Raw genomic sequence first — 107,813 nt, forward strand, 5'->3', positions numbered from 1 at the left:
GTTTAGGAGATCTTTAAATATTTTTGTAATTAAAGACCATAGGAAATAGAACATGGTTGCAGAAAATGCTGACATTATCATTTGGATTTTGAACCACGCTTTCTGCAGTTATCTGGATGCTAGGAAATGAGAATATTTTGTATACTAAGATCAGAATGAGGATTGGTGTAGTTTCACTGAAGTCAATGACATTGAAGCATTAAGAGAGAATCTGATCCTGCAAAGTTTTCACTAAAACCATAGGCTGTGCCTGCCAGCTAGTGGGAAATCAACTGAGATATAAAGAAGTGGGATCCCAGCATTAATGGCTGGATCTAGCACATAGCTCTGGAGTCTTTTGCAGCTACTCTCTTACATAATAGGCTTCTCTCCATGTCCTTTTTAAGAATGACTTCCTCAGTAAAAAGTGTCTTGCAGTGATATTAAGTTAGAGATGTTTCAATACATATTGACAACAGCTTTGGCACTCAGTGAATATAAGCAGTTAGATTTAGAGGTACAGCTAGTATCTTTTTCAAAGTCAACCCATGTAAATGGGAGGCATGTAATGCATGTAATAATCACACTTATTTTTACAACAAAGCACTGGTATCTAATCTTTCCAAGGAGAAAACTAGTATCCTACCTGTGATAATGCCACTGTCAGTCTGCAGTCTATTTTTCTTATTTTAGTTACTGCCTTACCGACGAATTTGGCATGGCTTTTTACCTCCTCCTCTATATGAGAAATAAAAATAGAGAAAAAGAATTACTGTAAACTACATAGCTCTACAGACCAACAGCGCACTTCACAATAAAGAAAATATGCTTGAAAAATATGGGATAATGACGAAAAACTGGAGTGAAGACAATGAACTTCCTCTTCAGAAGGTGGAAAGGTGTGCAGTTCAGTGCACACTCCAGGCAAAAAACCCACAGAAAATGTAACAGAATCATAGAAGAATAGGGCTTGCAAGGGATTTCTGGGATGATCTAGTCCAGCACCCCTGTGCAGGATCATGGAATCACAGAATGTTAGAGGTTGGAAGGGACCTCCAGAGATCACCAAGTCTAACTTCCCTGCCAAAACCAGGATCATCTAGGGTAGTCCACACAGGACTGCATCCAGGTGGGTTTTGAGTGTGTCCAGAGAAGGAGACTCCACAACCCCTCTGGGCAGCCTGTTCTGGGCTCTGTCACCCTCACTGTAAAGAAGTTTCTCCTCATGTTGAGGTGAAACCTTCTATGTTCAAGTTTGTATCCATTGTTCCTTGTCTTATTACCGGACACCACCAAAAAGAGATTGGCTCCCTCCACTTGACACCTACCCCTCAGGTATTTACAGACATTGATACAGTACATCACACAGGAACAAGTCCAGGTGAGTTTTGAACATCTCCAGAGACGGGAAATTCACAACCTCTCCTGCGCAGCCTGCTCCAGGGCTCTGCCACCCTCAAGGTGAAGATGTTTTCCTTATGTTTACGTGGATCCTCCAGGTCGTGTCCATTGCTCCCTTGTCCCGTCACTAGACAGCACTGGGAAGAGTCTGGCTCCACACGTGAAAATTAGGACCTTGCTGAGTAACACGAGAACAAAAATGATCTTAAACACCTTTAACAAAGTAATTAATTAATAGCGCGCTACAACGGCTTGAAGTGGGAAGGCGGGGAATGAGGAGCTTGGTTTCTCCTCTTACCTCTACCATACGCCGGCCGGGTTATCCTTTTGCCAGGCCACTCCCGTTCCCAACCTCTCCTCGCTGCCCTCGCCGGGAAGTTACGTTCCTCAAGGGCACCTGCGGCTCCTGGCCATCCCTCTCGGGTGCCACCGGGCACAGGAGAGCAGAGAACGGGCGCAGCGAGGCGACGGGGTGGAAGCGCTGCTCCGTTCCGCGCCGCTCCTCCTCTCCTCTCTCCTCCCCGGCCCGCCCGCCTCAGCCAGCGGCGCCTCCGGGCGGCGGCTCCTCCCCCGCCGCTCGCCGTGCCGCGCCTGTGGCAGCCGGGCAGCATGGCGGCGGTGGAGACTCGCGTCTGCGAGACGGCCGGCTGCAGTAGCGAGGCCAAACTGCAGTGTCCGACCTGCCTCAAGCTGGGTATCCAGGGTTCCTACTTCTGCTCTCAGGTGAGGCCCGACAACCGCCTCCTCGCTGCTGCCCAGCGCCTCGGCGCCTCTTCCCTTCCCCGCTTCCAGCGGCACGTTGCGGGCCGGGTTTTCTCTAGTAGTGCCGGCGTATCGCTGCTCTTTCGTAGAGAGGAAATATAGGAGGGGTGGCGTGCGAGCCGTAACGAGGTTTCCAGTCAGCAGATGGTACCGGTGTTTAAGTGCGGGGTTCCGCTGGACGAGCCAGCTCCCTTCGCCTGCTCCCGGCCGCTTGGGCCCGGCCCTTTGCTCCCGGGTTTACTACCCAGCCCGGCGAGATCCCTGCGAGCTTGGGCGAAATAGGGTTCGCTGTTTGTCCTCACAGAAAGTTCGCCTGCGCAGGGTGTGCGACGAAGGGGGAGTTGGAGCCTGAGGGGTGCCAGGCCTGTGGCCACAAGGCAGGGCGGGAGCCCCTCTGCTCCTCGTGGCTAGAGGTAACGCGGGAGGCTTCAGCGCTGAGGAGCGGCCGTCGCCTTCGTGAGAGGGTGCACGTTTTTCTCTCTGCCGGAAGGTTTAGAGGTCCGCTCTCCGCCTCCCCCCCGCCACCTTAAAAATAAGGGCTTAGTGGGACTTAGTGAGACGTGCTCATCAAATTCCAGCGTGTGCGTTTCAGTGTCTGCATCAGCTCTGCCTCGGGAGTTGCATGGGTTTGGCAAATGCCAGGAGACTTGTTGCTCTGAAAACAGATTTTCTGTTTCCTTTAAATACAAGCTTGTGGGCAAATAATTTGGGGCTATTATATATATATATATATTAGTATTTTCCGATATAGATGCATAGAATGGCTTTCTTACGTATCACTCTATCTTTAGACGTTTTAATTGAAAGGTACCAAACAGGAAGATTCAGGCTGGGCCAGTTGTCATGCACCCCTCAACTCCTGTCAAACACATTTTGTAGGCCTTGCCTATCCTCACTTAGCACCACAGTGGTAAGTAACATAGATTGGTCCTTAAACAGGAAGGACTGTCTGATAGCTGTCAATAGCCTAATCCTTTGAATCTTTTGTAGGTATAATTTCTGTCAGCATCGGTGAGGAAGTACCTGTTTAATTCTGAGGTTATCCTAGAATTTAATTGTGAGAATTATAATCCACGGTAAAATCAGTTCTGTAGACAGAATCATTCAGTCACATCAGTTAGATTAATTTACTGATCAAACAGTGGTGTTTTTTCTGCACCAGAAAGTAAATTGGTAGTTACAGTTCAAATAGGACTAGGGGAAGGCTTTCAACACACTCACTACACGGTTTCTGGTACTTTCCTGTCAAGTCTCTGGTGCCAGATGCAGGGAGTCAGTGCAAAATTAGATTGACTGCAACTCAAAATTGTTTTGACAATTCTGTATCCCCAGTTTCCATGTGGTGCTTACAGCTGGTTTGTAGGATTGACTGAATTTTATTACCCATTTTGGCACGTCTATTATAAAACTCACCATAAATGAGTTCAGCATCTACAAATATGAGTTGGTGATGATCAGTTTGGTTAACAGACCAAAAATGTTTATGTGAGGAGTTCTAGTAACATCTTCACTCTCCTCTGTCTGTCCTCAATTCAACTAGTTTTATATAGGATAGAGATTCTTGTTATTTATATATTAGGCTTAATTATTTTGAAACATATGCTACTCTTGTAAGGTAAAAGGGGGATTACTAGAAATACTAATTAGCCTGTCAAAATAGGCTGCTGGGTAACTGACTACATGCTTGTAAGCTGTCCTGTCTAGAAAATAAAATACTGAACTGGGAATCCTAGTCATCTTCCTTCTGAGTGACCTTGGATCTATTGTTCTTCCTCACTGTGCCTCGTGTCCTCTACAGTAGGTAAGTATAGTTATTCCCCATATGAAAGGTGCTTTCAAGGCTTTGGGGCACATGTATTAAAGAAAAGGAAATTAACAGCTGCCTGTTCTCAAGACCTGCAAAAAACAGTGAGAGAACAGTCCCTGTGTTCAGCCTGCAGTGAGGACCTTCAGCTGCCCTTAGTACCTTCTGTGGGGCCCAGCACAGGCTGCCCTGAGGTTCCAGATCTCTCCATCATCAGGTGTGTGCAGTGGAGGAGACTTGCTGCAGTGCATCACTGGTATCTTGCAAGCCTGGTCAGGAGTGTAGGTGAGGTGCCCCCGACAACCTGATTGTATTCAGATAGGCACAATGTAGACAACGTCTTAAAAGCCAGGGAATTTTCCCTGAACTTGAGCAAGTTTCAGCTGTCAGTACTGGACTGGTTAGCATTTGTGAAACTTTGCCCAAATTTTGGTGATTTGGATACTGTTGTGGTATTACACTCAAAAAAAACCTGTTAGATAAGCTAGTGGACCCTAGGATGTTATGCCACTTCACAGCACAACCTGCATTACAGCTGGCACAGTCTTATTCCTTCCCTTCAAGGATGAAGGTTTCTACCCCTTCCATTAAGCTCTCCTTGGTAAGTCACTTCTGCAGTTTTAGGGTTTTCTTTTAATGGAGGAAAAGTGCTTGTGTTGCATTTTCTGCTAGTTGTTTTCCCCAAAAGCTGTGGGCTGCAGGATCAGAACACAGTGCTTCAGGAGCACGTGGCCAAAGAGCACTTGCCTGTTGTGGCCCAGTTTGGTAAAGCCATAAAGTCAGCCTGTCCTTGCTGAGCACAGCAGTGTTAGCTGTGGGTATGGAGGCACCAGCCTGAGTGCCGGATGGGAGTGACGAGCTGCCTGGTGTCTCTTTGAGGGGTAAGAGCATTTGTACAGACATGCGTTCTAGGTTAATGAATTTGTTTGGAAGCATATAATGACTTGTTCATACAGCCAAAACTTCAATCAAAAATAAACCCAGATTTCTCCAATGCTAAGAATAAACAGTAGAAAAGTGTGAACTCCTGTAGAAGGGTAACCAGTATGGAGTAATGTGTTTGGATTGTAATAGTAACATGAGATTCTTTGAGAAATATTAATGCAGGCAGTACAGGACTGAGAATCTCAGTGTAGTGAGGAGATTGATTAAACACTGTTTTTTGTCATTGCACATGGGGAACTGAACTTTTCAAGTAGATCGTATCAAGACAGCGTTTTTCCTGGTGGATTTATTGTTTGTATTTCTCCTTCCCTTGAGAAAAGGTGGTGTTATTCTGGTAATTTCTTCCCCCCCTCCCCCCTGCTTTCTGCAGCACAAAGAGTATGTCTCAAGAACATGGCCTGAAAATGCTTACTCTGAAGTAATTTGACATCCTTTGAAATTCCTTTGAGCCAACCCTGTTTAATTTCTGGGTGTTGTGCACCTTGGACATTGGGTGCAGCTGCCATTGAGTAACAGTTGTGCTTGTGGATCATCTGTAAAAATGGAGCTAAGGCAGAGCAGTTCTGGCCTAGCAGGAAGGTTTTGAACTAATAATGGAGATGGAATAAGGATGGCTATAAGTGGTGAAAGAGCTCTGAGGTGGTGTGTTGACTTCCACCCTGCCCCAGCACTTTTTTTTTAATTATTATTCCTTTCATTCCAAGGTGTAATGAGAGGGGAATATTCTGTTAGAGGTTCTGTCTGCTTTTGCCTTAAATAATATATTAATTTAGGCAAGTAAATCAGATAACTGTCACTGCCAACTACCTTCTTCAACTGTCTCACTTTTTCTTTTTTAGAGGCTTCCTACAGTGTTATGTATGTTTATCATCTTAAACCAAATTGCTGTATTTCATGTTGTCTTGTGAATGTGGAAATAACACAGATGCCCAGCATCTCATCTCAAGCACGATGTTCCTCTTAATAAGATGAATTTGCTGTTGTGAAATCTGCCTTTGTAGATACACTTCACTTGTGTGTAAATTGTATGTAGTATACATAAACAGTGTATTTAAATACACAATTTACATTTCTTCTGACTTCTACAAGCTGCTGAATGATGAGCAGAGGGAAAGTAGTAACTGTTGTTGATATTTCCACTTCCCACTTTTATATGAGCCTTCTAATTGTAAATTGATGTCTGTATTAAAAATTTTGTGTTGGTTGCCGGAAAACTTCCTCTCATTTTACTATTTATATCTGTATAAGTGTCTTGGACAAAACAGAGTAGTATATGGTTTTCTGTGGTGTGGGCTGGATACCCCCCTAGTAGTAGGGGCATTGGTTCAGAAGTACCAATTTGTAGCCACATACTGCAAGCATTCGCTTATTATAAAGTCAGTGGCCTGGTCTACCTTATTTTCTCTGAAAAGGAGAGGCCACAGTTTGCTATCATAATAGTTGTCCTGACTGACTTGAGGAGAATGGTTTTTCCTTCATGCTTTCTGTACTCATGTGTTATCAGTTCCAAAGAGGGCCAGGTATATGGAATTATCTGATTACAGAGTCAAAAATGAGGATTGTGACATGGTGAGACTGCGACACATGAGCAGTGGTTGAACATGTGTTTTAGGTGTTTGAAGGGAAACCATTTCTCTGAACTGTATAGTAGGCAGCACACATTCTCTTACAATGCTGGATACCCATTGATGAGGCTCTTTCCATTTGAGGGTGGGATAACAACTGCTGCTCTGTTTTCTCAGTGGGTTTGTGTACTGACGTACTCCTTTTTGGGAGGCATATGTTCATTTATACTCAGCCCTGGGGACTTGGCAGCTTTGGATACTCAAGGTCACAGGAATTTCTGAAAAATTGTGATCCTGAAAATAAGTACCCTGTTGGCTTGTTCCCTGCTTTGCTGTTTCCTTTCACCTTCAATGTGTTGGAGGTGTGGAACAAGGAGCAGTGGACCTGGATGAAACTATTTTTTGCCCTCTGTCGTGTCAGGCTGTAGGACATAAGTGCTATGTTTCAATCTTGGTTCACTGTTCTTTGCTGTGCCTAAAATAGGCTAAAAACATACTGCTTGGATCCAACTGCAACACATGAGGGTTTCTCTTGGTATAAATGGCATTCTGCAGATCCTGCCTTCTAGAAGATCTTTTGCCAGGTTCCCTTCACCAGAAAGCTTGCATTTTTAATTGCCTATAAATACTGTAAATACCTGTGTCTGTAGTAAATGCCTGGTTATTGCTGAGCCACAAAATCTGAACCCTTTACTTCCTGAAAGTAAAACTTCGGGTTCCTATAGGCAAGCTTTCTGAGCTAGAGTTCAATATACCGAAAGGATGGTCCAGTTTGAATTTCTCTGGTATGTTGCTCTCTTGCTGCTCTCAGAAATCACTTGTGTATCTTTGTAAATCTAGATAGCTGCAAAATGCAGTCTGTTGCTCAAAGGAAGGGTTCTGTCATCTGGGACTCAGGAATCTGAAGAGAAGGAGAGAAGGAGAAAACCAGTGTTGCTGATACCAAGGTGCTGCATGTAGTTGCTTCCCTTGGGTTTGAATCTGAAAATGCATCTTCAGCTCTTCAGAAGATCTGACTAGTCAGGTATTCTGCTTAGGCTACTTGGGAATTTTGTATTGAGTTTTGCAGGCCAGAGGCTGTCTCTGTGGGCTAGGACAGAGTTCAGCGTGCTAAAAAGGGGCAACTGTTTTATTTCAACATCAAATACATTAACAATTGCATTTCATAACATACTTGTATTTATGGATAAAATGTACAGTTAATTTGTATTGTATTAAATGTATCACTGACAACCTGATATTTTTTCCTAAGCTAAGTGCTGTACTTAAGGGTTTTTAATCTTCTCTTTTGCATGCCTTCAGGATGGTTTGGTTAAAAAAAGTTTTCAGTAAGCAAAACTACCTGATCTCAGATTAACCCCAAGACAATTTTACATTCCAAAGGACGTTTTTATATTTTATGCTCAGAATGTTTTAACTACAGTGTGCTTTTTGGCACCGTTTCCTAGATCTTTGCTTATTACAATTCAGGGTATAATGACATGCAAAGAAACTGCCAGTCTGTCCCCACTGTCTGGATTCCAGCAGTCTTCTTTTTTTCCCCCCTCTTTTTGCTGTAGAATAGGTTTTTTTGGGAATTCATCAGAGTGGCTCTAAATTATGAGCAGGGTGAGTGGGGTAGTTTTATGGAAGTTGGACATGAATTGGAGTTGTTGGTAGCTGTACAGTGGGGTGGTTTTTGTATACCTGCTGATAGGTGTATTTGCAGTGTCGAATGCCAGGTTGTGTAAAGCAGCAGTAGCCAAAAGTGAAGGCAAGCCTGAGGAAGAGTGTCAGCCTTAAGACTGAAAATCGCTGACAGAGAGTTGGCAGAGCTAACTCTAAATGAGCATGCAAAGGCAGTTCAGAAATACAATCAATGAGTATGCCTTGAACTCGGTGTTGTGGTGCCTGCATAGCTTCCTCTACTGGGGCAGGTTATTTAATGCTGCGTGGGCTTATATCTGTGCTATACAGAGGTTTGCAGTGTAGTAATGTCCTAATCGTGGTTGATTTGGCACCCTTTTACTCCTCTAGAATTTGTAGTTGGCTGTGCTTTTCTACCTTTTATTCAGATTGCATGGATAAATGAATCCAAAGAGTAAGAAGCTCCCTGTTATTACTGTAAAGATGAGAATGAATACAGGGGAAAAAATCCTTTGCTAAGTAGCTCATTAACTGTTTTAAAGGGTTTTGTTCTTTCAATGGCAGATTTTTTTAAAAAGGCTAAGATATTTGGTGTTGATCACCGTGTTCATAGCATAAATGCAGTCTGCTGTAAAATAGATTCTGCTGTATTGCATGATTCTGTCAATATTCCAACCTCTAAACAGATGTTGGGCTGAATCCTTAAGGTACAAATCATTTACAGAAATAACAGGGCTTACATGAGGTGACCAGGAGGAATTTTTCCAAAGGCTGATTGTGCCTTTAGTTACTTTTTGATAAATGCAGAGGTTCTGATGAGCACTATGTTGAGCTTGTTTGTAACAGAGGAAGAGTGCAATTGGTTTAGGGCTGGCTTAAGGCCAGAAATGTTGTTAAAGATTTAAATACGTTGATGGCCTCTGTCTAAAAATCACAACTGCTTTTCTTGCTGATAGAGTAGTTGTACCCAAGATTGCTCTAAACAAATTGAGGATTACTCTTCCACCCTCTTTTTTTTCTTTTTTTTTTTTTTTTTTTGGGGGGGGGGGTGGTGTCATACATTTCACCCCTTCTTGTACAGCCCTCTTCATTGTTTCCAAGTCTGTCTTGATGGCTCTTTAAAACCACATGCAATAAAAAGAAAAATGCTTTAGGTGAGAAGGGTAGGGGTATGAATGTCAGACATACTAATGGATAACCTGAAAGTACGTTGTAGAAATGCTAGTACTGGTCTCTTCTCATGGGTTATTAGTGATAGAACAAGAAGAAATGGCCTCAAGCTATGACTGAGTAGGTTTAGACTGGACATTAGGAAAAAATTTTTCACAGAAAGAGTGGTCAGGCATTGCTCAGGGAGGTGGTTGAGTCACCAGCCCTGGCTGTGTTTAAAGGTGGTTTGAATGTGGTGCTTGGGGATATGGTTTAGGGGTGAACCTTGTAGAGTAGGGTTATCGGTTGGACTTCGTGATCCGGAGAGTCTTTTCCAACCTGGATGCTTCTGTGATTACGTAGTGTTTGAAATTAAATCATAGAATCAATCATAGTATGGCTCAGGTTGGAAGGGACCTCAGAATCAGACTGCCCAGGGGGGTTGTGGAGTCTCCTTCTCTGGAGGCTTTCAAAACCCACCTGGATGCATTCCTGTGCAGACTACCCTAAGTGATCCTGCTTTGGCAGGGGGGTTGGACTCAATGATCTCTTGAGGTCCCTTCCAACCTCTGATGTACTGTGATACTGAGATCATCTTCTCCAACCTTCCCTGCCATGGGTACGGATGCCTCTCAACTAGACTTGGTTTTTCAGGGGCTCATCCAGTCTGGCCGTAAACACCACAAGAAAGTCTTCCAAGAAACTTGAACCTAAATTCATATTATTCCTGTGTACTGGAGCTAGTTAAATGTTTTCAAATGTAGCCATGCAAGGTAATGTGTTTCTTTTTTAACTGTATCTGGAAAAAAAAAAAACAACAGCCAAAAAAACCCCAAAACAAAACACCAAAACAAAATCCATTAATTTCTTTGTTTTAATATTAAAAACCTCCCTGGGTAATTTTTCTTGGATTTTGTCTATTTAAGAATAAAAAAAATTCTGTCCTGATCTGTACATGGCATAAAAACATGGAAGAATCGTTAGAGGCAGGAATGATAATAGGAAGATTGAAGTAAATGTCTCGGCAGTAGGCTGAGAATAGAAGGCTCAGTGACAAGCAGAATTTTCTCTGGAAAATTCTCCACAAAGAGGCACAGATGGAGAGAAAGAGTGGCTTTCTCCCATGGCTCATCAGGAAGCATGCCATACAGAAGGTGAAGCTGTTTGCAGTCTGCAGTGGTACATTGGTAGCACTTTGTCACCAGAGCTGATTCTCCAACCTGTGAGATGACAGCTGCTGTGTTTTCCTGTGGAACTGCTGAGGCAGAGATCTGCAGGCACCTGCAGTGAGTTGTGTGTGTGTGTGCACCTGGTGAGTCCAGCGCTTACAGGGAGTGTAGGACTGATCCTACACAAAATACCTGTTATAGGTGGATGTGCAGCATATCCCTTGAGTGCCTTCCAAAAGTTTCAGACTGAGAGATACTAATTGATTGTACACTAGCATGTGCAACAGCCTGTGCTTACTGACACGCTTTGGACTTGCTGTGTGTGCTTGTTGCAGCTCATGGGTGTGCATGTAGCGCACGTGTCTGGGCTTTCTCTCTGTACAGCAGCTCCTCCCAGGCTATGCTGTAGTAGTCCTGATGGACCTGCTGTTCCTCTGGAAATAGGGGGCAAGTAAAATCTGGGAAACTTATTTGGGAAAACTCAGACATGTGGCAGCCTTACGAAGGATCCTCTTAAGTTGTTTACAGCTGCAATAAATAAGAAACCATAATGGAGCCTGTCAGGTTACAATTCTGTCAGCAGTGTGGTGTTTGCCTGGTGTTTTCTGGTTATGGGCTGGCAAAGAAGAAAGACTGCTGGTGTTAGAGAAAGGAATGTCATGGGAGAATACATCCCAAAATTTCATGGGGAAGGAGAAAGTGAGTTACAACCAGTAACTACCACAGTTGATGTTCATCTTCGTTCCCCAAATACTCCTTTATATCCTGAGAATTGTATTCTACGTTTGCAGACTCCATAGCTGCTCCTACTAAGTCCTTAGTTGTGTAATCCTTCTGCATCAGAACAGAGGACTGGTGTTTAAAAGGGAATTAAAGCCACACTGGTGCTTCTAGTGTTCTTGAGATGGGTTTTTTAGCTTTTTTGTATTTTCTTAAAATAAGCCACAATTGACACCCGTTCCTTTTCCCTCAGCTCTAATGATGGTAGAGCACCAAGGTCTGAGTATGCAGTGTGACAGTAAAACCTTCTCTCTGGTAATCTGAAGTGTTGGTTTCAAAGCCTCTCTTTGCCCAGGCCATTACATAGCACCATGGCATGTCAAGTGCCAGTCCAGAGAATGTGACAGTTTCAAGTATAGGGAGTAGGAGAGGACACCAAACAACTGGCTTTGGTATTGAGGGAAATAACATACAACAGGGTGTCTTTAAATGTAGGCATTCTTGTGCACCACTTCACTGTGGGTTTATGCATACAATTTGATAGCTGCTGGTTGCAAGACAAATGAGGAAATGGGAAGAGTGTGACTCTGCAGGAGTGGACAGTTAAGACTGCTCAGTAGCAACCCTGAAGCTGATTTAAACATCTGTTGTCTTGGACTGGTTGGGTGTTGTACACATTAAGTTGAATGAGTCGTTGGCTTTGGATGGTAGTTGTACTATGATGATTCAGCATTAGTATTGTCTGTCCTTGTAAAGGAAAACAGTTTGCTTCCTGCCTCTTTCTTCAGAAACTCAGCTGGTATTGTTAATGATTGGAATTAGCTGTTTACTAATGGTTGTTTTCAGTGCACATAGCCATTTAATTAGACTTTTTGCTACAAAATCAAGTAATTGTGTAATCAGCACCTTAAAGGATCACCTTTAATGCTACCTCCTGCAGCTTTCCTACTCAAATCTCTCCTTTTTTCATGTCTTCCCTTCATCTTTCTTCATCTCCCAGCTGTTTCCTTCTCCCACTTTGTTGATTCATTGTTTGTTGCCTAAGCTGCTCTATTTGTGCTTGGGAAGAGAAAAAGACAAACTCCTTCTTTACGGTCACACTTTTCTTGAGTTCCATTTGAATTTTGATATTTTTTTTTTTTTTTTTAATCCTCATTTCCTATTTCCATTCCATAGCCCCTGTACCCTTTTATTTAATTTGTTCACCTGTGGTTGTGCCAGTTGGTCTCTGTTGCTGTCTTATGCTGGAGGAGGTAGAAAGGACACAGCAGCGGGAGATGGCTTCTTGTAGGAGCTCAGGGAGGACTACCCTGCCCACTGCAATGCTGTAAGATCTAGTATGGAGATAGACTGCACTTCATCCAACCTGGAGCAGCCATGGCATTTAGTTACTCATTAAAATTATAAGGGGACAACATTTATTGGTATTAGATCAGTACGTTTCAATGTGATGGGTGCATCTGGCTATGCTTTCTGTCTCTTCTGGCTCATCAGCTGTTGAATGTGGTGTTTCCCTATTATTAAGACTAGCAGTTACAGCAGCATTTGCTGCGTGTTGCTGCAAGGGTTAATTAAATCAGCCTTTTAGTTTTCTTTTAAAACACAATTGTTATTCTTATCTTGTGGGGATGGCATGTCTGTCCAAGATAATGCTATTTAAATGCTGTTTTGCTTGCGTTTCTAGGAATGCTTTAAGGGAAGCTGGGCCACTCACAAGTTACTACACAAGAAAGCAAGTAAGTACGTTTTTAAAAATCCATTTTAATATTGTTGTGAATTTATTTTGTCCTGTGGAACCAGCTCTAGATGGCCTTGTTTGAGGTGGAGATTGGTTCAGATGACCTCCCAGAGGTCCCTTCCAGCCTCAGCTGTTCTGTGATTTTGTTTCTTTGATTCTGTGATAGAAAACTGGGAGGAGTGGCTGACACACCATCGGGCTATGCTGCCATCCAGCAAGACCTGAACAGCTGGAGAGTTGGGCAGAAGGGAACTAACTCAGTTCAGTCAGGGCAAGTGTAGAGGTCTGCACCTGGGGAGGAATAACTCCATGCAGCAGTACAGGGTGGGGATTGACTTGCTGGAAAGCAGCTCTGCAGAGAGGGACCTGGGAGTCCTGCATGAGCCAGCAGTGTGCTCTTGTGTCCAGAAGGCCAGGGGTCTCCTGGGATGCATCAAGAGGAGTGTGACCAGCAGGTCAAGGGAGGTTTTCTTCCCTCTCTACTCTGCCCTAATGAGACCAGATTTGAAGTATTGTGTCCAGTTCTGGGCTCCCCAGTTAAAAACAGACAGTGAACTACTGGAGAGAGTCCATCAGAGGGCTATAAATATGGTTAGGGGACTGGAGTATCTCTTAGGAGGAGAGGCTGAGAGACTTGGGGCGCTTTAGCCCAGAGAAGACTGAGAAGGAATCTTCTCAGTGCTTGTAAGTATCTAAAGGGCAGGTCTCAGGAGGATGGGGCCATTCTCTTTTTATTGGTGCCCAGTGACAGGACAAAGGATAGTGGATGCAAACCTGAACACAGGAAGTTCCATCTTAACATGAGGAAAAACTTAGTTACTTCAAGGGTATCTGGCGCACTGAAACAGGCTTCCCAGAGAGATTGTGGAGTCTCCTTTTCTGTAGCCTTTCAAAATCCACCTGGATGTGTTCCTGTGTGACCTGTCTTAGGTGATCCTGCTTTGGCAAGGGCATTGGACTTGATCTCCAGAGGTCCCTTCCAACTCCTACCATTCTGTGATTCTGTCTAAGACTGGTATAGATTTTGCCAAGATACCTGGCACTGGATTCCACATATTTGGAACTTCATTCAGTTCCTGGTCATCTAAAGATCTATGTAAAATTTCAGAGGCAGTGGTACAGAATTCTCTGTTTCTGCTCTGTTTTCTGGTTGTGTGGAGTACTCCTTGAGCAACATTGCCAAGTATATGAATGTAGAAAGAGGGATGCTGAAATAAAGGTCAAGAAAAACAATAAGCCATTACTAGAATTATGAGCCTTGCCAGGCTTAGAATCATAGAATAGCAGGGGTTGGGAGGGTCCTCCAGAGGTCACTGAGTCGTGGTGTCTGATGTAATGAAAGGCATTAAAGCAGGAAAGGTTCTTGTGAAGTCCTTGTGATTAGACACTTGTTGGAGTGCAGGTTAGCCAGTCAAGAGTGCAGCTGTTCTGTACATTCGGGTTGTAGTCCTTTGTGGGGGGATAAATCTTTTGTACACTGATGCAGCCTTTGATAGTAGGGTGTATCACAGCTAGGATTTTGCTGAGTTTGGTTGAAGGTAGTGTAAGTATCTGGATGCTTTAGTTACAGCTGGTAGCTCTGGCACAGCTCTCGCAAAAAGGGAGAGCAGACCCAAGAGTTCTGACCCTCGTGCCTTCTCTCTTCGTGCTTCTGTTTATCTTTATCAAGCCCTTCTTAAAAGGGAGGTGGGAACAAAAAGTAAATGGCATGGCAGAAATTCAAGTCCTCAAGTAATTTACCTCCTCCTTTCCTAAAACCTAATAAAATTCCCTTTTCCATGATAAATGTTTCATGGTCAGTTGGTGGGGGTGGCACAGACAGTTGAAAATACTTTTCTCCTTTCTGCCTTCCCAGTGTAAGGGTCTTGCATTCTGTATCCCATTACCTTAGATCTGCATGGGTGTGAAACTAACTTTGTTAGCAGTTAAGTAATCCTCTGGTGCAGTCTTCTAATGCCTTTGTTTATCTGACAGCCAATTTTTTTTTTTATTATTCCACTAAATCCATGATCTTGTTGGCTTCCTGGATAACTGCTTAGCTGGCTTGGTTTTGATAGCCCTCAAGACCTCAATGCAACAAACTACTGAAGCATTTCAAGAGAATCCAAGATACTGCTTTGTTAAAACTTTGGATTTTTAAATCCTTACTTCTCAGTAGTTCACCTGAACTCAGTGTCATGTCAACAGATGGCTCAGATGTCAGCCACGGAGACTTTGAGGAACTCTGCTATGGCAGACCTTTTGCCATCTCTTCAATCTTGTGAGATATAAAAAGAAAAAGCAAACTTAAGTTATCAGCTTATGAGTTAAAGATTAATGCTACTCTGTTGTTTCTTAACCTTTGTATCCTCTTTCCAAGCAAGTGTTTTTCCTTTTGATGTAATGCTTATGATCTACTTGCTTCAATCCTTTATGTAAAACACTTCAAATCTACCCTGTTAGGATGGTGTTATTTGTGAATGAAGTCAGTCACTGGACCACATCAGACATGAATTTCACAAGCTGGGAACCTCCAGCAGATTGGGACCATCTTGTCAGGTGTACACACTGCCTGTCCTGAAGTACACAAATGGCAGTGCTTGTAGTCTCTCCATCAGTTCTGGAAGGTTAGCAGGCTCCATATATTGAAAATTGGATGTATCTTTAAAGTTGGATACCCTCTTTCCCACCTCAGGACTTGTATTTCACTGAGTGCTAAAAGAAATTACAGAAAAGGAACATTCACCTACAGTACAAGAGTATTAATAGAAGGGACAATGAGCGTTTCTGGAGAAAAAAAGCTTTTTCAAAAGCATGAAAACAAACACAGAACTATGTTTTAGAATTACTAATGAAGACCAATTTGAATAATTACCACACTTGATTTGTGCATTCAATATTGCTGTCCTGACATTCCCCAGTTCACTATTAAATAAAGACAGAGTTGGCAGAAAGTGATTTTTGAATGTAAAAAGCTGGAGGGCAATACAAAATGATAACTGCTACTTAACGCTTTGTAGCTAAAACACTAGAAAGAGTTCAAATCTAAACTTACCTTCTCAGTTACTTTCTGGAACCCACAGTTGTTATTCTTATTAGGACAGGTTTTACTGCAGCCATTTAAATTTTTTTTTTACTATTTATTATTATTTTTATTTTTTCTTTTCAGAAGATGAAAAAGCTAAGCGAGAAGCTTCCTCCTTGGCCCTAGAAGGTTATGTTAACACAAATCCCTGGTCTGGTTATCGATATACTGGCAAACTCAGGCCACACTATCCACTGGTAAGCAAGAGGTGACACCCTGTCCTCCAGCACTGCTGCATTCTGTAGCAACTAATGGACCCATTCTGACTTGATTTTAGCTGAGAGAGGGAAGCTTCTCAATCTGAAGCTGATGTACAGGGTCATTACTATAGTTCATTTTGGTTTAACTGGATTTATCTCTTGGTGTCTTTAAGAAAGTGCCTGTGGAGTAGCATGCATCAGTAATAGGTTTAAGCCCTTGCCTTGTGGCTGTATGTTTTGACATTTATTCTGGAAAAAAAGCTGCTTTTAGTTCAGATGATGTTTTCTTCTAGCTGTTGACTGTTCTCACCAATAATCATAGAATCATAGAATTGTTTTGGTTACAGCAGTCTGTTTCAGAAAACCTCAGGTGAATTAATGTATAATTTAGAGTAAATGGATTTATGTTGTTTTATGTAAATGATTTGAAATAACCTGGTAAGTAAGCTGGTGAACAGCTTGGCTGAAGGAATAGAGGCTGTAATAACCTCCAGCACTGGGGTGAGGAACAACTGAGGCCAGTAACATGGTCACATGACAAAGATAGATTTAGAAGACTACCTCAGTAGGGCTGTATTTTTAAATTTGCATTGTATTAACATGTATCTTTTTCTAACTGGCCTGTGCTAGAATGTCCCTGTGGCTTCCTCTATGTAGTCTTCTCCATCTGTTACAGGTCCATCAGAAAATAGACTAACAAAGCCCAAGCCGCCCGTGTTTCTTAGTGTCTTTGCAGAAGGGGTGTTTTGTTATGTCACTGGCCAAGTAATTTAGTGGTGCTATGACTGAACACTTGCTTTTTTGTCTTCTGGCTGCTGTAGGACTGATGCAAATGAAGCTATAATAAAAAGTGCTAATGACTAGGATGATGATTAGAAATAACAATCTTGCTAATAGACACTAATAAGAGAGAGGAAGAATGTATTTGGAACCCAGTGCATTCCCAGTCTGGAGAGCAGCAGAATAAACACTACAATGTAAGAGAGATAATATGTTCTAACACCAGTTTAATTTACTTGACACATAGAAATTTAATTTTTACAAATCCAACAGGCTTTTAGAGGTTGTATAAAATGAGAGCCATCAAGACTAACAGGAAAATCTTGGAGAAATGAAAATTGTTTTGGAGTGTTTGTATACTTCATAACTTTTTGTAAGTGGAATGAGACATACTTCACTGTGTTTAATTTTGCTGCATGAGTTTCTGTTTCTGTAACTATAATAATTATTCTTGCAACCTGACCAGCTTTGACTGTGATTTATTTAGACACCAACAAGACCTGTCCCAAGTTACATTCAGAGACCGGATTATGCTGATCACCCACTAGGTAACTTGAAACAAATCACAATTATGGAGTCTCATGTTTGCATTTTATTTTTCCTTTAATTGAAAAAGCCTTTAAAGCATGAAGAATATGCTGGAGAAAGGAACCTCTTCTTTTATCTGTTCTTGTTGCTCTACCTTTTCTTCACCTGCATTAACTTGCTGATTTTTTTCAGAAGTTATGTGTTTTTTGGAAGAAGCTTGTAATGTGTTACTTTTTAAAGGTGTTCAGGGAGGAAAAGAAAAATAACACACAAGTCCTAGACTTGTGGTTAGCTTCACAGCAAACAGCAGCAAGTTGGCTGTCTCAGGTGAATTCTGCTAAGGGTTCTCCAATATTGGAATGGCCTGTCCAGGGCAGTGGTGGAGTCACCGTCCCTGGACGTGTTTAAGAAGTGTGTGGGCCTGGCACTTAGGGACATAGTTTAGTGTTGACCCTTCAGTGCTGGGTCGAAGGTTGGACTGGATGATCTTTTTGAGGTCTCTTCCAACTGGATGTTGCCTGTGATTCTATGATATCAGTGTATCTGCTGGGTATGTGTTATAAAACAACCCAAACAAAACTGCATTAAGCAACACCCAACAGAAAGCTGATACAGGAGTTCCAGCTGGTTTTGGATGCAGAGGGAATGCGTTCAAAATTACTTTCTTACTGATTATTTTGGTGTTTTTGCCTTTTTATGTCAGTATTGGTGCTTTGCATTTCCCAGAAAAAGCAGCTATAAAGTCTTTTAGAATGATTTTTTTAATTTTCAGCCGTTCTTTTAGTTATTCTTTGGAGAATAGAAATATTTAAACAATACAGAAGTACTGTCTTTTAGGGAGTTGTTCAACTACAAAACTGAATTTGCTCAGGATTTGTTAAGACAAATTTATGTGTTTTCATCAGCAGATTATTGCAGTAGTATAGTCAGAGGTATTTATTCACAAGCTTATATAATCCTTTATGTCTCCTTTGGAATAATTTTTATTAGTATTTATTTCTCCAAAGCATAATGGAAAAAAAAGGAAAGAAAAGAAACAAACAAAACTTTTATATGAATACTATAATTTCCTTGTAAATCTGGTTTTTAAGATTGTGTTTCTGACATGGTGGCTTCATGCAGTGAACAGGCATCCTGAGCACATGTGAGCCTTACAGTATGTGGAGGGCTAATGAATTCAAATTGATCTGGACAATGATGATAATGCTGTGACTTGATGGTCTCATTACTTTAGTTGGGAGCGAGGTAGCAGTGTGTACTTTTATTGCCATTGGTAAGCGAAGCAGGTTCCTTGATTGGACATATGTATGAATCACTCATCAACATAACACACCTTTTCCCTTTCATTTTTTTTTTTTCACCTCTCCCTTGTTTTTTCTTTTCAGGAATGTCTGAATCGGAACAGGCTTTAAAAGGAACCTCTCAAATAAAAATACTCTCATCTGAGGATATAGAGGGGATGCGAGTAGTGTGTAGGGTAAGGGGGGTTTAGTTTCCATTATGATGTGCCTTTATTCTTTTTAAAATAGTGGTTTTGTCAGTTTGTGACAACAGTACAAACTTCCAAACCACTTTTGAGTACTGAAATACAGTTTGGGAAATCTTGTATTTTCTTGATTTTTTTTTTTTCCTTCTTCTTCTTGTTTTTTTTCCTCCTTGTGACTCCCAATTCACAGTAAACTATTTCACAAGATTAAAAGTGACTTCTATCTATTTTTGGATTTTTTTTTGTTACTAGAGAGATAATAATCTGTGGCTGAAATATTGTTACTGTTAATAATATATAGTGCCTAAATTACAACAGACCTTTTTCTTCTCCTAGAGCTAGTACTAAGTGAAAATTAAACCACAAAGCAAAATGGATCTCCATCCCTAACTACTTCTGAAAAAGAGCAGTTCAGTTATAATTGCTTCTTTGTGCAGGAAATCAAACTTAGAAATTTATTTAGGTAGTGTGGTTATGGTATTCAAGGAAATTGTGTTCCACGTCTTAATTAGCTGTTTGATGATTTTGTTTTTTCCAAACCTCACAGAAGTAGCTTAATATTATGACCTGTAGACATCTCAAATTCTTTCTAGGATCCAAGCCTACTGAGCTTTCCTAGCAATCTTGGTGTAGCTGTAGAAAATGGGTTGCTAATCTTCTAGGGCGTAGTCCTGGTCACATTTTAAATCTTTTGTACTAAAACTAGTGCAAATTAATACAAAACCACTAACAAAGGACTTCTATTTCATTTGCAGCTTGCTAGAGAAGTATTGGATGTCGCTGCCATGATGGTGAAAGCAGGTGTAACTACTGAAGAAATTGATCATGCTGTCCATTTAGTAAGATTATTTTCTTGTTCTTCTGGTGGTTATTGATGCTTTCTTCTATCTGTGTTTGAATGATTGTGTGGTTTTCTTTGCTGTTGCATGAATTCAGTTTTATTCATTTTGAACTGTTTCCCAATTGGCTGGTCATGGTAGTGCAGAAGATGTTAGAAAAACATTGCAGCACAGTGTTCAAAAGGAGTAGAAACTCCTGGGCCTTCATCTGTATCAGCTCCTTCCATGATTTCCAGCTTCAGATTGCCTCTGAAGTTTCTTGGCCTGTTTTCTCAGTTACCATCATACAATTTTCTTTCTTTTGAACCCTTTTTGCTCCACAGATACCATTATGTAAAAAACATGATATGGAGGCTGTGGACTTTCTGTGCTCTGTGTTATCGATTAAGACTTAATTAATTGTGAGTGGCAATATGAATTGAGGAGCCTGAGAAAGAACTAAAAAGAGAGGTTTGATGCAATGAGGCAAACTAAAGCCACAGTCCAGCAAGGATTTTGGCCTAGTTAAAGTTTGTTAGCTCTCTGGTTGATGGTCTTTAGATGTACATATGCAGCTGTTGAGCCAAGATGGTATGAAGCTTACTCTGGCTTGATGAGGCCAGAGGTTTCTGATAAACTTCTTTAAATGCTAAAATTATTTGCTTATGCATAATGTCTAATATTAACAAGTAGTAGTTGAAATGGTGTTAACCCTCCTGAGCAGTTTTTGGAAACATTGCATGGCAGATTGTTGATACAGATTTGACCCATATCCCTAATTGTTACTTTGCAGTTCTAAAACAGGTTTGGGGGATTTTTTTAAATTAAAAAGTTAACACACTATTATTTTTCCAGAATTGCTTAGTATGTCACATAGTGTGCCTGGGTATATATATGTAAGTGTATGTAAAATGTGTGTGTCAGTTTTGCAAAAATCCCAACAAGATTATTAGAGTGAGCACAAAAGGAGCAGCTTAAGATTTTAAAGCTAAAGCTGTAAGAGTGGTACTAAGTCTTATTTTGTCTACCTTAAAAAGACTTAAACTAGGTCCTTAAAACCAATCATTGAAAAGGGCTGGGTTTTTAAACTAAATAAATATTACCATGCATTGTTTTACACCTGAACGTTGAACACAGAAGTGAGTAGAAACAAAAATAGCTTTACTTCCTTCCTGCTAAGACATGCAAAGCACAACAAGATACCCCAAGGCCAAAAAATGCTTGAGGAATCTTACTTTCAAGAATCATTGTTTTTTAACCTGTCGTTCTTATTGCAAAACTGTTGTGCATATGGTTTTTTTTTCCTTTGTGCAAAAGATACTAATGTAAACTGTAAATTGTATTTTCTAAATTAGGCCTGTATTGCAAGGAATTGCTATCCTTCCCCTCTGAATTATTATAATTTCCCTAAGTCGTGTTGTACGTCAGTGAATGAAGTGATTTGTCATGGGATTCCTGACAGGAGGCCGTTGCAGGAGGGAGATATTGTTAATGGTAAGTGCTATGAAAATCAACTTTCAACATTTTTACCTTCTATCCAGTTAAACCAGACTGAGGGAGCTGGGTCTCTTTAGTTTGGAGAGGAGGAGACTTGAGGGGTGATCTCATTCATGTTTATAAAGATGTAAAGGGTGAGTGCTAAGAGGATGGAGTCAGGCTCTGCTCAGTGATGCCCAATGACAGGACAAGGGGCAATGGGTGGAAGTTGAGGCATTGGAAGTTCCATGGAAACATGAGGAAAAATTATTTCCCTGTAAGGGTGACAAGGGGAACAGGCTGCCCAGGGGGATTGTGGAGTCTCCCTCTCTGAAGATATTCCAGACCCCCTTGGATATGTTCCTGTGTGATCTGGTATAGGTGTTCCTGGTCTGGCAGAGGGGTTGGAGGTCCCTTCGAGGTCCCTTCTATCCCCTAACATTCTGTGATTCTGTAGTAAGATGAGGTTTCACAAGCAGGCAACATGATCGGAATAGCTTCTCAAGATAAGGTGCAGAACCATGCACTTGCTCTTGTTGAACCTCATGAGGTTCACCTCATGTTTCAATTCTCTCATTTGAAAGAAGAAAAGAAAAAAAATTAAGTCATTTGGTGTAATTTTCTTAGTCAGGAATACTATTGGAAAGCTGCTGTGTATGTTCAAGAAGTTTTACCATTTTACCTGGAGGCAATTGGGTTTGGCATTACAATTTTTGCAAAGTTGTGATTTATTATTCTAAACAAGCATAGACATCACTGAACTTAAATTATGGGTTAAAACATGATTATATACCTTCTAAAAATTAGTTTCTCCCATTAGTGCTGGAATTAATCCTAAGAAAAAATTTTAATGAGGTAAATTGCCATGGGGAAAAGAGCTTCTCTTTCCTTTTTTTTTCGTATTCACCTAGAAAATTAAACATCATCTTGCTGTGTCTGTGTTGTACTGGTGTAGGGTTTTTTAATATTTAATTAAAGCACTGAGCAGTGAAACACTATCATATTAGTTCATGCTATAGAGCCTGCAAGATAAGCATGAGAGAGCTGATTGTACTGCACGAGTTTAGATTTGGAATTCTTCCAAAGGAATCTTCTAACTTTAGAGTTACAATGCTACATTTTTCTGTGTGTGCTTTTGTCTTTGCACAAATCAGGGGACATGAAGTGGGAAACGCAGTGCTAACGTTGCCCTGTGTCTGGTATTCTTTGCAGTGGATATTACTGTCTACCGTAATGGCTACCATGGAGATCTGAACGAGACATTTTATGTCGGAGAAGTTGATGAGGGTGCGAGGAGGCTTGTCCAAACAACTTACGAGTGCCTAATGCAAGCCATCGATGCAGGTGAATGCCTAATGGCTAGGGCCTGAAGCATCATGGGTTTGGCTCTTGAACATGAGGGCTCATATCTGCTCCTATCTGTGTCACCGGCTGATGATGTGTATTGTATAATATAGGGATTCTTCTGTGGGTGGTGGATGGAAGTTTTATTTCAAATCTGGGTTGATAAAGGAAAATGAGATGCTGAGCTCATCCACATATGATGATGTTTACATGAACATGAAGAAGAAGCTGTGTTTCGGGAAACTAAAATATGGTTTCCTACTTTGGTCATTTGTGTGATGTTGCACAATGAACTAATAGGGTGAAACACCGTGTGAAGACAGAAACATGTCTCTTTACCCCTGCAAAATCACTGATGGTTATTTCATAGAGCTAATTATGATTCTTCACGTGCCAAAGAAGACAGGTCTATATCCTTCATGCCCATAGAACTTTAATTATGTTGCTTAGATATAACTCAGGACAAGCATCAATGAGACATACAATGAGATAGGTAGGTAGAGAACGTTGTGTTCAACTTCATTCACAAAGAAATATACTAAGTTGTCATAGAGAAACAGAGAAACCAAAACATCTCCCAAACCCCTGTAAGTATTTTTATTGTCTTTACCTTTTATACCTGACAGCTTCTTAAAGTACTTAATAAAGTACTTTAGAGACTTAGAGTACTTAATAAAGTATTCTAATAGAGTACTGAAATACTAATAGAATACTTTATTAAGTACTCTAAAGACTTTACAGTACTTAATAAAGTACTCTAAAGACTCTAAAGATTGAAGTTTGAGGTGCTATGTATGAGGGCTTTAAACTTTCAGTTACAAAAAATACTGTAATGAACTTTCTTTGGTTAATTTGGAGATAGCCAAGTTGAAAAGGCAAAAATCCATATGGCTGATGCCTTGCACACAAGAAAATGCTGCAGAGCTGAGCTGTGAGGAATATAGGTTGCTTATTTGTGGGATTACTGCTATGAAATGACCACTTTGCTTTTTAGAACTAAATCAGAATGTTTATCTTCGCTGCTGTGCTTTATTTTCATAGTATATATTATGTGTGCTCTCTCATCTTTCCTATTCTGGCTTTGATATATGAACTTTGACAGGAATTCACTTTTGTGTTTGTTGTAATGAAATTTAAATTCTCTATGTAATCTTTTTACTAACGTTTTAGACACTGTAACAGGTTTTAGTGGGTTTTAGACATCCCCTGTTAGCAGGGATTCTGGCAGCTGTTAAAAAGGGTTTTCTCTTCCCTGCTTGAATCACCTTAATTCTTTGGTGTTAGACCTGCAGAGCTCGAACTAGGAGAGTTGTGTGCGAGAAAGCAGCAGAGGGCTTCTAGCTGCATTGAGAGGAGTTGCTTGGTGGAGTTGGCAGGGCCACTGGGAGATGGTCCTGCTTCACAGCTATTTAGCACAAAACCAATACATGTTTTCTGTTTTGTCTTGGGTTTGTTGCTCCCTCCCCCCACCTTGGTCCTTCACGTGTAACAAACTTTCCTCTTTATTTGTGTGCGTTTTTTCACATAGGAGTAGAGAGGTAGGTGTATATTAAATTACAATTCATACATTCACTAAAAGAAGCACTGCAGAAGTTACCTAATGCTTTGGAAGTAATTTGCTGTCTTATTTAAGATTTGAGTATCCTTTTAATATATGAGCACTTTTATCCACAGAAGAAGAAAGTAGTATTCTTGCAAAGGACAGAATTTTTCTTCTCTTTTATATGAGACTGTTTTCTCCCTATCTCGCATTATTCCACTCAACTTTTATACGTGGAAGTTGCATACTGGAACAGGTGGCCATAGAAGCCATGAGTGCTACAGAGATGTTAGCCTGAATGATGTTTGATGATTAGCTATGTTGAAAGCAAGCTTTATACATTTCAGTCTGTGTCTTTAATTTTTGCAGTAAAACCTGGTGTTCGATACAGGGAACTGGGAAACATCATTCAGAAGCATGCTCAAGCAAATGGATTTTCAGTGGTTCGGAGCTACTGTGGCCATGGAATCCATAAACTTTTCCATACAGCTCCTAATGTGCCACACTATGCCAGTGAGTATTCATTCCCTTTAGGTTGTCCTGTAAACAGGAAGTAGTTTGCAGTAAGTGCACCCAATTTACTTCTTGCTTGGGTGTTGCCTGATCTCCATCATGTTAGCACATTTGCACTTGTGAAGTAGATTTTCTGGACCATAGCATGCCTTATGATCCTAAATAAGGTGAATACATGACATACTGAGACAATCCCTAAGACATGCTTGTCTGATATGAATGGACAAACATTTCTGTCCTTAAAAGGTCTAAGCAAAAACTGCCGTTTCCAGATGTTCTCAGCTTCAGTTTTTTGAAATGGCAGTGTCCCCGTGACACTTCTTAGCAGCAGGACTGAAAAACAGCATCCACAAAGGCAAAGGAGAGAAGCTTAAGTGTCAGTGGACATCTAAGGATAGAATAAATGTAATGAAGCAGTGATAAACAGTTCATACCCACTTCAGCTGCAGGGCTCCCTTGATAGAACATTTATTTCCTCAGACCTGGCAGATGCCTCCATCTTCCCTAATGTGTTTTAACACAATCCCTGACTTTTTGTGTCATCATTTTCCTTCATATCATCATTTCTCTGTATTTTCAAAGAAAATCTATTAATCAGAGTAGAAGGTTACCAATTCCTGGTATTTACTTTTTGGTGTGTAAAATTAAGAAAATCTGGATTCTTTGGAGGTGGGGGCTATTTTATACCAATTAAAATGTACCCTGAGAAAAAGGAAATTTCTATCTTTCCTGGCTGTCAGGAGCTTTAATTTTTTTTTTTTCAATTGAGCCAAAATGTTCCCCAAAAGGAAGAGTCTGGTTTTTTATCTTTTTTGTTTATGGTATTTTTAAATATGGATTCACAGGAAAAACAAAGTGGAATGACCTGAGGGATTTTTTGGAAGAAGGAAAAAAAAATAAAGGAAAATAGCCCTTTATTTCAGGCTTACTATGAAGGGATATTTAAAGGCAAAAAGCTCATTTTAGAAGCCTTTAAATTATTTAGCAAAATCATGAAAACTACAGGGAATAAAGGATAACATTTGATCAGATGCAGAAGACCAGAAACTTAAATGTGTTGAGAGCAAGAAATAACAGTAGATGGAGGCAAACCCCTTTAAGTAAGTGTTCTGGTTGCTGTTGTGTCAGCTTAATGCCTTGATTTTTTAAAGCATATATGTGATTTAGACCATTCAATAAATGAGTTAGAACAGATTGGGGGGAGTGGAATCTGTATGAAAGAGGTGAAATAGGGCAGAGGAAAAGAGCTGAAGCCTTTCCTCAGTCAAAACTACACTCCTAGAGACGTGCTGTGCATCAGTTCACGTGCCTCTACATAAACATTTTTGGTGTTATATAGAATCTAAAAGTTCCAGTATTACTGTCCTGGATGCCTTGAAATTCTCAGCTTTTTTTGTTAGCCACAGAAAAGCAGCATTATCTCCCTGACACTGGTGTGACCCCATTAGCCAGAATAGTGAAGGGAACAGCATGTCTTTCATAAGTCAAATCACAGGATTACTTAACTACTTTTGTAGTTTCACCATTTATTGGGGCTTTTGTTTTTTTGATTTATTATTTGTTTATTTTTATTTATTTATTTCACCATTTATTTGGGGATTAGGAAGAAATTCTTTCCAGTGAGGGTGGTGAGACACTGGAACAGGTTGTCTAGGGATGTTGTGGATGCCCTTTCCCTGGAGGTGTTCAAGGCCAGGTTGGATGAGGTCTGAAGCAGCCTGGTCTAGTGGAAGGTGCCCCTGCCCATGGCAGTGGGTTTGAAACTAGATGATCTCTAAGTTCCCTTTCAACCCAAACCATTCTGTGATTCTGTAATAGGTCAGTGAAAAAAAAATTACAAGGTTTCAAGCATTCTCTGACTATCTTAAGTGGTTCTTACTTTAGTTGATGTTTTTCATCAGAGAAGCCTGCAGAAATTCCTATATTATGTTTGTTGAGTGTTTTTATAGAACTAGAATGCTGGAGAGAAAGATGGCAGTTAATTTTAAGCTCCTTGAGTAAATATTGCAGTATTACAGAGGAAGAATAAATAAGGGAGATCGTAATGTAGAATTAAAAACGTGAACAGATCATCTTCAAAGGACTTTTCTGACTAGTATTCCTACCATATTCTTTTAGCACAAGAATTCATTCATTTACTAAGATGGGATCACTTTTGCTAACTTGAGTGTTTATTTTCTTGCAGAAAATAAGGCTGTTGGAGTAATGAAGCCAGGTCATGTATTTACAATTGAACCAATGATCTGTGAAGGTGAGCAGTTTAGCAGTGGAGTGAAATAGTTACTCTTGTTTACAACTCAGCAGTGATGGAACAGGATGTTGGTTCTGTTCTGTACAGTTGATGGATTTTTTTCATTTTGAATTTGGGAATTGACATTTGTTACTGAAAGCCGGTCCAAAAGTCATCATTTCTGTTTTCAGGTGGTTGGCAGGATGAGACGTGGCCTGATGGTTGGACTGCGGTAACAAGAGACGGGAAGCGGTCTGCCCAGTTTGAGCACACACTGCTGGTCACCGATACAGGCTGTGAGATCTTGACCCGGCGGCTGGATAGCATTCGCCCCCATTTCATGACTCAGTGATAGTCAGGACTGAGCAGGTGGACATGAATGATAGATATTTTTATTTTTTTTTGTCTCTGTACTATGCATTTTTTTAAGAGTACAGAATAGAGAGATTCCATCGTTTGCTTTATTCTCAGTGATTGGTAGAGGAATATCTGGAAGAACCTGACCCAGTATCTGGAAAAGCAGAGAAGAATTTAAAGAATTTCCTGCTTTCCTTCTACCTACAGCACTCATGCTATTTTTTTCTTCACTTCTCTCTGTAGCACCTTTCTTTCAATTAGACCCACAATTGCTTCTGTTGCTGCCCTGGTATTAGCTAGAAAAGTTTGGATAACCTTTCCCACTGGGACTTGGTATTTTGGGATCCAGGTTTTTTTCACCACTTCAGTGTGCCCTGTTGCTCTTGGTATGTGAGTGGCACCTGAGATTTTAAGCATTTCTAGTTCCAAAGACTTGCTCCTGCTTCTGCAGATATGGTTCTAATGGGCTGGGCCTTGTTCGTTTATCAGTTGAGAAGGGGGCAGAAGGGAGAAAAGATGTGCATATTGCCAAGAAAAGGCTACCCTTACCTTTAATTCTGTCTCCATCTCTCTGCTGGTGCCCTCTGGTGATGGTGACCATAGGTGACACACTGTATTAATAGCAGGACTTGTTTCTTTTGCTGGAGATTTGATAGCATGGGCTTCCTACAGGGAAAATTAGTAATTTCTGTCTTATATGCAGCTCCCTGGAATAAGCTGTTGTGCAGGCAGTCTCCTGCTCCAAAAGCTTGGTGAAGTTGGTGTATCAGAATTGCCTAGGTAAAGAAATGAGACAAGAACCAAAAAGATCCCATGATTCATGGGATCCCTGCATGTGTTAACTGTGGGACGTTTTTTTAAAGGTACATCCACAGTATCTGTGTGGGGGTTTGGATTTGCAGGACAGATAGAAATAAGTATGTATCTCAAAACAAGTCAGAGTGACAAAACAAAAACACCTGCAGTGCTGTCTGTAACCATTTTGGTAATTTTTACACAGGTAATTTCCTCTCCACCCTCCCCATCAGTTAAGTAAGTTTCATGCTTTTGGAAGGTCTTAGAGGGGTAACTTTGGAAACTGATCTTTTTTACTCAGACTGGGTGTGGAGTGGGCAGAATTAGTATATATAGCCCTTTATTTTCTGTTAATGGGTCATGATAAGCTGGGAACTGTCATGTTAAGGAGCATGGACTGATTAAGCCTCTCTTCTCACTAACCTTTCTTCTCCCATGCCCACTTCCCTTCTATCATCCTTTGGTGTCTCTGCTGAGGGAATTTATTTTTTCTTCTGAACTGTAATGAAAAATTTTTCAGACTCCAGCACAGACTTAGTCTTACATCACTGTAATGCAAGAAACAGGTAAAGCAATGCAGACATTAAATCATACAATCATGGGCACAAAACACACCTTTTACAAGGTGTCTGGTGAATTTGTTGCCACATTGGACCCCAAGCATATGAGGTACTGCATGCCCTTGTCTCCCCTTGGCACTGCAGAATTTAGGTGGGAGAAAGGGGTTAGTGCTTCATAGCACTGAACTCACGTATTACTAAATACCAAATTTGCCAGCAAATGTCTTCTGTGCCCTGAGTGCCTCAGACCTCTGTTGCTCAAAAGAGTATCATTGCAAAGTTTTCATTACCTTTATTATTATTTTTAATTATGCAGTCAAGTGACCTGAAGTGAGCATAGAGAAGCGTGTGTGCGCACATGTACGTGTGTGTGTGTGTGTGTGTGTGTGTGTGTGTAGATTTTAACAAACCAGACTGTAGTCCTGGAGTGGAACTGCCCATGCTGAATGAGATGTAATGTATTGAGGAGATGACTGTCCTGGAGGTTTGCCCACCATATCATTCACTTGAATGGTTACAGCGGTCTTGCCTTTTCTCTATGTGTGTGTATGATTGGGGAGAGGGCTTCATTTTTGGTCTACAAAATAAAAGTTGCAGCTGCTTTTAACAGAAATAACTTTTTTTTTTCCCTTTCCTTTTGTGATCCAAACCCAAACATAGGCTTCTCTCAATTATATTCCGGTTTGCTTGCACTAGTGCAAGCCAATGTAGATGCATGCAGCCAGTTAAAAAAACCAAAATCATCCTTAAACCTGCACATGTGCCACTTGAATACCTCTTTGCCACTGCAGCAATACAACCAAATTTAACACTGCATGCTTTTAATATGGGTGATTAATGATGCTATGCACTTCTGCCTATAAACTGAAATCACAGCATGAAAACTGTTTATACTAAGTTCAACAGTATTTTTAAACCAGTGAAAACCTTAGTCAGGATCTGCACCAGTTCTTTCAACGTGAGATAGCACATCAGCCTGGAAAACCAAACTTATTTAATAAAAATACTGTGAAAGCCTGTTTCTCACCTATCTAGCTGTAAACTTTGCTTGAACATGACAATATGAGACTTGTGCTGACTGGATTTGGGAATTCATCTATTTTTGACTCTTAAAAAAGGTTGCTATCTGCTTAAAAACCCAAACTTGTAGAAACTGTATACACTTTTGCCAAAAACACCGTCCTGAAACAATCCCTTACTTTCCCTTTAGTATCATGTAAGAGTGTGGAAACTTTTCATGCTGTTTCTTCAAATTGACATGAATCCTTAAGGAGAGATTTGATAGCTAATGTTCAATAGAAGTAGTAGCATGAGGGGACAACTGCATCTTTTGGATGACAGCCAGTAGAGTACATACACAGTTCATGTACAGTCATTTGGTGGAATCTTTTTGTCTGTTAAGTCCTTGGTGTTGTCAAGAGGGTACAGTTCCACACACTTACCTTGATTACCAAGAATGGTGTACAAGCTCTTGTGCCTAGAAGTCCCTTTGTTAGCTGAGCAGCTTCACAGACACTGCGTCAAACCTGATCCATTCAAAGGCTCTGCAGGACAGAGCAGTCTGAAAACTGCTACATAATGTCTAGGATATCAATTCTTCCAGCTGGGGAGAAGCTGTCTTTGACCTGAGTTCCCTAGTATTACAAACTGGCTTTCCACAAGGAGCAGATTCTCTAAAGTAATTCTGTTATGCGACAATGTGAGTGGCTTGATCTAGTCTGTGCAACCTAGAGAAACAACTGCCAGATCCAGTGAGAGGGAAGTTTTGGTTAGATGTTGAACTAATTAATGTTTATCTTGTAGTTACACTCTCACTGTAACAGGTGGACAGCAAGTGAAAGTGTTCAGTTAGTGTTTCTGGAGCTACAAGGAACTGAAAATCACTTCACTGCTGTGTTGGAGCACTCACTTTCCTGGTAAAAATTAATTTTGTATTTCTTCCAGATGCTCAAAATGGAATTCTTACGACATTCACAGTCACTCTTTTTGTTTGCTCAGTTTGCTCTGTCTGAAGTGAAGCTAGAAATGCAGCTCTCAGCTATTTTCAGAATGCTCTAGGGATACCTTCCCAATTATAAATGGCAAAATAGTAGGAATCCCAGGTGTACAGCGATGTCATGAGTTAAGGTAGGTGTTAGTGGCAAGGAGGAATTTCTTCTACTGACATTCCTGTTTGCATTCAGAGTCCTCCATAATGGTAGTTTTGACCAGGCTCCCTTAAAAGATGACGTTTCTTTCTTAATCAGTGTCCTTGGTTCATTGGAAAGCACTGACTTTTTATACAGGTAACTTTAACTGAGTAGCCTTTCTGCCTCTGCTCTGGAGTTTATTTTCTGCTGTTTGTGTTCTTCTTGACCTGTGGCATTGCTTCTAAGTTTTACTTCAAATAAACTTCATCCAGTCAGATAATTTCCAACTATATAGTTAAGACAGAACCCTCCATCTCCAAAATTAAGACTTGGGAAAGGCCTCACTCCCCGACAAACAAAAAATCCCACAAAACCCTGAAGACACAGTGATAGGACAAGGAACAATGGGTTTAAACTAGAACATAGAAGATTTCACTTCAACATGAGGAGAAACTTCTTTACAGTGAGGGTGACAGAGCCCTGGAACAGGCTCCCCAAGGGGGTTGTGGAGTCTCCTTCTCTAGAGACTTTCAAAACCCACCTGGATGCATTCCTGTGCAGACTATCCTAGGCGTTGGACCTGATGATCTCTTGAGGTCCCTTCCAACCTCTGATATACTGTGATACTGTGACTTCATCACAAAATGCTCTTTATTGTTATTCCCCTACAACCCTGAAGAGCAGACTCTTGCTCTAATAGTAGAGTTCCTCACTCAGTGGGATGATCCCATTTCTGACTAAATAGGTAACAAGCCCATGCTGTTGATTTTTGCAGTGTTGGTTGCAAAGGCTGCTTCAACTGCCTGTGAGTTTAAGGAAACAGCAAACCTGTGCTACTGAAGTCTTGGATGGCACCACTAGGGCAAGTGACTGGAATAGTCTGCTGTCCTCTTCACAACAGGCCTGCCTCTAGCTACTGTCAAAGAACAAGTAAGGCAGAGCATAGACTTCCCGAGTGAATGTGAGTACACCTGGACACTGGGGTCATACATCCAACAACACTCCGTGCTCTATAGTTGGCTTCAAGGTAGAGCTGGATGGTACATCCTTTGTAGTCCTAGAATAACCTCAGGAACTTGACAGCTGTTGGGAGTTTTTGCCATTCTCTCAGTACAGTTAGAGCACATCAGTGTTGCTTCTCAACTCAGCACTGCTTAGCAAACTGCTGTTGACTCTGAAGAATGCTCTTCCTCGTCATGTACACACATATTGTATAAAGTCACTAGAGGAAAACAGTAAGACAGAGCAGTCATTGTCACAGTGTTAATGCTCAATAATTCCACCACTATTTAGAAATAAGCTTTTATTAAGTAGATTGAGTTAGGCACTATTGAATTGAAGAACAAGTACAGAAATAGAAGTTCCACAAACAGTGCTAAGTATGTAACACTATTCAGTGGTTACTGAATTTTTTGTTATGCAGTATTCAGAATGTTCACCCTAAATCCATCATCTTCTTAGTCCCAGTGAGTTTTCATTTGCTTGATTCTACCTTCTATCAGAAATTCCATTGTAAGAGGACAGTTTCCATGTTGCTGGCCAACTGGAAGGGTCTGCATGTGACTCTAAAGCTTTAGGACAGTTCGAATGCTTAAAATGAGAAAGAAAAAAAACAAAACAAAACCAAAAGAAGTTACCAATAAGTCCATTTTCTCTTGACTCTCACCTCTTCCTTTCATTACTGAAACATAGTTGTAACTTAACTTCCATCTCTTGTAAGAACTAAGTTACACCTATACCCATTTAATAAAGGTTAGTAATGCTTGGTTGTTTCAGTTTCTTCCCCAATAAGATACACTCAAAGCGGAAGCTTTTTCAAATTGCATGGCAAGTTCTTAGTAGTCAGCCAATAATACTGATCAGGAGCATTAATATGTACAATATTCAATCTTTTGACTGCTTGGAGAATTTTCCAGAACTTACATTATTACTTTCATAGGATATGTTCATGCAGGAATAAACCACTGAAATGATACAGAAGTTTGTAACTGGGAAGGAGGATCAACTGCTGTATTTGCAGTGTTTCCAATTGTAAAAAGTACAACTGCAGTTACTGTTAACTGACTTATCCAAAACAGGCATGCAGGAGATAAAGCCACTAATATTTTTTAGAAAGTTCTATGCATCAGTATGGATTATGATCAAAGACTGTGCTGTTTTCTTGAGATAATGCTGGTAACTATCCATCTGCAAATGAACCCAAGTATGGATAAACAGTTGCCTGCATCAGTGGAAATACACAGGAAAAGATGTACTTTACTACCAGAATATGGCTCTTAGTTTTTCTTCTTGTCTACCTGCTGATTCTTCACTTCATCCAAAAAATGTTCTTAAACCGTATATGACCTAGTCTGCTAAGTAAGCTGATTTCTACTTTTAAGAGGCACTGGTATAAATCTTGTTCTGTAAACTCCCTTTCAGTCTCTCTTTGAGGAAGAATGTTTTAGCAATGTTGGAAGCCTGAGACTGACTTGGGCCCTTGATCAGCTTTACCTACTTCTGTGTTTCCTTATACACTGGGAAACACTTTGAACTTAAAAATGCCTTTTTAGAGGCTTTTTACTCTTGCCTGTGTTATGGCACATGCCTAGAAGCTCAGAGAAAGGTTATTGATCTCTGAATGAACATGTGTGGTATATGTCAGCCTTTATCCTCACTGTTTAAAACATAACAGTGGGCAGAGAACCACTGTATTTTGGCAGTGCCTTACCAAGAAATCTCTTCTACAGATCTTTCAGTATTATGAACATTACCTCTTTCCTGTATGCATCAGCTCAAAAGCCTCATTAATTCTGTTAAAGGGCAGGGTGTGAGTCACAAATTCATCAACTTTGATCTTTTTGGACATGTAGTCAGTCACCAGTTTCGGAACACTGTCTACGCTCTTCCAGCCTGAAACACAGAGAGCATGCATTTGGTTTTCCCTTTTCCACCCACCTTGGAAGGCAAACGAAAAAAAATGCAACCCTTACACAGGCACTTGTGTGATAAACAGGAAATGGAACTGAAAGCAGTGGCATATTTGTTTCCTCCTGCTCTGGGCCAGCAGTAAGGAATGCAACAGGACACACTATCCAAACACATGCATGCACTGATGTTGCACTAGGCCTTTCAGCATTCAACATAACAGCAGCCCTCATTTAGGAAAGTATGCACAATACATCTCTTTGAGCCCCTCTATCTATCTTTATAACCTCAGTTTTGTATTGTGTGGAAAAAGAGCAGTGTAATAGCGATGTGAAGTTTGGGTACTTTGGTGAAATTCAGCAATTACTGAATTCCCAAGTTACCTGTAGCTGTAAAAGCCTCAGTGTGATTTGGGTCTGCCAGCAGAAAATGTGCATTGAGCACTTCCGTTTTATTTGAAAGCTCTTCATAGCATGTTCCCATGTTAGCCCCCCAATGTGTAATTAAGCAACACAAACATTTATGTGAGTTCTGATCTCCCCAAAGACTAGGTCCTTTCACTGAACCAAACCCTCACTTGGTGACAAAGCAATCCTTCCATACCATTCCTTCAGCATATAGTTGTGTACTCTTCCAAAACGTGTGAGCTATCATACTGTGTCTATTTGTAGCCTGTCTGTGGGAGTATCTTCTATCTTAAAAGTCAACACAGCATTTATGAATAGTTTGTCAGTAGTACATTCCTTGTACAAGCAAAAGCAAGCTGGTATGTCCTTGCCAGCTTTCACCTGCAGTAAATTATTGTTCTCTCCATACCAAAAGAGAGTTACCTCCAAATGCAGTTCCTTTCCATGTCCGCCCAGTTACCAGCTGGAATGGCCGTGTAGAAATCTCCTGCCCAGCAGCAGCTACTCCAACTATGACGCTGACTCCCCAGCCTTTGTGGCAGGCCTCCAAGGCAGCCCTCTTCAGAGATGGACAGAACAAAGCAGACCATTTATTGCTAATGTTTAGCCTGCCTAGACAGGCACAGGTTGCACTGCCTTTCCCCCACCTACCATGTTAGTGTTTAGGGAACAATAAATACACTAAAAAATACATACTTGTCCATTGACTGTAAAATATTCCTTTTATAGCTCATCTGACTTCTTGAGAAGTCACTCTGAACTCCCACTGGGAAGCTGAGATAAAATGTAATCAGAGACAGTATAGACCATGTTACTGATTTAAATCTTGGAAATCTAGCCTTACATTCAGTAATCCTTCTGCCTTTCCAAAGGTTGATTTCATCATTTGAGGAATTAGGGAAGTACTGAGTGGTCCTTGAGATTTGACTGTTCATTGTACAATGCTTTTTTTTTTTTTTAATTTTTCAACAGTCAGCATATGAAAAGTATTTCAAAGAACTCCCATTACAGGAAAAAGTCTGTAAGTTGTAAGTGCCATTTTCAACCTAAGAAGTAGCATCTACTTTCATTACATAATAAAGATTAGATATAAATTGACCTTTTTGGTCACAGCAATTATCATTACTATTTTAAAAATAAATTAGTATGGTATGCTTTCTGTAATAAGAAAGCAGCTTGTTGTGCTATTTAGCTAAACAACTAAGTGGCAGCTACATATCCCCTCCCTCTAAGTACTCCTGCTATGCAAACACTCACCATGACTCCAACATTACCAATGCACTCAAATGAGTAGTCTACACCACCATCAGTCATCTCAACCAGCACCTCCTGTATGGGCTTCTTGAAGTCTTCAGGGCTAATGCACTCAGTAGCTCCAAACTCTTTGGCTTTGGCATACTTATCCTTGTTAATGTCAACGCCAATGATCCTGGATGCTCCTGCTATTTTACAGCCCATAATAACAGCCAGCCCAACTCCTCCTAAACCAAAGACAGCACATGCAGAGCCAGGCTCCACCTAGGAATAAGAAAAGAGCCATGAGCAACACAGAAAACTCATCCTTCCACATGAGTGGGAAACAGCTTAAGAAGTCTGCAGTGAAGGAAATGTGGAAGAAAAGATAAATGGCTATGAGATTTTTATCCATTGGATAAGAGAAACGATACAGAAATTAAAGCCAAAAACTCTTTAGGTGGTAAGCATTTAATTTGTTCAAAGACTTAACTCCCATAACCTGCCCCAGACTTGTGCACACTCACCTGCCATCTGTCTCATTCTGAGCTTCAAACTACCAGAATGATTTGCAGCAAGATTAAGATGAATTGGAACAGTAATTTATATATAACTGGTATCAGAAGGGATGCAGAATCTTCTATTTGGATTTCCTCTAAAAGGGAGATCAGGTTCTAACCTGATCTGGCTTTTATGAAGAAGTTAGAATTTTTTTAGCTAAACTTCAGCAGTTGTGGAAGAAGCAGCAGAAATTTGGTCAGCACAGTAACAATCCTAAATCTGTCTCTACGTTATCTGTGTACTTTGGCTCAGATAGTAACAGAGAAAAATTCAGAGGCAAACACAGTGTTACCTTAGCAGTGTTAACAGCAGCCCCGTAGCCAGTAGAGATTCCACAACCAAGCAGGCACACTTTATCGAGTGGTGCTGCAGCATCTATCTTGGCTACTGAGATATCAGCCACCACAGTATACTCTGAGAAGGTGCTAGTTCCCATGAAGTGGTAAATCTGCTTTCCTTTGCAGGTGAATCTGCTGGTACCATCAGGCATGAGTCCTTTCCCTTGAGTAATTCTTGAGACAAAGATGGGAAAGTTCAGTTCAGAGTCTTAAGCACTAAATACTCTCACCAGAGAGTATCCATTAAGTAGCACAGAGATGCAGTTGTTGCCTTGCACCATTATTTTTCAATCACTCCAGTAAACCCAGGAGTTCACAGAAACCAGATGCTAAACTCCTAAAACTTCATGCTGGTAATTCCTCCATGAAGATACTGAAAGAAATTGAGTTTATCTAATACTGATGTTCTCAGTTACCACCACCCTGTCTTTACCTCCTTCAGTGCATTTCCCTTGAATAGCAGCTATCAGTTACGTCACTGGGATTTTAGTTTGGGTTTGGGAGAATTATTTTCAGAATGGGAGCTGGAAGTTTAGCTAGGAAGCAGGTGCCAAGGGAAAAACAGCTTGCTGTGATTTTGTACTGCTTGAGAGCTTTGGTGTTGACTCCCAAGAGCTAAATTCCTTGAAGTGTTTCCCTTGAGTAGTAATTAAATACGGGGTTGGAGCATTTATGTTTTCAAAACTATGGACACAAGCTAGCAGTTTACACCTACACATATAAGAAAACAGAAATAGACTTATTTAAAGGCAAAGGGAGGAAGAATTAAAAAGTAGTCTGTAACTGACTCCATAAACCAAGTATTTTCCAAGTCATTAAATGATGCATCTCAAGATTTATTCTGTAAAGATAACTCTTGTTAATTACTTTTGATAACTGGAACAAGTATACATTGAACAAATACCCTGTGTGTTATAAAGAAAACCATACAGACCTTATCTTCTGGCACAGATTTGTTTTAGGGTTCTTACAGAACTTGCACTCTCTGCACTGGGGGATGTATAGAGGGATAACAGTGTCCCCTAAGAGAAAATAAAAAATACTTTGTGGCTTGTTATCAAGTCAAGAAAGGCACTAGGAAAAGAACTAATGTTACTGAAGCCAATTTTCATGGCTTTTATGTGAGCTTCTTTGTATGAAAAACCGTTTATGGTGTAAATCAGCACTGTTTATAGAGAGTGATAGATAAAACACTTTTCTCATGTCTGAGCAGACAACCAATTAGAAGTTCATCATTCCAGAACAAATAAATGTCACTGTAAAACAAACCAACCCCAAAGCAACAGTGAGCAACATAATTAAATATTTTTAAGCCCTTTAATTAAGCCAATAGGTAACAACTATCATTAAAAAAAAAACCAACCAAACAAACAAAAAAAACCCAAAAGCAACAACCAATGTAATTCTACTGATCCATTTTCAAGTGAGAAATTGGTATGCTGGTCTCCTTCAAGCATTAAACCAAGAGCACACTGAACAGATTACTGTTGTACCTCACAGACGTCCCAGAGTAAGGCATTATATCCACTCCTGCAATACAGCATTTCAGTGGCCCCATTTGACAGTTAACCATGTAGTGAAATAACATTTTTAAGGAAGGCAGAAAACGTGTAAAATATTTTTTTTACCTGGCTTTACATTTGTAACTCCTTCCCCAACACTCTCCACAATTCCTGCTCCTTCATGGCCCAAGATCACAGGGAAACATCCTTCAGGATCAGCACCACTCAGAGTATAGGCATCAGTGTGACAGACAGCAGTGGCAACTATCTGTGAAGAAATATAAAATCTGAGGCATGCAGAAGAACGGAATAGTAGCACACATCTCAATATTTCCCTTTGGTCAGACATTTGAAACCGACAAGACAAATTTGCCAAACCTGGCAGTGTTTGTGATATGGCCAACACTCTTTCCAATCCCAGCAAGGCTCATTTTACTACTTTGAAAAAGTGAAATCATGATAGTACGTATTTTCTTATTTCCATCAACTCCATTCTGACACTGAGATGGGTAGAAGATGACATCTGGTTTCCTGAAGCTAGAAATCAGTCCTCTTGGTTATCTCAAAGTTGGTTGGGATCTCAGATTTGAAATAAGTTAGTCTCTCAAAGGTAAAATGATCAGAGAGACCACACAGAATTCTCAGTACTGAGTAAATTAAGGCTTCAGCACCAAGGAGATAAATTTCATCTTGATGTACACTTCTTGGCAGATACAGGCTACTGGAAATTCCTGACCAAATCAGAAGCTTGGATATGGAGAATTCAAGAGACCACAGCTGAGCAGCCAGTAACTTGTGGCCTGACTGAAGTCAAATCCAGCACACATTACACAGCTGCAGCACGTCACAAGCTACTGGCCTTCAAACATGACCAAGGTATTCCTAGCTCAGATGTTTTGAGGGAAGTTTAAGGACTGGAACTGATCCCCAAGACTAGTCATGATAGTTAGACCAGACTGAAGTGAGACCAGTAGAAATCAGTGCTCTTCATAAACAGATGATCTAAATACCAGAGTTTTCTTCTTTGTAAAGCCAGCTAAGATACTAATGAACTAATGCTGTCCATTCAGAAGAAGACTGCTAGTAAACAAACTATTCAGCTTTAATACTGAAGTCTCCCAAAATACAATGCATACAGCTATACAATTGATTTAATTACCTTGATACGAACTTCATGAGCTTTTGGTGGAGCAACCTCCACCTCCTCAAGAGAAAGGGGTTTACCTGCCTCCCAGGCAACAGCAGCCTTGCATTTAATAACCTAAAAGACAACAACAACAAAAAAGAGGACATCTGTTGTATGGTTCATTAAAAATAATTCTTGTTCAGCCAAATGAGAAAATGAGAGAAACACTACTGGCTTTTGGAAGTAATCCCAGATCTGAAATTCATCATTTCAACACAGAGGTTTAATTGCCCTACATTTGCTTTCAGATATAATAAAAGTCATGAGTGCTTAGGAGATAGTCAAATACTGCAGTGAAATGAGCAACAGGAGGGGAAAGATTACAAAACAAAGATGATGGTTTTAAAACAAGAGACAGGCGCTCATCTGAGATGTGTTCCTTCAGCACAGAGTGTTCAAAGTTAACAGCCAGCAAACTGCGTCACATAATGGTCTGAGACCCACATCAAGAGGGAATTTCTTGTTCCTTATCAGGATGGCTTCTGAGTATGATTTTGGCAAGCAGATATGTGTTCTTGCCTGAAGCCCTCCAGTGATGATGCACAGGGACAAGAGAGGTTTTGCTGTATGGTTACTATGTACTGACATTCTGGCAGAGCCTGCATGCATTGCTGTTACTAAGTCTTCATTCACTGCTCTCAGCAGCATGACAAATTCTGCACTGGAACCACACCTATACATCCCAGAAAGTTTTTCAAGGCAAATGGTGCAGAGCCTGGAGAGAGCAGGATTTGTGGAACTGTAAACCCAATCCTATCAACAGGTACATCTGCACAGCTGACTGAGGAAATCAGCTGACATTACAGCCACACAATCCAGAGCAGCTTCAGGTGCTGCAAGGGTAAGCATCTGGAGTAGCCTTCAAGTTCAGTTTTACAAAGCATGGCCTTCAGGATAAACAGATAAGGCATCAAATAATCTGAATTTTGTCTTCTGACAGACACAACAGGTTCCAGCAAAGGTGATACGGCATACCTGCCTGCAGGGCACGCAGATGAGCTGTGATATCAAATTCAAAACCTAATCTACATAAAACCTGACAAGGAATGCTGTCACACACTAGATTGCTTTCAAAGACATCCTTTTGCAATCTGCTCCAGAATAGCAACCATGAATTTTGGTTTATATTTGGGTTATATTCAGTTACACTATAAAAATTAAACTTTTTTTTCTATGCAAACAAGGTCTACGCCACTGCTATGACAGTTGGAGATATAGAGCATTTCACAGCATGCACTATAAACCAATACAAGAAAAAAAATATTTTTTTTTTTTTGCATTCAAAGTATTGGACTTGGCCAGAACCAGCTAACACCATTGCCATACCTGTAACTGCAGACATTCACCTTGGCTTAAACTTGCTAAAATAAATACTGCTGACCCTAAAAGCCTTCAATCTTTCTAACAGGTAACAGGCACCCATTCCTACAGCCAGCAGGGTCCTAGATTGGGCAGAAACACCCTTAACCCAGAACCTCTTGCCTTGGCTTTTATTACCAGGCTAAAGATTATAAAAATGCACTGAATGTAACATACAAACTGACTGTAGTGGCAGTATAGGCATTCAGTCATAATTTCTAAACATACCAAATATTTCGCAAGAAAATGTAAATTCAAGACACAATGTGCAAGTGGAGCTGTCATTTGATAAATCATTTACAGGTTTTCAATCCATCCCTCATCCTCCCATCATGAAGTTACTTGTTCTCTCATAGGAGACTGTGCAGTCATGCAACTTTGATTTCCACAAGCTTAATGAAGCACAGGATTAAAGAGGGGAGAAAAGTCTCCTTGTGGGCTATATTCTAATCTTCCTAAAACTAACATTACACATATTTTGAAATAGTGACTTCTGATTCTGAAGCTTTTAAAGAAGCTGGCTTTTGAAATTGCAGTCAGCTCATAGAGCTACAAACGCCCCTAGAATACTCAGTGGGTATCTGAAAAGCCCATTTTCTGACCTTTCAATATCCAAAGCCTTCTGCTGTTGCTTTGCTTAAGATCCTAAAGCTAACAACTGGGAAAAAAAAAAAAAAACAAAAACAACTTTAACCAGTATTTAACTCTCTATTAACAGATTAACACAAGAACACAACTGTTGTGCTGCTTATTGCTACACACTCGATCAGCCACAGCACTCAAGATGAAATTAAGCAGCAACAGCAGCTGCTCTAAAACTGCTGCTGGACTGGACCAACCTTCAGCGTCTAGGCAAAGTGAGACCACCCAGCCTGCTCGGACCCAGGGCCACTGAACAAATGCCCTGAAACTAAAGCAGTATTAGATAGCTTTGGACTATCTTGATGTTTTGAAAGTGATGCAGCTAACTTGTCATACAATGGTTTTGAGAGCAATCACAGTCCAGCTGTATTGAAAAGTCTGGACAAGGTGCTGGAGAGCAAGCCTCAAGGATCACGCTTGCTGCAGAGGCATCTTCCCAAACATGCACTCATTCTTTCTTCTTGCACCCAAGTCACAGGGAGAAAACGCACAGGGTGAACTGTCCTTGACCATTACCCTCTCCCCACCCATCCCTGCTGACAGCTTCTTACTGCCCTGCGGTAACGCAACATGCACCGAGGAGCGATCACCTTCCCAGCCCTCTGCCCTAGAGCCATCCTTTTGCCCCTTCTTCATGCTTATGAAGTCACATCTGTCCCCAGCCCGTAAGAAACCACGCAAGATCAAGGTCTCCGGCTCGTTCTTCCATCACCATGACTTAAAAGCGGTCTAAGCACACAAACGGAACCTTCAGATTCAGAAAACGTGCGCGGACGGGGGAGCACTGTAAGACACAGCGGGGACCAGCCATGCACGTAGTTTTGTCCCGGCTCCTGCAGACAGATACTTACGGCAGGGCCCGCACGCCCATCAGTGAGGGCGCCGACTCCTGCCGCACGCCATTTCTGCTACCGCCGCGCGCTCCCACCGCAGCGCTCAGGCGGCAGCAAAACAACCAACAGGGGCCCACAAGCCCTGGCTCCGAAATGTCTCCCACCACCTCCCGGCCACCCGGTCCGAGGGACAGCAGGGATCGCCTGCCTCAGCACCTCCAGCCCCACGGACCCCTCGGCGCGCCCCACGGACCCCGCGGAAGGGCCGCGCGTGCTGCGGTGCCTCACCCCGCTCGCCATGGCGCAGGGACAACACTGCCCGCCCCTCCCCGCAGGCGGCCACCGGCGCGTGCGCGCTGCGCCCCCACACAGCGTGGAGCTGCCGTGAAGGGGAGGGGGAGGGGAACGGGAGGCGGGAGGCGGGGAGGGGCTACTTGAGGAACTGTCTCCTGTTCTTCTTCATTACCCACCGGGATGGCGGGGCCGGAGCACCGGCAAGCAGGGGAAAGCGCTATTCTTCCTGCAAAAGCTGGTGCGGGTGAAGATCTGGGATAACGGTGAACAGGTGTCAGCGGTGGATGCTTGAGTGCAGCGGTCTTCTTGTGGGGCACTGCTCTCGCAGACTCACAGAAGGTAGGGGTTGAAAGGGACTTAGGGAGATAATCTGTTCGAACACCCCTGCTGGAACAGGATCGCTTACAGTAAATCACACAAGAACACATTCAGATGGGTTTTGAATGTCTCCAGAGGTGGAGGCTCGGAAACGCCCTCTTGAATTCTGATTTGTTTCCTACATTTTCCTGTGAAGGACTAGAGGATGTTATTACCATAGCATTCGAAATAAGAAATTCCTGTCACGGCCCAAATCAGCCTCAGTTAACTTCTGTAAATTACACCTACAGTTGTCTTAACAATGGAGCACTTTTAAAAGATGAAAGCTAATATAAAAGGTTCAAAGCTGGTTGATATTTCCATGGATAATTCTTAACTAAAATAATTGGGGTTTGTGAATAAAATTGTAAATTTAGAATATTATCTAGTAAGTAAGGAGATGGTTGGTTCTAAAGGAAAAACTTTAGAAATAATTTCCTTAATTAATCCTAGTGTAATACTGAAGTATACCCAAGTAAAATAACTTATCAAAACAAAGGCCCATGTTGATTAGATGTATTCAAAATAAGTACGAAAGTGACTGTCACAGTTTTACTGTAGCATATGGAAATAAGTGATTTGCAGAATTTGGTGGTCAAAGTTCTCAGGTATTTGCTTTCACTAAAAATCAAATAAACCACAAAAAGCTGATCTTTTATCACAGAAACATTCAGGTTGGAAAAGACTTTCAGGATCACTAAGTCCAACCCAGAACCCTACTCTATAAGATTTCACCCCTAAACCATATCCCCAAGCACCACATCCAAACCACCTTTAAACACACGTGATTCAGCCACATCCCTGGGCAGCACATTCCAATCCCTGACCACTCTTGCTGTGAAAGTTTTTTTCCTAATGTCCAGTCTAAACCTACCCTGTTGCAGCTTGAGGCCATTCCCTCTTGCTCTATCACTAATTACCTGTGAGAAGAGACCAGCACCAGTCTCTTTGCAATGTCCTTTCAGGTAGTTGTAGAGAGCAATGAGGTCTCCCCTCAGCCTCATCTTTTTCAAACTAAACAGCCACAGCTTCTTCAGTTGCTTTTCATCAGATTTATTCTCCAGGCCCTTCCCCAGCTTCCTTGCCCTCCTCTGAGCTGGCTCCAGCACCTCCACATCTCTCTTGTATTGAAGTGCCCAAAACTGAACACAATACTTGAGGTGTGGCCTCACCAGAGCTGAGTACAAGAGGACAATCACCTCCCTGCTCCTGCTGGACACAGCATTCCTAATCCAAGCCAGGATGCCATTTGCTTTCTTGGCCACCTAGGCACAGTGTTGGCTCATATTCAGTCACTTGTCCATTAGAACCCCCAGGTCCCTTTCAGCTAGGCAGCTTTCCAACCACACTTCCCCAAGCTGGTTTGAATACATTGATATTAAAGTAACAGTGCAAGGGAAATTTTAAAGATATTAGCAAAGGAAGGGTTATGCTGGAAGCTACTTAGACTTGATAGCATTTTCTTACAGTATCTATGAATATCTTTGCTAGCTTTAAAACAATTGTATTAACATTATGTTTAAAACACAATGTTCTAGGAATCAAGCAGAGTATGAGAAACTCTCTGGCATTTGAAGTCCTGCCCAGTTAGTATTCATCATCAAAGGGGCAGGAGAATCTCCAAGTTTCTGGAAAGCTGGCAGTAACTGTTTGCCAGCTGGAGGAGAGGGCAGCTAAGCAGCATCCTGCTGGCACTCACTGTGTCGTGCCTGGTAGCTGAGTGTAGCACTGAGGTTGCAGAACACTCTGCAGAGTTGGCAGCTGCACATGTTGTCTGCACACATGCAGTGCTGTAGGACACAGAGTCCTGGATGTGCAGAAGCTGTTGTAAATTGGCACACGAGAGAAGTTGTTAACCTTTGGTAGCTCAGTTGTGTGTTTGTGATATGCTGTGTAAATGTTGATTGTGGTGAGGAGGTTCAAAGGGCTATAGACTTGGGTAAGAGCTACCCAGAAGAGGTCAAAAGGCATTACAGTGCTACGAGTCCAGTGTTCTGTACCACAAGAAGAGGGTCTGTTCAGCAGAAGGGCTGGCTCCTGGTGGCAATCCTGTTCTCTGGGGAAGATTATGCACAGTTGTGCTGTAATGTTCTGTGGGACTTGGCGATGGAAATAAGCTAAAAGTACAGCACCATTTGAAAAATGGAACCATATCCATGTCTGTGTGTCTGAGCATTACATGAAGATACATGGAAACATGCCATGGAAGTGCACAGGGTATGAGAAAGAGCTTCTCCTGGCCCTGGGACCTCTGTTGATTGAGTGCACTACATGAGACAAGTTTGACTGAAACCCTTTATTGGTTAAAGCATTTTCTCAGAAGAGGTGTCCCTGTGTGTCTCAGCCAGGCACAGCAGCACTGGCAGTGGCATCAGGGCTAGCGAGTTCCTCATCCTCATCTCCTTGCAGCCCACAAAATGATGTGCTGGGCAAGACAGGCCTGAGCCAGGAGAGTGTCTGCTGCATTGGTGCCTGAACTCAGCCTCCCATGTGGCTGCATCCTTCAGAAGAGCAGGACAGTGCGAACGCTGAAAAGTGGAAAGGAGAGGAGGGGGTTAGAGGTGTTGTGGCTGGGAGTGTTCAGAAGCAGGCAGTGGGGCAGGCAGGTAGACCTCAGGACAGGTCACCTTCTTTCTCATCCAGCCTCTCCCTGACTCAGCTGCATGGGTTGCACAGCAATGGGGCAGGCTCAAAGTCCTGCTGAAGGGAACACCTCGGCAGCTGAGCCTCCCCAAAGCTCGTGTGCTGCTGCTGCTGCTGTAAGAGACATTCTTCCTTCCTTTGGCTTTGATGCTGTTGTTGCCAAGGATACCCCTTACTCCTTGACTCTGTTGCCTGTCCTGTGCTTTCAAACAGTGCCCTGCCGTGTGGTACCTAAGGGCCTGTGCTGCTCTTGGTGCAGTGCTGAGGCTGTGCTCTGCTGAGCTGAAGCATGAGCAGGAGCATTCCCTGTGCCCTGAGTGTGAGCTTTTCCCTCTGGGTTATGGCAGATCCTCCTTACGCAGGGCTCTTGTTCCTGCTTCCTCCCAAGCCTTGGATGCTTTCTGAGAAGGCATGTTGCATGGCCTGCCTTCCAGAGTGTTTGGGCTGTTTGAATTTTAGGTGGAGGTGGCCTTTGCTGTACCTCCCTTGTGCTGGTCAGGGTCTCACCTTTTCCCTGCACGTAACAACTCCAGTCCCTCATTGACTTTAGTGAAGGGCAGCGTGTGGGTGATTAGCACATCTAAGTTGAATTTCTTCTCCAAATAGCTGGAAACTAATCTGGGGACAGAATCTCTCATCTTCCAACCTAGAAATAGGAGAGAGCAGCTAGAGTGAATAACAGGGGAAAGCTGTTTTAGTAAGGTAGTGATGCTGTCAAGGTCAGGACCGATGACCACTTCTGGTGTCTAGTTCTTGCAAGACGTATTCCTCTCCTTGGAATGAGAGTGGGTTAGCACAGACAGGGAGTTGTGTGTTGAACTGTATGAAACAGTAACAGGTTGATTAGCATGCTTCATGCCTGTACAATGGAAATGCCGTGCTGTTATTTGGTTTTCTTTGTCTTGAAAGCCCTCTCAAAGAGACTTTTAGGGACACTGGCAAACTGGAAATATTCTTGGTGTCCCAGAGCTTAGTGAGCAATGACTATGGGGAAAAGTATCTTTTGTGCACGAGTTGAGTTCATAGCTCAGGTGGGCAAACTCGTTTTCCTGGGGGTAGTTATTAATGTGTTCCACAGATATTTGGAAATCAGAGTTTGGAAAGGTAAATGCTGAGATGTCAGAAATGTTTCCCTAAATTTCGTACCTCCAAGCATAGTCCCCTTCCATGCACGCCCACTCAGCAGAAGCATAGGGTCAATTGCAAGCATTGAACCAGCTTTCTGTACTCCAACCATTATGCACGTGCCAGTGCTCACTTTGCAGGAAGTCATGGCAGCAGCCTGATGGGACAGATGGGTGACTTAGAGAAGGTGCCGTTGAATTTGTCAGGAAAGCATTCTTCCTGTGCAGGCATCTGCCCCTTCCATGGCCATCTGACAATGCAGACTCCCTTGTGCAGGTGAGATGGAGAGCTCAGTGCCTGTTTTGCAGCTTGTCTGTTGCTCCCTTTGTGAGCAAAGATGTGCCCAGCAGTGCAGGCAGCAGACAAGGAACGTCCCACTCAGGTGAATTGTGCCCTGATGGGAGCCCGTGAATGTGCTGGCAGGGAGGACACATGCTGTAATGCCACTTACCAAGGTATCTTGCTTCCCAACGGCCTCAAAGGTGTAGTCCGCCCCGTAGCCGGTCATCCCAATGAGCACCTCATGGATGGGCTTCTGGAAGTCTTGAGGGTTGATGCAGTCAGTGGCTCCCAGCTCCTTGGCCTTGGCAAACTTATCCTTGTTGATATCAATGGCAATGATGCGGGAAGCTCCAGCTGCCTTGCAGCCCATGACAACAGAGAGGCCAACTGCTCCGAGGCCAAAGACAGCGCAGGTGGAGCCCGGTTTTACCTGCACAACATGGGGCCCTGTGAGTGTCCAGCATGAGGAGGAGGTTGGTGAGGATTGCACAGGTCTGGTGAGGGTGTGAGTGTGGCTGTGGGGTGATTTTCCTGGTCGTGCCTGAATACCAACCTTGGCAGAGTTGATGGCAGCCCCATATCCTGTGGGAAACCCGCAGGCAAGCAAGCAGACTTTGTCCAGAGGTGCAGCAGCATCAATCTTGGCAACAGCATACTCCGGTACCACAGTGTATTCTGCAAAGGTGCTGACCCAAAAGAAGTGGTGGATCTGCTTCCCTTTGCAAGTGAACCGGGTGGTCTTGTCAGGTAGCACACACTGTGATTCATATAAGCTGTTGGGAGGCAGAAGCCCTGATTTTTCATCCAGTAAAGCACCTGTGGGGATGTCAGATTTGCTGACAGGCAGCTGACCCTATTTAGGTGTAGGAGAGGGCAAAGCAAACTCACTGAGCCTTGAGGCAGAAGTTAGACTCAGGATTCAGGCAGAAGATGCATTTTCCACATTGAGGAACACAGAGGAGAATGACTTTGTCACCTGAAATAATGAACATCCTGTGTTAGGTATCTGTCCCTCAGCAGACCCTGAACAGCTGTTGGAGAGCTGAATCCTGGGTGTGTATTTGTGTGTGATTCTGTTACCTGGTTTCACAGAGGTCACTCCTTCTCCAGTGCTCTCCACAATCCCTGCTCCTTCATGACCTGGGATAACTGGGAAATCTATATTGGCAATGCCACCTTCCCTAAGGATTTCATCTGAGTGACAGATGCCAGTTGCCACCATCTGGATAAGAAAGAGGAGGTGATTTCCGGCCTCTGTTGAACTCACTTTGTGGAAGTAATTTTCACAGGGGTGTTACGATCCCCACCACCATTGGTGCTGCCACCCCATGCCAGCATACCGTGCCCAGGCCAGGCTTTCTGCTTCCACTCACACAGAATGCTTCTAGTGCCCTTCCTCTGCACTGTGCTGTAGGGGCTGAGGATTAGTTTGTGGAGTGTCTCTGGCTCCCAGATTTGTGGGAAAGGAAAGTCCCAGGTGCTTCTGCCTGAAAGAGCCTGGCATGACTTAGCAGGGAGAGCAAACTGTTGTGCTGTGTTCAGGTGTGCCACAGCATTTGGTAATTGTGTGAAGATTGTCCTTTTCTGATGACCTGAGCGGGGTCACTGTTGAGAGTTATGGGATGTTTGGGATGAGCAGTTCAAGGGTGTTACATGGCTGCCGGTGTGCAGCAGCAACGCACTGTGTTAGAGCCCTGCAGTGCTATCCACAGGCTGGAATCCTTTTTTTCTAACAGCAATCCCAAATTTTGGGTGTCAGGGATGATCTGATTTTGGTTTTACCCAGGATCTAGTCTTGTTACTGAAGGATGAGGTTCTCCAGAACTTCCCACTGCCTTGACTTTGATGACATAGTGTAATGAGCAGCTAAATGATGTGTGAGATCAAGAAGCATCATAAGCTATGAGGGTTTACCATGGAGGCCTTCCTTCATATGTTTTGATGGGTAGAGAAAGAGGATTAAAAATATTCTCACTGGTGCTGAGAAACTCTACCTATAGGCATTGGTAACACAGATCCCTGCCAGGTGCATTCAAGGGATAGCCACAAGAAGTAGAATTCCCACAAGGGAGAAAAAAACCCAAGAGTGAAAGAAGTTCTTACCTTGATACGAACTTCACCTGCCTTTGGGGGTGCAACTTCCACCTCCTCCACAGAGAGTGGTTTGCCCACGGCCCAAGCAACAGCAGCTTTGCATCTGATCACCTGGAAGCAACAGAGGGATTACACTGCATGGGATGTGGAGCGTGCTCAGGGACAGTCAGTCACCTAAAAGAGAGCTGCAGGAACTCAGTGGTGCTCATCTGTCCACCAAGCCAAGTGATGTTCAATAAACACTTGCCTGCTTGATGGTCTGAGGAAACACCAGTGGTGCTTTGTCACACAGAGAGTATGAGACATACCCTTAGGGTGTTTTGGGGTTTTAATGGCTGTGGGTTTTTCCTAGTCTCATGCCATGCTAATAGACAGCTTGTGCTGTGATGGGGAGTGTGGAACCTACCTAGTGGAAATGCCTATTAAGAGCTTTGTTGTTGGTCTTGTAAGACAGTGGCCTGAGGTACCCAGGATGGGTTAAGGAATGCTTCCCATCTGGCTGGCTACTGGATGCTTTTTTCCCTTGCCAAAGAAAAATTTGTCTGTGGCAGGACCCAATCCATGATCCCATCAACCCAACGCTGTTTTGACATCCGTAAAATTGTGCTTGAAACTTGAAAAGGGACAAGGAACAAGGAAGAACAGAGGAGATGAGTTGTGCTTCCGTGCCCAAAGCAGGAGCACAGAGCAGGGTTGAGCGGAGGGGGCTCTCCAGAGCAGCAGGGTTTGGAATTTTCATTCCTGAGCTGAGAGGCAGAGCAGGAGAGGAACGCAGTGCCTAAGGCAGGTCCTGGCAGGTGTGATAGTCTGGAAGCTGATGTAATTCAAAGGGGTTCAATCAGTTGGGGAGTGAGGTGAGAGGAAAGCGGGTGCACACAGAGGTGTGCAGGCTGAGTCATTTTCAGAACATTTGCCCAGGAGCAGGGCACCTTAGAAAGGAATATGGGAAATATGTTGTCCTTACTTTTCCAGAAGTGGCCATGTGGTCTCAGCTGTTGGTGCAGCAGGCTGGAGGGAAGCTGCTACTCGTCTGGCTGATGCTCTGAGTTGCAAAACAGCCCAGCTGTGGTGGTTGAGCACTCCTAGGAACCCTTTGGCTACAGCTAAAATACGAGGCCGGGAGCGTGGAGGGAGTCCTGCTGTGGGACTGTGACCAGAGAGCTCAGAGCTGTGTTTAATATCTGTGTTGAGAGTGGGGGAGTAGCAGGTTGAAGTCCATGATGGAGGCTGTCATTGGTGGCTCTGCATTTAAGCCATGCCCTGCCTTCCTTGCATGAAAAGCACAAGATCTTTCCCTGCTGCTTGCTTCTAGCATGTGTGGAAGGAGGAGACTGACATCACAGTGCCCTGCCATGCAGTGTCTGAGGGTCTGTGCTGGCTTCAGTGTAGTGCTGGAGCAGTGGAATCTCTGCTGAGCTGAACATACCTCACAAGCAGCAGTATAATGTAGATTTGATTACTTGATAAGTTCTCTCTTTCTTGCAATAGTAAGACCAAAAGCATCACTCTTGTTTTCTAATAGAAGATTTTTGGACTGGGCAACAGTTACCTTGGAAAGACTACCTCTCAATTTTCATTTCTGAACATGACAATATATGGGACAGAACATCCCTCTGCTGTGGTGAACCATGAGCAGGTGGGTTCCCTGTGCTGAGCTGGGCTCATCCCTCTAGGTTGTGACAGATCCTCCATACACATTGGTCTTGTCCCTGCTTCCCCAAAAGGCCTGGATTAAACTGGGGATAGAGTTTCTCATCTTAGAACCTAGAAAGAGGAAAAAGCACCTGCAGTGAGTTACAGGGGAAATGCTGTTTTGGTAAGGTTGTGTTTCTGGAATCTCAAGACTGAGATGTCCTTGGAGTGAGAGTGGGTTCACATCAATAGTTGTGTGTATGGTATTTGTATGCTACAGTTACAGGCTCAGTAGCATGCTTCATGCCTATGTATACAATGGAAATACAGTGCACTTCCCTGGCTTTGTTTGTCCTGAAAACTCTTTCAAAGAGATTTCCCTGGGATGCTGGCAAACTGCAAGTAATTCTTGGTGACCAGGAGATTAGTAAGTCCCACCACCCTCATAGTAAAGAACTTCTTTCTAAAGTCCAATCTAAATCTCCCCTTCCCCAGTTTAAAACCTTTGTCCTGTGTCTTCTTTCTACATGCTCTTGTAAACAGTCCCTCACCAGATTTCTTGTATTAAAAAGAATTACGAAAGTGACCATGACAGTTTTGCTGTAGAAACACATGACACTGGGATAATGAAATATTTTTAATATTTTATGTATGGACATAAGTCATTCTGTGCATTTTGCAGTTAAAATCCTCAGCTTTCACTGAAAATCAAATAAACCACAAAAAGCTGATCTTTTATGTGCTGATTCAAATATGTTGATATTAGAGTGCAAAGGAAATTTTAAAGACATAAGTTAGGGATTGGTTCTGCTGAAAGCTCCTTGCTTGCGCCTAAGAGAATTTTCTTCTAGTATCTATGAAAGTCTTTGCTAGTCTTTAAAACATAATTATTTGATCAGCTGTGAAAGCAGTGATGTTTCAGGAATTGGGCGGCCAACTGGCCGCCAGAGGGCGCTATTGTCAGTACAGAACTCATTTTCCACACGGCGACTTTGGTGAAGTGTGAGGACAGTTTCTTGAAGGCAGAGTTATTGTACAACAATCGAATTGTCTTTCAGATAGCTTTAGTTTTTTTCATAAACGAATTTTTTTTTTCCAAATCCCACACAAATCTAGTGATGTGTTTAGATTTTGGTGATATCCCATAACAGAACAGCAGTCTATTTGGTTTATGCTTAAAGAGCAGCTAAGAGAAATACCAGTAATGTTCATAGCAGGACACAGAGAGTCAGATGTGCAGAAGCTGTTGTAAATTGGCAGACAAGATAGAAGTTGTTAACCTTTGGTAGCTCAGTTGTGTGTTTGTGATATGCTGTGTAACTCTTGATTGTGATGAGGGGGGTTCCAGAAGTTCAAAGGGCTATAGACTTGGGTAAGAGCTACCCAGAAGAGGTCAAAAGGCATTACAGTGCTACGAGTCCAGTGTTCTGTACCACAAGAAGAGGGTCTGTTCAGCAGAAGGGCTGGCTCCTGGTGGCAATCCTGTTCTCTGGGGAAGATTATGCACAGTTGTGCTGTAATGTTCTGTGGGACTTGGCGATGGAAATAAGCTAAAAGTACAGCACCATTTGAAAAATGGAACCATATCCATGTCTGTGTGTCTGAGCATTACATGAAGATACATGGAAACATGCCATGGAAGTGCACAGGGTATGAGAAAGAGCTTCTCCTGGCCCTGGGACCTCTGTTGATTGAGTGCACTACATGAGACAAGTTTGACTGAAACCCTTTATTGGTTAAAGCATTTTCTCAGAAGAGGTGTCCCTGTGTGTCTCAGCCAGGCACAGCAGCACTGGCAGTGGCATCAGGGCTAGCGAGTTCCTCATCCTCATCTCCTTGCAGCCCACAAAATGATGTGCTGGGCAAGACAGGCCTGAGCCAGGAGAGTGTCTGCTGCATTGGTGCCTGAACTCAGCCTCCCATGTGGCTGCATCCTTCAGAAGAGCAGGACAGTGCGAACGCTGAAAAGTGGAAAGGAGAGGAGGGGGTTAGAGGTGTTGTGGCTGGGAGTGTTCAGAAGCAGGCAGTGGGGCAGGCAGGTAGACCTCAGGACAGGTCACCTTCTTTCTCATCCAGCCTCTCCCTGACTCAGCTGCATGGGTTGCACAGCAATGGGGCAGGCTCAAAGTCCTGCTGAAGGGAACACCTCGGCAGCTGAGCCTCCCCAAAGCTCGTGTGCTGCTGCTGCTGCTGTAAGAGACATTCTTCCTTCCTTTGGCTTTGATGCTGTTGTTGCCAAGGATACCCCTTACTCCTTGACTCTGTTGCCTGTCCTGTGCTTTCAAACAGTGCCCTGCCGTGTGGTACCTAAGGGCCTGTGCTGCTCTTGGTGCAGTGCTGAGGCTGTGCTCTGCTGAGCTGAAGCATGAGCAGGAGCATTCCCTGTGCCCTGAGTGTGAGCTTTTCCCTCTGGGTTATGGCAGATCCTCCTTACGCAGGGCTCTTGTTCCTGCTTCCTCCCAAGCCTTGGATGCTTTCTGAGAAGGCATGTTGCATGGCCTGCCTTCCAGAGTGTTTGGGCTGTTTGAATTTTAGGTGGAGGTGGCCTTTGCTGTACCTCCCTTGTGCTGGTCAGGGTCTCACCTTTTCCCTGCACGTAACAACTCCAGTCCCTCATTGACTTTAGTGAAGGGCAGCGTGTGGGTGATTAGCACATCTAAGTTGAATTTCTTCTCCAAATAGCTGGAAACTAATCTGGGGACAGAATCTCTCATCTTCCAACCTAGAAATAGGAGAGAGCAGCTAGAGTGAATAACAGGGGAAAGCTGTTTTAGTAAGGTAGTGATGCTGTCAAGGTCAGGACCGATGACCACTTCTGGTGTCTAGTTCTTGCAAGACGTATTCCTCTCCTTGGAATGAGAGTGGGTTAGCACAGACAGGGAGTTGTGTGTTGAACTGTATGAAACAGTAACAGGTTGATTAGCATGCTTCATGCCTGTACAATGGAAATGCCGTGCTGTTATTTGGTTTTCTTTGTCTTGAAAGCCCTCTCAAAGAGACTTTTAGGGACACTGGCAAACTGGAAATATTCTTGGTGTCCCAGAGCTTAGTGAGCAATGACTATGGGGAAAAGTATCTTTTGTGCACGAGTTGAGTTCATAGCTCAGGTGGGCAAACTCGTTTTCCTGGGGGTAGTTATTAATGTGTTCCACAGATATTTGGAAATCAGAGTTTGGAAAGGTAAATGCTGAGATGTCAGAAATGTTTCCCTAAATTTCGTACCTCCAAGCATAGTCCCCTTCCATGCACGCCCACTCAGCAGAAGCATAGGGTCAATTGCAAGCATTGAACCAGCTTTCTGTACTCCAACCATTATGCACGTGCCAGTGCTCACTTTGCAGGAAGTCATGGCAGCAGCCTGATGGGACAGATGGGTGACTTAGAGAAGGTGCCGTTGAATTTGTCAGGAAAGCATTCTTCCTGTGCAGGCATCTGCCCCTTCCATGGCCATCTGACAATGCAGACTCCCTTGTGCAGGTGAGATGGAGAGCTCAGTGCCTGTTTTGCAGCTTGTCTGTTGCTCCCTTTGTGAGCAAAGATGTGCCCAGCAGTGCAGGCAGCAGACAAGGAACGTCCCACTCAGGTGAATTGTGCCCTGATGGGAGCCCGTGAATGTGCTGGCAGGGAGGACACATGCTGTAATGCCACTTACCAAGGTATCTTGCTTCCCAACGGCCTCAAAGGTGTAGTCCGCCCCGTAGCCGGTCATCCCAATGAGCACCTCATGGATGGGCTTCTGGAAGTCTTGAGGGTTGATGCAGTCAGTGGCTCCCAGCTCCTTGGCCTTGGCAAACTTATCCTTGTTGATATCAATGGCAATGATGCGGGAAGCTCCAGCTGCCTTGCAGCCCATGACAACAGAGAGGCCAACTGCTCCGAGGCCAAAGACAGCGCAGGTGGAGCCCGGTTTTACCTGCACAACATGGGGCCCTGTGAGTGTCCAGCATGAGGAGGAGGTTGGTGAGGGTTGCACAGGTCTGGTGAGGGTGTGAGTGTGGCTGTGGGGTGATTTTCCTGGTCGTGCCTGAATACCAACCTTGGCAGAGTTGATGGCAGCCCCATATCCTGTGGGAAACCCGCAGGCAAGCAAGCAGACTTTGTCCAGAGGTGCAGCAGCATCAATCTTGGCAACAGCATACTCTGGTACCACAGTGTATTCTGCAAAGGTGCTGACCCACAGGAAGTGGTGGATCTGCTTCCCTTTGCAAGTGAACCGGGTGGTCTTGTCAGGTAGCACACACTGTGATTCATATAAGCTGTTGGGAGGCAGAAGCCCTGATTTTTCATCCAGTAAAGCACCTGTGGGGATGTCAGATTTGCTGACAGGCAGCTGACCCTATTTAGGTGTAGGAGAGGGCAAAGCAAACTCACTGAGCCTTGAGGCAGAAGTTAGACTCAGGATTCAGGCAGAAGATGCATTTTCCACATTGAGGAACACAGAGGAGAATGACTTTGTCACCTGGAATAATGAACATCCTGTGTTAGGTATCTGTCCCTCAGCAGACCCTGAACAGCTGTTGGAGAGCTGAATCCTGGGTGTGTATTTGTGTGTGATTCTGTTACCTGGTTTCACAGAGGTCACTCCTTCTCCAGTGCTCTCCACAATCCCTGCTCCTTCATGACCTGGGATAACTGGGAAATCTGTATTGGCAAAAAGACCTTGCCGAAGGTTTTCATCTGTGCGACAGATGCCAGTTGCCACCATCTGGATAAGAAAGAGGAGGTGATTTCCGGCCTCTGTTGAACTCACTTTGTGGAAGTAATTTTCACAGGGGTGTTACGATCCCCACCACCATTGGTGCTGCCACCCCATGCCAGCATACCGTGCCCAGGCCAGGCTTTCTGCTTCCACTCACACAGAATGCTTCTAGTGCCCTTCCTCTGCACTGTGCTGTAGGGGCTGAGGATTAGTTTGTGGAGTGTCTCTGGCTCCCAGATTTGTGGGAAAGGAAAGTCCCAGGTGCTTCTGCCTGAAAGAGCCTGGCATGACTTAGCAGGGAGAGCAAACTGTTGTGCTGTGTTCAGGTGTGCCACAGCATTTGGTAATTGTGTGAAGATTGTCCTTTTCTGATGACCTGAGCGGGGTCACTGTTGAGAGTTATGGGATGTTTGGGATGAGCAGTTCAAGGGTGTTACATGGCTGCCGGTGTGCAGCAGCAACGCACTGTGTTAGAGCCCTGCAGTGCTATCCACAGGCTGGAATCCTTTTTTTCTAACAGCAATCCCAAATTTTGAGTGTCAGGGATGATCTGATTTTGGTTTTACCTGGGTAAAAGATCTAGTCTTGTTACTGAAGGATGAGGTTCTCCAGAACTTCCCACTGCCTTGACTTTGATGACATAGTGTAATGAGCAGCTAAATGATGTGTGAGATCAAGAAGCATCATAAGCTATGAGCGTTTACCATGGAGGCCTTCCTTCATATGTTTTGATGGGTAGAGAAAGAGGATTAAAAATATTCTCACTGGTGCTGAGAAACTCTACCTATAGGCATTGGTAACACAGATCCCTGCCAGGTGCATTCAAGGGATAGCCACAAGAAGTAGAATTCCCACAAGGGAGAAAAAAACCCAAGAGTGAAAGAAGTTCTTACCTTGATACGAACTTCACCTGCCTTTGGGGGTGCAACTTCCACCTCCTCCACAGAGAGTGGTTTGCCCACGGCCCAAGCAACAGCAGCTTTGCATCTGATCACCTGGAAGCAACAGAGGGATTACACTGCATGGGATGTGGAGCGTGCTCAGGGACAGTCAGTCACCTAAAAGAGAGCTGCAGGAACTCAGTGGTGCTCATCTGTCCACCAAGCCAAGTGATGTTCAATAAACACTTGCCTGCTTGATGGTCTGAGGAAACACCAGTGGTGCTTTGTCACACAGAGAGTATGAGACATACCCTTAGGGTATTTTGGGGTTTTAATGGCTGTGGGTTTTTCCTAGTCTCATGCCATGCTAATAGACAGCTTGTGCTGTGATGGGGAGTGTGGAACCTACCTAGTGGAAATGCCTATTAAGAGCTTTGTTGTTGGTCTTGTAAGACAGTGGCCTGAGGTACCCAGGATGGGTTAAGGAATGCTTCCCATCTGGCTGGCTACTGGATGCTTTTTTCCCTTGCCAAAGAAAAATTTGTCTGTGGCAGGACCCAATCCATGATCCCATCAACCCAACGCTGTTTTGACATCCGTAAAATTGTGCTTGAAACTTGAAAAGGGACAAGGAACAAGGAAGAACAGAGGAGATGAGTTGTGCTTCCGTGCCCAAAGCAGGAGCACAGAGCAGGGTTGAGCGGAGGGGGCTCTCCAGAGCAGCAGGGTTTGGAATTTTCATTCCTGAGCTGAGAGGCAGAGCAGGAGAGGAACGCAGTGCCTAAGGCAGGTCCTGGCAGGTGTGATAGTCTGGAAGCTGATGTAATTCAAAGGGGTTCAATCAGTTGGGGAGTGAGGTGAGAGGAAAGCGGGTGCACACAGAGGTGTGCAGGCTGAGTCATTTTCAGAACATTTGCCCAGGAGCAGGGCACCTTAGAAAGGAATATGGGAAATATGTTGTCCTTACTTTTCCAGAAGTGGCCATGTGGTCTCAGCTGTTGGTGCAGCAGGCTGGAGGGAAGCTGCTACTCGTCTGGCTGATGCTCTGAGTTGCAAAACAGCCCAGCTGTGGTGGTTGAGCACTCCTAGGAACCCTTTGGCTACAGCTAAAATACGAGGCCGGGAGCGTGGAGGGAGTCCTGCTGTGGGACTGTGACCAGAGAGCTCAGAGCTGTGTTTAATATCTGTGTTGAGAGTGGGGGAGTAGCAGGTTGAAGTCCATGATGGAGGCTGTCATTGGTGGCTCTGCATTTAAGCCATGCCCTGCCTTCCCTGCATGAAAAGCACAAGATCTTTCCCTGCTGCTTGCTTCTAGCATGTGTGGAAGGAGGAGACTGACATCACAGTGCCCTGCCATGCAGTGTCTGAGGGTCTGTGCTGGCTTCAGTGTAGTGCTGGAGCAGTGGAATCTCTGCTGAGCTGAACATACCTCACAAGCAGCAGTATAATGTAGATTTGATTACTTGATAAGTTCTCTCTTTCTTGCAATAGTAAGACCAAAAGCATCACTCTTGTTTTCTAATAGAAGATTTTTGGACTGGGCAACAGTTACCTTGGAAAGACTACCTCTCAATTTTCATTTCTGAACATGACAATATATGGGACAGAACATCCCTCTGGTCAATCCAGATCAGCTGTCCCAGCAAGACTCCCATCTAACCCATTGCCCCCCCCACTTGCTTGCTGCAGTGTGAAGAGTGAGAAATGGAGAAGCCTTGATGCTCTGCAAGCACTGCTCAGCAATAGCTAAAACATTGGTGTCTTACCAACACTCTCTTGGCCACATGTGAAGCGCAGCACCATACAGGATCCACCCAAAGCAGGCCTGGTAGAGCTCTGTAGGGCAGGGGATGTATTTCTGTTCTGTATTCAGGGTGCTTAGTGTGATTAGTGCTGGAGAGGGGAAAAAAAAAAAAAAAAAAAGCAGCATTCATCAGTCAGGGATGCATTACTCTGATGACTCATGCTTCAGACAACCAGCTGCACAGTTGATTCACGTGACCTTCTTTGTGCTTGTTATGCTGTCAGTTCACTTGCCAGACTTGGTGGGGTAAAGATGTGGCTCTTTTCCAGGATTAGTTGGTTTCATGTGCTTTGCAATCTTTGCTTCACTTTGATAGTGAACTGCTGTTCAAGCGCTTAGCTGAAGACAAAAATAGCCTTTAAACTGATGAGATACACTCACTTTGCACAGCTTCTGAGCCTTATCATACTTGGGTTTGATTACCATTCGATTGCCTATATTCTGCAAGAGATGGAGAGCAGTTCCAGAGGGCAAATGCTGCATGGCTGGTACCCTGTATGGCTGATAATGTTTGAACTTTAAACCCACAGATTTTTCAAATACTGTTGGGGCAATCCTTGATATGAATACAGGCTGATGACATTGAGAGCAGCCCTGCAGAAAAGGACTTGGGGATATTGGTGGATGAAAAGCTGGACATGAGCCAACAATGTACACATGCAGCCCAGAAGGCAGATCACATCCTGGGCTGCATCAAAAGAAGCATGGCCAGCAGATCAAGAGAGGTGATTTCTGTCCCTCTGCTCTGTTCTGGGGAGAACGCACCTGGAGTACTATGTCCAGCTCTGGGGCCCCCAACACAAGAAGGACATGGACCTGCTGGAGTGGGTCAAGAAGAGGGCCACAAAGATGATTAGAAAGCCAGAGCATCTCTCCTACAAAGATTGGCTGAGTGAATTGTGACTGTTGAGCCTGGAGAAGGCTCTGGGGAGACCTTATAGCTACATTTCAATATCTGAAGGGGACCTAAAGGAAGGCTTGGGAAGGACTGTTTAGAAGGGCTTGTAGCAATACAATGAGGGGCAATGGTTTGAAACTGGTGCAGGGTAGATTTAGGTTGGACATAAAGATGAAGTTCTTCACAGTGGGGTGGTGAAATACTGGAACAGGTTGCCCAGAGGTGTGGTGGAGGTTGCATCCCTGCAGACCTGATAGGTCCCTGAGCAATCTGATGTAGTTGGAGATGTCCCTGCTCACTGCAGAGGGGTTGAACAAGATGATGTTCCAGAGTCCCTTCCAACTAGATGCAGTCTATGATTCTATGTACAAAATTACTTTTCTTCAAAACATCCATGTGAAGCTCTTCTCCATCAAATCTGCAAACCCAACACTGATATGAAGGCCTCACAGATTTCAGAATTGCTGACTGCCCTGCTTGCAGTTTATGAAGTGCAACAGACAGCTGGCGTCTCTGCACAATCTTTGAAGTGCATGTGAATAAGAGAGGGGCGAAGTTCATTCTGAGCTTCTGTTGCTGTGCAGCTTTGTGTGAACCTAATTTTTTTTCTTCTTCAATGAGTAGGATGAAAATAAAATCAAATGTGTATGTCAGTAGGCATTGAATGATTAACCTTTTAATGGCAGATTAAAAAGTTAATCCGTATCTGTATCCAACGTTTGATGTCCTGACATATCAGACAGGATGACCAATCTGACCTATCTGTTAGGTTCAATAACCAATCTGTTAGGTCAGATGTTTGTATAGATAGGCAGAGGCCTCAAGGTTTTTGTCTTCATCCTGACAGTCAGTGTTGTGGCTCCCTTTGTCTGCTATGTTCATTTCCTATCTCTATGAAAGTGGTGGGGAAATGGAAGAAATGTTAGAAATCCCTTTGGGGAGTAGACTCTGAAATGCACTTATCAGGGCTAAGTACCGATCTTATTGTTGCCCCTGCTTCCAGTAGTTCAAACCCTTCAATATTTTTTAATTGTAAGGCAAAGGTAAATATTAATTTTGTTATTAATGCCTCAGCAGAATTTACCCAAGGATAACCTCTTGTAGCAAACACATTGTATTTGTGCCAAGTTACCCTGGAGACCAGCAGCAGCACCTGTCATTTCCTTGATGACCTTTGGTTGAGATTCAAGCCTTCACCCAGATGAGATGGGGGCCAGAGTCAAGTGTGTAAGGTAAGTGAAGGTGAGAAGCAGCAGCAGTGGAGGGGGCAAAGGCAGTTGGTTGCTGCTGAGGCAAGAGGTGTAATGGAAGCGCATGGAGTATGAGAAAGAGCTCCTCCTGCCCCTTGGGGCCTCTATTGATTGAGTGGGACAAGTTTGACTGAAACCCTTTATTGGTTAAAGCATTTTCTCAGAAGAGGTGTCCCTGTGTGTCTCAGCCAGGCACAGGAACACAGTGGCATCAGGGCCAATGAGTTCATTCTTATCTCCTTGCAGCCCACAAAATGATGTGCTGGGCAAGACAGGCCTGAGCCAGGAGAGTGTCTGCTGCATTGGTGCCTGAACTCAGCCTCCCATGTGGCTGCATCCTTCAGAAGAGCAGGACAGTGCGAACGCTGAAAAGTGGAGAGGAGGGGGTTAGAGGTGTTGTGGCTGGGAGTGTTCAGAAGCAGGCAGTGGGGCAGGCAGGTAGACCTCAGGACAGGTCACCTTCTTTCTCATCCAGCCTCTCCCTGACTCAGCTGCATGGGTTATACAGCAGTGGGGCAGACTCAAAGTCCACCTCGGCAGCTGAGGCACCATGTCCCTCCACAAAGCTCATGTGCTGCTATTGTTGCTGCTGCTGTAAGAGACATTCTTCCTTCCTTTGGCTTTGATGCTGTTGTTGCCAAGGATACCCCTTACTCCTTGACTCTGTTGCCTGTCCTGTGCTTTCAAACAGTGCCCTGCCGTGTGGTGCCTAAGGGCCTGTGCTGGCCTTGGTGCAGCGCTGGGGCTAGATTGCTGCCTTATAAAATGTTCCTAGTAAGAATGATTTCATGGCTTTTTTGTTTTGGACCCAAACAACTATCCCAATGAACACAGCAACAGCAGGCATTTACTGTGCTTGGCAGATTACAACAGAAATGGGTTTTGCATGATCCTCAGGAGTACAGAAGCCAGGGAGTTCATTGTACTTTACTCCTTAACTCTATGTGTGGGATTTTTTTGGTTTTTTGTTTGTTTACCCTGAAGACTGCTTTTACATTCTGTATGCAATAGGGTATGCCTTAGACAAAACATGCAGCTGGCATATGGAGGATACTTCACTTCTCTATGCTCCTTCCTTTCCTCAGAAGCTAGGTTTATTCAGGTCTTCTTTGACTTCTGTTTGTGTAATGAGTTACATGTACAATAAACTAGCTTGGCTTCCACAGAAAACAGTTTGTCAGAATAATCTGAGAACAGATATTATGCTTTTGTTTCTGCTAAATCCCTGTTACTACAGATGAGATCAATTACGTGGAATGAAACCCCATCTCCTTCGATCAGCGATCGAACAGCGATCCAGTTCACACTGCGGGTTCACACACAATCTACCTGGAGTGAGATTGGAACTTTCCAACTGAACTATACCTGAAAAGAATTATGATCTAGAAAAAAATTTTGGACTTGATTGCTCAGGTAACCTCACAGAAATAAATTATTTAAGTTTGAGCCTTAATTGCTGTCTAAACTGAGTTTATTATACACATGTTTAAGGATCTTTGTCTGTTAAAGTCTAATCTCATGGTAAATTTGTTCTCAAATCATTAACCTATCTAGGCTGCTCAAGGACACTTTCTGCTGGCACAAAATAAGTAAGTCATCATTACCAGAGTCGTCATCCCTTGCCCCACAGACTCTCCTACCCAGCTACCCTGTGTGCAAGTGCCTGTAAACTCTGATCAGTGCTTTCAAAAGATTTCAGTGCTGACCACATTTGCTAAGACAGAAATAGTCTCTGCTCCTGTTTGTGTTACAAATGCAGAACGCGGTAGATGCTTTATGTTTGATTTCTTGCAAACTGTTGCCCGTGGCCTGTTACTTCCCATGTACTCTGGATTCCCACCTTAAAGTTAAGATACCTCCCCTTTCATGGAAATAAAGAATCGTATTTGATGAATATTCCTATTTCATGACATTGCTTCCCAAGCAGCAGATGCAGTTGTATAAACTGGTCTAAAACCACAGTGATAAAACAACTAAAACATCCCCATGAAAGAGGTACAAGGGTTAAAAAAAACCCCAAACCACAACACAGCAGTATTATATAGAATACTTGGAAGTATTTATTTGGTAAAATATGCAGTGTGTGAGATACTTTCCAGTACCTAGGTCTATGATTTACCTAGCTATCATTGACTGAAATTATTAATTCAAACACATAGTCACCACAAATTGTAATCTCTGCAGTAGCTTCCTTGCATGTCAGGTAATGGAATGCTAAAGTCATTCAAGATGGATACATAATTCTGATAGAGTTTTACTGTGCTGAGCTGCATACACAAGTCTGTTAATCTTAGAAGGCCCAATGAAACAGTTTCCTTCATTTGTCTTCTATTAAAAGACTGCATATTAAAAGCCATTTAAAAAAATCCTAACCTTCCTTAACACCTGTGACAGCAGCAAGTCCTGTAATTCATAACTGGCTACTACAAGAAAACTGCAGCACAACAGAGAATTTAAAGCAAGAATCAAGAGAAAGAGGTAGGAGGAAGAAGGTTATTTCATTTATAAAAACTGTGCTTGAAGTCTTTTATTCAAAGGTAGTGGTGGAAGATCTTTCAGAAATGTCTTGGTTTGTATTTCTTATCAGTTGCACTAGAAGACGATGAAGTTTGTGCAGGTGCTGAGCCATCTGCCGCTTAATGTTGGGGAATCCTAAAACATCAGGACAGTGCGAATACTGCAATAGGGAATGACAAGTTAATGACTGCAGAAAAGCCTCTTGGCTAACATCAGCAAAACACTGCTCTTTTTTTCCTTAAAATTTAGGCTACTGTAGCCAACAAGGGTACTTTCTCCCAGCCCACCCTCAGCCCCTGCTTGCAGCAAAATGACAGAGCCAGCGTCCAAACCTTGCTGCAGATGCAGAGAACAAAATTCATGCAAAATTCATGCAAGACTGTGAAGCCTTCACTCATCAAGCCCAGGACTTCTGGCAGTTAATCACCAAATATAGACGAGGAAGTCCTCGGAAGCAGGCTTGGACACATCTTTCCAGTTACAAATGGCTCTAAGAGTAACCTCTGAAAGGTGCAGCTTATTCTGAGCTGAAACACTGAAGTGTTTCACTTAGTAAAAATGCAGCAAGCCTCTGTCTTCGGGTTGACTGTCAGTATTTTAGCAAAGCTGATGGTGTCTCTGTCCACAACACTTTCTCTGTTCACTAAAATCTAAAATTAACATTTACAGCAAATCTAAAACAAAGACAGTAAAAAATACCAAACCAAAACAACATCAACAAAAAAAGTGCATGTTGGATAGTTAGAACCCAAGAACAAACCTCAGGGGCTACATTTTTCTGTTATGTGCTCTTTATATGTAGAGCAAGTAACACAAAAAATAACTGCTAGCAAACAACGATGGATGTAGTGCTCCAGAGTGTGTATGTTATAATCAGCTATAGCTCTCAAAAAGGGTAGTGCCCACAGATACTAAGATACACAAATGTATTTCTCACTTCCACCAAGGAGAATTTTCAATTACTCCCACCTTGTCAAATATCACCAACAAAAAATACTTCTGATTTCAACACCCCATGAAAAGTCTCTGAGCTGAACTGGCACAATATTTAAGGAATGGACGAGAATTAAATTCTGAGTTTGTGACACAGATATACACCAAGTGCCTTCCATTTTGAAAAGCTCTGAATTTCAAGATAAACTTCTTTTAGGACTAATTGCACTGGGACTCTGTTCCCTAACTCACAGAAGGAATGGTGAGTTGCTCTTCCAGTAAACATTGTCTATTTCTGTGCTACTGCTCCTCGTCCTAGAACATTTCTTGGAATGTTATGTAGCTCATCTCTGCCACCCTACAGCTTGGCATTCCCAGGCTCCCTTAGTCATGTGCTCTTTTCCAATGGGTAGTGTGCAAAGACTTCCCCATTTGTGTGGCCTTTTCTCCCTCTGCCACCCATGGACACACACTGGGTGAGGTTAAGGGGCATAGTGGGGTTGCCTTCTCCCCTCTCTGGCATGAAGTCATATTCTGGGTTACTGTACAGCTCTTTTATGTTACTTATATATAATCTTTACAATTAAACAATGTTTACCTCTTCCCTGTCCTTAGCAGATCAAATCCTTCATTGATTTTGATGAAAGGAAGTGTGTGGGTTATTAATGGACCCAGATCAAATTTTTTCTTCATGTAGTCAGCAACCAATTTAGGAACAGAATCTTTACTCTTCCAGCCTGTAAAACCCCACAGACAATGGATAGTGAAACATTAAATGCTTGCAAAAATAGATAAAGCCCACGGCAACTTACACTTGCAGATGAAGTTTCTCTGGCAGAATAGCACTATGAAATGTTGCAGCATGTCTTTACCTTTGTAACACAGAGTGCCAGCAGGGTAAAGCATAGCTATTCTGCATACAGCAAACCCACTGAATGCTTTACTAGTAGAATACTAGTAAAATTTGCAGTCTTTACAGAATCCAAACTTTCTCCCACACTAAATACTAATTCAACTCATCTGTGGCTATATTGCCCACTAAATCCCACATCACACAAAAGCCAGAGTGCTGCCATCCATGTTGGTAACCAGACACTTGATTCCCTGTCAAAACTGGGGAGAGGCACAGAGGTGGATGTGTTGCTTTTTTCTTATGAGCAATGCTAGACAAAGCTCTGAAATAGTAGGATGCACTCCCAGTGGAATTTAAATTGTCTCTGCTATTTTATTCAGGTGTCTATTGAATACATCAGAGGAACTGGCTTCTTTGTTCTTTTTTTTCCTCCTTATCTGTTTTTATCTCTTCTCCTTCCTTTCCCTCTCTATTGCTTTCTCTCTTCTACCTTTTACTGTCTTTCTCTCCCTTTTAATAATTTCTTTTTCATTTTCCTTCTCTAGTTTTTTTCCTTTTTCTGTATATTTTGGTCTTTTTATCTCTTCATTTCTCTGCCTCTTTTTTTTCTCTCCCTTCTTCCCCACTCCCTCCCTATTCATTTTTTCTCTCTCTCCTTCTCTCACCATTAAGTAACATTTCCCATAATTAATTCCCTTTGTGCTTTGTCAGCAAAATAACTGTCAGCATTAGTTCCAACAGAGCTTAACCATTTAGTTTAGGTATATCTTTACAAGTCCTTACCTCCAAAGACAGACCCCTTCCAGTTGCGACCAGTGAAAAGGAGCATGGGGTCAAAAGTGATCTTCTGTGCTGCAGGGGGCACTCCCACAATCACACTGACTCCGTAATTGTGCTGGCAAGAGGCCAAGGCTGCAGACTGCATTTGAAACAAAGAGCACCCAGAGTCATGCACAGTTTGCTGCTGGGGCACAAAAGTTTGATTGTCTTCTTCTCAGGGCTCAGCTTGCAATTCATTTTTGGCAACTGAAACCACATCAAAGAATTCCCATTATATCTGCTCACACCATTGTATCTGCTGTCATGGGTTAGGTGCGTCCTAGCTTTGCTCTTCTTCCCCATTTTGTCTTAGCAATTGGTGACAAGCCACAGTTGGAAAGCTGACAGTGGCCTATGTGAAATTTAACCATCATGGCTAGACCAGGGGATTACACTGAAGTTCCCTTTCCTCAGTTTTTGAGCATGCTCTGTCCCTGCATTGCACTGGCAGATACCTGGACTTAGGAGGTTTGAAGATAACTTGCCACTTTACCAGTGGCTCTCAGGTACCTCACTCTTGATGCTTAGTGGTTTAGTGAAGAGAGAGCTAAGAAGCTAATGCTTTATTTGACCAAAGCTTTTAGTTGCATACCATGGTTTCAGTACGGCCTATGACCTCAAAGGAGTAGTCCACACCTTGGCCAGTCATTTCAATCAACACCTCATGGATGGGCTTCTTGAAATCTTTAGGGTTGACACAGTCAGTGGCTCCCAGCTCCTTGGCCTTGGGAAACTTGTCACTGTTGATATCAACAGCAATGATGCGGGAAGCTCCAGCTGCCTTGCAGCCCATGACAACAGAGAGGCCAACTCCTCCGAGGCCAAAGACAGCGCAGGTGGAGCCTGGGTCCACCTATAAAACCAGATAAATAGGGCATAGTGTTACAGTCTAAGTAAAGAACAATCTATTTTCTTATTACCAACATGTTTTCACTTCAGCCACTTGTACTTTAAAGAGGAATTCGCACATGTACCTACCAGTGCAATAGCCAAATGTATTGTTGTAATTCTACCCCTGATTAAGAGAAGCTGTCTCTAAAATACATTTCTGAGAGCAGATCTTCATTGCATATCTCATCTCCTGGTTTAGAGACACGTTTTTTTAATGATGCTTTCTATTGCAGTGGTGTTAAGATCTGTGGTGTCACTCTACTGGAGAAAGTGTCAGCTTTGTAAAAGCCACACTCATGTATCTCTACTCATTAGGAATGTTGCAGATATAGGCCTCCGTATATTCCTAGACTTAAGTTACAAAAAAAAAAAAAAAAGAATCAGTGCTGTTTCTAGGAGTGATGAAGTTGAGAGAAAAATAATAGATGGATTTTGAATTGAAGACTTCTGTGTACTTAGAGACACAGAAACTGAAGCAGGCAAAGAAGTGTCTTCTACTCTGAACTCAGCAGAGTCTACACCTCCTGGCTGCCATGATGACAATCAACTTGCAGGCCACACAATCCTGAGCAGACCCTGTAAGACACCAGAAACACCAGCCATAATACTTACCTTGGCAGTCTGCACAGCAGCTCCATAACCAGTTGAAAATCCACAGCCAATTAGACAAACTTTCTCCAGAGGAGCACCAGAATCAATTTTGGCTACAGCACATTCATGCACTACTGTGTATTCAGTGAAGGTACTTGTACCAACAAAATGGTGAACTGTTTTTCCTTTACAGGTGAATCTAGAGGTTCCATCTGGCAGGAATCCAGAAGATGAACCAAGGCTGTTTGAAAGATGACCAGAAATAACAGCAAGTGAAATGTGTTGAAGATGATCAGTTATGCATACATTAAAAGCAAATATGGGTTGTTAGTAAAGAAAACTCACTCAGTTTTACAGCACATATTCCCCTTGGTGTTTAGGCAAGTGCTGCACTCCCCACACTGTGGAATAAAAAGTGGAATAACCTTGTCTCCTAGAGATAAAACAGTGATGACAGGGGATTAAAAGAGGCAAACATGAAGCACGCAGGTAAAAACATGAAGCAAGGGTATTTAATCCCCAGCAAATGTGTATAACAGTACGGTGCTGGTTTTATCTCTTTCTGCTGCCCTTGGAACATGAATCATCTTTCTCTATTATAAAGGACATCATTAGGGCAAAGTTGTGGCAATTCATTTCAAGATACAAAATTCCTGGTGTCTGTCATAGAACTGAGTCTGAACTATGCCATAAAACCATGCTAGGTAAAGGAACTCAGTCAGCACTTTATTACATCTTCTACTTAAAAGGAAAATAGTAATACACAGGTGAAGAAACTGAGATAGCAATTGGCACCCACTAGGACAACAGATTGGAGGATGAAGGTAACAGGGTTAGAAATAGTACATACAAAGAACGGGAAACTATGCAGCAGTTTGACAGGCCGCTTGAGTCTCTTTCCTTATTTGCAGTCCTCTTACTATGGCAATTGAATAAAGGTAAAAGCCTTTGTCAGAGAAGCAGTGAGACAAACTAAGGCAACAACTCTAACTCTCTAGCACAATAATTATGTAATTAAAGTAGCACATAGCTTCCCAGTGAATTATTTTTACTGCTATACAATTTTCCACATCAATAATGTATAGTAAATCTCTAATCTCTAAACATGTAACCCCTAATCCAGATAAATTTGTCATTAGGCAGCTCTAAAATGTGGCTAACCTCTGACACACTAAAAATCAAATGAACTCTTTGATTTCCACTAAAAAACGGAAAAATGCAGGCTTTCTTACTGCACAATTTGTCCTAATAATTTAGCCCATATTAGAATTTGGTCAGTCTCTTAAGTGTGTATAGAAATCCCATCTCATCTTGCAGCAGTGGCAGGAAAATCAGCATCCTTCACTGACTTCCTGGTGTACACTCTGTAGTTCAAAGGGAGTGTAGTGGAGAAGGAGCTGGTCCAGATAAGTGTCCTCAGAGCAACCCAGCCCTCATTATCACTGCTGACTCAGTGCACTGGTGCTGCACATACACAAAGCCTGCAGCAGAGCAGACAGCCAGTCCTACCCAGATACTTTTAAAGCAATCTAACCGAACACAGAGACCTAAATTCTGATCTGCTGAAGTCAAGGGATTATTTAGCTGTTAGGTGCACTACAAGAAGTTGCTTTCAGAAGCTGCCTAGTGTTTTGCTTTGCCTTGTTCTTCAGAAAGATTAGCTGTGTAAACTAGAACCTGATTTCCCATGACCAACAGCAAAGAATCCATAATCCTGTGACAGGAAAAGCACAATGTAGGTGGAAAGCAAGCTGCAGATGTTTTTGTAAAAAAAAAAACAAAAGAAATTGAATGGAAAACCTGAAAATAAATCAGGACTGGGACCACAGAAAGACGTGAGTAGCACGTAGTGCCTTTTAAGACACCCTGGAGAAACCTCAAAGCTGGAACTTCTCCTGTGTGGGACGAGCACTCATGCATGTAATCATCTTTGACTTACACAGGAGCCTGGCAACTCAGCGCAGGGCTTGTGTCCACTGCTGTTTCGTACCTGGTTTGACAGAAGTTACTCCTTGCCCAACGCTCTCCACAATACCAGCTGCTTCATGCCCCAGAATTATGGGAAAAGGCATAACAATTGCACCAGTTATCGCATGGTCATCAGAGCGACAGATCCCTGTGGCCACAATCTGATTTAGAGGAAAGACAGGACTATTTCAGCATGTACCTGATGTCATAGATGGAAGTGAAATGATACCACAGGCTTGGAGAAGTCCCTTGCTTCCTTCCACAGTCACACATGCACACAGTTAAGTCCTCAGGTTAAACACTTTTGCTTGTGTGATTCATGACCTTCATGGATTGTATTAGTCTTTAATCTACAAAAGGAGGCTCCTTTGTGAACGTTTGCCAAGGATTACTGAGCTCTATAGGGAGTCTCACATTATCTGGCAGAACCAATGTTCTAGCAATACAAGTATGTCTGAAGAACAGGATAAAAGAAACAATTCCTTATATTTATACATGAATGTATAACTATGAAAGGGTAAAGTTAGGTAAATATCCATTAACTATCACATATTTCAGATAGCATGGCAGCATTTCTTTGGAAATGTTCAGGTATGTCTTTACAGCTTCTGTTCTGGAGCCCCTATTACAAGAAAGATCTGAATGTGCTGGAACATCTCCAAAGAAGGGCCAGAAGAATGATCAGAGGGGTGGAGCTCCTCTCCTATGGAGACAGACTGAGAGAGTTGGGGCTGTTCAGTCTGGAGAAGAGAAGGCTCTGAGGAGACCTTCTTGTGGCCTTCCAGTATCTGAAGGGGGCCTACAAGAAAGCTGGGGAGGGACTTTTTAGGGTGTCAGGTAGTGATAGGACTGGGGGGAATGGATCCCAAGCTAGAGGAGGGGAGATTTAGATTAGACATTAGGAAGAAGTTCTTCACCATAAGGGTGGTGAGACACTAGAACTGGTTGACCAAAGAGGTGGTGGAAGCCCCATCCCTGGATGGGGCCAGGCTGGATGGGGCTCTAGTGTGAGGTGTCCCTGCCCATGGCAGGGGGATTGGAACTGGATGATCCTTGAGGTCCCTTCCAACCCTGACAATTCTGTAATTCTAAATAGAGTTGAGAGGCATCCCTACCCATAGCAGGGCGGTTGGAGTAGATGATCTCTAAGGTCCCTTCCAACCTAAGGCATTCTGTGATTCTGTGAAACAGAGTTGTCAACCTCATGAGAGGATTCTTCTCACTTATGTAACACTTGAAACTGCTCTAAAATGAAAACAGCTGCTGAATTCCACCAAGAAAATTGCTGAACTGTAACAAAAATGCTCAGTACTAGGTTAACAAAGTAAGCTCCCAGCCCTACTGAGTTATTTCCCTACCACAGATTCAAATAAGTAAAAGAATTTCTTGCTCCAAGCTATAGAAAATTCAGATTTTTGCCTTGTACTGGAATTTTTTTTTTGTGTATTAGAAGGACAGGTAAACACAAAACTCAACCTCAAAAAACTTTTTTTGTTTTGTTTTTTTTTTAAAGAACCTCATGATCAAATTTAGGATTTGAAGCCTATTCCATAGAAGGTTACTGTATAGTAACTACTCACCTAGTGAACGCTTTCTGACTGGATCCTAAACATATATAGAAACAATTTTGGTAAACAGCAAGGTAGAATGCAAGTCATAACAGTTGTTTTAATTATTTTGAGTACCTTTATGCGAACTTCATGTGCTTTCGGTGGGGCAACTTCCACTTCCTCCATAGAAAGTGGTTTATTGGCTTCCCACAGTACTGCTGCTTTGCATTTAATGACCTGCAACCAGAGCAAAGGTAAAGGGATGACACTTGAATTTCCAGTCACCATGCTGACAGACGCTTACATTTTTGCATGGGAAACTCCTGATCATATGTGGGGGAAGAGAAGGAAAACTACAAGGAAAACAAACCCACCCCTTCCTCCAAACAACAAAGAAGACACCACCAAAGCACAGCGTAAGCCCATTTCCAATCCTACCTTCCCAACATGGTGACAGAACACTGGAACAAGCTGCCCAAGGGGGTTGCAGAGCCTCCCTCTCTGGAGATACTCAAAACCTGCCTGGATGCATTCCTGTGTGATCTGGTCTAGGTGATCCTGCTCTGGCCGATCTTTCACAGTCCCTTCCAGCCCCTAACATTCTGTGAAGATCATGGCTGACTGTTCATATTTCTGTGATACGAAGTTTTCAGCAACACGAATAGTCTCCTATGATAACTGGATACCTTACCATCCTCTTTGCTCCTTCTCTGCTTCTAACTTCCTTGGAAGATTATTTTGCTGTATGGGGTCACTGGTGTAGTTTGTGTCTTCCTGGAGATGGCACGCTAAATGGTGCTTTGTATCAGGTTGTGATAAAGTCTGTGTTGCCTAAAGCTGCCTGTGTTGTGAACTGACAAAACTGTTAAGAATGGAATTCAGAGCCTAAGACAACTTTATAAACATTTCATTACAACCCACACTCAGCCATGAGGTGACCACTTGATAGGATATCTGTGTAAACTTTGCAGAGGTAATCTTGAACCAACAGTCCCTTCAGTGCAAGATTATCCCTGCTGAGGTACCTTTCTTCTCAAGAAGGATATTTAACTCAGATGGGGCTACTCCCAATACCCAAAGCAGCTTTTTTGGTCTGTTTGGCTAGTTTGTCCATTGACTCTGAGGCTTTTTTCAGGTGCTCCTCCAAGTCACAGAATGGTAGGTGTCGGAAGGGACCTCCAGAGATCACCTACTCCAAACCCCTTGCTAATGCAGGCATGCCTAGATCGGATTGCATAGGCAGCTTTTGAACATCTCCAGAGGAAGAGACTCCATGATCTCTCTGGGCAGCCTAGTCCAGGGCTCTGACACCCTCAAAGTAAAGTTTTTCCTTAAGTTCAAGTGAAATCTCCTGTGTTCTAGTTTCTACCTGTTGCCTGTTGTCCTGTCACTGGGTACCACTGAAAACAGTCCAGCCTCATCCTCATGTCCTCCAGCCTCTAGGTATTTATATGCACTGGTAAGATTCCCCTCTCAGTCTTCTCCAGGCCTCAGGTCTCTTAGCCTTTCCTTGTAAGAAAGATGTTGCAGTCCCCTAGTAATGTTTGTGGCCCTCCACTGGACTCTCTCCAGTAGTTCCCTGTCTCTCTTGAACTGTGTAGCCCAGAACTGGACACAATAGTCCAGATGACCATGAAAAAAAATAGTCCATCTGGACCATGAAAAAAAAAATGCACTCAAAAGAGAGAGAGAGTTTCAGCTAGGGCTTTGCCTGGGACTTCTGTTAGCTGCTTTGTCTTTTAAGGGCTTCTGGGACCTCTGCTGTTACAGACACTCAGACTCTGTAATGCAAGGCATTACACAACACTGTAATAAAGGACTACTGAGAGGACTTCTGAGATTCTCTTCCCTCTGCATTTCTGGAATTCCATTGCTAGAGCAGTAATGGGGTTCATCCATGCATCACCTAATGGCACCTTGTTATAAGGGGTTTACAACTACGTTCAGCTCCCCCAGATCAGGGGAGCAATAGAGAGCTTTGCACTAAATGTAACAGTCCACAATGTCCCAGTTTGAGCTAGAACTGAATTAATTCTGTTCAGTGATTCTGCCTTTCAGCTCAGTCTCTTCTCAGTGACTGCACTTTCTGAAGTTAATGGCATGTTCTTGCAGACACTCGATGTTTATAGTCACTACCAAGGACTGATAAGCAGAAAAGCTCTTGCTTATACTTGCTTCTTTGGAGACCAAGGTCAGGTCTAAACCTTGTGTACCACGTTGAGTGGTCTAAAGCAAAAATTTGCACCTGAAGGGACTAGTGGACAGGTGACCCTAAACTGACCAAGAAGGTATTTCGTTCCATAGATGTATGTGCTCTATATGTATAGTCAGTATAAAGCTCAGGGATCACAAAGGTTAAGCTTTCTTCCTCGTGGCCACTGGCCCAGGAGAACCTGAAGGAAGGCTCTGTTGGTTCTGCCTTTGATCCTTATCTGTGCATTCCTCAATCCCATTCTTGAATTCAGCTCCTCAATCTGGTTCCTGTCTGCTGCTGAGTCCAGTCTGGAACTTCCCCAGTGCCTGCCCACAGCATCAATGGTGATAGTGATATAATTGCCATCAGGTAGGAAGGAAGGGGATCGAGCTCGATATTGGTTCTGTATATTATTTGTATATGTTTCACTTTATAGATTTTGTTTCATCAGAGCTGTTTTACTTTTCTTTTCCAGTTCTTAAGTTTCTCTCCCTTATTCCCTTTCTCTTCCCCTTTGGGAAGTGAGATCTTAAGAGAGAGCATCTGCCATTCATCTAGTGGCCTGCCCAGCTCTAACCCATGACATTTCAATCTGGAGAAGAGAAGGCTCTAGGGAGACTTTATTGTGGTCTTCCAGTATCTGAAGGGGGCTTGTAAAGAAAGCTTGGGAGGGACGTTTTAGGGTGTCAGGTAGTAGTAGGACTACGGGGAATGGAGCAAAACTAGAAATAGGTAGAATCAGATTGGATGTTAGGAAGAAATTCTTCCCCATGAGGGTGGTGAGACACTGGCACAGGTTGCCCAGGGAGGTGGCAGAAGCCCATCCCTGGAGGTTTTTAAGGCCTGGATGTGGCTCTGAGCAACCTGATCTAGTGTGAGATGTCCCTGCCAGGGGCTGGGAGGGTTGGAACTGGATGATCTTTGAGGTCCCTTCCAACCCTGATAATTCTGTGATTTACGTGCCAAATACAAGCGTGATTAGTAAAAAATTCACAAGTGAGGCCAAAGACCACATTTTACAGGGACATATTTTCTAAGTAACTTCCTTATTTAAAAAAAAAAGGAGTTATGTATTTATATTATGTCCCACACAACCCAACGCTGATTTTGCAATGCAGGCAAAGCACACGTAGTGTTTATAAAGACAAACATTGCCAAGAACTGTGGGCTGCTGAGACCAAGTCCCTCCTACAACTCAACACTGTTCCAAACTAGGTGTTGTTTTGATGGCTGAGTCCCTGTGCACTTTCACCGATACAAGAAGATCCCACAGATACAACAGCAGCACGTTATCACCCGTTTCATCTAGTAAGGCAAGCACTGGCACAAGTTTTCTTGTCGTTTGTGTATTCGACCAGCCCTACAAGTTACTGCAGCAGGGAGAAGGTAGCTGTAGAAACAGTCCCTTTTACACAACAAAGATTATGCTGCTGGGTAACGTAAACTCACATACTACTCCCAGATAAACACAGTGAAAATAAGGCATTTTAGTTACATCACAACACTTCATTTACCGTGCTCAGTCCAAGGCCAGGCAAGGGACTGGACTTGGTGAATTTACCTACAAGTGAACTACAAGTGCAAAACTAAGAGTTAAAAGAGAGCCTTTTTTCCCTGCCCCTCTTGTTTTGTTTGGACTAGTGAAGACATCTGGCAGTAAAAGCAAACAATCCTGGTACTTTCTTAAGGTAAATCCCAGCAAGATGCATGCCTTCAGTTGTTTTCTATCTCTGGGTTCTTGTTTCTTGCAGTGTCTCTGACTGTATGGAGCAGATCATCTTGAGTGCCATCACACATTAAATACAGGAATATCGGGGGGCAGACCCAACCACAGTGTAGGTTTATAAAAGGCACCTTAGGAAAGGTACTGCTTGACTAACCCAATCTCCTTCTATGAACGCTGAGCTGCTTAGTGGATGAGGGGACTGACAGGTTAATGGACTTGATCTTGAAGGCCTTTTATGACATGAATGATTCCACAACAGCATTTCTGAGGCAATGCAAGAAGCAAGGTATTCTGGCTTCAGCAGTGGTATTAACCCAGATCTCACTTGTCACTTACTTTCTAGGCAAAGACATCAATACTCATTTCAGTCCCAGCTCAGTACTGCATTGCATGTGATACTTACTTTTGGCCTTCATTAACTTAAGCTCCAGACTTGTTATATTCATATTCAAAGACTGTCCTAATATCAGCACAGTACTATCCCCTGAATTTTAACACATCAGTAACTATGTCCTTTTCTTAGAAAACAAAATTGACACAAGCTATAAAGAAGCTAAAAATAATTTAAACCACAGTGAGATCTCAGAATGGAAACTGATAGATCTGATAAAAACCTTTATCTAAACACTCACTACATTATATCAGATCTTAAACTGTTAAACCAGAGATTAAACATTGTTTACAAACCCTGGGAGGAGATTATTCTTATTCTGGTGCTGTTACCTTGTGTTGTTTCAGTGTTTTTAAAAAATAAATAAATTATTGCCTTGAAGAACATAACAACCATTTTCTAGGAGAGTACAGCGGCATACAAGCAAAGGCAGCTCTCTTGTACCATCTTCCTCCTAAACTCTCACCCTGCAAAGAAACTGCATTTAAAAATGCATTACTCATCTGCAGCAAAGAAACATGTCTCTCACAAACTTTTGCTTACTTTGCCTGCTGTGCTCATGCTGACAGGTGTGTCTGTTCCAAGAATTCAGCCAGCTGCAAAGCAGTCACGTTGCTGCACAAGTCTTGTCCAATACACTGAAAGCCAGGCTTGGAAATGCTCCTGCAAGTGCACTGCTCTAATATTATAGCTGATCTCAGCTGAAAGTCCCACCCCTTAGTCAGCTAGAGTGCTAGAAGGAAAGTAAACCACCCACCTGTTAAAAATCAACTCTTTAGTGGTTGCCATCAACATCACAGGAAGAAAGCAAATGCCCTGGCTGAAAGCTGACCAGTCTTTCCACCAATGTGGGAGGCTGCCCTTCAACCCCACTGCTCTCAGTGGCATTCTGTGTGCCAAGAAGAAAGGGGAGAGTGGCTTATGAATTCACAGCAGAAGTGACACAGCGAGAACATGAAGGCTTTGCTGAATTACATTGCTGGCACCCTAAGAGCCCCGCTGAAATGCTGAAACACACAGTGCAAGATGCCTGAGAAGCACACATTGGCTGACTGTGGCTGGACCTGCTCCTGGCTCCTTAGGGCTGTTCTTACTGCAGGGTTCCGTGAGCACCTTCAGGGGCAGGCCCTACCACTGCGCCCAGCCTTACCCTCTGCTGGCATTGTCCTGCTGCGAGCCATCAGGCAGAGGTCAGCGTCCCACTGCTGTCAAGTTCAAGCCTGCTTTCATACTGTGCCTGGCATTCTGCAATCAAAATTTTTCCTTCAGAAACAAGCAAAAAGATAAAATACTGCATACAACCTGTCAGTATTTACTAAGCACAGCAATCTCTCAGGTTTACCTGTGGGACTGTAATTTAAGGAGTACAGGAAGAGGAGAGAGGGAGAAAGGCCTAACCTCAGGCACACACTTCAAGGACAGCAGGGCATTCTAGTAGCCTCAGAGATGGAAATCCAGCCTGCTGGGGATGTGAGCTGTGTTTGGCCAGGGCTAAAAACAGAGGTCAAGAGTCCCTGCTAATTTCAAAGACTCCTAGAGCAAACAAAGGAGTCTGGCCTGAGGCTTCCTACACAAAAAAAAAAAAAATTTAGGACAAGAGTCCACGGGTGGTGGACCTGTCACCTATCTGGGGAATGGCAGACCTTAGGATACTCATCTATACAGTTTGCTCTGCTCTTTTGAAATTAATCTCTTCTCCCCATCCTCCCAAGACTTTTCACAGAACTTCCCTGGTCCTAATAGTGTGTCCAGCAGGACTAGAGAGGTGATTGTCCCCCTGTACTTGGCACTAGTGAGACCACACCTTGAATACTGTGTTCAGTTCTGGGGCCCTCAGTACATGAAAGACACTAAGGTGCTACAGTGGGCCCAAAGAAAGGCAACAAAGCTGGTGAAGTCTAGAGAAGGACCTGTGGTTGTTTAGTCCAGAGAAAAGGCGGCTGAGGGGAGACCTTTCCACCCTACAACTATCTGAAAGGATCTTGTAGGGAGGTGGGGGTCGGTCTTTTCTTTCAAGTAGGAAGTGACAGGATGAGAGGAAATGGCCTCAAGTTGCATCAGGGAAAGCTTAAGTTAGACATTAGGAAAAATTTCTTCACCGAGAGGGTTGTCAAGCCCTGGTACAAGCTGCCCAGAGAAGTGGTTGAATCATCATCCCTGGAGGTATTTGAAAAGTGTGTAGATGTGGTGCTTAGGGATTTGGTTTAGCAGCAGACTTGGTAGTGTTAGGCTAATTCAATGATCTGAAAGGTCTTCTCCAGACTGAATGATTTCATGAATCTATGATTCTGGGCCGGCCTGGTGCTGCACCTGCAATATTTCCTTCCCAAACAATGTCCAGTCTTTCTGGCCCCCTTTGCCCTTCAGGGCTGCCTCCTAAGGGACTCTGTCAACCAGTCTCCTACACAGGCAGAAGTCTGCCCTCTTGAAGTCCAGGGTGGCAGTTCTACTGACCCCCTTCCTTCCTTCCCTGAGGATCAGAAACTCCAATTTCATGATCACTACACCCAAGAAGACCTGCAACCATCACATCACCCAGCGCAATGCAGCCCATCACTCTGTAGTAAGATTGCTTTATACAGCAGTGGTCATAATTCATCTCTCTTACTGATTCTTGAGAATTTTTACCTGCTGGGGTCATTTCATAAATGTCCTGATCTGTCATAACGCTGCAGATAAGCTGTGACTTCTCACACTACAGCAGACACAACATATGGTACTTACAGGCCTTATAAGCCGTATAATCTTTGTGGCACCTCCAGGGTAGAGGAACCTCAAAGCAGCCCAACGTTGGCCAAACATATAATTAACCACAGGGATTTTATCTAAGTGGAAGCAACAAAGGCTTTATCTTGTATAAAGTTTGCAGTAACGAGCTGACAATATACATTGTGTGGCCATACGAAACTGGCCCAGTTTAAATTGCATTCTCCCTCAAAAAGTTACTTGAACATGGGCTTGTTACCACAAGTGCCTTTTTCCACCAGCCAGCCAGCCAGCCAGAAGAGTGCTCATGCTACAACCCTGACAGGAGCTGGGAAAGACCATACATATGGATGACCTATCTCAAAAAGCAAAAAAAACCTCATTGCTCTCCTAGCCATTGGAAAATCTTCCCCGTGGCTCCCTGCACACCCAGTGTACTCATACTCTGTTGTTCTCCCCTGAGTCAGGGGCCACTGGGTGACGAATGAAGGCACAAGCCCTGCTGCTGCACAGCAACAAGATTCCAGAAATGCAGAGAGCAGAGAATCTCAGAAGTCCTCCCAGAAGTCCTTTATTACTTTATCGTCGAATCCCTAGCATTAAAGGGTCTTAAGAGTCCCACTTACAGAAGACCTGGAAGCCTTTAACAGACAAAGCAGCTAACAGAAGTCTCAAGCATATCCCTAGCAGCGTCCCTACACCGAAGCCCTTGCCAGAAGTAGCTAATTAACAGAAGCAGAAGTCCCTAACTGAAGTCCTGACTGAAGATAACTCTTGCTCAGAGTGGCTGGATTTTATACCCTTTGTTATCAATCACTTAACCACTAAAACCCAACCACAGAGATAAGCTAAAATCTTTTCTGTATAAGGTGCCAGCACGTCAAGGAGGTGGCTTCTGAGGCATGTTCCAAACAAAGGTGCCGAGGTGAGGATGTTGTTCTTGGCACACATGGAAGGTTACCGTTTTGCTATAGGCAGCGTGTTAAGGAATCGGTCAGCTAGGGAATCCTGCGCTCTGCACACACTCAGCAGCTGCCCTCAGAACAGTGGCTGCAACAATACTCCTCTGACCTGAGAGTGGAGGGACAGCTAAAGACCTCAGAGCAGAAGGCTGGCCAGCTCTAGGAAAGCATAGGCAATACCACTGTGACATAAGATACCTTGTCCCATCAAGCTGAAAAGCTGTGAGGTGTGATACAACTACAAGGTCGGTAGAGTAACACAAAATGTAAAGGGCACACTTCTTAGAAAGCTGGTGGTGAGGCAAATGACTGTAGGTGAAACACAAGCCAACTGGCGTAACTGTGTTGCAACAGCTGCTGGATCAGCATTGCTCAGCCAGATTGCTCAAGACCCTGAGCCCACCATGTACAGCACCCCTGGCATGCAGAGAAACCACAGTGCCACTCCCTTCGGGACATGCTGGCACAGGACTCGGGGAGATTGGAAAAGGCAGAATTAGGTAGGAGAGGTAGGGTGTGCAGCAGCCTACAGGCAGCCTGGTTGTTCCGGGAGAAGGGGGAAAAGGGGCAGGGGTCGGGTGGTGCTGGGGACAGCTTTTATCAATGCAAAGGCATTCCTCTTGTGAGGCATGAGCAAGCAAGAAGAGGAGCAGAGGCCGATAGACTGGAGACTACTGCAGTGCTGAATTAATTTGTGTGCACATATCTGGTTTGGCTCAAAACCAACTGCACCAGTATTTCACACCTCTGAAATTACTTTTTTTCTGTATAACACAGGTAAGGTGTTTTTTAGAGAGGAATAAAAAGTAACATCCCCTTAAAGCAGGAATGGAAAGCATCATGCATTTGCACTTTCTAAATGACTTCAGAATTCCAAACTGAGTTTGTCATGAGACTTTACCTGAAATGTAATCACAGAATCAGCAGCAACTGACTGTTCTGTACCCTTGTATACCCTGTGGAAAATGGAATTTTGATTATTACACTTGGCAGCTTATTAAACTTTTTCTATTCTAACACATTATTTCATCAATTTTTCTTTCCTTCTACTCACAAAATAAAAGCTTTTCTTCCCTTCATCTTTTCTTTCCTACTACTCACAAAAGTAAAGCTTTTCTTCCTACCATTTATTTATTCCTGACAGAATGGAATTCACTCATAATTTCTTACATTAAACCACTATCGTTACAAATTACCTTCTTCTTTCTAAGCTTGAAACACCTATTTTAGGTGAAAAAAGTTCATATCCACTGGAAATGTTGTGACATTTTATACTGGACTGGCAGCATAGCACAGTGAGTGACCGAGAAACATGAAGGAAGCCATAAGGATACATTTCAGACAGTAACAAAAGGGTGTTAGTGCAGGCTGGTGATGGACACGATTGGTTCATTCAGTCTTTCTGGGGATTTTATGTATTTTCAATCCAATCTCATTCAAGGAACTCTACTGAACAAAAACTCCTCATGCTCATATTGTTAGCACAATAATCCCACAAGAATTAAGAAGACAGCAAAGTTTTAAAAGAAGAATCACTGAGGTTGGAAAAGACCTCTGTGATCCCCAAGTCCAACCATCAACCCAGCACCACCATGCCTACCAAACCATGTCCCAAAGCGCCATGACTACTTGTTTTTAACATCTCCAGAGATGGTGACCCCACCGCTTCCCTGAGCATCCCACTCCAATGCCTGCCCACATCTTCAGTGAAGAAACTTCTCCTGACATCCAATCTAAACCTCCCCTGGTTCAACTTGAGGGCAGTTCCTCTTGTTCTATTGCTAGTTACTTTGTAGAAGAGACTGACACCCATTTCACTACAACCTCCTTTCACGTACTTGTAAATAGTGAGAGGGTCTCTCCTCAGCCTCCTCTTCTCCAGCCCAAACAACCCCAGTTCCCTCAGCTGCTCCTCATACAACGTGCCCTCCAAACCCCTCACCAGCCTTGTTGCTCTTCTCTGGACATGCTCCAGGACTGCAATGTCCTTGTAGTGAAGGACCCAAAACTGAACACAGTGTTCCAGGTGCAGCCTCACCAGTGCCAAGTCCAGGGGCACAATCACTTCCCTGGTTCTGCTGGTCACACTATTCCTGATCCAGGCCAGGATGTTGGGTCTTCTTCGCCACCTGAGCACACTGCTGGCTTCTGTTCAGCTGGCACCCCCAGGTCCTTTTCCACCAGGCAGCTTTCCAGCCACTCTTCCCTAAGCCTGTAGCATTCATGGAGTAGTTGTGACCCAAGAGCAGGACCAAGCCCTTGGCCTTGATGAACTTCCTACCGTTGGCCTAGTCCTGTCAATCCCACTTCAGTCCCTCTGTAGAGCCTTCCTACCCTCAAGCAGATCAATGCTCCCACCCAGTTAGGTGGTCATCTCCAAACTTATTGTGGGTGCAGTCGACCCCCTCATCCAGATCACTGATACACAAACTGCTACAGGTGCTCATTAATATGGAGTGCAAAGTTGCAACAGAGCAGCAACTAGGAGTCAGGGCCAGCAGGCAGGGCAGGTCAAATTAAACCTTTCCAATAGCTTAGGGACCCTCTCTGAAGATTATACAGATGTGCATGGCAAAACAATGGAGCTGAATTAAGCAAGCATGGAACGATGACATCCACTTTTGTGAGAACAGGAACACAAACATCTGGAAATAAATACCTACCCAGAACGTGCAGAAGGTAAGTCAATGGCTCATTCATTTCAGTAAGCTGAACAACAGAATGCAAAGGTGGAAGCTGCAAATTAGCTAAACACAGATTACGAAACTTTGTGGTGTTTGAGCAAGTATGAAAAGAATGTGAAGAGGGAAATTTTACATCTGGAGAGGTCTGAAGCAATTATGAACACCCTCTAACTAATGAATCATAGAATTGTCAGGGTTAGAAGGGACCTCAAGAGTCATCTAGTTCCAACCCCCCTGCCATGGGCAGGGACACCTCACACTAGATCAGGTTGCTCAGAGCCACATCCAGCCTGGCCTTCAAAACCTCCAGGGATGAGGCTTCCACCACCTCCCTGGGCAACCTGTTCCAGTGTCTCACCACCCTCATGGGGAAGTATTTCTTCCTGACATCCAATCTGAATCTACCCACTTCCAGTTTTGCTCCATTTCTCCTAGTCCTATCACTCCCTGACACCCTAAAAAGTCCCTCCAGAGCTTTCTTGTAGGCTCCCTTCAGATACTGGAAGGCCACGACAAGGTCTCCTCGGAGCCTTCTCTTCTCCAGACTGAAAAACCCCAACCCTCTCAGTCTGTCTTCATAGCAGAGGTGCTCCAGCCCTCTGATCATCCTCGTGGCCCTTCTCTGGACACATTCCAGCACGTCCAGATCTTTCTTGTAATAGGGAGTCCAGAACTGGACACAGTACTCCAGAGTGGAGTAGAGTGGGAGAATCACCTCCCTCAACCTGCTGGCCACACTTCTCCTGATGCAGCCCAGGCTCTGCTTGGCTCTCTGGGCTGCAAGTGCACACTGCTGGCTCCTGTTGAGCTTCTCATCCACCAGCATCCCCAAGTCCTTTTCTTCAGGGCTGCTCTCAAGCCAGTCATTGCCCAACCCATATTGGTGCCTGGGATTTCCCTGACCCAGATGCAGGACCTTGCACTTGGTCTCGTTGAATCTCATGAGGTTGACTTGGGCACAGCTCTCCAGCCTGTCAAGGCTTTTCTGGATGCCATCCCTTCCCTCCAGTGTGTCAGCCACACCACTTGGTGTCATTGGCAAACTTGCTGAGGGTGCATTCGATGCCTTTTATCTTCCTTTTATGTCTGTGAAGTATCACAGATGTATGACAAACAAGAACAACAAAGTCCATCATAGACTACTTGAAGTAAAAATGGAGCAAAAGGGAATGAGTATGAATCAACAATTTTATTATGAATGAGCATTTTGGGATGTGAATCAGCCATTGTATTCACCTACCAGCAAGAAGATGAGGCCCTCTATAGATAGATGGGAGTGGACTCCTGTTGACATGCACAACAGAGCACAGCAGTGCAGGAAACTCAAGGACAGCCTTGGCTGCAGCATCCACAAAATGGTGGAGTTCAGGATCCTTAGGACAAGAAGGCAGCTGAGCAGCATGCTCACTACACTGGACTTCAAAAGAGCAGAGGTCTGCTAGGAGGAGTACCATGGGATAAAGCCCTGGTGGGGAGAGGGGTCCAAGAAATCTAATATTTAAGGATTACCTCCTCCATCCAGCTGCAATGTGCCTTTATAAAATCTGAAGGTGCTGGAAAAGCAAAGCCCTGCAGCTTCCACTCTGTTCTGCAGGCAGACAGTCATGGTCCCCAGGAAGCCACTTTAAGTTCACTCAAAAATTAACTGAACAGCAGTAGGAAAGATTTCTACTTTGCTGTCTCTTTCACACCCTTTGTCTTCAGTTCCTTCTTCTAACATCTCCCTGTCTCTTAAATGTAGCAAAGATGGAGGGATCTTCTGTTCACATTGGGTCTCTTGTGCTTCCCCATCCACAGAGGACATGTGAAAAAAATAGATGCCCAATTTCATCTGTCAACCTTCTCAGCTTTAATTAAAAAACAACTGATAAAAGTGCTTTCAGAAACAAAATATACATCCTGCCACATGCCCCAGGGGCCTTGATGCTTTGTGTCCCCATGTGCGACCACTTAAAACCAGCCCATGGTTCATACTGCCTCTGTGCCTTCTCAACGGCAGCTTCTTCTCTATGTGGGCCTTACAACAAAGCAGTTGGGAACAGGCCATTTTGGGCTGCAGGACCACAAACTAGCAGCTGCATGGGCTTAGAGCTTCTGCCTCCTCTCCTTGAGAAGACTCTATGGCATCTTAGCCTGTAAGTTACTCAGACATTTGTTGTGATGACAGAGTCACACCAGCTGCACTCCTCTTTTTCCCCAACAAGCATAAAACCACTCCCCACACTTCTTCCATTTTTGGCTTTTCTCCAACTTTCTGTGAACAATGCCACCTGCTGGTGAGCACAAAAAAAAGTCTGCCCCATTTTTCTGCAGACCTTAAAACCACAATGAGAAACTTAAACGTAATTTATTGTTGACCCCAGAACCAAAGCTTTTATCGTCCTCTTTCTTCCCAAAATGGCTTGCAAAACCAACAGACCTGACAAAAAATTTCAGTGAGCAGCAGTCACTTGTAGGTACAACACCCCCAGATAGTTGTGCCTGGAGACAAATGAACTGCTAGGGCCAAAAGCACTGATTCTGATCCACCATCACACGGAGAGAAAAGTCATCTTAGCTGTGCTTTCTGGAATAGGAGCAGTGTAGGTAAGGGATTAAGAGCCCATGAAACTGAGACACCCAAAATTCCCTGTGACTTCATCTCAAGGTCTATACAAAAATACCTGTAAACTTTGAGGACTGTCAAGGAGACCTGAAAAGTGTACTAGAGTTGCAACCTTCATGTAGCAGGGATCTTATATTTGTGGGCAAAGGGTCATCAAAGACAATTCCAGCAACAGGGCTGCTCACCCTGACTCTAGGCAGATTCCTAAATTTCCTTCCTGCTAGCAGATGCAAACAGCAACCTCGTGACTACAGTTAAGGTCCTTGCTCACCAAAGTGCATTTCTATGCTTACTCATTTAACCCCATTAACCCTACTGGATGATGCCAGTTTCACCTGCTCAAACTCAGTAGCACTGCACTTGTACTCTAGACAAAATCATGCCTAAAATCTTACCCAAAAGTGTGAATTTCTTGAACAAACCCCTCAAGCCCAGGTGATTTTATAGCCTGTGCATAGCCTTTTTTTTCTTTGTCCACAGGCAAGTATTAATTCTCTACAGAAATCAGTTGTTTCTGGTCATGAATATTCTCATGCTAAAGGGTAAGACAGCTAAAAATATAAAGGGTGAGCTGGAGTTGCACAAGCTCTTCCCTCTGCTGTGGACAGGCTGTGTCAACAGCAGTGGTTCTAGAATGTCCTGAATCACCAAGAAAAGATATGAGTCCTTGCTGCAGGGGGAACGTTTCCTGCTGCAGCTACTGAAAGTGGGCCACCAACCTACCACCCTGCTGAGGAGGTCCTCTGCAGTGCTGCTCTCAGGTACTTACACTACACCTTTCTGTCCATTATACCATCACTTACATGCTCCCCAGGCATAGCCTGAGCCAGGTGCCTCCAGCTAGGAATGCAAACAAAGAAATCCCTGGGCACATACACCCTTCAGACTCTGCATCCACCCTTCACACATCTTTGGTTCAATGGTGATCCTGGCCTGACAACTGCCAACACCTCTGGACTCCTGAACGGATTCCTCCACTGTTTCCAGGCAGCAGGCCCTTACTTGGATAGCTGCAGCTCCTGGGGATGGTTGTAGCCTTGAAGCCACCTAATCTTTTGATGTAAGCTGTTTCTGGAGGCCCTGTTTTGACTCATTAGGTACAGTTCAGTAAACACTAGGGGAAATTTACACCTTGCAGTCTAAGACTTCAGCAAATCCAGCTACTCAGGCTTGGTATCACAGTATCACCCAGGTTGGAAAAGACCTCAGAGATCATCAAGTCCAATCTATTACCCAACACCTCCTGACAACTAACCCATGGCTCCAAGTGCCACATCCAATCTTTTTTTGAACACCTCCAGGAACGGTGACTCCACCACCTCCCTGGGCAGCACATTCCAATGGCAAATTACTCTTTCTGGGAAGAACTTTCTCCTCACCTCAAGCCTAAACTTCCCCTGGTGCAGCTTGAGACTGTGTCCTCTTGTTCTGCCACTGGTTGCCTAGGAGGAGAGACCAACTTCCACCTGTCTACGATCTCCTTTCACGTAGTTGTAGAGAGCAATGAGGTCTCCCCTGAGCCTCCTCTTCTCCAGGCTAAATAACCCCAGCTCCCTCAACCTCTCCTCACAGGGCTTGTGCTTGAGACCTCTCACCAGCCTTGTAGCAAACATCATACTATAGAATACAACATGTGTGCTTGGAACCAGCCCTCTACCTCCTGCTCAGCCTCCCTGATGCTGTGCAGCCTTCTCACCACTTCCTGCAGCTCAGCCACCTGCTGCAGGAGGTCATCCCTTTGGGCACACCTCTTGCAGGCAAGTGTGCTGCCTGGCCCAGCCCCAGGAGAAAGGTCTAGACACTTCCAACAGGCTGAGGGCTGCACTGCAGCCTCTCCCTTCAGCAGCTCCATCAGGCAAAACCCACTTTCAACAGCAGTGACTGCTACTACAGGAAAGGAAAAAAACCCCAAGGTAATAGTCCTAACAGCTGCTAGTCTATTCAACCAAAATCCAGACTAGACACCAAGTAAGAAGAGACATACGAGTGCCTCTCTGCATGGCACAATCCTCAGTAAACAGAAGAGCCAAAGTGGCCTGGGCATCTCCTTCACAACACTGGTTACCCGAGGTAACTACTGACTAGCAGAGTTTGGTAGCTTGATTCTAAACTCCTGTGCTTACAGCTTCTACAAACCATAGATAGATGAAAGAGGTGAAAATGACATGAAAAAACAGCAATTGTTTCTGCTACCTTTCAGTCTATGCATGTTCTTTACTTCACCTCCAGGTGAAGCGAGTGTAACATGCAGATATCCAACCAGTGTGACTCTCAGTATTACTGCTCCAGGAACATTCCCCATCCCACAATGGTCCATCACATACCAGGTGAGAGCTGTTGAGGCAACACACAGATAACCTGGACAACTGCCCTGGCAAGCAGAGAGAGAAATACAAGTGTAATGTAATTTTGTTCTAAAATACTCACTGCTCCTGTGCTCCTATTCTGGCTCAAGAGAAGCATTTCACCAAGAAAAGCTGTTGCCTTCATTAGTGTCCACTAAGCATCTTTACTTGTCCTCAATAAATAATCTCAGGATGGTAACACAAAGGTTATCAGTACCAAATACTACTCAAGCTACAACAAGAACTGTCACCAAGGCGAATGTGTAGAGTTCATGCAAGCTAAAAGAACTTTTTTTCAAGCTAAAAGAATTCCTTCCTCTTTCTTTCTGTGCTCACAAGCATGCCCTAAGCACCAGACAGGTTGTCACAGCTTTTTTCCCTGTTTTGCTCACCTAAATAATTCTTGCCCCTTTTCAGGAGCAACACATGACACAGTGCAGCATTTAGTAACAGCAGCCTGGTGCTCTACAAACACTGTGCTGCTCTGCTGGGTGCGAGACCTCACTGTCATTATTCTGCCTACCCTTGAAAGGGATTCAGTCAGAATCAGTATGCCACCTGCATCAGCAGAAGGAAAAGGTCTTCTAGGGATGGGCTTGTCTGTCATAAGCTGACCCTCCGTTTATGAAGAAATCTTTCTGGCTGCAGCTGAAAGAAAATTGCTAATATGTGGCCAGTTTTCAGGTAGTGGTGGTTGATAAGTCTGTGATGTAACTGTTGCCCTAAGGGATGAAGGGTGATGCACAAACCAACCTTTTCTGAGTAAAACTGCATTTCTGGCATCTTGAAAAGGGTGCTCTTGAAGGAACAAATCAAGACTCTTCCATTCAGACTGACCACCCTGCAGGTAATCATAGAATCACAGAATTGTTAGGGTTGCAAGGGACCTCAAGGATCATCTAGTTCCAACCCCCCTGCCATGGACAGGGACTCCTCACACTAGATCACACTAGAAGTAATGGCCACAGCTCTGCGTGTGTGTGTCTGCATATATATCTATACATCCATAGATGTATATACATGTGTAAATATAAATAAATATATACACACATGAATAAATACTTATACACATAAATAAAGGGGGAAAAAATCTACCTATAGCAAGTTTACAGCACACATAAGCCTGTATTTGTGTGTGCATCTCTCTTTTACTAGAACCTGGTAAAAAAGGACAAGCTGACCAGAGCCAGCAAAACCCAAAGTCCTCCATGGCTTAGCCAGATTAATTTTGGTGGATAATTTTGTACTCTCAGCAGAGTAATGTTTGGCTGTAATTACTTTCTGCTTAATATGTCTTATGTCAGCTACTAAACAGAATCACAGTTCTGAAAGTCTGTGTTCTTTGCCTTGGGAAATCCAAATTGACTTAGTTAATGGTACAAAAAGTGGTGGCTGATAAAACTCCTTTTACCCCAGCTAAGAAAGAGGATTTCGGTTTCTCATTAAGTGCTGTCACTCTCATGGAAAACCACTGGCTTTTCAAGAGAGGCACAAGAACAATACTCAGCTACTGCCTGCCTTTGCTAAATGAGTGTGCCCAGTCTGACTGCACACACACCATTCCAGACATCCTGTACTATTACACACAAAGTCCAGGCTTCATACCTCTCTTTTCCACCCTTCCAGCACAGACCATCCCTGGAGATCACCTGCTAAGCTAATGGTGCCCATTTCTTGTAGCGAAGACTGTGCCTTTTGCTTTTTTCATAGAATCATAAAAAGGCCTAGGCTGGAAGAGAATCTAATCCAACCTCCCTACCATGGGCATGGACACCTCTCAAGCAGACCAGGTTACTCAAGGTCCCGTCCAACCTGGCCATGGACATCTCCAGGGACAGAGCATCCACGACCTCGCTGGACAATCTTGCCACCCTTGTGAAGAATTTCTTCCTAAGATCCAATCTAAACAGTCTCCCTCAAGTTAAAGCCATTCCCCCTTGTCCTATTGGTGGACACTCTTTGCAAAAAGTCTCTCTCCAGCCTTCCTGTAGATTCCCTTCAGGTATTAGAAGGCAGTTATAAGGTCCCCCTGAGTCTTCTCCAGGCTGAACAATCTCAGTTCCCTTAGCCTATCCTCATAGCAGAGGTGTTTCAGACCATGTATCATCTTTGTGGCCCAGCAGATCCCTGACTCTCAAACTAGGAAACCCAAAACTGGACACAATACTTCAGCTGTGGTCTCACCAGGGCAGAGTAGAAGAGGAGAAAACCTCCCTAGCCCTGCTGGACACACATTTCTTCATGACCCCAGGATCCCATTGGCTCTCTTGGCCACAAGGGCACATTTCTGTCCCACGCAGAACTTGCTGCCCACCAGCACTCCAAGGTCTTTCTCACGGAGCGGCTTTCCAGCAGGGCAGCCTCTAACCTGTCCTGGTGCCTGCTGTTATTCCTCCCCAGATGCAGGACTTTGCATTTGTCCTTATAGTCGTTATTGAACTTCATAAGGTTTGCCTCACTGCCACATCTGACAAGATTTCTCCTTCCCACTAATGACCCTTGCATCTTTATAGCTTTTAGAGATTATATGCTCACCCAGTAATTCCTCAATTACCAGCAATTATTCTGCAGGAATGGTTACAAAGTACAAGCATGCCTCTAGGAAATACTCCTTCCAGGAATTTCTTCAGATTTCTTAGGCATCTCAGCAAATAATTGCATTAATCTTCTATGGGAGGTAGTAAAGGCAAAGAGAAAAGGAAAGAAATGCACCCCCTCAGAGATACCTAAAATAGGGCTTGGGCAGTTTTGTCACTCCAAACACCCCCTCAACATAACATCGGGTTTACCTTACGGCCTTTATTCTTAAACTTGAGAAAACTGCCTGTTGATTTCCAGAAGGATGTGGAGATGTTCCCAAAGGGATTCAAAAGAACCCTACTTCATTGAAAAGTTTAAGTGAAAAAATGACCCAGCTCTTAATTTCTGCACTCTCTCTCACTTCTTAACACTGTAACCTGAACTTACTGTCTGAACACTACAGAGGACAGCACAGAGCCAAACAGAGGGATGTGAGGATCACATGTGGAGAATATGAGATCTTGGAAGGGAAATGGTGTTGAGTAGGGGGATAACTAAGCTCCACCTGTATCACTTCCAGCTCTGGTATGTCACTCTGCTTTACTAGCAAGAAAAATGGTCAAACCCAATGAAGATGGGAATAAAAGTCAGTTTGTTTCAAAGTACCAGGGAAAAAACTTCACAAGCACTTCAAACAGACAAGCACAGGGAAAAGTCTCCTCCCCTTGCAAAATAAAGATTCTCTGGATTACTTACTGCCATCACTTTGCCTTTTGCTGACAGTGCCTTGTAGAAGCAGCATGCTGGGGTTTAGATCCAACTTTGCAGCTGTGTTCACAAATTCCAGGACAAGACTGTGTCTGCAATAACTCTTCAGTCTCAAGCTGCAGACTCTCTAATTACTCATCTCCTCTACCACAAGTGTACGAGCCTGAGTCCTGTGTCTCTTGAGGGCTGTGTACATGGCACTTGCTCAGCATCAGCTTCTGCTGACTGGTGTCCTTTTGTCTCACTGCTGCAAAACCACTGGGGACATCTCAGGCTGGACCATTTGCACACTGGTAAAACTGCACACGCACACAGCTAGACCTCAACTAGAACACGTGCGAGAACTGTGGGGAATCAGCTTCTCTTCCTCTACATCTTCCAGGTGCTGGAGAAACTCAGCAATATTCTGCAGATAGATTCACATACTAAGATTCAAAAACAGTCCACTGGGGCACGTAAAGAAGGTAACAAACATGTGCATCTACTTGCATCCTGTTTGAAAAAACATGTGCTCTTGTACATAAGCATAAACCCCTGAAATTCTCAGAGCCCTGACCTGACTGGGGCTGCCAAGCTAGAAGCAACAGGATTCAGTGAAGCACGCTTGGCCCAGCCATGGCTGCACTGAGCAGTAAGGTGGCAGTACATGGAAATTAGTCCCTCCAACCTCAGTGCTCTCAGGTTTGGTGAAGGGTGGGAAAACGTACTCTCCTAATGGGGCTCTGGGCTGCTGAGGGAAGGCAGAGAGCAAACAAAATATGTCTCTCATGTCTTTAAGCCCCTCTGGACCTGTTTCGAATATCTCCAAAGTCTGCTTGTAATTTCACTCCTTCACACATTTGTATTAGAGAATCCATGTAAGATGTGGTGGGTCTATATATGCTGCACTTTCTGTCATAGAAGAAAATGGAGAAATGCTTCTATGGAAAAAGCACATCTAGGTTCTAGAACAAAAGCAATCACATTTAGTAAAACCTAACACAAAACCCCACATTACTTGAGCAACAAACCACAACCTGTAATTTTAATAGAAGAAACTTTTCTATGGTTATTTAAAAAGTAGAGAGAGAAGTGCCCTGAGTGCATGAAGTCATAACCAGTTGGTTGCCAACCCTTTACAGACCATAGAGTCCTGCATGGATCGTACTTCTGCTCTCCATTTGAAAGCAGTAACAACAGAGGGAGGAATAAAAACAGATACAAGCTGTATTTAGATCAGCCCTCTGATTCCAGCACAGCAGACATGAACAGTTACACCACCATGCTCTTATGCTCTTCAGCTGACCCAGCCCATCAAAATATCTATCACGTATCATAAACCATACTTGCTTCTCTCCATCCCTGGAGAATCTCAGTTCCCATTCTGCTCCCAAGGAGTGCTTTCCTTGTTCTTGTGACCACTGTATGTTGACTGGGCTGAGTACAACTTTGTATACTTTATATTGGCTTTAGGCCTAATATTTGTTTTGTTGTTCTGTTACTTCTGCTTTCATTTCAACCCATAGGTCTCCATTAAGAAGATCCAGAAGTCATCAAAAGTGATTGTGTCACGTCAAACATGCACTGCGTGCCACCAAAGGCACTTGATTTGCACTTCTGCAGAAACCCACTCCACGCAGGCTGAAGAGTAAAGTATTGGCTTAGCCCCAGCCCACACTCATATTTCACCTACTGACCACTAACTATATGTGGTATACAAAGTACTGCGGCTCAGCTGACAAAGGCAGTTCAGCTGCCTCCGACTGTAAGTTGAGATGCTCAGGAAAATGATGATTTTTGTTTGCTTGTTTTGGTTATTTGTGCGCACTTTGCAACAGGCACTAGCGGTACAAGTTTTCAGGTTACAACAGTTGCCATTCACTGCTTTTAAGAAACTTGAGAGCAGAAATGGAGAAGAATGCATACATCAAAACAGTAACTACTAATTCTCTTGGGTACTACACCCAATTTGCTATGTTTGGAAAAAAAAAAAAAAGGCAGCTAACAGCTTCCTTGGGAAACAAAATTAATTCTGCATTTGCTATTAATTTATTTTCTAAAAAAGCGATTCATATGGTAGTTTCAGTGTAAAAAACCACATTTATCTTTACCCTTCATGTCCAGAAACAGCTCTGGACCAGCTGCAGGACTACTGATCCTTCAGACAATTCAGTATCACGAGGGCAGCAGATGGTCTTTGAAGTGCAACTACTTCACGTACCAGTTTTATCCCATGACCTGTGTATCTCATCTTTCCTATCACCTCATTCTATAGCCTAGTTGCTGTCTGAGTCAGCATGTTCATCTTCTCTTCCAGACAGAGCATGTTTGGATGAATTATTGGCTTCTCCCAAAGGAACAGCCCCTTTCCGCTGTGGCAAGACACTGAAAAAGGCCTCCTTCCAGTCTCTCTTCTCCAGGTATGCGAGGATGATCTCAAATACTGCAACATCAAGAAAGACAATCAGTTCTTTTGCAGGAGATAAGTGAACTGCTGATAGGAACACACCCCCAGTCTAACATTACAGAGGTTTACATGCATTTGGCTGCAGCATCTTCAGAGTAAAGCTGATGAAGCAGAGGCAGAAGCAGCCAAGGCAATTCTGCTACTGCCGCAGTCTAAAGCCAAGCACACTGTGAGGCTTCATTTGTAAGACAGTTACTACAGTAGCGCTTTACTGTAGCGGCTCCAGTCTGAAACAATTTCTTTCAAAGACAGAAAGAAACATCCCCCCAGTCTATACAGACGCTAATTCTTTCCCATGTTTGACAGCAGAACTGCTGTGGAAGCACTTCAACAATGACTTTTTCCCCTTCCTAACATACAGACAGTAGAAAGTCTTCCTAAAAGACTCTTTCATTTCCAGCTGAGCTTACGGTAAAAGTCCTTCTTAGTCTCCATTCTCTGACCCTTTCTCCCTGTTTCTGTTATGCTAACCATACAGTCACACCCTTCCACTCCTGTCTCAGTTCCCAAAACTTTCCCTCATTGACAGCAGCTTCAGGCTGCATCCTATACAAAATTCATCAGTAAATTCTTACTTGAAAAAAACCCCAAGCTACTCAAAAGGCCTCTCAACAGACTGTGGCTCAGCAGAAGCAAGGGCAGGAGGAGGCTCTATAGCTGGTGTGTAAGGCAGACTTGGATGACAAATCTGGGAGGGGTGGCTCTTCAAGCTTGGAGCTACAGGAATAGTGCTAACACCAGTGGAGAATGCTGACTTCAAAGAATGCACCCAGCACAAGTGTTCTCATATGCTGTCACTTGGCACTGAGAAAGAATCAAAGGAGCTGTGGAGGAGAAAAAAAAGAAACCCTTACAGAGTTAGGCAAATGTTCAGAAAGGGAGGAGCAGCATGAGTCTGCTGACAACACAAAAATAAGTGGGGAAGTTGACACCCCAGAAAGGAGAGCCACCCTTCAGGGAGATCGTGATAGGCTGGGCAAGTGGGCAAGAAAGAGCTGTGTGAAGTTTAATGAGGCCAAGTGTAGGGTCTTGCACCTGGGAACACACAACCCAGGAATGCAGCCCAGACTGGGAACCACCTGGCTTGAGAGCAGCATTGTGGAGAGGGACCTGGTCTTGATGGACAGAAGGCTCAACATGAGTGAACAGTGTGCTGCAGTGGCAAAGAAAGCTGAGTTGCATTAATAAGGGTATCGCAAGCAGGGATAAAGATGTCTTTCTCCCACTCTACTCAGCACTGGTCAGGCTGCACCTTGAGCACTGTGTAGAGTTTTGGTCCCCACTATGCAAGAAGAATGCAGACAGGCTGGAAAGGGTCCAGAGAAGGGCCACAAGAATGATCAGAGGACTGGAAGGCCTGTCATATGAAGGAAGGCTGAGAGAACTGGGTTTGTTCAGCCTTGGGAAGAGAAGGTTTAGGGGAGACCTCATAACCATGTATAAGTACATAAAGGGCAGCTATCATGAGGAGGGAGACTCCCTTTTTACAAAGAGGCACATAGTAAAGACAAGGGATAACAGGTACAAGTTGCTATTGGGCAGATTCGGACTGGACGCCATTCCAACTATTAGACACTGTAACAAACTCCCAAGGGAGGTGGTGGATTCCCCTGTCTACATTAGACAGTTTCAAGGCCCAGCTTGACAGGGTGTTGGGACATCTCCTTTAAACTGCATTCTTACCCTGAAAGGTTGGACTAGATGATCCTTGAGCTCCCCTCCAATCTGGTGTTCTCTGAATCTATGAATCTCACACTCACTGAGAGTCAAGTTCCAGCAAAGGGTCACATTTACTAGAGGTCTCCTGGATCCAGGTTTTAGTGGGCAGACAGCTGACAGAGACACTGAAGAGCTGGCCGTTTGACTTATCAGGTTATTCACCCGAAACATACTGTGAAGGAACTGGCCCTCAAAGGAGTATATTAGTATCAATTTAAGTAACTGCACAAAGCACCTGTGGCAAAAATGCTGGCTTAAGAGACTAGTATAAGGAGCACATTTCTTCCTTCCCTTGGAAGTTCCCTTATCTGCACAGTAAAACCAGAACTGATGGGAAGAGGGTGGCTTTTATAGAACAGTGGCTTCTATGATGGGCTGCAGTAACAAGAAAAATATTACACAAGGACAGAAAAAAAGCAGTGGTAATAGTTGGCAGACATCATTGCAGACTGCAACATACATTACTGTGGTGGGTTGAACTTGGGATATAAACCTGAACAGAAAAAAAATAAACTTTCTCAGCTCCACCCGCAGTTGTGTTTTGCAAAGCAGTGTCACACAGATCTCAAATCTCCCAAGTTTTATAATTCTGAGTTAAAAAAAAAAAGTCTTATCCTACGCTGCGTCAGTCTTCTAGCATCAAGTATTTAAAGCATACGTGAGTTCCTCATGCCATTTCAACATGGCAATGCAAGCACTGAATTGCCCGTGGAAATAGAGACTCTAACCCAGCAGAGAGACTGTAAACCAAGTCTGTTAACGACGCTGTCAATCTGCCACCACCAGAGGGCGCATTTAATTAAAGCGCTTCAAAGCCTGACAAGGCAATTCGGTTTCTGCTTCGACAGAGAACTTTCCAAAATCGTAACTACTGGAAGCAGTTCCACAGGGACCAGGTGGGTCCTATAGTCTCATGTGGCAAGCCATGCACTGTACTCTGCTAGCTTTAACTTCTGTGCCAAGGATGGGAACTCAGAGGCCAGAATGGCCAACTCAAACAAAAGAAAGGGTGAGCAATCACACAAAGCAGTGAGGTAGATGCACTTGCACACAGCTAACTTACACAAACATTCTCACCTACACAAAATTTATAATATGAGATTTGAGAAGGAGCTTGATTCTGGCCACCTTACTCATGCCTAACTCCCTTGAAAGCTATCTTCTGGGATCTGGGTTGTAAGCTGTTAGGGTTACAATAAACCCTGTTGAAGGTACCTCTGCTTCTGGTGGTGCTGTCTTTATTTTCCTGCTCTAAAACCTTAAGGATAATACTGCTACAGTATAATTGTTACCTTAAGAACGGTCTGAGTGTTAAAAGCCTTTCATCTGCAATTTGAAAATCCTTTAGAAGGGCAAAGGAAGATAAGCTCAGGCAAAACAAAATGCCACCAATTAAATGGAGCGAAATCATACACCTCGAAGTCTGGCACAAGAAACAAGCACAAGACGATAAAGCAAATAAATGAAAACTTCAATATAAACAACCCAATTCATACCAGGTCCTCCAACAGGTACAAGACAGACTCGAGAAATGCTGACACTAGAGGTCAGTGTAAGATTACTGCAGAAAAGCTCCAGTAGAAAGCTACACCTAGCACAACTTTTGATGAATAATACTAAAGTCCCATTCTTGCCTATATAAAGTGGCATTTAAAGACCCAAGTTTTAGAAACGTGATTTTTTTTTTTAAATCCAAGGAGCTTGATAATTTTAAATTCCAGTGATATGCTATATTCTCCTCCACATTTAAATAATTTTTATCATGTAAATCCATGCCTCTTCAATTAATGGTATTTCAAGAAAATATCCTCAAGCAATGTGCTGCATAATACAATAAACCTGAAATGAAGCAAAACAGGATAAAACAAACAACCTTAAGTGGGTCAAAATAAAGACTTGGACACCATGTCAAAAATTTCCGTAAATGTCTGAGTAGGCTCTGTGTTGCATGTATTTTTGTTCAATGACAGTGAAGGATAACCTAATAATAAAACTGCAAGCTTAAAAAGGAGTGGATCTCAAGATCCTGGTTAAGCAGTTGAATCAGGAAATCAGGTAAAAATACAGTTATGAAAGCTCAGCAGATTGATACTGCTGATACCAAACAAGGCAAGCCTACAGGTACCTAAGCAGTCAGTGCTGAACAAAGCTGTCCAAAGAGGTGCAAACATCACAAATGCTTATCTTCCCCTATGATAAAATACATGAGATAAATTTCCAACATTTTATTCAGTAAAGACTGAGTCTGGAAACAAGACTACCATGGTAACAATGTCAAAATTACTCATGGGACAAATCATTAGAATAGGAGGTGTGCTTTTAAGGAGCTAAGACAGCGCTCTGTCTATTTAACCCATCTAAAATATTTAAAGCTCAGGGCAATTATTGTATCCCAAAGGCAACTAGATTCAAGAAATGCCAACATAATGAAGTGAGATTTAGGTATGTGCATTACAGTGCACATTTTGAGGGCTCAAACTCTGAGTATCACAGGTATATTCTATAATAATGCAACTATTTTAATTAAAACTTACCATGATTGACAGCTAGCACTTTCCGACTATTCATCTTGACAAAGTTTCCAAGCGGGAGCTGTGCATGACCAATTCCCTGCTCTATAGCTTTTCTGTAAGTAATTCCCTGGGAGGGAGACACCAAAACAATTCAACTGAGAATAACCATTTCAAATCAGCCCATACAGATTACTGCAAGTATAATTTTTTGGCAAGTTTCGTCAGTACTGACATGGTCTTGCTTTAGAAGATATTTATCAAAGGAAACATATTCCAGTTAGTACCCGGCTCAAAGGCTACCTCTGAAAAAACTTAGTGCTTTGAATATATGGCACACTACATGACAGTTCTAGAACCTGTCAGCCATGGCCTGTTCTAAAGGTGAGTTTATGCTTAAGTACGAAGTTACTCAGATTGCAGTAACTGGGTATTTTTTTCAGAGGAAGAGTAAAGGGTAAAGACATTTATCTTGCTTTTTTCAATGTGGTAATTCTTGCGTCCAAGACAGGCAAAAAATAATCTTTAAAGTGCTGTAAACACTTCATACCATAATAACTGTACAAAGCTTTAGCTCCCTCCTTGCCTTTAACCGTGGACTAACTGCTTAAGTATTATTTGCTAAGGCTTAGGATACATCCCTTTCTTTAGCATCATAATGAAATATTAAATGTCATCAGAAATTACATAGGAGCCTCTCTGAAGTAAAGCAGTAACAGTGCTTTAATTTCCCAGCTGCATTCTATATGACATTCCAGGTCCACACAGCACAATTCCACATACAGGTATGGAACCAGATCTCTGAGGCATGTGCATTACTTAGCCAATTCTCCGGACAAGCAAACTTGTTAAAAAAAGGAAAATCCATGATTCAAGTGCTGTTCTTCATCTATATTTGGGCACGTGTACACACAAGAGCGCATGCGCGCACAGACACAAGCGCATGAACAGAAACCAAACCCTTCTGGCTGAAAATACGGCCCTAAGCAAGCTGAGCTGTGCTACCAATTCCATTCCCATATTTAAACTGAAAACATAAAATCCTAAAAAGCTCAGCATGTCTGCACTCTGGAACATGAGCCACTGCTACCACCAAGAGGTTTGGGGATTTTTTTTCCATTTCTTCGTAATTTCTTCAAAAAAGAAATGAAAAAAAAAATCTGATTTACTTTTGTTAGTTTACACATGAACAGCACTATTGTTACATAAGGTGCCCCCACCAAGAAAAAAAGGCAACACAAAAAACATAACCAAAAAACTGTCAAGAAAGAAACTCTGTTTACCTTGTAGTGATTGTGATCCACCAATCCTCCAATCACATAGGCTTTCTTCTCATCAAGCTCGCTGAGAACATCGGGGGAATCTGAGGTTAGATACACTAGGTCTTCTTTCTTTATTAGTTCACTATAGTGCTCTGTTCTGATTTGGATATCCTTAAAAAAGGTAGATAAAAGAAGTTACATTCAAATGATGAATTGCTGGACAAGCTTTACAGACCCTAGATGAAACGAGCAAAAATAAATCCAAGCAGTATTCAGTCACTTCACATCCCTGATTCATGTTTAAGTACATAGCAGCGTGCAGATCCATTTCTGCATAAATAATTCAGTCTCCATGACATCAACGTCTGAAACCCTAAGAGAACTTTACAAATCCTTAAGTTCTTGTGATTTTCTTCAAATCTTAGCGTATTTCCTCCTAGGAATCCAAATATTTCTCATGTCCACCTTTCTAAAAAAGTGACATCAGATGCAAATGCTTGCTTAACATGACCTGTTTGATGAGAGGTTTACACTAGGCTTTTGCACAGGACATGCTCAAAGTAAAACTGTTTTTAATTACACAAAGTGCTTTTCACCTGAAATTCTTGGAATATTGGTTTAACAGGGGGTCACAAGGAAAACCAATGGCAATTTGACAAGCTGCTTCTCTAAAGAACATTTCATTGTTGAGAGGCAACATAATGAAGGAAAAAATCATATTATAGACCGATAGAATAGTTTGGGTTGGAAGGGACCTCCAAATCATGACTTCAAAGTCTTATTTTTCCCCAAGGAAAAAAAAAAAAAAAAAGAGCACTGTAAAAACAGACTGTTAGAACTGCCTAAATCAAGTAGTCTTGCTCCACCTATCAGAGAATGGCATCTGTTCCGTACAAACAGGGGAAAATCTGGATTCATAATGAGCAGTTTTTGGCTTATTTAAGTTAAATTAATGAAAAGCATGAAGAGCCACTCTATTTCTAGTACGTTATTGCTCTGATGTTTTAGAAAACCTCATGTAGAAAAAGCACAGTTCCTTCACAACTAACAATCTAGTTAACAGCTATAACCAAGATTAATTTTTCTCTTTTTACAGAAATGATCAACTACTCACCTTCCAGTTCACCCATCCTTTGTCATTTTCATTCATGTTGCTCTTCAACTGTCCCCCATGGCTGGTCAAGTAAAACTTCAAAAAGAACAAACAAGAGGTACATAATTCTGAAATGTTAATATGCCAGTCTGTTTCTTCTTCTTACAAGACTTTTTCTACCCTTAATTATTAGCTAAAACTCCTAATTATTATTTTAGCTGGAAGTGGCACTAAGACCATATTCATACAGTTAGTAACATATTGAAAAGAGAAATAAGATTAAAAAAAAATCTGTGACATAAAATTGATTATCAACAGTATCTGGCAGTCATCATCTGCATGCACATAACTTTTCACATATATGAAGATTTTTAATAACATGTGGGTTGAAACCTAACTTACTACAACAGAAGTAATTTTCTTATTAAAAAGAAGCAGCTGTTTTTGTTTTTGTTTTTTTTTCCACTGCTATAGTTCTCACCCCTTAGGACACAGCTGCCCTTCTCATACACTTTATATATGGCAATACAGACAGTGTTCAGTTTGTTTAGACATACCTGCACAGGGTGAAATGCTTTGCGGTTTTCTGCATAACATCTCTGAATTTGCTTGTGAAGCTTCTTAACATCCTGTATACAACACAATTTTTTTTTACATAGTCCTTCAGACAGACCACCATAAAATGCTTTACCATGAGCCAGTCAGAAGCTAAAGGGAGAAAAAGGAAGCTTTTAACTGGCAAAAGTAACTACTGCCAAGAGTGTGGCTATCAGACACTGAGAGAAAGAACAGCCACTGTGAAGGGATTATGTCGACAAGGAAACACATCTGCCACAAAAGCATATTTATACAGCTCTACATGTGTTCAGTTTCCACTATTCTAGGGAAGAAGCAAGAATCACTGGGATTTAATTATATGCAATCATACACCCCAAAGTCATCTGAGGAATCATGCAGATTTATCACTGTGACAATACTCAGTCCTTCACCATGATGAGAATAATGAAGCAAATTACATATGCATAATTAGTCTGAAGAAGTCCAGAACAATGCAAATGATTTAGCGTCTGGCTCTGGCATTTTGACCTGACAATTTGGACAACAGTTAACTAGGACTACTTAAATTGCAGCAGACTTTATTTTTAACTGTTAGGGATTTGTAAGGTAGGTTACACAGCTTTATTGTCAGTGCTCCAAAAGCAGTGTTTTGTGAATATAATTGATTTCTATTTTAAAAGAAACATCATTATATTGCTTTGATTCATGTAGTGCTTCGAGAATGTTCTGGCATCTGCAAAGGATTTCAATTAAACTAGACTTTATCACTACAATATTGCAAGTTTTTACAGACACTATAGAAAGCATCTAATTAACCCCAATGCTAAAGGCTACAACCATTTTCACTTACAAAGCCTCATTCTTTCTGAATACCTGCAGAAGTGCCAGGTTTTGTATCAGGCCCAACAGGGGCTCTGCCTGACCAAGGAAGGAAACATACTTTACAAAAGGACAAAGCTCAGCATCTCTGAAACTATCGTGAGGGTCCTCTGGTCTCTTCAGCAGCACTGCTAAAGGGCCAAAAAATCAACTGCAGCCAACTGTGGTGAGCAGTACTAGCTTCCCATTACTGCTATATATGCTCTACATTACACTCAACAAGTAGCCAGACGGGCTTCGCAAAAGCTTCATTTTAAGCCATCTTGCAGGGCAGTGAAGCAGCAGCAGAATGGCTCAGGGTAACAGGGAGGGGATAGGTCTGCTTCAGAAACCAAAGGCTGCACTCTTACAGGAAGCTGCAGGTTAACATACTTTCCTAGCAGAGTTAAAGTTGTTTTGATCTCAAAACACCACATCAAGCATCTTGATCAGTGACTGGGTGTCATGCTGATCTTCCATCTTCCTGTGATCATCTCACCCATTCTTTCATCCATTCTAAAATTTAAGAGACAGGTTGAAGTGTCCTCCTGTCCCAATTGCCTCTCATGTGAGTGTGAGAAAAAGCTCAGTATCCTCATAATGCTCCAAAATTTTCACTTCCAAGGTTAGTAACACAGCTGGGAGCCTCAGTTTCACTTTGAAAGTAACTGGATGTGGCATTTGCAGTCCCTCTAAGCAAAACCATATTGAGGCAGAACTGCAACTAACTTTCATGGTGAACACATGGCACAAACTTTCTGTATTCTTTGTTTTGGAATCAAACCAACATACCTCAAGTTGTGCCAGGTGAGTTCAGGTTGAACACTAGGCAATTTTTTTTTTTTGCAGAAAGGGTTCTCAAGCATTGGAGCAGGCTGCCTGAGGAGGTGGTGGAGTCACCATCCCTGGAGGGGTTTAAAAGATGCATGGATATGGTGCTGAGGGACATGGTTTAATGGTAGTAGCTTAGCAGTAGTGGTAGGATTGTGAGCTCTAGGCAAGCGGTTGGAGATGATGATCTCAAAGGTCTCTTCCAACCTCAACAGTTCTACGATTCTGTGATTCCACCTCCTCCATGAAGGCAAACAAAATATTTGGCAAGTTTATATAAAGGTATGTTCCAAACCCTAAAAAAAAATAAACTGACATAAGCAAGTCTGAGAATCAACACAACACAGAACACCCTGTCCTTTGCAAGCTGCTTTCCAGTTTTTGTGCTCTGACACTGCAACACTGTCAGAGCATTCAACAGTTGTATGTAATGGGTAAATTTCTTTTACCTTTAGCGCCATCAGGTCATCAAAGCTGCAGTCCACAATGAGGCGAAGTGTACTGGGAACAACTTCCCTTCGCATACGCTTTCTGTCATTGCCTTCATGACTGGCCTCCAGTTTTGACTGACGTTCCAACTTTCTCTTCTGGCGTTTTTCTTTTCGCTTCTGCCTAAACAAACAAACAAATCTGAAAAAAAACACTACCCAATCTGCTAAGGTACATGTTATGCACAGAAATGCATACTGTCATGATGAATTTGCTTGTCCTATGACTGTGGCAATTTAAACTTACCCTATTGCTTGCATCTGTGCTAGGTGGATACCAGTACAAAACACATATCCCATCTTTGTGAAGTTCTGTACGTATCAACAAAGACAGACTTCTGACACAAACTCAATAGTGGAAGTTTCATGGATTTAAGAGTGCTCTGACTCAGCCCTCATAGCAGAAACAACCAAAAAGACTGCCAAAATTGTAGTATCATAGAATTGTCAGGGTTGGAAGGGACCTCAAGGATCATCCAGTTCCAACCACCCAACCACTAGATCAGGTTGCTCTGAGCCACATCCAGCCTGGCCTTAAAGACTTCCAGGGATGAGGCTTCTACCACTTTCCTGGGCAACCTGTTCCAAAGTCTCACCACCCTCATGGTGAAGAACTTCTTCCTAACATCCAATCTGAATCTACCCATTTCTAGTTTTGCTCCATTCCCCCTAGTCCTATCACTACCCAACATCCAAAAAAGTCCCTCACCAGTTTTCTTGTATCAGGATGTGGAAGGCAATTTGCCTCCCATTTCACTGAACAGTTTTCCAAAAAGCTTCTGAAGAAATGGTTTCTTCCCCCTGTTCCCTCTATGGGAGCAGGCAGTTGGGAGTTCAGATTTCAAACTTAGCAACTTTAACAGCTGCTGTTTTGAGAAGGAACATTCACATTCATCAAGACAAGGATAAACTGCAATCAGTCCATTTGCAGATACACTTGCTCTCAACAGAAAAAAACAGAAGCACATCATCTTCCAATACTGTTTTAACAGATTGTAAGTCAACATCGCTTAAGATGACAGTATTTCATGTGTCAAAAGAATTTTTTTCTATTCGCTGATTTTGTAAGATCCCTGACAGCACCAGGAAAAAAAAAAAAAACGAAACCCAAACCATTCAGAAAGGAACAAGGCCACACATTATTTCTCCCTTACGAAAAACCAATGTCTTGATATCTTCTTCAAGTTGAGGAACACTGCTAGTATGAAGAGAGGATCCTTACCTTTAGAGCCTCTTCATAGGTAGATGGAGTAGCCTGTGACTACTGCTTTAAATCTGCCATAGGAGAAAATTGGTTCAACTGCCTTGACTTCCTAAAGATCTATATGCAAATTCTCCTAGCACTACACACAATCCTAGGAAAGCTATTTCACAAACCTTACCTTCGTAGATCTTTCTGTTCTTCCCACTGTTTCTGCTTCAATAGCTTCTTCCTTTGCCTCTTGGACATGAGCTCCAGGCATTCTCCCTTCTCTGAGCCTTCCTCTTGTCTCTCTGCTGGACTGTCACTTGACTTCCCCCTTCCTTCCACATCAGGATCTTCAGGGGACATGGTATTTTCTGCTGGCACCTCTGGACTTTCTGTTGGCCTTTCTGATGACATTAGCTTTTGGTCAGGCTTACTGACTTGTTTCCTAACATGTGACAAATATTTCATTTAAAGCAAGCTTTTCACTCACCAATTCTGTCAGAAACAAAACAACAGCAAGAGCGTCATTAACAAGAAGTCCAATTAGAACAAATACCACTCCACATCTACCATAAACCTGAATAAAGAAAAAAACAAGAGACCACCTTGTTTTGTTTTAAGCTAGGTTGGTACATCTGCAAACAGTAACACATAAAATAGCTGAGAGATTATGGGTTTATTCAAACCATGCCTAAAATTCCGCCTGTTACATCTGCAGCTATTCAACAGTTTCCAATTAAAAGCTTTGTGAAAACACAACTGCATAGAAGTAGAGAAGTAAAGAATCATACTGGATAAAAGGAAGAACATTATCAGTACTATTTTGTGTACACAAACTATCCACAAATACACAAACAGGAAAAAAAAAGCTAAAGAGGTATTTTGTGATACAGTTATGGCACCATGTTAAAAAAAAAAAAAAGTATAATTTTAAAGAGATTAAAGCCGTTTTGAGGGGGAAAAATTTGTTAACAAGCTGTACCGCTTGGCAATTAATTTTTATTTCTTCAGAGAAGGAAAAACATTGGCCAGCTACTGATACATGCCCTGCCAGTGGGCAAAACACAGCTAATATGGGGATGAACTCAGCAAGATGCTCTACATTCAAATCAATTACAATTATACAGTCTCCTTTCCAGTGCCAACTATTTTTTCATGTTGAAAACACGAAGATGTTGAAAACCACATAGTTTTTGAAAGAGAGCCACTTAACAGCATTGCATCTACAGAACCAAAACGCAGAAAAAACGGATCCCCTAGCTTCATCAGCAACACAGCGTGAGGAAACTAGCCAAAATACAGAAAACTTAAGCGTTTTAGATAACACCCCGAGATGAGAGCGTAGGGGTGGGCTAAGACAAAAGGTCCAGGGAACAGAGCTGGTTGTCGGTGCCACACGATGCGGCCTGGCGCGGCACAGGTGTGTCTCCAACCACCGCTGAGCACACGCCCAGCAGGTGCCGAGTTCTCCACATCCATCTGTGTGCGTAGACACAGACGCATCCATCTCTGTGTGTGTATATAGATATGTACACATACACACACGTATCTATGTATATGCACATTATAGATAGAGAGACGCGCCCGCTATTTTCGCTCACGCGCTCAAGCACCTCACGACTGCACAGCACCACAGCCACCCCCCGCCCGCAAGGGCCCGCAGGGGTCCTCCAGCTCCCCACTGGCGGCAGCGAAAGCCGAGCGTGGGGAGAGGAGGTCACGATTCCCAGAGGCCGCCGGGAGGCCGCCATTTTTCCTTCCTGCCCTCTGAGGAAAGCCGAGCCCCAACCTCAGCTTCCCCCCCACCCTCACATACCAAGGGGTTACGGACGCGGCGGAACGATCGGCAGCCACAACATACCCACAAGGCGGCCACGCACGGCGGGCGGACGACTAGGGAAGGAAGAGACGCAACCGCCTCCCGCGCGCACGCGCAGCCGCCGCCCCGCCCGCCGCGACTTCAGATCCCGGCGGGCAACGGGCGGGGGGTTTACAGGGCGGTAAGGGGCGCGCCGCTGAGGGGTGTCGAGTCACACAGTCACGCAGAATCACGGAAGGGTTAGAGGGTGGAAGCGGCGTCTGGACGATCACCTAGTCCGACCTCCCTGCTAGAGCAGGATCACCTACACTAAATCACACAGGAACTCGGCCAGAGGGGTTTTGAATGTCTCCGCAGGTGGAGACTCCACAACCTCGCTGAGCAGCCTGGTCAGGGCTCTGCCACCCTCAAAGTCAGTCACTTTCCCCTGAGTTTATGTGGAAGCTCCTGTGTTCCAGGTTGTGTCCATTGCCACGTTGTCCCCATCTGAGAAGAATTAGGCTCTGTCCTCCTGATACTTGCCCTTTAGCTATTGATAAGCATTAATCAGAGATCCCCCACTCAGTCTCCTCCAGGCTAAACAGCCTTTCCTCACAAGGCTCCGATCCCTCATCATCTTAGTGGCTCTCTCTGCTGGACTCTCTCCAGTAGTAGCTTGCACTTCTTGACCTGGGAATGACAGCATTACTGTGGGATTGTTCCCTTTTGGCCAGCAAGGGGCTGCTACCCACGGTGGGACATGCAGGCAGGCAGAGCTGCACTTGTCTTTGTTCTGGGAGTTTGCACTAATTACTGTGTTCTAACTCAGCTCTGGTTCCGCCTGCAACAGCTTCCAGCCAAATAAAAAAAAAGGAAAAAGCTCTAACCATAACAACTGCTCAACCAGTCCTGAGCTGGTTTGGTTTCTCATTTTTGCATCATTGCTTATGACAGACTCTTACAAGCAGAGGGTGTGGTGGCTGTGCTGGCCCTGCCATGGCAGCAGATTGAGGGGGGGTGTGGGTGGATGTCATGGGCAGGCTTTGGGGGGCCTTTGAAATCAGTTGGAGCAGGTATTGGCAGGGGGGCATGCTAATGCCTCTGCTGACACCCGTGAGGAAAGCTGTGCTTCCCCCCTGCTTACAGCTGCAGTGGCTCCATGGGATTAAGAGGAGCGAAAAGTAAGAAAACCTTATTTTTATCTGATGGTTTTGATGACACTACTGAGTTCACACAGGGGCCAGCAAAGTATTTTTAAGTGGTGACATTCCTAAGAGCAGATTTCTAGCTCCAAAGGTCCTTCAGCAATGCTGTGCTCCTTCTGCCCCCTAAAAAGGGGTATGTGTGCCTTCATGCTTCATATTTTTAAAGGCTACTGCCAGTTAGCTTTTATAACTCTCATATCAATATTCAATGAAGGACAACATTCTTTCACCTTCAGATGACTTCATGAAAGAATGCTTTCCTAGTACAGGAGTAATTTCTGGAGACCAGGATTATGTTATATGGGAAAATGTATTTTGGACAGCCTAAATATGTAGATATCTGTTTGCCCCTGGCTAAGGAAACACACGTAGTTAACAAACATACGAGTACATGCTACCATAATACCCTTTTCATCTGCATCAATGTTTATCTCAAGTTTCATTGGTTTCAAATATACACTGAGTGCTGGTTTCAGGTTTACTACAGCTATGTTAAAGTCACAAAACTGTATGGTGTCAGTATAGGAAGACACTGACCTTTAACTGCTGTTGGTATTTAATATTTGCTGTAAAAATTAATTTGCGATTCCTGTTCCCTGCATTGCTTTAAAATTAGCTGCATTTGTACTTGCTTTTGCTAGCATCTATTTAAAACCTCGCTTATGTTACTATTAATATCTAGCTTTACACACCAGCATCACAGAAGTCCAAATATGACACTGTTTCTATGAAGAATCCTTCATTTTCTTTTGCTCATTAAAAGGCTGCAGAGCAGTTACCAACAGAAGCCCATTTGCTTGCTTGTCTTCTCTTTTCAAAAGGTCATCTAATTACTTCATCTAATATTCATCTAATAATGTGCTTTTTCTTGGAATGAAGAAACTGCTTAGGCATTTTGATGTATAAATCTGTTCTTCTCATACTGCGCTTTCTGAAGGAGCCGAATCGCTAATCCAGACCCCTACGATCTCAGATACCAATACAACCATAATGCAATGTTTTGTGAAGCCTGCCAAGTGGTGTTATAGCAAAATGAAGACCTGAGCAGCTGCAAAGATTGAGGAAGAACTGTCTAAGTGAGTTTCATTCATGCCATAGCATGACTTTTCAGGATGCTCATTCAAATAGTGAATTCACCCCAGGAACAGAACAAACTCAATACCCCATAGTTTAAAACTGCATATCAAAGCATTTTGTACAAGCAGCACTGTGATTCAAGATCAGAGTTTGGAGAGTGAGCATGAGGAGTATGGAAGCCTAGGTGTGGACACAGACATCACTCTCTGAACCACATCTGATTTCAGCACTCTTGAGGTGAATCTTAGGATGCAAGTGACACATGCAATTCACCTTTAGTCGGTAGCTTGGTTACTCACCCTGTACCCCGTGGCAGAAATGTCTTACTCACCAAAACAGTGGGAACTGAGGCTCACAGGCACCAGCTGAAGAGCAAAAACAGACATGGTGCACAGAGCTGAAAGTTTGAGTTGAAAACAGATCTTCACACTGTTGCTTGTGAAGAGAAGCAAAAACTCCACTTTCTTGACCTCAGAGGATGTGAGGAAATCTCATTAGTTTTATTAGGTCATATAAAGATATGAGCCTTATAGTTTGGACTCTGGAAAATGTGCAGCAACAGGAATACTTTGACCCCAGTACCTATGCCAGCATGGCGTGAAGCATATGTTAAGGGGCTGATCCTGCAGCCTCTGTGTGTAATGGACTTTGGTGGGCACAGCATTGTCTTTCATTGCTGTAATTTCACTTTAAGGAAGTTACTGCTGATTTCATCTGGCCATAACTGAGGTGAGGCTCAGGCCTTCTGCTTTTAAGACATTTGAACATATGTACCAAACCAAGTATGTGTTGTGGGTATGTCTGTAGGTGCATATATAAGCACATGGAAATGTGTGTACACCATTCCTCTACATGAGGGTCACATCCCTAGTTCTCTAATTGATGCTACTTCAGTAGTAGTAGTATGCTGATTTACCTCAGCAGGGGGTCTGGCCTCTGATATTTTAGTGTTTAAGAGAGGTCTTCTTTTAAAATTAATTTTATTTCAAAGAAGAAATACATTTCTTGTGAACCAAGAGTATAAGAAGAGAACAGATGCTCTTCTTCAGAATTCAGACCAATGTAGAATCACAGAATGTTTTGGTTGGATGAGATCTTTTCGATCATCAAGTCCAACCATTAACCCAGCACTGCCAGGTCACCACTAAACCATGTCCCTCAGAACCACATCTCCACAGCTCTGAAACCCCTCCAGGTATGGTGACTCCACCACTGCCCTGGGCAGCCTGTTCCAGGCCTTGACAACTCCCTTGGGGAAGAAACTGTTTCTCATGTTCAAACTAAACCTCCCATGGGGCAACTTCATTTCCTCTTGTCCTATCACATGTTCCCTGGGAGAAGAGACCAAGCCCCACCTGGCTCCAATCTGCTTTCAGGGAGTTGTAGAGATCAGGAAGGTCTCTCTTCAGCCTCCTTTTCTCCAGGCTAAACAACCACAGTTCCCTCAGCTGCTCCTCACAAGACCAGTTCTCCAGACCCTTCACCAGCTTTGTTGCCTATTCCTCCTTGTGAGTGAAGTGTGAACATTGCGTTTCCGAAGCAGGATCCATACCTCTGGTCTCGTTGTAGGCAGAGTTGGTTTTGCATGCTGATAGTGTCCTTATTATTCTGAGAAAAGGACAGGAAGCCTGGCAAGCTCCTTGTTTACCAAATGCAGCAGGAGGATCTGCTGGAATTCTCAGCCTCAGTCCCTTTAATTCAGGAACATGTTACAGTCTGTGCTGGGGAAGCAGCATAAATAACCACAGTCTGGGGAGAAGCAGTAGCAGTCCCCAGGCTTTCCTACTTCTCCCTCCCCCGTGCATGCACACACCCAGAGCACACAAAAAGTGCCTCAAGGGGATTCTATAAGAGATGAGTGTGAGCCAGGAGCATTGGTGAGAACCTGTTTCTCACTGCTGGTTGATGACTGACATCCATGGTGCTTGGCTCCTCTTTTACCACAAGGCAACAAAGAAAACATTTATATTGCTGAAGGTGAAGGCTATTGTCACCTTATGATCCCTTACTAATACAGAGGAGCTAGTGGCAGAAATGGCCTATTGGAAGCAGCTAAACACACCTGTGGTGGCACTGGTTCAGCTGAGGTGTTTGTAGCTTGCAGTCTTGTTAAACCATCCTCTAGAAGTGGAGTGAAAGAGCATGGTGATG

At 43.2% G+C, this 107,813-nt stretch overlaps 6 protein-coding genes across 7 annotated transcripts; 1 reads left to right on the forward strand and 5 right to left on the reverse strand.

Moving 5' to 3' along the window:
• The first annotated feature begins 1,989 nt into the window (after window positions 1-1,989).
• Window positions 1,990-27,189, forward strand: METAP1 (methionyl aminopeptidase 1). Its single transcript, XM_054383129.1, has 11 exons — window positions 1,990-2,103; window positions 12,805-12,856; window positions 16,007-16,119; window positions 17,390-17,450; window positions 18,816-18,907; window positions 19,672-19,755; window positions 21,090-21,228; window positions 22,423-22,554; window positions 24,464-24,607; window positions 26,793-26,858; window positions 27,029-27,189. The coding sequence occupies exons 1-11, from the start codon at window positions 1,990-1,992 to the stop codon at window positions 27,187-27,189; spliced, it is 1,158 nt and encodes a 385-aa protein (XP_054239104.1).
• Window positions 27,190-31,986: 4,797 nt separating this feature from the next.
• Window positions 31,987-41,962, reverse strand: LOC128968697 (alcohol dehydrogenase class-3). The gene is made up of 9 exons (XM_054383267.1): window positions 41,935-41,962; window positions 38,786-38,887; window positions 37,753-37,894; window positions 37,059-37,146; window positions 36,079-36,298; window positions 35,250-35,510; window positions 34,416-34,551; window positions 33,432-33,570; window positions 31,987-32,268 (listed from the first exon to the last, which is right to left on the reverse strand). Exons 1-9 carry the CDS (start codon window positions 41,944-41,946, stop codon window positions 32,244-32,246), a joined length of 1,125 nt encoding a protein of 374 aa, XP_054239242.1. The 5' UTR covers window positions 41,947-41,962; the 3' UTR covers window positions 31,987-32,243.
• Window positions 41,963-44,800: 2,838 nt separating this feature from the next.
• Window positions 44,801-49,423, reverse strand: LOC128968747 (alcohol dehydrogenase 1-like). The gene is made up of 9 exons (XM_054383324.1): window positions 49,406-49,423; window positions 48,451-48,552; window positions 47,428-47,569; window positions 47,236-47,323; window positions 46,901-47,120; window positions 46,517-46,777; window positions 46,087-46,222; window positions 45,448-45,586; window positions 44,801-44,825 (listed from the first exon to the last, which is right to left on the reverse strand). The coding sequence occupies exons 1-9, from the start codon at window positions 49,421-49,423 to the stop codon at window positions 44,801-44,803; spliced, it is 1,131 nt and encodes a 376-aa protein (XP_054239299.1).
• A 2,586-nt stretch (window positions 49,424-52,009) lies between these two features.
• LOC128968748 (alcohol dehydrogenase 1-like) lies at window positions 52,010-56,638 on the reverse strand. Its single transcript, XM_054383325.1, has 9 exons — window positions 56,621-56,638; window positions 55,666-55,767; window positions 54,637-54,778; window positions 54,445-54,532; window positions 54,110-54,329; window positions 53,726-53,986; window positions 53,296-53,431; window positions 52,657-52,795; window positions 52,010-52,034 (listed from the first exon to the last, which is right to left on the reverse strand). The coding sequence occupies exons 1-9, from the start codon at window positions 56,636-56,638 to the stop codon at window positions 52,010-52,012; spliced, it is 1,131 nt and encodes a 376-aa protein (XP_054239300.1).
• Window positions 56,639-59,945: 3,307 nt separating this feature from the next.
• Window positions 59,946-74,599, reverse strand: LOC128968746 (alcohol dehydrogenase 1). Of its 2 annotated transcripts, none has more exons than XM_054383322.1 (9): window positions 74,582-74,599; window positions 69,863-69,964; window positions 68,200-68,338; window positions 66,555-66,642; window positions 66,231-66,450; window positions 65,320-65,580; window positions 64,692-64,827; window positions 63,654-63,792; window positions 59,946-59,970 (listed from the first exon to the last, which is right to left on the reverse strand). In XM_054383322.1, the coding sequence occupies exons 1-9, from the start codon at window positions 74,597-74,599 to the stop codon at window positions 59,946-59,948; spliced, it is 1,128 nt and encodes a 375-aa protein (XP_054239297.1). The 2 variants fall into 2 exon arrangements, with proteins under 2 accessions (XP_054239297.1, XP_054239296.1); XM_054383321.1 differs by lacking the exon at window positions 59,946-59,970 and adding an exon at window positions 62,258-62,282.
• Window positions 74,600-90,843: 16,244 nt separating this feature from the next.
• TRMT10A (tRNA methyltransferase 10A) lies at window positions 90,844-102,033 on the reverse strand. Its single transcript, XM_054383085.1, has 7 exons — window positions 101,776-102,033; window positions 100,355-100,517; window positions 98,216-98,287; window positions 97,680-97,754; window positions 96,587-96,736; window positions 95,328-95,433; window positions 90,844-91,050 (listed from the first exon to the last, which is right to left on the reverse strand). Exons 1-7 carry the CDS (start codon window positions 101,994-101,996, stop codon window positions 90,884-90,886), a joined length of 954 nt encoding a protein of 317 aa, XP_054239060.1. The 5' UTR covers window positions 101,997-102,033; the 3' UTR covers window positions 90,844-90,883.
• Between the last annotated feature and the right edge of the window lie 5,780 nt (window positions 102,034-107,813).

The sequence above is a fragment of the Indicator indicator genome, chromosome 8 (assembly GCF_027791375.1).
Source record: "Indicator indicator isolate 239-I01 chromosome 8, UM_Iind_1.1, whole genome shotgun sequence".
Taxonomy (NCBI): Eukaryota; Metazoa; Chordata; class Aves; order Piciformes; family Indicatoridae; genus Indicator; species Indicator indicator.

Coding starts and splice junctions, on each gene's coding strand:
- TRMT10A (XM_054383085.1), bottom strand. CDS start 101,996: ATGTCATCAGAAAGGCCAACAGAAAGTCCAGAGGTGCCAGCAGAAAAT. Junction 100,518..101,775: donor GAACAGAAAGATCTACGAAG/GTAAGGTTTGTG, acceptor TTGTTTGTTTAG/GCAGAAGCGAAAAGAAAAAC. Junction 96,737..97,679: donor AAGGATGGGTGAACTGGAAG/GTGAGTAGTTGA, acceptor ACCTTTTTTAAG/GATATCCAAATCAGAACAGA.
- LOC128968747 (XM_054383324.1), bottom strand. Junction 47,121..47,235: donor AACTTCTGCCTCAAGGCTCA/GTGAGTTTGCTT, acceptor GCCTCCCAACAG/CTTATATGAATCACAGTGTG. Junction 46,223..46,516: donor TTGGGAAGCAAGATACCTTG/GTAAGTGGCATT, acceptor CTGTCCCATCAG/GCTGCTGCCATGACTTCCTG.
- LOC128968697 (XM_054383267.1), bottom strand. Junction 37,147..37,752: donor AGTTACAAATGTAAAGCCAG/GTAAAAAAAATA, acceptor ATTTTCTCTTAG/GGGACACTGTTATCCCTCTA. Junction 32,269..33,431: donor CTGATGCATACAGGAAAGAG/GTAATGTTCATA, acceptor TCTCATTTTAAG/CATTCGAACTGTCCTAAAGC.
- METAP1 (XM_054383129.1), top strand. CDS start 1,990: ATGGCGGCGGTGGAGACTCGCGTCTGCGAGACGGCCGGCTGCAGTAGC. Junction 12,857..16,006: donor GTTACTACACAAGAAAGCAA/GTAAGTACGTTT, acceptor TTTTCTTTTCAG/AAGATGAAAAAGCTAAGCGA. Junction 21,229..22,422: donor GGAGGGAGATATTGTTAATG/GTAAGTGCTATG, acceptor TATTCTTTGCAG/TGGATATTACTGTCTACCGT.
- LOC128968746 (XM_054383322.1), bottom strand. Junction 66,451..66,554: donor AATATGTGCTGTAAAACTGA/GTGAGTTTTCTT, acceptor TCTTTCAAACAG/CCTTGGTTCATCTTCTGGAT. Junction 59,971..63,653: donor CTGCTAAGGACAGGGAAGAG/GTAAACATTGTT, acceptor TCCACTTTTCAG/CGTTCGCACTGTCCTGCTCT.
- LOC128968748 (XM_054383325.1), bottom strand. Junction 54,779..55,665: donor CAGGTGAAGTTCGTATCAAG/GTAAGAACTTCT, acceptor TTTCTTATCCAG/ATGGTGGCAACTGGCATCTG. Junction 52,796..53,295: donor GAAGGGGACTATGCTTGGAG/GTACGAAATTTA, acceptor TCCTATTTCTAG/GTTGGAAGATGAGAGATTCT.